Here is a 144,179-nt window from a genome sequence, read left to right as displayed (position 1 = left end):
TTCAAATTTAAGTGTGTCTCTTGTAGACAGCATATAATTGGATTTGACTTTTTTAAAAAAATCTGACCATCTCTGTCTTTTTAGTTAGAATATTTTGGTATAGGGTTTCCCCAGGGGCTCAGATGGTAAAGAATCTGCCTGCGATGCCGGTGACCCAGGTTCGATCCTCAATCCTTAGGTTGGGAAGATCCCCTGGAGAAGGGAATAGCTACTCACTCCAGGGTTCTTGCCTGGAGAATTCCATGAACAGAGAAGCCCGGCGGGCTATAGTCAATGGGTTCACCAAGAGTCAGACACTACTGAGCAACATTCATTCACTTACTTATTAAACAGTTATTGAAATAGTTATATGCATATCTACTATTTAGTGATTTGTTTTCTACTTGTACCATCACTGCCTTTGGTTTTGTGTTTCTGATGTTGTTGTTCCTCTCTTTCTTCTTTCCACCCCTGAAATCTAAGATAATCTCAGTTTCAAAACACTTTCTGAGGAATGTTTCTATTACCTTGCTACAGAACCACCTCTTGAACATTTTATTGCAAATATGACTATCTCAACTTTCCAGGATGCCCAGTTTTACTAGCTCCTTTTTTTTACTTCCTTTTCTTCATTTATATTATGTGAGTCAACTTATTGGTATCATATCTTGATACTGTGGTTTATTTCTCCTGCTGCTGCTGCTATTATTTTTATCAAAACAGGACTAATTCCATGATATTTTTTGAGTCTCTAAGAGTTTGAAGGTATTTGGTCTGACTCATGTGTGGGGTCTTAAAATAAAAATTGATCATTTTTGAAATGATGAAGCTCCTCCTTGGCTTCCTGAGATAGGTGGGCTGTGCCTCCAGTCTCTCAAAAAGCAGAAAGGTGAGAAAAAACTAGTATCTTGGATTCATGTAGCTCTTCGGTGACTCCAGTCTTTCTACATTTCAAGGGGAAGTAAACACCCTAGCAGTATTTACTTGCTTTTATCTTTTGAAACTTTTCCTCCAAGAGTCACTGACCTTCCTCCAGTTTTGTGAACTTCTATTTCTTCATGATTCACAGAGATTTAAATTTTTTTGAAGACCTATTCCTAAAAGATAACTATTGCTTGAGTACAGATTTTTAATAAAGCAAAATGAAAAGTCTTTCAGAATAACTGCCACCATATTTTTCAGCTCTGAATCCCAAAACACAAAATCGTCATCTAAGAAACACAAGTAAGGGATTTTCTCTGGAAACCAATAACAATAACAACAAAAATCCCTTAAACAGCAAAGAGAAAAAAATTAAATACATTATAATTAAGGAAATGTTTTAAACAATCCTGTTATTAATCTAAATGCTGATGTTTTTATCCTGTTTATAACAGTTTAGGATTGAAACTCAGAATGCTTCAGAAGAAAATTAAAACATTAATTGTATCATTTTTGCCTATATTCTCCTGAGTAGAGGTGCACTCTAATTTGCTCATATAATTGTCATACTAATAGTAACAGGAACAAAAATGGCTCTATTTAAACAATTTCAACTTAGCCGATGTCATCCAAAAACATTTTGTAAGCTCAAATATTTGTTGCAATATTTAATTGATTGGCTAGAAAACACTAGGATGAAACTTAATGACATTCATTTTAAATGAACTTACATGAAATTTATTTTTTAACTATGCAAACAATATAAGGTCACTTTAGGAAAATTAGAAAATTTAGATAGCCAAGGACTATGAACATATAAGAGTGAGCTTACATATTACTGATTCCCATTCTTGACCCAAAAACCACTCTCGAAAAGACTAAAGAAACAAAATTGGGGGGGGGGGGGCAGTAAGAGAAGACAAGTATTGAATTTAGGAAAATGCCAACTACCTGTACAAACATCATGGAATTCCTGCTGCATAAATTACACTTTGGACCACGTGAAGGGAGTGTCACTTGGAAGGGAGTGTCACAGAAAAGGTTTCTTCCTTTTCTGAGAAAGCAGTATTGTGTTTCTGAGAGTGAAAAAGGACATTCTGGAAGCAGTGGTGTGGTTGGGATGGGAGGGAAAACACTGTAAGGGCTGGATCTGAAGCAATGGTGACATCCCAGTCTTCAGGAGCTGAGTTGTCAAGATAAAAAAAAAGAACAAAAAAGGAACTGGGTCAAATTTATCTGGGGTTATTTCCACAGCTTTGTACCAAAACTAGGAAAGGGAAGAGAAGTTATGAATACCCTCATCACACAGAAAGCTGATGCTCACTAAGGTTTGTTGGGTTTTTTGGTTTGCTTTTTGTCATCATTAAAGTTCTTGGCAATATGGCTGGTTAACACTGCCGCAGGAAGACACGCTGAAATCCCAGCCCTATCTCCTTGATAAGCCGTTTATGCACCTCTCAGATGCAATACTTCCACCAGGAACATGGTTCAAGGAAAACAAACAAATAAACTAACAATAACATAAAAAAACAGAAATGAAGTTGCCAAAGTTCCTGAGCTGTTTGGCCCATGACACCCACATTCCTCCATAGTATATGTCAGGCTGGTATGTAGTGCAGGGATAACAACATAAATCTGCATCCTTCTGCTTATTTTTAATGTAAATATTTTCTTTTTGAACATGTAATACATATACATGTTAATTCACAGGATGCCAAGTTCATTTTAGTAATCAGAAATAATCCCTTTTTGTTTTTATTATTTTATAATTGCAAAAGTTGATGTCTGCTTCTCATAGCAAGTGTGCAGGAATAACTGATATGAAAAGGGAAAGCTGAGCCGTGTTAGTTTCCTGTTGCTGCTGTAACAAACTGCCGTAAACTAGGTGACTGAAGCTGAGACTCCAATCCTTTGGCCACCTGATGTGAAGACCTGACTCATTTGAAAAGACGCTGATGCTGGGAAAGACTGAAGGTGGGAGGAGAAGCGGACAACAGAGGATGAGATGGCTGGATGGCATCACCGACTCAATGAATATGGGTTTGAGCAAGCTCCAGGAGTTGGTGATGAACAGGGAAGCCTGGCGTGCTGCAGTCCATGGGGTCGCAAAGAATCGGACACGACTGAGAGACTGAACTGAACTGAACTGAAGGTGCTTCAGTTCAGGTGCTTCAGTTCAGTTCAGTTCAGTTCAGTCGCTCAGTCATGTCCGACTCTTTGCGACCTCATGAATCGCAGCACACCAGGCCTCCCTGTCCATCACCAACTCCCAGAGTTTACTCAAACTCATGTCCATCGGTGATGCCATCCAGCCATCTCATCCTCTGTTATCCCCTTCTCCTCCTGCTCCCAATCTTTCCCAGCATCAGGGCCTTTTCCAATGAGTCATCTCTTTGCATGAGGTGGCCAAAGTATTGGAGTTTCAGCTTCAGCATCAGTCCTTCCAATGAACACCCAAGACTGATCTTTAGGATGGACTGGTTGGATCTCCTTGCAGTCTAAGGAACTCTCAAGAGTCTTCTCCAACACCACAGTTCAAAAGCATCCATTCTTCGGCACTCAGCTTTCTTCACAGTCCAACTCTCACATCTATACATGACCACTGGAAAAACCATAGCCTTGACTAGACAGACCTTTGTTGGCAAAGTAATGTCTTTGCTTTTTAATATGCTATCTAGGTTGGTCATAACTTTCCTTCCAAGGAGTAAGCATCTTTTAATTTCATGGCTGCGATCACCATCTGCAGTGATTTTGGAGCCCAAAAATATACAGCACAAATGTATTCTTTTATTGTTCTGGTGCTAGAAGTCTGAAATGGATTCATTTCCTAATCTCCATTTGTGGTGTCAGAGCTTAACGAAACAATATCAGACATACAAGGCTTCAAAAAGGTCATTACACAAAGATCCACAAACAATCTTCAAGAAAGTCTTCAAATATGAAGAGGAATGAATCTAGGAGATGCTACAAATAATATGGAACGTTAGAAGGATCAAATAACTATGCAGATAACACAGTATGTTAAAACAATAAAAGTGGACATAAGTGAAATGAGGGAGAAATTTTGTATATCACAACTGAGAATTTAAATTTAAGGAAATATCACAAGACCCAAATGACAGGGCATGTAGGGAAAGGAAGGAACTTGAAAATGTGTGTATTTATTATTCTTCTAGTTTCTAGACTTTGTGTTTTATATTGGGGTATAGTCAATTAACAATGCTGAGATCGTTTGAGGTGAACAGTGAAGGGACTCAGCCATACATATACAAAGTTCTAACCTTGAAAGGAGAATGTCGTGGGCTGAGTTTGTCCCCAGAAAGGTGGTTCATGTCCTCACTCACAGTACCTGTGACTGGGATCTTATTCAGAAATAGGGTCTTTGCAGGTGCACCCCAGTTAAGATGAGAATCACACTAGATTAGGATGGGCCCCAGACAGTATCTGGTGTCCTTATTATGAAGAAAACATTTGGGAAATTTCCTGGTGGTCCAGTGGTTAGGATTCTGCACTTTCTTGGCCAAAGGCCCACGTTCAATGCCTGGTCCGGGAAGTAACATCCCCCAAGCCCCACAGTATGGCCAAATCAGAAAACAACAACAACAAAAGTAAAATAAACAGAGAGAAAGGAGACATTTGGATGCAGAGAGACGCAAACATGCAGTGGGGAAGGCCAGGTGAAAACGAGGCGCAGATTGGAGCGTTGTAGCTGCAACAGGAACTTCAAGGCTTATTGGCAACTGCCAGTGGCAGGAGAGAGGCAACTGGTTTTCTCCCACAGAGTCCCAGGAGAGAGCAGGGCCCTGCCAGCACCTTGCTTTCAGACTTCTAGCCTCTGGAGGGGCTTCCCTGGTGGCTCAAATGGTAAGGAATCACAAAGAGTTGGACATGACTGAAGTGACTGAGAGTGCACACACGTACGTCATATATCCCATTTTGCTGGTTCATTCCCACCAGTGGACACTTGGACTGCTTTCACCTCTTGGCTCACAGCTCTCAAGTTGTACTTCTTTTTTTAGTCGACAGTTATGGTGACCAACGAAGCGACCCAGAGTGGACTTCCTTCCTTCAACTGGACTCCACAAGGAACTGGAGCTTTGGTACCAGCAGTGGCCCCTTGAGCCCATCTGCCTCCTCGGGGGTAAGTCTCTCCTGGTTCTTGGGCTTCCTTGGTGGCTCAGCTGGTAAAGAATCTGCCTGCAGTGTGGGAGACCTGGGTTCCATCCCTGGATTGGGAAGATCGCCTGGAGAAGGGAAAGGTTGCTCACTCCAGTATTCTGGCCTGGAGAATTCCATGGACTGTATAGTCCATGGGGTCGCAAAGAGTTGGACATGACTGAATGACTTTCTCTTCACTTCACTTCACCTCCTCTTGGCTATTGTGAATAGTACTGTTATAAGCATAATATTCTTTCTTTTTTGAAGTTCAAAACACACTTAGAATAAACATCTTTTTTTTAAAGTCATATTAGATAAAATTATCCTAAGATATGAAGAGGATGCTAAGTAGAAAGTTCAGAGTGGTTGGTAATTTGAGGCAGGGTTGAAAGGCCAGGGGAAGAAATGGGTAGAAAGATGATGAGAGTTATAGTCCTGCAGCTGACCAGACACTTGTGACTCCTCATAACATTATGATAAATGCATAAGCAAATATATAAAAGACAATGCATGAATCTTTTTATTGATTCAATTGTGTTCACCTGAGTTTCACTAGCAAAACAATTGAGACAACTCCCCTCTGTGGCGTGCATCCATTTGCAGGTGCTGAGGCAGCTGGTAAATAATTTGATATGTTTTAATTCACAAAATTCAGAGTAAATTGCTTTCTATTATTTTTTGAATCACTTTAATAAGGTATAATTGTTATACAATATTTGGAAGCAATGCACTAAGGTATAGTGGTTATACAATTAACTGCACATGTATAAAATAAACAATTTGATGTGTTTTAATATATTTATACACCCATGAAACCATCACCACAATCAAGCTAACTAACACAGCTGTAATCTGTAAAAGTTTTCTCCTGCTTCATTGTGACCCTTCCCTTCTGATTCTAACCATCGCCTTAAGCAACCATTCTGCTTCCTATTCCAAGAGATTTGTTTCTGTTTTCTAGAGTTCTCTATGCATGGAATCATACCACAGACTTTTGTTGGCTGGCTTCTTTCATTCAGAATCATTGTTTAGAGAATCATGCATGATTTCTTTTTATTGGCAGATAGCATTTAACTCTATAGTTCTACCACAGTTTCTTTACCCATTCATCTTTTTAATTTTAGTTATCTTTGTAAGTGAATAATGTTGTATTGTAGTTTTAATTGGCATTTCCCTAATAACTAATGAGAGTGAGCATCTTTTCATGTATCTTTGCCATCTATATATTGTCTTTGTTGAAGGGTCTGTTGAAATCTTATGTCATGTTTTTCAGTCAAGGTTTTTTTAATTATTGAGTTTTGATAGTTCTTTAAGTATTCTAGGTACAAATCTTTCATCAGATATATAATCTGCAAATATTTTCTCCCAGTCTGTAGTATGTGTTTTTTTGCTAAGGGTATATTTTGAAGAGCAGATATTTTCCTTTTTGTTTGTTTGTTTGTTTGTTGGAATTTCTTTTTTTTTTCATTTATTTTTATTAGTTGGAGGCTAATTACTTTACAATATTGTAGTGGTTTTTGTCATACATTGACATGAATCAGCCATGGAGTTACATGTATTCCCCATCCCGATCCCCCCTCCCACCTCCCTCTCCACCCGATTCCTCCGGGTCTTCCCAGTGCACCAGGCCCGAGCACTTGTCTCATGCATCCAGCCTGGGCTGGTGATCTGTTTCACCCTAGATAATATACATGTTTCAATGCTGTTCTCTCGAAACATCCCACCCTCGCCTTCTCCCACAGAGTCCAAAAGTCTGTTCTGTACATCAGTGAATCTTTTTCTGTTTTGCATATAGGGTTATCATTTTATTTTCGATGTGTTTTGGGTATCATATTTAAGAAATGTCTGTCTACCTAAGGCCACATGCATTTCCTCATGTAGTTTTTCTAAAAGTTTGATCATTTTAGGCCTTAAATTTAGATCTTTGATCCACTTTGAGTTAACTTTTGTATATTGTTCAAGGTATGGGTGAAAGTTGATTTTATTTTTTGCATTTATTTTATTTTTGCATTGTATCCAGTTGTTCTAGCACCATTTGTTGAAAACTGTCTTTTACCACTAAATTGCATCTGTATCTTTTTTTTTTTTTTTTTGGCCATACTGCATGTCATATGGGATCTTAGTTCCTTGGTGAGGGATTGAACCCAGATCCCTTGCAGTGGAAGCACAGAGTCTTAATGTCTGGACTACCAGGGAAGTCTCTGTGTCTGCATCTTGATTGAAAATTGGTTGTTGGTATTTCTGTGGATTTATTTCTGGACACTTTAATCTGTTCTAGTGATTTGTTTATTTTATTCCAGTACCACTGTCTTGGTCAATATACACAGACAGAAATAACATACTAAACACCAATAAATGCAACTTAACTGCCAGTTGACTTCCTACTTCCTAATAGTTACACTGAAAGCCAAAGGTAGTGGTAAGATATATTTAATGCAATAAGGAAAAAAAAACAACTAAGAGTTGTATATCTACAAAAATTATCTTTGAAGAAAAAGGGTCAAAAAAGCATTTTCAATCAAACCAATATAAAACTGTTGGGTAACAGTAGAGGGGCCCCCACTAGAAGAAATTCTAATGCCTGTTTTTTAGGAAAAAGGAAAATGATCCAAGGTGGGTGACCTAAAATATAAGAATAAATAAAGAGAAAAAACAGTGGTAAAGAAGCAAACATTAGTCAATGTGAACACTAATAATGTCTAATTTGAGTATTAAAAATAAAGTAATATCAAAATTGAAAGAAAAAGATGATCAAAGTAATGTTTCAGTGTTCTTATATTACTCAGGAAGAGAGGAAAGATATTAATGAGTTGTTAAATATGCTTATTAAAATATCTAGAGAAATCTATAAAGATTGATTAAAAAAAGAGACATTAACTGGAGTGGAGAGGAGAACTGTTTCATTCCAAAAGACAAGACTAGAGGTAGCAAATCATTGAAAAGGCTGGAGAAGAGAATGTATAAAATAATACAGGAGAAATAACTATAAATGCTATATATTTAAAAAATAAATATAAAGATACTATATACTATCTAGAAAAAGGAAAGATTAGACTTTTTAAAAAATTCAGCTGTATTCAATTTTTAAAGATACACCTAAAGCATAAGAACTCAGAAAAACTAGAAGTTCAAGATAAAAAGTGGTATACTCACTAAGATAAAGCTGGTGTTGCTATATTTATACCAGCTACAAAATATTTTAATGCAAAACTCATTACTGATAATAAAGAGGGTTCCTGCGTAACATTAAAAGATTCAGTTAACTAAGAAATAGAACACTCTCTATGCTTCTAGGAACTTAATACCATAGCCTCAAAATAAGTGAAGCATATATTGAGAAGTATGAAGAAAAATTAACAACCCAGCATGATAGTGGGAGATTATAACGCTCATTTCTCAATATTTCACAATAAATGTCTTTATTCCTTCAGCAAATATTTATTGAGCACCTACTACGTCCCTGAAGGAGGAAATGGCAACCCACTCCAGTATTCTGGCCTGAAAAATCCCATGGGCAGAGGAGCCTGGCAGGCTGCAGTCCATGGGGTTGCAGAGCATCGGACACGACTGAGCGACTGAACACGCACTGTGTACTAGCACTGAGAATACAACAGTGGATAAAATAGGCAAAAATCCTTACCTTCAAGAAACTTTGATTCTAAGGTTAGATAGAGCAACAAAAAAATCAGTACGGACAAAGAACATGTGAACAGCACAATAAAAAATCTTTATCTGATGGACCTGTGTGGAACATGCAAAACACAATGAATACTGATTGTTTGCCAGGTTATAAACTCAACACACACACAAAATCTAAGAATATTATACAGACCATGTTTTCTGACTACTATATATTAAGCTAGAAATCAAAACTAAAACTTGCAGTAAAGATTTTTCTGTCATTCTGTAAAGCTAAAGATGTGCATATTCATTTACCCCATAATTACACTCTTAGGTTTCTACCTTTGAGAAAATCTGACAGGTGAGCCAGGACGCATGCACAAAAATGCCAAAGAAGCTTTTATTGTTGCTGTGTAGTCACTAAGTCATGTCTGACTCTTTTGTGACCCCATGGACAGTAACCTGCCATGGGATGTCCCAAGCAAGAATTTGGAGTGGGTTGCATTTCTTTCTCCAGGGGATCTTCCCAACCCAGGGATTGAACCTTCATCTCCTGCATTGACAGGCAGATTCTTTTTACCTCTGAGCCACCAGAGAAGCCCCCCATAGATGCTATACCTGTTTTTAAACTAGACGATTGGCAATAGTTTGTCCAGAAACAAATGTTTACCTGCAAAAGATAGGTTAAAAATAACTGTGGTCTATTCTTATAATCAGTAATAGACATTTATGAATGACGGCTGCTTGAATCCATATAGATGCAAAACTCAAAAGGTTATTTTCATGTTATTTCAGCTAGACTAGTTTGAAGTTATGTACTTACTATAGAATGGCATGACTTCATGCTGTGTGCAAATGTGATGAGGGGGAAAGAAAAGTAAGGGCAGGTAAAACCCAGAATTCAAGATTGTAGGAAGGGGTAAGATCAGGGAGGTACTCACAGATGATGAGCAAGGTTTCCATCTTTCTACCTAGGTACTGGCTACAAAGTGTGGCATGAATGATGGCCTCAATGATCTCTGTCCCCTGGTGTTACACCTGTGATTATGTCACTTAATATTGCAAAAGGATTTTATAGTTGTAATTAAGGTGACTAGTCAGTTGATTCTGAGTTAATCAAAAGGGAGATTGTCTGGGTGGTCTAACCTGATCACTTAAACTCTTTACAAGCAAAGCATTTTCCCCAGCTAGTTGCGGGGAACAGGAAGTCAGAGATTCAACACATGAGAAGAGTTTGATTGACATGTCATTGCTTTTTTGATGACAGAGGGGGCCACATGTCAAAGAAGTGAGGACTTAAATCCTACAGTTGCAAGGAACTGAATTCTGCCAAGAATAAGCTTGGAAAACGACTCTTCCCCAGAGCCTCCAATGAGAATTAAGCTTGGCCATAACCCTGATTGCATCCTTGTGGCAACTTCAGCAGAGAGCCCTGTCCAGCCATGCTGGACCTCCATACAGAATTGTGAGCTGATAAAAGGGTGCTGCTTGTGGTAATGAGCAGTAGGAGACCAATATACATAGGCATTTATATTGTTGGACTTGTACCTTTTACTTACGCTATAAATTATCTTTTATTTATAGCATAAAAGTGTGATTTCATTCTTTAATAATGTTTTTAATTTACAGAATTAAAATTTTTTATTTTTATAGAGACAATTGAAAGATAGCACTGTGTGAGTGTAAGGTGTTCAAAGTGTTGATTTGATACATTTATATATTAAAGAGAAAGCTAACAATTGACTTCATATATTATACAATATTTTATACATTATTTGTATATAATTATTTTAAATATAAGATAATACATATTATATTATATCTTATATATTATATAATAATTTATATATTAAAGAGAAAACTGCCTCTTGACTTTACAGGACCTTCTGAACAATGCAGGTGATGGGGCTAGTTGTGTGTGAAAAGAATTTAAAATTTTGACCTACCCAATAATGACAAAGTGTCTTCAAGACAAATCATGAATCATGAGCCATGTCCAAGACCATTTTTATGATAAGTCTTTTATTAGATTGCATAGTTACAATACAAAGATTATAACACTAAGCCGAAAATGCAGACTGCTATTTATGGAGGCCCAGAATTTGGGAAATGGTTCAGTCCTGTTTATTCTATGTAATGATGTTATTGTTGCACTAAACTTAGGGGTTGTAAAGCGATTCTGTATGTTAGTTCAAGTGTGTAAATATTTCTGTTATGGCATCCTTATGTACACTGACCATGAATATTTTATTTTATAGTGTGCTTGAATTAAATCCGTTTTAACCAAAGAAGGCATTTGAACATGGAGTAAAATTGGCATGACTGACTGTATCCTGACCCTATCAAGCATGGAATCACAACTAACAACATACATGAAACATGATCAAAAACCCTGGAGGCTTAAGACAGCAACTCCATTGACTCCAACAGGCACTTCAACAGATTTTAACAGATGTGAGATGAATGACACAAAATAAATAAAACCTAATGTGAATAATCAGCCACAAGATGGCATTTGAATACTAATGTATTTAAAGTTTGGGGCAGTAACTTAAACACATGGTTATTTTAATCTTTTCCTTTCCCTGGTCACTGTTTCTGAAATTGCCATGTAAGAAGATCACAACTTTATTTTCTCTATAGCCTAAGTCATAAACATTTATTTATCAGCTTACTTTTTATCTCTTGTGATGGTTGATTTTATGTGTCAATTTCACTGGGTCATGAGGTGCTCAAATGTTTGGTCATTTTCTGTGTGTTTCTGTGGGGGTATTTTTAGATGAGATTAACATTAAATTGGTAGACTTAAGAAAGCAGATTGCTCTTTATAACATGGGTGGGCCTCATCCAATCAGTTGAAGACCCTAACAAGGTTGATCCTTCATTACTTTTTTTTTCCCCCTTCATTACTTAAGAGAGAATTCTCCTCTTTGATGACCTCAAAACTGGAACAGAAGTTCTTCCTGGTTCTAGAGCTGCCTATTGGTCTTCAGATTCAAACCAGGACATTGGCTCTGCAGATTTTAGACTTGCAGTCTCCATAATTCCATAGGCCAATACTTAATTATCTATCTATCAGCTACCATATTGGTTCTGCTTTTCTGAAGAGTACTACTATATCTCTCAATTTATTGTTAATTAACTGCCCACTAGAGTAGAAGTTCCATAAAGGCAATAACTTTGTCTTGTGCTATTATATTTCTAATGTCCAGACCAGGTCATAAAAATTATGCAGACAACCATTTGTTGAGTGAAAGCATCGTGGCAGGGGAGCAATGATGCATGTAGATGTTTTGAGGGTGGCACTGAAGGGGTACAAATATGTCAGCTTTAGAAAATGGTATCTTTGGGTGGATGTTGAAATCATGCCACAGTGATATGAAAAATAAAATGGAGGAAAATTTTAAGAGAGTCAAGGCATGTTGCTATTAAATGGGGAAGTTTATGTAAACACTGCTCAAAGGAAGGGATAATCTATTTCTGAGTTTTAAACATTGTTTATAGGCATCTGGAAATTATATACGTTGGTAACAAAATTTGAGACTGTTCTACTGAAATTTTGGCCAGCACCAAAGTCTGCAATCACACGTTTCTGTTGCCCTAGAGACCCTCAGTCTCACCCACGTAATTCAACTGAAAGCAAATCATAGAGAAATCAGTGTCAATTATGATTACAAATTTTGGTTGCCGTTCTTCGGAAAAGATGGAGGGGATGGGAATCAAGGGAGTGAATGAAAGGGAACTTTGTAAATGTTTTGTTCATGGTGATCAAGACCACGAATGTGAGTTGAGGGGATCAGGTGTCATGCTTGGGAGTTGCAAATTCTATTGCAAACCACCATGCCTTAGTGCAGCGTTACCATGATAATGTAGGTAAATTCTCCATCATAACCAGTCTTACAAAGATTTTTTTTTAATTGAATGAGAACTCTATCCTGTGTCACTGACTGCCTTAGTGGGCTGAACAAAGTGAGGGTACAGTCAGGCAACAGCACTATTTCTTTTCTCACCACTGCCTTTTAACCAAGTCTCCATCACCTCCCTTTTCTCTGCTCATTGATGACAACTCAATCCCATGCTTTTCAGTTCACTTGCAGCTGTGAGAACTGCCACATTTCCAGACACTAGAAGTCCAGTCCAGTATAACACAAAACTCAACCTCGCCTCCAGGTCCAGCCCCCTCTCTCCTTGCTCTCCAGCCCCCCAGGCCTGGTTCAGGAATGCACAGCAGGGTGGGGTGGAGGGCTGTGCTTTCATTAACACTCCACCTTGATCTGGCACTCTCCTCCCCTCACTATCATTCTCCTAAGCGGAGGTGGGACAAGGGAGGAGGAGAAGAAGTTAGAGGAAAAGGGGCAGAGTTCTCTTCACATAGAGGGTACTCTTTATAGCTACAGTTCTCTGCAGTGTCCAGTTGCCCTCTGTCACGTGCTTAGTTGTGTCCGACTCTGTGACCCCGTGGACTGTAGCCCACCAGGCTCCTCTGTCCATGGGATTCTCCAGGCAAGAACACTGGAGTGGGTTGCATGCTGTCCTCAGGGGATCTGCCCAACCCAGGGATCAAACCTGTGTCTCCTGCATTGGCAGGTGAATTCTTTACCACTGAGCCACCAGGGAAGGCCATAAATCTTTTAATTTTTCCCAAGTATATAGGCCTCAAACTGTATCTCCTTCCTCTAGTTTGAAAAAAATTATAAATGAAATTGAGCATTTTTTATGGCTAACTCAGTCAGTAGAGCATGAGACTCTTAATCTCAGCTTCGTGGGTTTTAGCCTCACATTGGGCGAAGTTTTTGGCCTCCCTCGTGGCTCAGATGGTAAAGAATCTGCCTGCAATGCAGGAAACCTGGGTTTGATCCCTGAGTTGGGAAGATCCCCCGGAGAAGGGCATGGCTACCCACTTCAGGATTCTTGCCTGGAGAATTCCATGGAGAGAGGAGCCTGGCGGGCTACAGTCCATGGGGTCGCAAAGAGTCGGACACAACTGAGCAAAATTTCACTTTCTATATTACATTCAAACTTCTATTTCTTCTAGAGTGAAGGGATACTTTTTCCTTTCTTACCTTTCTGTTCTGACTCTGGAAGTCCCATTAGGTCACGGTTAGTACAGCCTGACTGAGATGTTTAACACTCAAGTTTTTCAAGAGCCTGTCAAGTGGCATTACCTCGTGGCAAGTTACTGCCCTTAGCGTGGTTTTATCCACACACAGGGGACGCTTTTTGTGCAGACAAGCAGTTGTACACTGTCAGTCAGGCTAAGATTACCTAGTGCAGTTGGTGTGTGGGCTGGTGGGCCTGAGCCAGGCAGAGGTGTGGAGGCTGCTGTGTGGGGAGGGGTTTCAGGCTGAGGCTGGTGCAGCATATCCTTGGTTCTCACTGGAATAGAGTCTTCAGGAAAGACTGAGGTGAGGTTAGACCTCCTCAAGCATTGGCAATGAAAACAATGTTTGCATGCATGCATACTGTTGCTTGTTATGTCTGACTCTTTTGCGACCCTGTGGAGAGTTGCCTGCCAGGCTCCTCTGTCCATGGGATTCTCCAGGCAAGAAAACTGGAGTGCGTTGCCATGCCTTCCTCCAGGGGATCTTCTCAATCCAGGGATCAAACCTGCATCTCATTGTGTTTCCTGCATTGGCAGGCGGATTTTTTACCATTAGCACCACCTGGGAACAATGTTCAGTGCTATTAAACTGCAAAGGAGCTGCATTCTACCTGTGCCACAGGGCACTAGGCAGACTCCAGGCTGACGTGGTTACTGGGCCCAGGTGAGCAGCACCGGACCAGTTTGCTCCAAAAGGCACTTCCCATTAAGGCCAAGGGAGGGAGTGTCTGTCCTCAGACTGAAGAGTCACCCCCACCACGTGGTGTCCATTTAGCTCTAGATTGGAGTTGCCAGATTGAGCAAATGGAGATACAGAATGCCCAATTAAATCTGAATTTCAAATAAACAAAAACAAAAATTGAGTTTCTAAGTATATCCCACACAGCATTTGGCATATGCTAGAAAGTATCTCTTGTTTATCTGAAATTCATATTTAACTGAGGATACTATCGTATTCGGTTACTCTATACTAGATCTATCAATTATACATGCTTTTAACATAGCTGTAGATGCCCGGACCGAAACTGTACAGCTTATTGTATGAAGGAGTGGACTAAATAGAAGCATGATTTTCACCAGGGCTCTAGGAATCCAAACACAGTTAGCAACAGCAATCTTGATCTAGCTGAAACAGAAATGGGGAATGAAACCCATTTCATTCAAACCAATGGAGAAACCACCCCTGGAGGTGAGTTTCAAGGGCGTCCACACAAGAGTCCCTGTAGCACAGCATTGAAGATGCCCCTTCATGCCGACAGAGAGACAAATGAAATGTTTCTTGTACTTATTCTCCAACGCATTCTTCTTTTCTCAGAGCAAATTCTAGGAAATGGGTTTATGTAAATGTTGTACAAGTCTTCCTAGCAAAATTCTTGTTAGCTTACCTTCCAGTTACCTTCCAGAAAGAATAAATTATGGAGCCTGGATAAGAGAAAGAAAGGAAGGAAGGACGAGAGGAGGAAAGGAGAATGAAAAGATGCTCAATATCAGTAGTTATTAGAGGAATGCAAATCAAAACTACAATAAGGCATTATCTCAAGTCGGTCAGAATGACCATCAACAAAATATCTACAAACAATAAATGCTAAAGAAGTTGTGGAGAAAAGGAAACCCTCTTTACACTGTTGGTGGGAATGCAAATTGGCACAGCCACTCTGGAGAACAGTATGGAGGTTTCTCAAAAACATAAAAATAGAGCTACCATATGATCCAGCAATCCCACTCCTAGGCATATATCCAGAGAAAACCAGAATTCAAAAGGAGGCATGCACCCTATGTTCACTGCAGCACTATTAACAATATCCAGGTCATGGAAGCAACCTAAACGTCCATCGACAGAGGAATAGATAAAGAAGATGTGATACATGTATACAACTACTCCTCGGCCATGAAAAGGAATGAAACAGTGCCATTCACAGAGATGTGGATGGACCTAGATATTGTTATACAGAGTGAAGTATGTCAGAAAGAGAAAAACAAACATTGTATAATATCTCTTATATGTAGAATATAGAAAAATGGTCCAAATGAACTTATTTGCAAAGCAGAAATAGAGTTCCAGATATAAAGAACAAACTTATGATTACCAAGGCTGGAAGGGTGGGGTAGGATCAGTTGGGAGATGGGGGTTGACATATATACATTACTATGTATAAAGTAGATAACTAACGAGAACCTACTATAAAGCTCAAAGAATTCTACTCAGTGCTCTGTGGTGATCTACATGGGAAGGAAATCTGAAGAAGAGGGGATACATGTGTAGGCACAGCTAATTCACTTTGCTGTGCAGTAGAAATTAACACAACATTGTAAAGCAACTATACTGGAATAAAAGTTAATTAAAAAAATAAAAAAAATGTTGAGATAGTTTTACCTTTCTTTGAACACACTGGACTTTTTAAAGAGAGGCTAGTTCAACCTGTGGTTCAAGGTGAACCACATCTTTCAGAGGACCCCCAGGCTGCAGGTGCTGACCAATGCTCACTCTACGCAAGCACTGAGGACCGTCTAGTGATGGCAAAACCAGACATTAGGGAGAAAGAAGAATTTGTTTGGATATTTAATACAAAAGGACAAATGCTTTTGGATATTATCTTTTTGGACTGTAACTTAAGAATTTTGGATTTTGATCTCTTTAGGATTTAATCTTCAAATTTTAACTTCTCAAGATGAAATTCATAATAGGATAAGGTTCCTAGTCAAACTTGAAGTAGCACTATATTATTGGGAATTTACCATTTAACTTAAATAATAAGGGATTTAATACAAACACATAGTGGATTATCTCCATTTCATTGAAGAACCTCTAACAGCATGGGTGGATATAATTAGGTTGGAAAATATAGAAGAGGAAGTGAGTATTCAGCTTTGAATACAGATTGCCATAAAGAAAATAATTTATATATTTAAACTATTCTAGACTGTATTAAGGGCTTCCATGGTGGCTCAGTAGTAAAGAATCCGCCTGCAATGCAGGAACCTCAGGAGAAGCAGGTTCAATCCCTGGGTCAGAAAGATCCCCTGGAGGAGGACATGGTAATCCGCACCAGGATTCTTGCCTGGAGAATCCCATGGACAGAGGAGCCTGGCGGGTTACAGTCCACAGGGTCGCAAAGAGTCAAACATGGCTGAAGCAACCGAGCACACACACAGACCACATTAAAGGTGCAAAGCTTGCTAATTAATTTTATGATGTTGGCATAATCTTAATGTCAAACTCTGATATAAAAATAACAGATAAAGGTATACAGCCAGTTCTTGTTATTTGCAGTAATTATGTTCTATAAAGTTGTCATTAACACAGGGAGAAATATCTGGTTAGGCTCCTGCGAGCCTCTGGTCATAAAATTTTCTCAACTTATAGGTGCATAACCTTGTTTTATGTATGTTTATGTTTAGAGAAACCTTGTTTAATATATACTGTTGGCTCATTGGGCTCCCCAGGTGGTTCAGTGGTAAAGAATCTGCCTGCAATGCAAGAATTGTAGGAGACTTGGGTTCGGTCCCTGGGTCAGGAAGATCCGCTGGAAGAGGAAATGGCAACCCACTCCAGTATTCTTGCCTGGGAAATCTCATAGACAGAGGAGCCTGGCAGGTTACCATCCCTGGGATCGCAAAGAGTCAGACACAACTGAGCAACTGAGCAGGCACACACGTTAGCTCATTAACACTGAACTCACAGCCAACTCAGACCTATAGCTCATGCCTGCAGAAAGCTTTTCTAACATACAAATTTTCTCTTCAAGGCACGTCACAGCTTTTTTGCACCTTGGCACATTGGATGACACTTCAACACTATGCTCAGGTACCATTTTAAATAGCAAAATCACCAACAAAAAGAACAAAAATGCAAAAGTAATGCACTAAATACACCATGAGAAGGATACGTTTATGAATAAGCTGACATAGAAAGGCTGAATGTTGTTGCCTTGTTCAGCCTCAGCTGGTTGAACAAGTTCCCAGTTCTCAGCTGGGAACTTGCATATCAAGTGATTCAAATTTTTTGCCACTTTGCACATGACTATGAATGACAGAGAAGCACAGCCATACTGATTTGAGATTACAAATATATTCTAGTAAGTAGGTGAGTTTACAAATATGAGATTTGTGAATAATGAAGATTGTTATTAACTACATGGCAAAGTTTCATTCATATTAGCAACAAAGTTCTCTTTGTGGACTAATAGCCCAAATGAAGATAATCATAAAATAGTATTCAGTTCAGTTCAGTTCAGTTCAGTCGCTCAGTCGTGTCCGACTCTTTGCAACCCCATGAATCGCAGCACGCCAGGTCTCCCTGTCCATCACACATTAGAGGGCATTAGACAAGATCTGGATACATGGAAAGGTCTTAATCTCAGATATTTCTGGATGGGAAGACTTAATCACACAAGATGTAATTCCAACCAGAATTTCAGTGGGCAGTTTTTTAGTGCACAAAGTATTTTAAAGTTTTTATGTAAAAATCCATATGTTAGAGTTGCCCCCAAATATTTAGAAAAAAATAGACTATTAAATTTTACTATGAAAGTATTGTAAACAAAACAGTGTAGCATAGGCACAGGAATTTAATAAAAGTTTAGAAACAGATCCTTGGGACTTAATATATGACCCCATGGTATCCCAGCTTACTGGAGACCAATGTGTCATGTTGTAGATGGCATTGTCCTGATGGACTTCACAGATAAGAAGAAATAAACAAGACCCGAACCTCACATAATACACACAACAATAGATTTAAGATGGATGGGTTAAAGTTCTTGATCTTTTTAACTAAGTATTTTTAAAGAAAATTTAAGATACATACTTTATAAACTTGAGTGGCGAAAGCCAGAATCCATTAAGAATTGACTCCCTAAAAATTAAAAAAATCTCTCTGTGTTAAAGGACAAGATTAAGAGCAAAAGTAAAAGACAAACAAGTCTGTGGGGAAGAAAAATTATTAACACATGTGAGAGACCAAGTGCTAATGTTATTCAGCTTTTGCAGATTCGTAAGAAAAAGAACCTAATATGGGTGAGAATAGGCATTCATGAAACCAGAAGACACATGAAGATATGGTCAACCTGACATACAAAAGTGCAGATAAAAAGAATAAGATCATTTTATAAAGGGCACATATATATGCATGGCTGAGTTCTTTCTCTACCTGAAACTATCACAACGTTGTTAACCGGCTGCACCCTGATACAAAATAAAAAGGCTTTTTTTTTTTAAATAAATAAAATTTTTAAAAAGATCATTTCGTGCTCATCAGAGTGGGGAAGGGGAGGAGAACTAACCTGTGATCACAGAAATGTGGGAAAACAGATGCTTGTATCTACTCCTGGTGGAAGGAAGACTTGTTATTGTAAGTTTTGAAAATAACATGACAATATTTACTGAAATATCAAATGTCCATGCTTGTTAACACTCTTAACCCATTCTCAGTGACTGGAGGAATCCACCCTCTGGAAATTGAAGCAGCATTTTAATTTATATTAACAGGTATTTACTTATCCCTTGCTACATTGTTTATAACAGGAAGAGACTGGAAACACTGCCCACGGTAAACAGTGTAGTGGAACCACGGAATAGTCTGCATCTGTGAAAAAGAATGTCCGTAGGCTTTTTCTTTTAATGGAGAGGCTCTTTCCCAAGAATATGCCTTTAAGACCTTGTGAGATCTTGCTCTAAATTTCTCTAGAAATTCCCTTTGCCTTGCACTGCTGGCTGAGCCCCAGACGGGATAGTATTATGGAAAAATTGTGTTTGTGATCCTGCATTTAGTAGCAAAACAGGTGTCCCTCTCTGGGGCCACCCACACAATCCTGCTTATGTACTTAATGGGTTCACGGCTTCCCCCCAGACCCCAGGAGGCAGAGGAAATAGCGTCATCCTTCTACCAAACCATTTGGGTTTCACTGGCCCTGGTGTACGCTGTTCCATATCCTTAGCAACATGACCACTTGGGTGGAACCATGTTAAAAAGTTTTTCTCTTTTTCTCAAATGATTTAAGAAAACTCTGGGGGAGAGAGTAGGTGGGGATGAAAAAACACAATATGGGTTTTTCAATAACATCTTGAACTTATAACTGTGAAATGTTGTCTTTGAGCCAGTAATGAAACCCACATTGCACCAGTGGCCTTGATGTTGAACAAAGAGGGGAGGACCACGCATTACTGTCCCTCGGAGCTCTGGGCTCCTCGTTGTGCTCTTCTCTTGTTCCTTTTTGAAACTGAAGATGCTTTCTGGAGCTCCCATTGCTTTTGTGACATTTCTCCTGCAAAGACCTGGTTTAGAAGTTCAAATAGTGCTTGACTGTATGTTCCATGCCTGCCACCCATGCAGCGTGAATAATTTTTGGGGATGCATGTCCCTGGCCTGCACTCCCCAGTTTGGGTTGATGAGAATTCTCCCAGAGCCTAAACCTTTGCGATCAGCCCAGTACAATAGCAGTCTTAAAAATAGTAGGGGTCACAGGCCCTAAAGGAAATTGGAAATCTTAGAAATCACAGATTTTTAGGCTGATAGAGACTTTAGAGGGTTTTTTTTTTTTTTTTTTTTTTTTTTTAATCTGTCCCCATTTACAGACTGAAAATTCAAGAAAGGAAGACCTAGTTTAAACGTCAGATGGTTACTCTGGACCTGGCTGCCCATTATGCTGTGCCTCTCCGGTGTGGTCTGTGGACCAGTTGCTACAAATCGTGTGAGCTTGTTAAAAATGCAGATTTCACAGGGACTCCAATTTGGTAGGTCTGGAACGGGACCCAGAAATCTGGATTTTAAAGTCTGCCAGGTGATTTGTACATTCTCCAGACTGCAAGGACCACTGCACTAGTGGTACCTAGAGATGCTTCTTTTCCACTCAGCTGCATCTGAGATTGTTAGACAGCTGAGATTTAGAAGTTGAGCCCATAAGCCACCCAAGATACGTTCACTGAAAGGCAGGGCTGTTCTTCTTGATAATTGAAAAGATTGTGACTTCTGGTATAACTAAAATGAAAGCTGACACTTCGTCTTAGTTCTGTGCCTGTACAAGCAAATCAGTGATGCTGCCCATTTAGGGAGGTTGCCATTACCCTTGGGCTGAGGTGATTTGATGCCTTGTCCACCTGGGTTTCCTTCTGCCTGTAGAGGGTGCACGAGATGCTGGCATCCGGCAAGGGTGGATGAAAACAGGCAAGAATGGCTGATGCTTTTTCTTGCAGAAACATAGATCTTTTGAATCTGATGGAAACCAGGGACATCCTCCCGGAAACATGTATATACACAAATTTGTGCATAAATTTCTGAAGGCCCCTGAATTCAAATTTAAGGCCCTAAGAGATCCTAAGAAAGGATCTTTCCTACTTTAACTGAGTCTAGGGACTCACCCAAGGTATACTGTAGCAGATTTGGAATTTAAAAGAGATAATTTTCAAGAAAACAATGAGTTGGAGAACAGCAACAAACCTTGTAAAATGCTGATCATTGTTGAAGCTGGGTGATGGATATATGACGGCTTATTGCTCTCTTTGGGATATGGTCATTTTTTGTAGCAAAAATGGGGGAAAATGAAATATCTAATCTTCTTCTATCCAATTTATCTATTTGAAATCTCAGCTGCCGAGGGAATCTTGGGTGTCAACTGAATGTCTGTGAGGACCAATCACCCACATTGATAAGATACAATTTCCAACTTTTGTTGCTGTAAATATCCTATATTACACACCAAATGTCAGGCTTCCACTTGTAATTTATAACGTGTTCTACTTTCCATGAGGAGTGATATCAGTCAGCTATTGCCAAATACTGCTACATAGTACACCATTCCAAAATGTGGTTGCCTAAAAAAATAAACTTGTATTCTAGATTATGTATCTGCTGGTCAGTTGGTGCAGGTTGGCTTCAAATTTAGGCCAACTGGAGCAGCTTGGATTTCAGTAGCTCAAGCATCTTCTAGGTGTTCTTGTTTTTCTGGGATTCTTCAGTTACCCAAGGCATGTTCTTCTCATGATGGAGGCTGCCCCTGCTTGCATCATGTTGCTAATATTCTGTGGACAACACAAGTCATGTGGCAGAGCCCAAAGTCAAGGGAAGAAGAACATTTCACCTAGAAGGAAGAGCGAAAATCACATGGCAAAGGGACTAGGTACAGAGGTACCAATAATTTCTTTACTGTAGGGCCAGAGTATTCCAATAAAAGGAAATGGGAAGTGACCTCAACCTCTTTTTCAGGAAAGAGGGACCACAGGAAACTCTCTCCCCAGACCAGATTTCCCTAGACTTTGGCAAGACCATTTTCAATCCTGACTCTCCGATCTTCTAAAATTATTAAATCGCTGAGTAGATGGTTATACTAAGCAAAATCCAAAGGCTTTCGAATTGGATCTAGCCACCTAAGGGATGGGGGTTTCCCGGCTAGCTCAATGGTAAAGAATCTGCCTGCAATGTTAGAGACCTGAGTTCAATTCTTGGGTCAGGAAGATCCCCTGGAGGAGGGCATGGCAACTCTCTCCACTATTCTTACTTGGAGAATCCCATGGATAGAGGACCCTGATGGGCTACAGTACATGGGGTCGCAAAGAGTTGGATATGACTGAGCAACTAACACTTTCATTTTCACCTAAGGGATAAATAAGCACATTAACAGAGTGGGTACATATATGAACCCACCAGGGTGCCAAAGTGATGTCTCTGCTTTGTAATACACTGTCTGGGTTTGCAGTAGCTTTTCTTCCAAGAAGCAAGCATCTTTTAATTTTGCTGCTTCATTCGCTGTCCTCAGTGATTCTGGAGCCCAAGAAAATAAAAGCTGCCACTGTTTCCATTTCTTTCCCCAGGCGAAATCAGCCATTCCTGCCCAGATCAGCAAAGCTGCCTGGTGGACCCAAAGAACTTGAGCAAAAGATAAATGTCTATTGTTCAATGCCCCCTAAGGTTTGGTGGTAAGCAATAAAGGGTATAGGAGGAGTGACGGAGGCCAGTAAGAAAGGAACCTGTTGAACAGAGGGGAATGGAAGTAAAAGACCGTGGGGACCAGCCCAAAGGGGAGGACATCAGCAGAAAGAAGTGAATTTATTGAAGAAGTTAATGTTATTATGCCCCTGGATTGGTTAATGATTGCCGGAATAGCAGATTTTTATTCCACAATATCTTCCAAACATTGAAGAGTTGCATTCTCAGATGAAATAAGACTTTTAAGCAGAAGGATGCTTAACTGCTAGTTTAGGGAGAGACTGAATGTAGGGGAAGGGTGGTGAAATAGGGAAGACCGGCCAAAACCTCAGCCCATATTGCTTGCAGATGCCCACTTCCTTCGCCACGAGATGTGTCAGGAGAGTTCAAGAGAGTCCTTTCAACTGACTTTTGGTTCTTGAGAGACTCTTCATGAGAGCCACGACTTAGCATGGCCAAGGAATGTTACAAGTGCCCTGTTCTCTATGGCACTCGCACTCTCTAGGTAGATCTTAGATAAACTGGTGGGCTTTGTCTCCTGAAATGATGAAATCTAGTGTAAGATCAGGTATTTTCCTCCCCAAAGAATAATTCCCAAAGCTGGTTAACTCCTCAGTTCTTCTTGACGATGGAAGACAGATGCATCAAAAAAGTGAGGCTGTGATTTTAGCAAGTCAGGCTTCCTCTGTGTCTCCTACATGGAAGAGGCAGGGTCTCTCAAGCAAGCCCACGGCTGCCCGAGAGCTCCCATCGTTCCAACCCAGCTGCCTGTATGCAAGTCTAGCGCAGAGTCACCATGGAACTACCTTCCACCCCACGCTGGCCACCATGAGAGACTAGAGACGCCTTCTCACCCACATGGTACTATACTGTACTCTGCCCTGTACTTTCAATCTGGGAGCAACACATTTCTTGAATATTTAAGGCACTTCGTAATTTAAAAGTGCTTTCAGTCTCTTAACTCATTTTATCATAAACATTAAAATGATTCACTAGGACAGAAGGGTCTCCTTATTTCATAGATAAGTGAGGACTGAGACATAAAAACTCAGGGGTGACCCAGGAGCCTGGCAGCTTCCTGTGTGGTATTGACTCAGCTCATACACTTGTTAGCATAGCTCTCATTTAGGAAGGACGCTGCAGGAGACCTCTTCCCAGAGAACTTCTGGAATCTTCTGGAGTGGCTCTTTTACTTTGCTCACCTGAAGCTTTCTGTTTTGATGCCTTCTAGTGAGTGACAGCAGAAGGGAGGGAATGAGTGTGTTTTCATGCTGCTGAGTCTGATGACAAGTAATTAGTTCCACAGGTACTGTTTTCCTAGACCTTCCTTCACGTGGAGTCTCAGGAAATTCCATTACTATCGATCCCTTCCAATTTTAATGCTGTAATGACATCGTTTCCCCTCACAAGGGAAATGATTGTATGCACTCTGCATTGTGTAAATACATATGTACATATTTATATACAGATCTCTGTTGTCTTGGCAGAGCTCTCAATGCTGTTAAAATGGTCTGTGAATGTCTTTCCAAAGCCCCCTCCAGGTACGTCCAACAGCATACTTTAAGTCAGACTTTCCTTTTTTTGTTTGTTGGTTGGTATCTGGTTTTAACGTGCTGAGCATTTTAAATCATACAAAAGAGATTCCTAGAAAAAAGGTTTCTTCTCTTTCTCAATTTCTCTCCCCCAACCCCCCACCTCCCAAAGAGCTCTTTTTCAATGTAAGAAGTCAAAAGCTTCCTGTGTTATTCTTTGCATGTCTCCCCACAACATTCAAACCTTTGTCTGGGCCAGAAGAAGAGTTTGAGGAGGCTCCCTTCAGACTGGCAGCCAGCTTTCAAAGTCTCCCCTTTCCAAGTAGAGAAATAAATTAAAGCTGACACTGGGAGTGTGTGGACGCCCGCTGCCTTTCGATCTGTGCTCTCGCGTGCTTATTTATTTTTGTTCCATTGCAAAAAGATTTATGACCCCTAATTATGAATTCTGACACTCCTGTGCTACATGGATGCACTTAGATTAATTTTCACTTTCTGATGGCTTTGAAAAGCTTTCCTTTTCAGTTCTAAACCCTCAAGGGCAACAAGGGTCCCTTTTGAAAGAGGGTCTGGCTGGTGCCACTGCTTCAAATGCTGTGTTTTTCTGGCTTGGGCTTAATCTGGGCTCAGGGATTGACGGACGGGTAGTAACCTCAGCCTCTGCTTTATTTACTCTCCTGGCCTTTTTCTCTTGCAGAGAATCGAATATATTAAAAATGTGCTTCTAAATAAAAGCTGGTGAGCAGAGTGTCAGCATGGAAATAACTTCTTCAAGACATTTCAAGAAAACAAGAATACTTAATTTGAAATTTTAAAAAGACAACCACTGATGGCTGGTTTGGCTGGGAGTGTGATGGTTTTGCAAAACAGAAAGACGCGTGCAGACTTCATGAACAATGCTTCTAAGCCAACATAGGATGAAGCAGGCCTCTTTGTTTTTCTTCTCTGAATGCACAGCTCATGGCATTTCTTCAAAAGTTAGCAAGAAGAGAGGTTGGTCTGAAGGCTGGAGCAATAGCTATAGGACTTGGAGTCAGCCCAGGTCTCAAGGATTGCAGGAAAAATAGGGGTTCACCCTGGAGGAGAGGGTGCAGTGAAGCCGGAGTGCCCAACCAGGCACCTCACAAGAGGTGAGTGGCGGGCAAGCGAGTGAAGCTTCGTCTGTATTTACAGCTGCTCCCCATCACTCACATTACCACCTGAGCTCTGGCTCCTGTCAGATCAGCGCTGGCATGAGATTCTCACAGCGTCTGGAACCCTACTGTGTTTGACTCATCCTGAAACCATCCCTACCCCATCCACGGAAAAATTGTTTTCCACAAAATCAGTTCCTGGTGCCAAAAATGTTGGGGACTGCTGCAGTAAAGGACTTGCGTGCAAGCATGCTAAGTCGCTTCTGTCGTGTCTCTCTGAGACCACAGGGACTGCAGCCAGCCCGGCTCCTCTGTCCATGGGATTCTTTCTCTAGGCAAGAACACTGGAGTGGGTTGCCATGCCCTCCTCCAGGGGATCTTCCTAACCCAGGGATTGATCCCGCATCTCTTATGTCTCCTGCTTTGGAAGGTAGGTTCTTTACCATTAGTGTCACCTGGGAAGCCCAAAGGACTTGAGCACCATCTAAAAATCCAGGCATATCGTGGAACCCGGGCAGGGTTCTCAGCCGCTCCTTTCCTACCTTCCTCCCTGAGGCAGTGTGTTGACCTGATTCTTGGGGCATGGGGTGGGGGGAGGGTGGCACTAATGGCCCTAGAATGTCACATCTCACACCCTGTAGCACCCTGCGGGGATATCAGGGGATTGGATTTTTTTTTATCAGAACATTTTGAGGGCAAAACCAAATAGCTCAATTGATAAAATATTTCAAAACATTACAATTTTTAAATTTCATTTTAATTAATTAAATAACAGAATTTTATTTCTGGAGACTAGAAGAAATTTCAGTTCTGGAAGCTGGAAGGCTGAGGTCAGGGCACCTGTGCTATTGCAGACTTGGGTCCTCACGTGATGGAACAGGCTGGTGATCTCCCTGGAGCCCCCTTTATAAAAGCACTGATCCCACTCATAAGGGCTCCACCCTCATGATTTAAGCATCTCGCAAAGCTCCGCCCAGTAATGCCAGTCCCTTAAGGGGTCAGCATTATAACACATGAATTTTGAGGAGACACAAGCAGTTCCAACCACAGCACCCACCTGAATCGCACTCATTCTTCAAGCCCTCCTCCATGACGTCCTTGCAAACTGACTCTGGTCACCAAGGGCTCCCTCCACTGAGCTGTAAGCACATGGAATTCCATCAGAAGAGCAGGATGTTAGTGGGAGCCGTGAAGACGTTTCTTTTCAAATATTCCATATTTCTCCTCTTAAAAGCTCCATAGGCAGCCAATCCTGTCATTACCTGAGAACCTTCCAGGCTGCACCCCTCCCACCAGGAGGGACAGAGGGCATGGCCCAAGGATGTGGGACATCTACCTCTGGTTGGCTCCACTGTTCCCACAAACCAAAGGGTTATGGCAGACGGCACAGCACATAACACAGTCTCAGCCTCCAGTGAACAGGCTGCTTTCCTGGGGCCACCCTCCCTCACTCCTAGGTGTTTGAGTGCTTTTATTTTCTGAAAAGTGATCATCTGTGACTCTTGCTATGGCTGCCCCCAACCCTACAGGGTTGAAATAAATTTCCTTGCTGAAGAAGATAGATAAATTTCATGGGTAAATCCAGCCTTATGGGAACGAGAGAAGCCACCCTGGCCTCCTCTTTCTCCCCCACATCCTTTGTCCGAAGTTTTACTGTTAAGCCTCAGAGGAGATGGCGTGTGCCAGAGTCACCAAGTTTGGTTGTCTGGGTTCCTAAAAGGTTGCTCTAACCACAGGGAACAACATAAAAATCACTGCAGATGGTGACTGTAGCCATGAAATTAAAAGACACTTGCTCCTTGGAAGAAAAGCTATGACAAACCCAGACAGCATATTAAAAAACAGAGACATGACTTTGCCAACAAAGGTCTGTCTAGTCAAAGCTACGATTTTTGCAGTAGTCATGTATGGATGTGAGAGTTGGACTATAAAGAAAGCTGAGCACTGAAGAACTGATGCTTTTGAACTGCGGCATTGGAGAAGACTCTTGAGAGTCCCTTGGGCTGCAAGGAGATCAAACAAGCCAATCCTAAAGGAAATCAGTCCTGAATATTCATTGGAAGGACTGATGCTGAAGCTGAAGCTCCAATAGTTTGGCCACCTAATACGAAGAGCCAACTAATTAGGAAAGACCCTGATGTTGGGAAAGACTGAAGTGAGGAGGAGAAGGGGATGACAGAGGATGAGATGGTTGGATGGCATCACTGACTTGATGGACATGAGTTTGAGCCTGTTCCAGGAGATGGTGAAGGACAGGGAAGCCTGGTGTGCTACAGTCCATAGGGTCACATAGAGTCAGACACAAATGAGTGACTGAGCAACAACAACACTGGCCTCGCTTCTGCCACCTGCATCCCTAGTGCCTGCCCACGTCCTGTAAGGAGAAGGAGCACAGGAAACATCTGTTGACGAATGACTGAGCATGCACGAATGAGTGGATGTGTCAGGTACTTGCTGGTGGCTGAGGATCAACAGCAAGAACCAACACCTACCAACCTCCACGGAGAGGAGACAAACCATCAGAGGCTCACGCCCCCACCTTGGTTCTGTGGCTGGGCTGTGAAGGGAAATATCGGGGTGCAGGATGGATTGTGACAGGAGGCTGGTCTCATGGAGGGGCCCAGGGAGTGCTTCCCTGGAAGAGCGATATGATCTGAAGCACCAGGGGATTTTTCCGCTTGATAACCTGGTGTTAACTTGGTCATTCGCTTGACTGTAAGCAGATTACACGTGAGAGAAGGAAATCATGTGTGTGTGTGTGTCGGGGGGGGGGGGCAGTGGCCACTCTGCAGAGACCAGTGGAGCTCAACTGCACAAGGCTTTTTACACTTGAATTCACTGACTTTCCCCTTTTCCTTTCCTTCTTTTCTGTTTTTGTTTTTTTGAAAAGCGTTAAGAAATTCTCCTCACCAAATACACAGATTTTTTTTCAACCCACATTTACATTCCCCTAGTTGTTTATATTTCCAACACAGGTATTTCAAACGTCTATTCCTACATGTTTTTATCTTTTCTACTTGTCAGATGGTGACGATTTCATGTGTGTGTGATTGGAGCGAAGCTGCTCCTCCTTCTTCCAAAGTCAGCTCAGCACTGCATGGTGGCTTTCCCATGTGTGTCACACACACACACACACATGCACACACACACACACACACACACAAAATCAGAGTGCTGCAGCACAGGGGCCCCGGCATCTGTCATGGGCAGGTAGATTGTGTGCCTGAGTCACTCACTCTTCAAAAGGATGATATAGGCAAATAAGACATCAGCTGGGCTCTGCCAAGTATGTTTTTGTTTCTCCTTAAACTCTGTGCAGGTCAAAGGAGATTTCTTCTGTGCATTTCCTACTTCATTTAAACCAGCTTCTGAAGACGGTGGCGGGAAGAGCCATCAGGAGTGTGATAAGTTTCTCTGTCCCTTTTCACCTTTCCCAAAGCACTGAAAGCCAAGTTAAGTACAGGCTAGGGACTTAAGAGCTGCCTGAGGTTTTAGATGCTCTCAGCTGGGAAAATCAGTTGTTCCACTGCTCGTGGTTAGGGCTCTGCTTTTGTAGGGTGGTTCTTCTTTTCAGCTGTCTCAAGCTCAAGGTGAATGAAGCACTAAAGTGACCCAATCCTGCCCTCTGCAGAAAAACAGAACTCAGCAGAGTAAATTTTCAAGATCTCCTTGCCTTTGTTCAATGATTCAGTGAATCAGGCAGTATCCATCTAGCAGACGAAATGAGAGACTTTTTTAAAAAAAACTGAAGTATAGTTGATTTTCAGGGCTTTCCAGGTGGCTCAGTGGTAAAGAACCTGCTTGCCAATTGCCAACGCAGGAGACGTAAGAGATGTGGGTTCAATCTCTGGGTTGGGAAGATCCCTTGGAGGAGGACATAGCAACCCACTCCAGTATTCATGCCTAGAGAATCCGATGGACAGAGGAGCCTGGTGGGCTACAGTCCATAGGGTCACAAAGAGTCGGACATGACTGAAGCGACTTAGCACACATGCACACAGTTGATTTTCAATATTGTGTTAGTTTTAGGTACACAGCATCGTGATTCAATATTTTTGCAGATTATATTCCATGGTAGGTTACTACAAGATAACGGGTATGCTTCCATATAGATCCAGTACGTATTCTAGTTGCTTATCTATTTTATACCTAGCAGTTTGTGTCTCTTAATCCCATACCACTAATTTGTCCCTCCCCACTTCCCTTTCTCCTTTGGCAACCACGAGTTCATTTTCTATGTCTGTGAGTCTGTTTCTGTTTTGCATGTGCATTCAAAGTGAAAGACTCTTATAGGCAGAAGGGAGTGGGAACAGAGAGGCAAAACAGCTGGTTGATTTTGAAAAGGTCACATTCCTTTAGGGGAAGGCCGGGGGCTACCAGGCCTTGTGCTGATCAGGTGACTCCTGATTGGACTAGTTTAAGATTCCATCTCTTGGGGAGGTCAAAATTGTAAATAAGTCTGAGTGCAGTGATGTGGAGTTTAGCATAAAGGGCTCCATTTGAGGCTGCTGTCTTTAACACCTCCACGCCTTGACTACTTGTACACTTTGAGAAAAGGACTTCCTGTCCCAAATCAGAGAAAGACTTCAGTTATGCCGAGTTAGAAAACACTATTTTTCTGGACCAAGAATTCAAGTTCCAGCCACTAAACTGATGCATGAGTTCCTCCTTAGCCAACTGCCACCCTGCAGTTGGACAGAGGAAAGTGCGTTGGAGTCCAGCATCTGGAATGTATGTATGTATGCTGTATGCCATGAACAGATGGTTCTAAACTCTCAGGACACTAAGTTCTCCACGTGCCTCCTAAATACAAGGAGCACATGTCCCTATTAGGTGACCTGAGGTCTCCTGTTGGGTGCATACACCTCTGTGGCTACAATGGAAAGATGAAGACGACTGTGGAAAGATGAAGACGACTGTTGAAAGCCTGTGAACTTTGAACAACAGATTGAATGCAAAGTTGATGTTAATTCAAAAAACACATTTTCACATAAAAGGATCAGATCTTTCCAGGCAGTAGTGATCACAAACAACAACAAAAAAAGAGGTCCTTCTTTGAGGTAGGGATGCTTAGAAATCAAGAAGAGAAGTATTCTCATGAAAAAATTTTCTGAGATATTCCTGTAAGTCAATCTTGGTCCTCGCTTTAGGTAAAAGTTAAGATGGGAAGAAAAACATATTCAGGGGAACAAAAAAGCTTACAACAGGGTTTTGGAAACGGTCTTTTTAGACAGATGGATGTAGTTTCAGAATTGTTTTTTGGAAATTGTTTCTTAACTCTTTGACCTGAAACTGTGCTTAACATTTTGCAGAATAAAGAATGCTTTCGGTGTTGGTTGTATAATGTCATGTTAAGAATTCAGCATTTATTTTTATCAAGAGACATTTTTATCTAATAAGATATGAATATATTTTTTCTCTGCCAGTTTCTTCAGACTGAGGGAATGAATGAAAACTATGGAGTTCATCTTTTAGGGGCTGGCTGGCTAGTTAACAATGGGATCTCAATTCAAGAACCTAGGAAGCAGGAAGATAGGAGGAAAGGAATGGCCCAAGCTCTCTACACTTCTGGTTCATTCAAGGTGAAGTCATAGTCATTGAATTGCATGTCTTCCAGAATGTACTGTTGTTGTTCATCAGTTGCTAAGCCATGTCCAACTCTTAGGGACCCCACAGACTACAACCCACCAGGCTCCTCTATCCATGGGATTTCCCAGGCAAGAATACTGGAGTGGGTTGCCATATCCTTCTCCGGGAGATCTTCCCAACCCAGAGATAGAACCCACATCTCCTGCATTGGCAGGCAGATTCTTTACTGCTGAGGCACCAAGGAAATCCATCCAGAACATACAAGACACTGGTAACCAGGTACTTGTGAGTGTTCAGTTCCCATTTTTGCTGACTTTTCAAAATTCTGCTGAAGTTCTCCCACATGCTAGATTTCTCAATATATGTTTCTTGTTAGATGGACTCATGGTTTAGCTTTTGCTTGTTAAAGTTATTTACATGGCCTGAGGTCAGATGGTATTTTTTTCACATTTTGCTTGATGGAAACCTTACTGGACCCCATTGTTTTTATAGTAAAAGATCGGTTTCAATGAAGTGGTAGAGAACTTCAGTTCTAATGTGTCTGTTTAGCAATACATTTACCAGGCACTCAAATCTCCTGGAGAAGATATAAAATCTTGAGGTCTGTATCTGGAGTTTTGATGTGGTGGTTCCTGATCTGAGCCGGGTGGATTCGCACATTGTCAGCCTCGCACACCAGCAAGGGAGAAGGTCAAGCATCACATTCTTTCCAACAGAGGCAATGGCGAGGTGGCTTTGCTTTCTGGAGGATTATGTAAGAAACTGAGATGTCTGGAGGTCATCGGTGGTAACTGGAGGAGAAAATTGAACTGAACAGGCTGCTTCCACTTAGCCAGGCTTCTCTAGAAGATTATTTACAAGTCTGGGTCCAGTTCTGGTGGAGCTCAGTTTCACGGAGTCAGAGAAAGACTGTAAAATAATCCTAAATCAGGCCATCCAATATTCTGAAAAAAAAAGCAAGGAGGGAGGGGGAACAGTGAGGAAGGGAAGCAAGAGGACTCATTCCCAAATCCACCCAAATTTATTCCTTTCCTCTTTGTCTTCGTCTCCTTGGCTCTCATCTCTTTCAAGAAGTCTGCAAGCAGAGCAAACAGAGGTGAATAGCCAAAATGGTAGCCCACTCTGCTGCTCTGGTAGGAAAGCCTCCGGACTTAGGCAGCCATTTTCCCTTGGATCATGGATGTCCAAAGTCACATTCTATTAGCTCAGCAGCACATGCAAAATAATAACCATAAACCCAGAAATGTGCTGTGGAATTTTCTCCAGCTCTCTTAACGAGCTCTGCAAAGCTCCTCTGTCAAGGAGAGTGGGGAATGTGTAATTTCAAACACATTTTTAATAGTTTCTCTTGGCTCCCTCCGAAGAAGAGGGAGGCATGCTGACGCGGCTCTAGGAGAGGCAGCAACTTTACAAGAGTAATGTGAAACAAATCACCCAGGTGCTAGTAGCACTTGGAAAGCATGGGGAGCTGCCTGGGGAGCGGGGGCTCATCAGTCAAAGAGCGATGCTGGAGTCAAATGTGTGGCTCTGGAAGTCAAACCAGTGTGGCATATGGTGAGTGCAGAGGAAGCAAGGCACCCTCAAAGCTCTGACCAAATCAAGACCCTTTCCCTTTATAACCAAGCAGGATTTTGTAAAAACAGAGAAGAGAGGTAACTAGAGTGGAAATGGTAGCAGGTGCCAGACCACCAAGGAGCATCCGTTAGGATGCCCAGAGCTCTTGGCTGTAGCAACGGATGGACACCTCGTGTAGCTCAGTGTCTTAGACGCATTGAAGAGGACTCACAGCTGGAGACCAGGAAGGAGGAGGAGGAGGTGTGCCACTCCTTGGCTTCTCTGGCTCAAGAATCAATAAAACAATGTATTGGAAAGGATATGGGGTCTTCCCTGGTGGCTCAGTGATAAAGAGTCTGCCTGCCAATACAGGAGACCCGGGTTCGACCACTGGTCCTGGAAGATCCCACATGCCACGGAGCAACTGAGCCTGTGTCCCACAGCTGTTGAGCCTGTGCTCTAGAGCCCGGGAACCATAACTCCCGAGCCTGTGGCCCCCAGCTATTGAAGTCCAGGCATCCTAGAACCTGTGTTCTGAACAGGAGAAGCCACTGCAATGAGAAGGCCGCACATGACAACTAGTTTCACTTGCCAAAACTAGAAAAAAAGCCCTCACAGCAATGAAGACCCAGCATAGTCAAAAATAAATAAATCAGTAGATTATTTAAAACAGTCACATGAAACATGAACTCTAGGCTCTTCTGTCTTTCTCCATTTTCCCACCAATATTGTTAAGTACCTGACCATGGTTCCTTAACTGAAAATCAGAACCCATGGTGAGAGAGCAGGTCAGAATATTTGAAATCCTGACAGTTTTGAAAAACCTATGACTGTGGTTGGTCACCATACTATAGGCTTGATTCATGAATGTACTGAAGTGATTTGCTCTTCAAATTAGGAAACGCAGCTTTTGTTGAAATAAAAGCTTTTCTTTTATCTGATAACTGGTCATGGAGAAGTTATTTCCTCATGATCAATTTCAATGTATCACTTGTTGTGAAGGAAGAGAGGAAATGGACATTTTCTGAATCAAGGGAGCAGAAAGTTATCTGTTCCCAGCCCCTCCTTGTTTCATAGAAAACGAACCTGGGGCTCCAGGGAACAACCAAAACAGTGGCTGACTACCCAGACCCCTGCTTTTAAGCTCAGTGTTATTTCTCTGCATTCTGCAGCCCACTGTGTATCTGACTCATGTGGGCTGATTCTGCCTTGAGAGGTCTGCTCCCAGCCACCTCCCCGCCCACTCTCCATGTCTGCAGTGGAAGACGGTGGGCTGAGTCTTCAGCTCCTAACCTCGAGCTGGGCAGCTCTGCAGCCCCAGTGGGAAGGGAAATGCTGAGTGGGGTCTGGCTTTGGTACAAGTAGGCTAATCATGGTGAGTGGCTGGTAGGAGCTGTGAGAAAGACATGAGCTCCCTGCGGTCCCATTTTCTTCCCCGAGCCCCGAGTTTATCCTCCTGGCCTCCTTTAGGTCATCTATTTCTTTCCTGACAAAAACATCTGGTTGTTTCAAAACTGAAATTTTCATGCATCTCAGCTCATGTAGGAATGTCGAAAAGCTGTTCTGAAAAACATAGCTCCTCCGGGTGCCAAACCAGTTGGGCTGGATTGAACAACTGTTGTGATAAATCTCCACTCTGCTGCTTCAACAGCCCCAGAAGGTACAAAACAGAATGTTTCATGAGACCAGCCAGTCGAATTGACTAAGACCTGCCTGCAGGAGCCCCGTGCCTTAAGAGTGTGGAGTCACCCCTTTCTCTCCTCCCTCCTCAGGCTCTCTTCTTCTTTCAGACAATTTCTGGGACTGCTGGAAAGAGGACAGCGTGTCAGGATTCTCTGTGTTCACAACAAATTCTTTTGTGTCCTTAAGTGGAAAAATATTTTATGACATGGCAGAGTGACTGCTTGTTCTATGAGTGATTCACAAGGAAAACTCAGCGACCTAATGATGTATGTCCTTGCCAAGACCGAGGCAAGGAAAAGGATTAAAAAAAAAAAAAGTGACCCAGAATCAAAAGTCTGAGAGGAACTTCTAGGATGCTAGACCACCTTTCCACTAAGCGGTTCCCACTGTGGGCTATGGAACTTCCACTTTTGCTGTCCTTTATTTCAAACCCACCCTTGTCCACAAGGTAAAACATCCACCCCGACAAAGTCCATGCCACTGACCACTCGGTCTTTGTTTTAGTGTTTTGTTCTCTGTTCTCTATTTCCGAGGATGTGCATTCTTATCAAGATGGTCTGTTGTAATGCTTGGAGCGTGCATGCATGCTAAGTCTCTTCAGTCATGTCTGACTCTGTGTGACCCCATGGACTGCAGCCCACCAGGCTCCTCTGTCCATGGGATTCTCCAGGCAAGAATACTGGAGTGGGTTGCCATTTCTTACTGCAGAGGCTCTTCCCAACCCAGGGATAGAACCTGTGTCTCCTGTGTCTCCTGCATTGGCAGGCGGGTTCTTTACCACTAGCACCACCTAGAAAGCCCATACTTCTGTATAATTCAGTACCATAAATAAAAGCTTCCTTGGTGCTCCTGGAATCAGAAGACATACAGCTCATATTTCACCACATTTTCTATAAAAATATTGTTGGATGTTTTGTCACATATTTTGCTGAAATCATTGCACAGTGTGTCCACTCAGTTTCCTCATCTATCAACCTGGAGATGCTATAAAACTGGAACTAAATCTAGAATAGAAACCTGTGTTGGTCATGTGGGCAGAAAATTTCTCTTCTAAGTAACCTCATGAACTTATCTGCTTCACTGCCTTTGCTGCTGGCATCATTCTTGGTTTCCCTTTTGGATCCCCTTGCTTCCTTGTTCCAAGGACCAAGATACCTTTAGTGGACCATGAAAGAATTCACCTAATTTGTTCCCTGAGTTCCTGTTAGCTTGTCCTCTGAGATAACACCTGCATTTTAACAGCAACCCTCTGTGCCTCAACCCAAAAGTATGGGGCTGGAGAATTTGTGGCAACACCAGGGACCAGGGTCATCACATCCAGGATGGGAGCTGCCATTTATTCCATAAAGGTGACCTCTTCTCAATCTGCTTGTCTCTATGTCTGGCAACTCTTCTGGTGCCATCAACTCCCCAAGCCCACCCCCACCTCCACCCCCAGCATGGCAGACAGGCACTCTGGTTACACAATGGGACCTCTCCATGGGACCCCAGCCAGGCTTCTTTTAGCCAGTATTGGAAATGGCCTCAAGGGATTTTTCCCTTCAAAGCTCTTGCCTAAACCATGCTAAACCAAGTTCGACCAGTCAGTGGTGAAAAATCCCACCTTTTTTTTTTCCTCACCTCCCTTCCCAACATGCTCCTTCATTACCAAAAAGCAAGAGGGTTCATTCATTCAGCAAAGAGTTGTTAAGCATATTCTGTATGCTAATCTGAGGTGGTACTAGGGATTCAGAGGTGAGCAACACAGCATAGCTCTGCCCTTGAGAAGTCACCGGGTCAACTAGGAAGACAGTTTTTAAACATATACATATGACTGTGTGAGAAGAGGGTTATGGGGAGGATAAGCTCTTACCTTGCTCCAGAGGTTCAGGGCAATGATGTGGGAGGTGACATGGACGACAGGAGTGTACCTAAGAGCCTGAGAGAGGCCAGCTGTCCCTGGGGACGGTGCCCAGAGTCCTGTCCACCCACATTCTGTGCCCCTGTGGTTGAGGGCGCCCTCGTTGTCCTGGGAAGATGATCTAATAAGATCTCATTTCACAGCTCATCTCAATTTAAACTCTGGGCTTGTCCCAGACTTTATCTGCAGAATATTTACCTGCAGGGTGATTTATTTTTGCAGGAGAAATGCCTGCAAGATTTCTAGCTCATTTCTGAAGTGGCCAGCTCTCCCCCTTCCTCTTCGAAACTCCAGCTACGCTCACAAGTGCCTCAAAGTAACCAATTAGAATCAGAATTCCTGACTGTTCTGTCCCAAGTGAAAGTCGCTCAGCCATTGTGACCCTATGGGCTGTGGCCCTGCCAGGCTCCTCTGTCCATGGGATTTCCCAGGCAGGAATACTGGAGTGGGTTGCCATTTCCTTCTCCAGGGGATCTTCCCAATCCTGGGATCGAACCCAGGTCTCCTGCATTGCAGGCAGATTCTTCACCATCTGAGCTACCACGGAGACATTGGATTTCAGAACTAGGGCTGGGACGTGGGTATCTGACGACTCTAACCATAGCTCCGTGAATGTGGCCCAGTGGGATGCGCGGAGGGCACTGTCAGCTAACACCCTCTTCTGGGGGGCTTCTAGATCTCCTGACACACAGACCCCCTAGGCCTGCAGAGTCTACGCAGCCAGAAGAAAAGCCCAAGTTGATGAGAAGCGTTTGCTCAGCCTTGGCCATCTTGGGAAGGGGCTGCTTCACCCCTGGACCGCCCCCACCCCCACCCCCGACTCACTTGTCCTGTTCCTACCTCGGTCCCCTCCCCGTCACACCCCCACGAGGCTGCGGAGGCCCTCTGTCGCCTTGCTGGGCGACATTCCCGTTCCCGGACCAACCCGGGCTCGTTCGCTACACAATCTCCTTTGCACAGAGGCTGGGGGTTGGGGCGCGGCGAAAAGCATCTGCAAACGTGGAAAGTTTCCCTTGTGCGTTCTCCTAAAACATTTGACAAGAATTAAAGTTTCCCCCAGGGGAACCAATTTCACATATTAAAACCAAACTTTTTTCCTTCTTACAGTCTCCCTCCCTCGCCCAGTCTCGGACCCGGGAGGAATATTTCCTGTGAAGTGCGGGCGCTTGCCGCCCCTGCGCAGCGGTGAGCGCGCCGCCGGCGGTCGGACCCAGGGCTGCGCGCGGCGCGACCCGCGTCCTCCATACCCACGCCGGGCGGGGCGGGCCCCGCTTTCGCTGGAAAAATAATAAAATGTGGGGTCGGTTTCTTTTAAGCTGGCTTTCTGTTTCACAATTCGAGTTTTCTGTCAGGAAATGAGTGCCGGCTAGCCCTTTAGAGTGGGGGAAGGCGGAGGGGACGGGGCGGGGTGGAGAAGGGGAGGGGGCTGCGCCCTCTGTCCGGAGCGAGGCCGCCTCCCGCTGCAGTGGGGGGCGTCAGGCCCTCCGTTTGTCCCTCAAAGCCCGCCGCGTGGACCCTTCCATCTGCGCGGGGGTCTTTTGTGCGGCTCCAGGAGGGGCCCCCTTTAGAAGGGACAGAGTCCAGCATAACCAGACAGAATATACATCCGTAATGAAGCCGGGCGGCCACTGGATGTCTGCAGCCAGGGTCATTTTAGGTCCATGGGGACGCGCCAGTGAAAAAATCCCAGGCGTCCCTGGAGAAGTCTTCTTCCAAGAAAGCAAAAATGGGATTGGGGGCACGGGGCTGGGAGAAGATGGAGGGGGCGTGGGGGTGAGGAGACGCGAGGAGACTGAAGACAGAGTTCCAGCCATAAATATGCATGTCTGGGCAGTGTGTGTTTCTCAAATGGAATGTTAACGCGCACACGCAGGGTATCCCGGAGGTTGTTTGTGAACATCCCCCAAAAGGGTGGAGGGGCTCGAACGCACATTTGGAATTTTCATTGGAAACACATGCACAATTAACAAAAATGAAAGCATATCTTAGAAACATTGAACTTGTACCCAAGCAATTAGCAAGCTGGTTCATTTTGATTTGCTGGGTTGTGGGGCTCGGATAGCCAAACCTTTATGCTGTGGTGGTGGCCGCGGTGGTGGGAGTCAGATACCTTTTAAGTCCAGGGAAGATTTTCCAGAGCCCTGCTAAGGCTAAGGGGGCAGGATGGAGGCTGGGTTTGTTACAGTTAACATCCTATGATTCCCAAGAGATTCAGTTTGGAAACAGGATTTAGAGAGAAACTATTCATCCTGCTTTAAAACTTCTTATAACATGCGTGCAGAGAAGTGTGTCTCAGGTCAAAGCACTTTCTCATGCTGAACACGTCTGTATGATCAGCACCCAGAAGCCTCATTCAGCTCTCTGCCCGGCACTGCTCTCTTCTTCTCATCATTATATTTTAAATTACAATTTTCTTGTCAGTCACTAAAGATGAGAATGGTTTATTTTGTGCCAGAACTTCAGGGCAAAGTGAGTCCAGGCCAGCGGTGTGCTGTGCACACACCCAGAGCCTCCTCAGCTTCCGCTGGCTGCCTGTGTCTTCCTCAGGCTTCCAGCACCACCCAGAGCACAGCGTGAACACTGTGGCCCCGAAATCTCTCCAGATCACTGGCTCCTCCATTCCAGAGGCCCTTGGAGTTTATAAAGTTACTCATTTCATATGTTGCCTTAATCCGTTCAGGCTGCTGTAACAGAATATCACAGACTAGGTGGCATTTCTCAAGTTTTGGAGGCTGGAAGTCCAAAATCAAGGTGCCAGTAGATTTGGTGTCTAGTGAGGACCTTGATTCTTGGTCTTCTCCCTGTTGCCTCACATGATGGAAGGACTGAGTGTGTTAGTGTTAGTGGCTCAGTCATGTCCGACTCTTTGCGACCCCAAGGACTGTAGCATGCCAAGCTGCTCTATCCATGGAATTCTCCAGGCAAGAATACTGGAGTGGGGGCCATTCCCTTCTCCAGGGGATCTTCGGGAAGACCAGGGATCGAACCCAGGTCTCCTGAATTGCAGGCAGATTCTTTATCGTCTTGAGTCACTGAAAGAAGATCCTATTCTACCGGCATTCCTGAGGGATCCATTCTTATGGCCTAATCACTTCCCAAAGTCCCTACCTCCTAATATCGTCTACTTCAGAATTAGGATTTCAACATAGAAATTTGGGGAGGACATAAACATTCAGTCCAAAAAAAAAAAAATTCAATCCACGCCATACACACTGACAGCCAACCAATACCAGGATCTCTACTCCTAAGGAGCTGAACAATCTATAAGAGAGAAAAACAAAGAAACCATAGGGTGTGATCTCTGCTAGGGCTGGAATTAGCACAGGGGAAGGGAAGGATCCGAAAGGGAGCATTGGTCTTCAAAGGTGGAGGAAGATTTCCTAGAAGAAGAGCCTCAGCAGAGTCCTGAAGGAACACCAGGTGAAGGCAAGGGTGGTAAGGAGAACAGAATTCCAGGCAGTGAGAATAGCATGTGCGAAAATGGGAAATGAGTGGAGTGAGGGAAGGGAGATTAGCTTGGACCAGCTCAGGAAGACCCCTTGTGCTCCGGGTGACCAGATGGCCCCACTTGCCCTGGGGTGGTATCTACCTACACTTGCTACTCTATACCACAGCCACCTTACCCCCTCCTTCATTCTCAGTAGTAACTGATTTGGACCCTAAAATGATGTAGTCACCTCATCCAAGCCATACCAAAGAATTTGAATTCAATCCTGAAGGTCCAAGGAGCTGGTGAAGGCCTTTGAGGAGGGAAGAAACCACAATCACATTTGCATTGTAGAAACATTACTTTGGCTGCAATGGAAGAATGTTTTGGAGAAAACAATGATATTTTAGGAGATTATTGCCTTCATCCAAGGTGGAGGTGATGATGGCCAGGATTAAGAGCTCAATCATGATGATGGATGAATTCAGAATGAATGAGAAATATTGTGTAAGAGGACTTCCAAGGACTTGGTGATTGTATTTACTCTGTGTTCATTGAAAGTGAAAGTGTTAGTCGCTCAGTCCAGTCCAACTCTTTGTGACCCCATGGACTGTAGCTCACCAGGCTCCTCTGTCCATGGGATTTTCCAGGCAAGAATACTATGTTCATTGGTCATTTATATATCACAAGAATACTATGTTCGTTGGTCAATTATATATATTTCAAGGAAATGGCAACCCACTCCAGTATTGGAGAATTCCATGGACAAAGGAGTCTGGCCAGTTACAGTCTATGAAGTCGCAAAGAGTCAGACATGACTGAGCAACTAACACTTCAAGATTTTAAACTGGACTCTGCTGGCAGCCTGGGGCTTGGGTTCCAGGAGCACAGAAGCCTTGGAGGGGCTGGAAGGGACGACAAGAGTGAGCATAGGCCTGGCTTGAGGTTTTCCATCTCTGGAAGGCAGAGCTAACCTGTGCTGAGCCAGGTCCCAGCAGTGGCCTGGGTTGAGGCCAAGGTCAGGGCCAGGGCAGGGTGGCGCTACCTTGGGGTGGTACAGATAGCATGGTGGCATGACTGGTAGGCAGGTTCACATGCTGTAAGTTTGAGGAGTGTTACAGGCTTGTGAATTACATTTAGAAAAAAAATGTATCAATAACTCGAAAGTAGTAGGAACTCCAGTCCCCACCACATATGTTTTCCATGTGTGTTGCGACTGTAGAAAGTAACCAAACAACTCTGTATTGAACTTGTCAGAATATAATCAAAAATTCCGCTAATTACTTCAGCATGAAGCCCATTGAGCTCTCTCCCTTAATCATCAGAAGTTAGGGAGCAGCAGCACTCGGGAACAGCGCTTGACTGTGTTTCTTGGACAACTGCAAAAGCTTATCTTTCACTGCAAGGTTTTCTCATTTTTGGAAACTCCGTCCCCATTACAGTCATCATTACTAACTACATCAAGAGTGCACAGCTGAGAAAGGTATATGCAAAGAAATTCTTGAAATGGGAACAGACATTCACGTTGGAGTGGTAGTTTTTGCCAAAAAAAAGTTAAACTCGAGCAAATGAATTGATTATCCTAGGCTGCTGGCTTCACTGCTCAAGAAAGAAGCAAATGCAAAATTCTGCCAGTGAGTCCACTCAGTTTAGCACCTTTGTTTTACTTCTCAAAGCCGGTAATAATAACAGAAGAAAACTGATGGAGTTTTGAGCCCAGGAAGAAAAATTAAGAGGCTTTTAATATTTACAAAGAAAAACATTATTTCCCTTTAATCTTTCTTGTCTCTCTTTTCAGTTCCCATTAAGCATCTGCACCATGGGGATGGACAGGGGGGAACTGTGGAGAGAAGAAAAAAGAGAAAGTGAAAGCAGTGAAAAGAAATAGTAACTTCTCAAACAGAGAGAATGTATAATAATTTATACCGATATGAGAGAGCCTTAGTGCAGAGTCTGTAAATGTTTATATTTGGTTTCTAAATGAAATATGGTAAGCCCTATTTACTATTCAGAACTCCAAATTTATAAAACAGATTTTTTGTTATTGTTGTTAGTGGGAAGAGAAGTGGAAATGAGTTGGAATGGGAGTTTATTCACATTGCATAAAAATTCTTTACTTTGCAAAATGATTCACTGAAAGCTTCCTTTAAATAACAGCTCTGCTGGTGCATTTAATTTACCAAAAAAATCAATTTTAAACAGAATTTTAGGAACAACGTCTGTGTTATGCAGTGAAAATGCAGTAGGCATTTTAAAATAAAAACAGATTGGGGTGAATATGAAAATAAATTTGTATTCTTTGAATAAATTCTTACTAGGCAAGTATCAGGATGGTGGCCTAGAAGTGTGATGGGAGGGTCATTGTGTAGGAGAAAGTTGAAGGATTAGGTAAGATTAGGGAAGGGAGTATGGATTTAACTTTAAAAACTGGACATGATATCATCTAAGGAATGAGTTTTAATAGGAGACCTTGAACCAGTAAAAGTAAACAAAGGGATTTCTAATTCAAGTTGCAGATAACCTCCCCTGCATTTAAGCAGGCAGATAATTTTGCTTAGATTCCAAATTTCCATTGAAATAACCAAATATGTAACAGAAAACTCTGCATTAGTGTTTAAGTTGTTTTTGCAAAAGCAAATATGACAGAAAAGAGCAGTAAAGGGAAGGAAAACTGATCCTAATATTTTTAGATGCAGCTCCTGGGCAGATTGATAAAAGTTACTGGGAAGGTAATAAGCATAATGTAAAAAATTAATATTATTAGTAACCTAGATCCAAAAGCTTCGATTATTTCAACAGCAATTTAGATCCAGGGTATATGAAATAAAAGGCTATTAAGTGTCTTATTTTACTAGAGGGAGGGGCAATGCTTGATTGTGATCAAGAATTTTGGCTCAAATATTATTGAAAGGCAACCTTCTAAAGAACAAATGTAGGAATAGAGAGAGGTAAAAAATCATAGTGTAAGTTATGTCAAAAGGAAAAAAAAAGTCTTTATATTGGTCCTTTCAACATATATAGACAATTTGAGGCAAAGACTGAAGTTAAAAACACATGTGGGGACTTCCCTGGTGGTCCAGTGGTTAAGACTTTGCCTTCCAATGCAGGGGGTGCAGGTTCGAGCCCTCATCAGGGAACTAAGATCCCACATGCCTTGTGGACAAAAAAGCAAAACATCAAACAGAAGCAATATTGTAACAAATTCAATAAAGATTTTTAAAGTGGTCCACATCAAAAAAATCTTAAAAAAAAAAACAAAACACATGCAAATACTTTGGTGCTGGTAAGCAGAAGATCCATAAAATGCATGCCCCTTTTCTAACATAGCATTTTTTTTTCTAACGTGGACCATTTTTAAAGTCGTTATTGAATTTGTTACAATATTGTTGCTGTTTTACATCTAGCATAGCAAGTTAGTAAGTTTTGGGATCTACAAAGGTGGGTAGGCTTGACTAGGAACGGAGAGCTAAAATATTATCTATGAAATGTGAATGTCCAATGAGAGATGTAAGTCAGATTTACATGGTGAGGGAACAATCACCTGTCGGGGAAGATGGTTCACAAGGAATCTATAATGTCAGGATGACCAAAGAAGTTTTAAGGAGAAATTTGCCAATGAAGGAGACATGAAAGACCCAGGTTCAATCCCTGGCTCTGGAAGATCCCCTGGAGAAGGGCATGGCAATCCACTCGAGTATTCTTGCCTGCAGAATCCCATGGACAGAGGAGCCTGGTGGGCTACAGTCCACAGGTTCACAAAGAGCTGGACACAACTGAAGCGACTTAGCATGAGCACATGTGCTGCTATAAGTCATAATCTCTTCATCACCTCAAGTCTTCAGTAAAGGCTTTGCAGAAGGCTTGGAAGTAATTAAAAGCTTTAGTATAAGATTTGAAGGGGTGGAGAGGTTGAGGAGGAATAAAGAGAAAATGAACAGAGAAACATCTGGGCCAGGACAAAGCTGTGGGTACTGTGCAGCCATGGGAAGTGCTCAAGAGATGTTGAGGGTAGAAGACACAGACAATCAGAAGCAAATTTGCCATGAAAATGCAAGTCCCTATAAATTTGCCCAGATCATGTAGAGGATGGTAGATTTCTCATTGAATGTGGTAGCAAGGGTCAGTGGTTTTGTTTTGAAATCTCAAGAAGCCATGTGATATCTGTATACATAGTGTCTACAGTATTAGAGTTGAAAAGATAAATCTATCAAAAAGTAAAATGAAAAATAGCCACAAAGCATTAAATGAAACAAAAGAAGTTAGAGCAAATAAAATAGTTATGTGAGTAGCTAAATGTGTCATTAAATGACAAGGACTCAGAGACTCGCACTTTATGGCAGAATAGAGTAGGTCATAGTCACTCAATGTTCTCACTATATCATCTAGAAAAGTGCTGAAAATTTCCAAAATTATATATCAAAGACATAGGAGAATTGTGGAAACAGAACTAGATGAATTGGAATTTCAGTTCTGAGGTCTTCTGGAAATTACCAGCTATTTTCTTTCTAAAGCCAATTGCCAATTTGGTTTTCTAAAAAGAAATGGACAATATGCTGTTTACAAGAGACACATTTTAAACAGAAGACCATTTACAAGAGACTTAGTTTATTTATGAGGACACAGAAGATGGAAAAAGAGGAAGACAAAAATGATATTCCATACAAACACTAACCAAAAGGTAGCTGATATAGTTGTATTAATAGCAAATGATAAGATTTAAGAAATGTTAAAAGAGACAGAGGAAAATCCATAAAGATAGAAAAATCAATTTATCAAGAAGACATAATAATTTAAAACTTGATTATACCTAATAGTTACAAAAGATATAAAGCAAAAGTTGATGGAACTAAAAGTAGAAATTGATAATCCACAATTAAAGTTAGAGATTTAATACATCTTTCTCAGTAACTGATAATAATTCATAGTAATACGTAGAGAAAAAATGGGTATGATCTGAACCTAATTGACAAATACTGTATAGAACATCACACTCAACTGCAACACAGTCTTTTCAAGTTTACATGGAACATTTACCAAAATAGATCATATGCTGGATCACAAAGTAAGTCAAAAAATTTCAAAGGGCAACCCACTCCAGTACTCTTTCCTGGAAAATCCCATAGACAGAGGAGCCTGGTAGGCTGCAGTCCATGGGGTTGCTAGGAGTCGGACACGATTGAGCGACTTCACTTTCACTTTTCACTCTCATGCATTAGAGAAGGAAATGGCAACCCACTCCAGTATTCTTGCCTGGAGAATCTCAGGGATGGGAGAGCCTGGTGGGCTGCCATCTATGGGGTTGCACAGAGTCGGACACGACTGAAGTGACTTAGCAGCAGTAGCAGCAAGGGACATACAGGAAATGTTTTTTGACCACAGTAGAATTAAACTTGAAATCAAGAACAGAAAAGTTAGTAGAAAATCTCCAACTTCAGTAACATATGTATCAATAAAGAAATCACTGTAATAGTTATGAGCTATTTTGAACTCAATAATGGTAAAAATTTGACATATCAAAACTTATGGAATGTAATTTCTGACAAAAGAAAATTTGTAGTTTTAAAAGAGTACATAAGAAAAAAGAAAGTTGAAAATCAATGATTGAAATCTCTGTCTTAGGAAATTATAAAGTAAAAGGCAAATTAAATCTTATTAATAAGTAAATGGAAGGAAAGCTAAAGTTAAAGGGGAAATCAATGACATAGAAAGTAAAGATATAATGGAAATGAAATAAAGTGACAGTACATACCACTTAAGAAAGCTATATAGCAATATCTATTAAAGATAAACATGGGGTTATCCTATGATCCAACAGTTCTTCTCTTTGGGTGCATATCAAGAAAAATTATTTTTTTTGTCCTACATATATATATATATATATGTATATATACACACATATATATAATAGGATACATATAAGGCATGAACTAGATGTGTATAAGAATGTTAACAGTAACATTTTTATAATAAGTATAAATGGAAGTAACCCACATTTCCATAAATGAAAAAATGGATAAACAAGTTGTATTATGGGTTTAAATGGAATACTATATAGCAATAAAAATAATGACTTTTGCTACATGTAGGAACACGATGAATCTCACAGACATATTGTCGAACAAAATTAACCAGAATGAAAAGACTGTATGCCTTGATATTCAATTTAAATGAAATTCAAAATTAAACAAAACTAATTTGGGCTTCCTGATGGCTCAGCAGGTAAAGTATCTGCCTGCAATGCAGGAGACACAGGAAGACGTGGGTTTGATCCCTTGGTTGGGAAGATCCCCTGGAGGAGGAAAATGACAACCCACTCCAGTATTCTTCCCTGGAGAATCCCGCGGACAGAAGCGCCTGGCCAGTTACAGTCCAAAGGGTAGAAAAGAGTTGGACATGATTGAGCGACTAAGCACAATCCATGGTGATAGAAGTTAGAATGCTATTTTCCCTGGGAGTTTACTGACAAGGAGGATACGGCAGACACAAGGAGGCACTGCCCAGGTCTCCCCTTCAGGGAAGGACTTTTTGCTGCAGCTTCTGAAAGTGCTCTCAATGAGCAGCCTTCAGCTACTTATGCAAATCATACCTCAGGGAAAAAAAAAAAAAAGAAAGAAAGTAAAGAAAAAAGAACTAACAGACTCAATGCATTTTAAAATGCAACTATACGCTGTTTTCAAAAGACATATCTCCGAATAAAGGATAGAAAAGGTTTAAAAAAGAAATAATGGAAACAGTGTATTGGAAATTTGAGTTCTACTCTCTCCAGAGATTCTCCTGAAATGGCTATAAAAGAATATTCAAAAGGTTTAAATCCACAAAGACAAGAAGAGAAGGAGACAGATCAATAGCAAACAATGTCAACATTTTGGAAGCAGGAAAACGGTGACTGACTTAACAAAGTAGAGAGAAAGTTGAAATCTAAGCCTATAGGCAGAGAAACCAACAGGAACTGAGATAGTTTCCACACACAGCTCCAGAAAAGCTCAGGGAAACAAGAGCAGAACAAGCGGCTGAGATCAGGAAGCTTGGTTGAAAGTCCTCATAGTGAGCAGTTAGACTCCTGGATCCTTCCCCTTGAGCCCACACTGTCACTATCTCCCCATTTTCAAGAGAAGTCTGAAAGCTTTCTCTTTGGAGAGGGTCGGTCTGACAGGCTCCAAACTTGGGCACACCCAGCACAGCAGAAAAGTGAGAGTGAGTTGCCACATTGAACACAGAGAATCGGATGAAAGTTGGCGTCCTCCGAGGTGAGACCTTGGTCCTCTTCCTTCACGTTGATCTCAGAAAACTAACAGCCAGCATGAACCATCCAGCAGAGGATGAGTTGATTCTTCTCTGAGGAAGCTGCCCAACCCAAATAAAAAGACTGCTCTCATCCTTCCTTGCAAGAGCCCTGTGTTCTTGAAGCCCAAGCAACTGGGTTTCAGCAGGACCCAAGTGAGTCAGCCAGTCAGCTGAAGAGCCCAGGCTACTAGTTCTGTAGACTCTACACGTCACCTGGAGAACTTTTAACCAATATCCTAACCTATCCCTAGGGTCCACCTACCCTGGGTTTTCTACTCTATCTGGGGGAACGTTTAGTAGTGAAGTCGCTCAGTCGTGTCTGACTCTTTGCGACCCCATGGACTGTAGCCTACCAGACTCCTCTCTCCATAGGATTTTCCAGGCAAGAGTACTGGAGTGGATGGGTTGCCATTTCCTTCTCCAGGGGATCTTCCCAACCCAGGGATCAAACCCGGGTTTCCCACAATGTAGGCAGACGCTTTTACCGTCTGAGCCACCAGGGAAGTCAGGGGAATGTTTAAGACAACTCAATTTGAATGTTTAAAAATGTGTGATGAATATTAAAAGAGGAATTAAAAAAAAAAACTATAATGATGTTAAGTGCTCCCTAATTTAATACTCAACAGACATGAATTTGAGCAAACTCTGGGAGACAGTGAAGGACAAGGGGAGCCTGGCATGCTGTAGTGCATGGAGTTGAAAAGAGTTGGACACAACTTAGCAAGTGAACAACAACAATTTAATGCATTGGAAGGACCATTGCTGAAGCTGAAGCTCCAATACTTTGGCCACCTGATGAGAAGAGCCAACTCATTGGAAAAGACCCTAATGCTAGGAAAAGACTGAGGACAGGAGGAGAAGGCAGGGCCGGGGATGAGATGGTTAGATAACATCATCGACTCAATGGACACGAATGTGAGCAAACTCCAGGAGATAGTAGAGGACAGAGGAGCCTGCTGGGCTACAGTCCATGAGGTTGGAAAGAGTCAGACATGACTTAATGACTGAACAACAATAACAATTTAATACATAAATCCTAATAGTCTTTAACAAAATCAGTCAGATGACCCTAAATTTCATCCAGAATAATAAATATAAAAGACAATACCTTACTTATCACGTAAGCTATTCAAAAGAAGGAGGAGGAAGAGTCCCTTGGAAAGACAGAAATACTGAATTGTGTTGATAATCATGAGAAAAAGGACAGGAAAATGATTTTATTTCTTCTTCAGTGGTTAATTAATGAAGATTTCTGGAAAACTGGGTGCTCTGTGTCTAAGCTGGTCCCTGTGACTACTCATGTTACCCAAGCAGTAAGACAAAACACGATCAGATGAGTTGCCCACGAAGATTCCACTCAGCTCAAAAGGTCTGTAGTCATTCTAAACTAAGGTAGTTGCTGCTTTTGTTTGTCTTTCTCAAAGCTCAATTGAGTAGTGGCATTCTGAATGTCAAAATAGAAAGACAAAAGTAAAAATAAACTTGCCTGACTTTCTCCCTTGAAAGAAGAGGAAAGATGACTGGCCGTTCTAGCCTCAAGGGCCTGAGGGACTTTGGCGCTTTTTGACATGCACTGTTTGTTTTCAATGGGAAATTACTCAAAATGTAATAAGGAAATATTTTGCTGAGTAAATAGATTCGTTTACATCTTGTGGCATGGACGGTTAAGAAGAATCCTGGCTTTTAAGCTCACTTGGCTGAAACTCCCAGTCAAAGAAAGGGATTTCTCTTCTCACCAGTATTTCTGTCTTTCCAAGGGACTCTTCCTCCTCCTTCTTTTGAAATCAGATCTTTTAAGATACTTGAAATCCAGGGAGGGAATAGAGACTTTATTCTACTGTGGCAGGGAAGAACATCATTAATGTTTTGTGGTCACAACCTTTCCAGAAGCCCTCCTGCCTCTCCAGAGGTTCTAGCTTTGTCAGCTCAGAGTGTGCGATGTGGAATTGAGGCAACGGGTGAGACAGACACACAACTAGATGAGCCAAGACGTGGGGTTTACGTTGGAAAGGACCAGATTATTCATGAGAAGGACCACTGGAGGTGAAAGGGAGGAGGGACAGAGAAGGAGAGAGAGGAGCAGGACTTGGCCACGGAGAGGTCTGGACCGGGAGCTGAGATGGAGGGACAAGGAGGTGTCTGGGGCCAACTGCGATTCTGGGGTGAATATTGAAAGTGACAGAGGCAGAGAAAGGACCCAGCATGATTTCTGTGCATTCAACGTGTAGTTCTCTCTACATTTCTTGGCAATTTTTCCCTAAGTAAAAGTTGGAGCTGATTTCATTTATATATTTCAGCAGAGTGTGGTTCTTTGAATCAAAATGTATGTGCTGAGGCTACGCCAAGTGGGTTTCAGTCATATTTGGGTTATGCCACAAAAGCCAAAGGTTGTATCACTCTTGGCCCTGTTCACTCACTTTTCTCTTGGCCTTGCCCCGTCTTTTAGCCTCACATAAGGGTTCTCCTGTTTCTTGCTCACGGGCCTTCTCTCCACTGCAGACTTGTTGCTATTTAGTCCTTAAGTCATATCCAACTCTTTGCGACCCCTTCCTCTCATCCCAAAAAAGGTAAAAATGTATTCAAAAAATATCCATCTTGGATACTACCAATATCATCTCGTCTTTGTCCTCACTTGCAGCCTCTGAAGAAAGTTTGAGTTTGGAAATGATTATTCCTTTCAAAACAATTGCAGGATGGTCCCTACCAACAGACTAGCATGATGTTACTTTGAATCACAAACCCAAGCGACAGTGGAAATGTGCCACGCTGGGTCCTTGCTTGCTCACACCCCCGTCCTCTCTCTCCAAATACACAAGCACCCACTGAAATGGCAGTTGCCAAGTATTATATTCATGCATTCATGCAGCAAATAGTTTCTGAGCACTGGGTGCCAGGAGCTGCTCAAGTGTTGAGGACATAGTGATACAAAGAGAGAAAGCAAAACAGACACCCCAAATCCTGCTTTCCTGTTGGTTATAGTACCCGACTCTTAGTGGTGCAATGGACTGTAGTCCACCAGGCTCCTCAGTCCATGGAATTCTCCAGGCAAGAATACTGGAGTGGGTTGCCATTTCCTTCTCCAGGGGCTCTCCCTGACCCAGGGATTGAACCTGGGTCTCTCGAGTCTCCTGCATTGGCAGGAGAATTCTTTACCACTAGTGCCACCTGGGAAGCCCTAGTGGTGAAAGCTAAGACTTAAAACTGAGGCAGGGATAAGGATGTCAGGATGGATGGAGGTGGTTGATGTTTTAGATGGGGTAGCCAGGGAAGTTTTCACTGAGAAAGTGACACTTGAGGATAGACCTGGAGCACATGAACAGGAGAGTTTCAGCAGATGGAATCCCTAGGGGAAGGCTGTGAGGCAGGAAGGTGCCTGATAGAGCGGCTGGAGCTGCGGATTGAGGCCAAGAGCCGCCCAAGATGTTTTAAGAGAGGTCTCAGAGGCCATGGAGGTTATAATGAAGACTCGAGCTTTTTCCTCATGTGAGATGGGAAGCCATGAGAGGGGTTTGTGGAAAGAAGGGACACGATTTAAATGTTAAAAATTTAACATTTAACAATGCTAAAATTTTAACACGATTTAAATGTTAAATGTGATTTAAATGTTGCCAGGATCTTTTTGACTTCCATTTTGAAAACAGACCAGGAATGAAGCAAGGAGACCAGCTATTGAAGTGTCTGTGGATGAGACAGAATGGAGGTTCACACAGGGATGGTAACGGTGGAAGTGAGAGAAACTTGATTCTGATTTACTTTCAAGCAAAAGCTGATGTGTTGAGTAGTTTCCTTCCATTCCTAGTTTTTGAGTGTTTTTATCAGTAAAGGGTTGCACTTTTTCAATATTTTTCTGCATGAATGGAGATAATAATGTTGGGTTTCCCCTTCATTCTGTGAATGTGGTGTATCACACTGATTAATTATTGCATGTTTAAGTGCCCTGAGACCCCAGGAATAAATCCCACTTGGTCATAGTGCATAATTTTTTAATATGCTTTTGGGTTTGGTTTGCTAGTATATTTTTGAGGATTGCTGTGTTAGTATTCATCAGGGATATAAGTCTGTAGTTTTGTTTGTAGTGTCTTTGTCTGGGTTGGGTATCAGAGTAATTCTGGCCTCATAGAATGAGTGAGGAAGAGTTTCTTCCTCTTCAGTTTTTGGGAAGCATTTGAGTAGGACTATTGTTCTTTTTTTAAATGTTTGGTATAATTCATTAGTGAAGCCATCAGGTACAGGGTTTTTTTTACTTTTGTTGTTGGGAATTTTTGATTACTGATTCTATTTCCATACTGATATGTTATAGGTCTCTGCAGATTTTCTATTTGTTGTGAATTAGTCTTGTCAGGTTTTGTGTTTTTAAGAAATAATTCGTTTCATCCAACTTGTTGGCATACAATTATTTCAGTGCTTTTTATATTTCTTATTATTTCTGTAAATCAGTAGTATTATCCTCACTTTAACATCTGATTTTAGTATTTTTAGCCTTACCCTTTTTGTTCGTGGTGCTCTAGTTAAATTTTTTCTAGTTTTGTCTAAATTTGCTCTGCTGCTGCTGCTGCTGCTAAGTCATGTCAATCGTGTCTGACTCTGTGCGACTCCATAGATGCCAGCCTACCAGGCTCCCGTCCCTGGGATTCTCCAGGCAAAAATACTAGAGTGCGTTGCCATCTCCTTCTCCAATGCATGAAAGTGAAAAGTAAAAGTGAAGTTGCTCAGTCGTGTCCGACTCTTAGCAACCCCGTGGACTATAGCCTACCAGGCTCCTCCATCCATGGGATTTCCCAGGCAAGAGTACTGGAGTGGGTTGCCATTGCCTTCTCCAAATTTGCTCTCAGTTCAGTTCAGTTCAGTTCAGTCTCTCAGTCATGTCCGACTCTTTGCGACCCCATGAATCACAGCATGCCAGGCCTCCCTGACCATCACCAACTCCCGGAGTTTACTCAAACTCATGCCCATCGAGTCAGTGATGCCATCCAGCCATCTTATCCTCTGTCGTCCCCTTCTCCTCCTGTCCCTAATCCCTCCCAGCATCAAGGTCTTTGCCAATGAGTCAACTCTTTGCATGAGGTGGCCAAAGGATTGGAGTTTCAGCTTCAGCATCAGTCCTTCTAATGAACACCCAGGACTGATCTCCTTTAGGATGGACTGGTTGGATCTCCTTGCAGTCCAGGGGACTCTCAAGAGTCTTCTCCAACACTACAGTTCAAAAGCATTAATTTTTCAGGGCTCAGCTTTCTTCACATTCCAACTCTCACATCCATACATGATCACTGGAAAAACCATAGCTTTGACTAGATGGACCTTTGTTGGCAAAGTAATGTCTTGGCTTTTTAATATGTTATCTAGATTGGTCATAACTTTCCTTCCAAGGAGTAAGTCTCTTTTAATTCCATGGCTGCAATCACCATATGCAGTGATTTTGGAGCCCCCAAAAATAAAGTCTGACACTGTTTCCACTGTTTCCCCATCTATTTCCCATGAAGTGATGAGACCAGATGCCATGATCTTAGTTTTCTGAATGTTGAGCTTTAAGCCAACTTTTCACTCTCCTCTTTCACTTTCAAGAGGCTTTTTAGTTCCTCTTCACTTTCTGCCATAAGGTGGTGTCATCTGCATAGTCAATGTCAATTTTGTTGATCTTTTCAATAAAAAAAAAAAATTTGATTCTATTAATTTTCTCTTTCTCCAGTCTCTATTTATCTTTGTTCTATCTCTCCTTTCTTCCACTAGCTTTGGGTTTAGTTTGCTTTTTTCTAGTCACTTTAGATATAAAGTTAGGTTGTTGATTTGGAATCTTCTTTTTAAATGTAAGTTAATAGATATATTTTACTCTTAGCCTTGCTTTTGCTATATCAAATAAGTTTTGATATGTTGTGCTTTTGTTTTCATTCATCTCTAGATATTTTCTATTTTCCCTGGTGATTTGATCTTTGACCCATTAGTTGTTTAAGAGTATGTTGTTTAATTTCCGCATATTTGTAAATTTTCCAGTTTTCCTTTGTTAGTGATTTCTAATTTCATCTACTTGTGGTTGGAGAAGAAACTCTGTATATTTATCTTCTTAAATCTATTGAGACTAACTTATGACCTATCTAACATTGAAGAATGTTCCATGGGCACTTGAGGATAATTTGTGCATACTATTGTTGTTGGATGAATTATTATGCACCTTTGTTTACAGTTTTTTATGTCTTTTGTTGTTAATATATAGTTTCCTTCTTTGTCTCTTACAATATATAGGTTCTTTCTTTGTCTCTTGTAAATTTTTTTGATTTAAATTCTACTTTGTCTGATTTCTATAGTCATCCCAGCTCTCTTTTAGTTACTATTTTCATGGAATACCTTCTTTCATCTTTTCACTTTTTAAGCTATTTGTGTTTTTGGATCTAAAGTGAGTCTTTGTGGGATATAGGATATAGTTGGATCATTTTTTAAAACCAATTCTGCCAATCTGTGCTTTTGATTGGACAGATTAATCCATTTATACATAAAGTTATCACTGATAAGAAGGACTTCTGCCATTTTGTCATTTGTTTTCTATGTATCTTATAACTTTTTGTTGCTCATATCCTTCATTTCTATCTTCTTTTGTGTTTGATTTTGGGGGGGGGCAATAAAATGCTCAAATTCCATCCTCATTTTCTTTAGTATATATTCTACAGATATTTTCTTTGTGGTTACCCTGGGCATTGCATTTAACACCCTAAAGTTATAGCACTCTAATTTGATGTTAACTTCAATAGCATACAAAAACTCCGTCCCAATATAATTCTGTCCCTATCTCCTTTCAGTTACTGACGTCAAAAATTACATCTTTTTGACATTGTGTGTCCAGAAACACAGCCTAGTAAATTTTAAATGAATTATGTAGAAATTAAAAAGTGGCGTTACAAACCAAGATCACAATAAAACTAGTTTTTATGATTGCCCATAAACCTCTCTTCACTAGAGAGCTTTATTTCTTCATGTGACTCCTAGATACTGTCTAGTATGCCTTCATTTCAACATGAAGGACTCCCTTTAGTATTTCTTCTAAGGTAAGTCTTGCAGTAATAAATTCCTTCCATTTTTGTTTATCTAGGAATATCTTAAATTCTCCCTCATGTTTTGAAGGACAGTTATGCTGGATGTAAGATTCTCAGTCAAAAGTCACTTCTTTCAGCACTTTGAATATATCATCCCACTGCCTTCTGTCCTCCAAGGTTTCTGATAAGATATCTGCTGGTAAGGAGCATGTTAATTGTCTCTTGAATCTTCAAGATTATCTCTTTGTCTTTTGACAGTTTGATTATAATGTGTCTCTTGGAGGGTCTCTTTAAGTTTATCATACCTGCAATTCATCAAGCTTCTTGGTTTGTAGATTCACATATTGTATCATATTCAGGAAGTTTTTGGCCATTACTTCTTCAATAATCTCTCTGCCCCTTCCTCTCTCTTCTACTTATGAGACTCTCACAATGCATATGTTGATCTTCTTGATAAGTCCCATAGGTTCCTTGGGCTCTGTTCACTTTTCTTCATTCTTTTGGTTTTGTGTTTCTCAGATTTGATATTTTAGGTTGTTTTTTTTTTTTCTTTAAATTCACGTTATTTTTGCTGCCTGCTCAAATCCACATTTGAGTCCCTCTAGTGAATTTTTCATTTCAGTTATTGCAATTTTCAATTCTAAAACTTTTCTATATATTTGTATATTTACATTTTGTTCCTACATCAGTTTCTTGAATTTATCTATATCATTCTTTATCTCTTTGATAATCTTTAAGACAGTTGTTTTAAAATCTTTCTGGTAAGTCTGCCATCTGATCTTCTTCAAAGGTATTTTCTTTTGATCTACTTTTTCCTTTGAATGGGCCATATTTTCCTATTTCCTTACATGCCTTGTAATTTTTTTATTTAAAACTGAATTTATAAATCTTACAATGTGGTAACTCTGGAAATCATATTCATCCCCTTCCCCAGGGTTTGCTTCAAAAATTCTCATAGGGCATCTCTGCCTGGGAATAGCATGAGGCATAACCGTAAGATCTCAGATTTTTTTTTTTTTCTGAGTCTGTGTCTTTCCCTTGGGCATATGTAATGACTTTATAAATTGCCTGGGGTATGTGGTTGCTTTTAAATGTCCTAATCCTTAAATGTTAGGCTCCCAGAAGGAAAAAAAGGATAAAATGAAGAGTAGAGACTGTTTCTTTAAATTCACTGGAACCCACTGCAGTCAATGGATGTGTCTTGCAACAATGGTGGCCCACTTCTGCGTCTGCAACTTTATGATCAGAAACAGCAATCAGAGATCAGAACACAGATCCCCAATATTTGCAAGGTCCTTCTTGGCTTCTTGGCTACTCTGGTTCCCAGGAATTACTTTTGTTGGCATGGTTGCCTGCCATGGGGCTGGGGCTGGGGCCTTGGTAGCCATTACCCTACTAATAGCTGTTATCGACTAAAATTAACCTCAGTTTACAGACCAAGACTTCCCCTGGAAGCTGCAAGCTTTTGAATAGACTCAAGCGTTGCAAATTAGATACATCAGACAGATCCTCACAGGACAATCGTTGTGAAGGTAGAGAAATGAATTTCTGGAGATTCTTACCCTACTATCTTCCCTGATGTCAGTCCTCCACTCTCTATTTTTATACTATTTCCAGAAATAGTGTCAATAAAATCAGGCTAGGAATAATGTTTGGTTACTATCTGACAGAGGATGAGATGGCTGGATGGCATCACCGACTCGATGGGCATGAGTTTAAGTAAACTCCGGGAATTGGTGATGGACAGGGAGGCCTGGCGTGCTGCGATTCATGGAGTCTCAAATAGTCAGACACGACTGAGCGACTGAACTGAACTGTCTGACTCAGCAAAGGAATCACTCACATCATGAATGTCAGTTGACAATTTTGTTTATTTTGATTAAGAAAAAAGTGAAGCAACATGGAAGAATGCCAGATCTTTACTTGTTTGGTAAGGATGTGAGAATTTCTTTGTTGAACTATATAATAGTTTTTGAATACTGAGAGAATATTTTCCCAATTTTTGTGCTAATGCTCACACTTAAAGTCACAACACTCTCAATTTTAACAATTAAGTATCTGCATTCTTTGGGCATCAATAACCTCAGATATGCAGATGACACCACCCTTTTGGCAGAAAGCGAGGAAGAACTAAAGAGCCTCTTGATGAAAGTGGAAGAGGAGAGTCAAAATTTGGCTTAAAACTCAACATTCAGAAAACTAAGATCACGGCATCCGGTCCCATCATTTCATGGCAAATAGATGGGGAAACAATGGAAACAGTGATGGACTTTATTTTCTTGGGCTCCAAACTCACTGCAGATGTTGACTGCAGACATGAAGTTAAAAGATGCTTGCTCCTTGGAAGAAAAGTTATGACCAACCAAGACAGCATATTAAAAAGCAGAGACATTACTTTGCCAACAAAGGTCTGTCCAGTCAAAGCTATGGTTTTTCCAGTAGTCATGGATGGATGTGAGAGCTGGACTATGAAGAAAGCTGAGGGCCAAAGAATTGATGCTTTTGAACTGTGATGTTGGAGAAGACTCTTGGGAGTCCCTTGTGCTGCAGTCCATTGAGTCACAAAGAGTCGGACATGACTGAGCAACTGAACTGAACTGATTCATTGGGCTTCCCACGTGGTGCTAGTGGTAAAGAATCTGCTTGCCAATGTAGGAGATGCAAGAGACGCAGGTTCACTCACTGGGTTGGGAAGATCCCCTGGAGCAGGAAATGGCTACCCACTCCAGTATTCTTGCCTGGAAAATTCCATGGACACAAGAACCTGGAGGGCCACAACCCACAGGGCCTCAAAGAATCAAACACGACTGAGCACATCTGCATTCCTTACATTTCCATTTTATTTCCTTAAATCTAGGCCACATTAGAAAACTATTTTTGTAAAGAAGCACAAAGTATATGTAAATATGTAAAAATAAAATAAAGTGAAAATGGCATCACAGGCTATACTGACTCTATTGTAATGATTCAACTTTGGTGTTATAGCACAAGTTGTTGTTTAGTCAAAAAGTCGTGTCTGACTCTTTTGTGACCCCCATGGACTGTAGCCCACCAGATTCCTCTGTCCACGGGATTGGCCAGGCAAGAATACTGGAGTGGGTTGCCATTTCTTTCTCTAGGAGATCTTCCAGACCCAGGGATTGAAGCCACATCTCCTGCATTGGAAGGTGGATTCTTTACTACTGAGATACCAGGGAAGCCCCAGAGCACAAGTTAGCAATAGACAATACATAAACATGGCTATGTGCCAATAAAACTTTGTGGATGCTAAATTCTGAATTTTATTTAATTTTCACATCATTAAATACTCTACTCAGTGAAATGCTTGAACTAAACATTCCTGACTACTTTTGTTAAGTGTAGTCCCGCCCCAACTCCTCATGCTCTTCTATACCTGACGCAGTCCTTCACATAATCCAGCAGAAGCTGGAATTATTTTGTTCGTGTGTATGTTTTCTTGTTTACTATCTTTCTCTCCACATTAGAATGTGAGCGTCATGAGAATAGATTTCATGGGAAATCTTAACCTTCGTGTTGCCAGCACCTATAACAATGCATGGATCTAGTAAATGCTCATAATTATGTTTTTGAAGGAAGACTGGAATTTCAATAGTAAACCCATATTCGTCTTACCATTGCTTTCATTCTGGTACACATTTCTATGAAACAGAGCCAAAGAATATTACAAATGGTGTGAAGAATTCCCAGTCAGCGTTGCTCCTAAAACAGCTGCAAAGGGCCATGCCCTGCGAGTCTGCAGGAGGCCCTACAGCTCCTCACAGAACGAAAGCAGTGTTTCAGCCAGGGCGGCTGCATAAGGCGACGCTCTGTTGGAGGTTGGTTAAAAACATTTGGGAGAAATGTTTTCCTTAGTGTTCACAGCTAATGGAACGTTGTTATTTTAAAGGTGCCGTCCGGGGCCAGTCGTGTTCCTCGAACGTGTTCTCCCTGAAAGAGCTCGAAATGAGTTTCAGGCTCTCTGGGGACTTTTGTGATAGAGACCAAGTTTGGCAGTTGCTGACTTGGCTGTGTTTGCTCACGGAGACAGACTTGCCTGTCCAGCTCGGCCACTGTGAGCCAGAGCTTCTGAAGAGCCCAGCAGTTCCATGAAGGACGCCTGTGCGAGCAGCTGATGCTTCTGCCGGTCCTTCCAACAGGCTTCAGGTCGCTCTTCAGACTCTAGACGCATCTCCTGACCTGCAGAACTTTGACTAGGTCACCACAAGGCACAGTCTAATAAAAACGGGCACAGTCTAATAAAAACGGTCACAGTCACAGTACGGAATCATATACAAGCAGAGACAGAGAATCTTCAGTTATGATTTGCCACTTGTGTCAGACATTGCAGTTTATAAAGGAATGGTATATTGTCAGTTGGAACCTCAAATTTATCTACACCAACAAGCATTCTTATGATTTGTGTGCAATGACTGTGCTCCAAAAACATATAGTTTAAGCAGATTTTCCACAAGGGTCTTGCAGGAAGTACACAGAGAGGATCACAAAGTCCACGAATATCCTCTGAGTCCAAGGAGGAGGAGAGATGACCCAAACAGAGAAGGGGAGCCCTGGAGGGAGTCGTTTTTGGCCCCCCAGCTCAGGGCCCGTGTCTGGAAAGACCGCGGCGGGAGGGGGATGTCTCTGCAGCAGGGGTGAGGGTCTCTGTCATCGTGCTCTCTTCAGGAGGAGCCAGGCCAGGGCAGGGCGGACGGTCTGGGGGCCCGCGCATCCTCAGGTTTCTCTGGCCACAGCATCAGGCAGAGGCTGAGCAGGAAGAGATTGTCCAGGTCCAGGGCTGCAGCCCCAGGGGGACTGAGCCGGAGGAGAAAAAGCTGCAGACCTTGGAGAGGGGGGAGACTGTGGACCAGGCCCTGGGAATGGGGGTGATGGGTGGCGTGGGTGGGGGGGCTTCACAGAGGCCCCCCAGAGCCTCTCCTGGAGGGTCAGTCCTCTCCTCATCCCCCCAGGTGAGCTGCCAGTAGGAAGCACGGCGCCTTCCGAGAGGAATCCTTTTGGCACAAATACTGGCTCCATATAGAACCCTCATTGTTCAGAAGAGGAGAAAGGAAACCGGGAGGCAGGGACCATGAGGCCGAGCTCCTGGATCCACTGCTCTGCCTCCAGGGCTATCTTGGTCCCTGGAGATGCTGATGAGAGGCGGCGGGTGGGAGAAGGGAGGAGGAAGGCTGAGGCCCCTGATAGGGGCTCAGGCTCCCACCACACTGGCTCCTCTCCCCTGCCTGTGCCAGCACTGCCCCCTGCCAGCCCCTCACACCTCCCCAAACGTCAGGTGGCCGAGGCTCCGGCTTCCCCAGGCAGCCCATTCCATCCTCCACCAGCACCTCCGCTCTTACCCTCCGCCCTGGGCGGCACCTCAGCGTTCCTGTCTGACCTCTGTCACCACCTGCAGATTCTCCCTCTGTAACTTGCCTGTTTGAAATATCCAGGAGGTTTATGTTTTCCTGATTGAATTCTGACTCACACAGGCCTTAGGAAGAAATTCTCTAGGAAGAAGAACACAGTAGTCCAAAGGGTAGAGGGAACCTAATTTTATAAAAAGATTTATTGCAGAAAAAAGTAGCCAAGACTCAAAATTTAAGAAAATGTGGAATCTATGAAATAGGACCGAAATCAGTCATCAAGCTGAGATTTTCTGAAAAAGCGAAATGGGATAAGGAAGAACGCTATGAGATACAAAACGAATGCAAAGATCCAAATTCCTCGCTTGGAATATCAAGTTGGTGATATGGAAGATGGGGCTTCCTAGGTGGTGCTAGTGGTAAAGAATCCACTTGCCAATGCAGGAGAAGTAAGAGATGTGGGTTCCATCCCTGGGTTTGGAAGATCCCCTGGAAGAGGGCATGACAACCCACTCCAGTATTCTTGCGTGGAGAATCCCCTAGACAGAGTAGCCTGACAGGCTATGGTCCATCGGGTCACAAAGAGTCGGACACGGCTGAAGCAACTTAACACACCTCGCAGCTTAAAATATTTGTCAAAATGAAGAGAAAAGGAAGAAAAATTATTCTGAGAAAATAGTTTTAGAAGCTATCTTTGTAGACTTAGCAACAAGTTCTATTAATATATTTTGGTAAATGCAAAATGGATGTGTTATAAATCGGAGGGACCTTTGGTGAAATTTAAAAAAAAAAGTTGGATTATAAAAAAAATGTTTCAGTTTGTACCAGGAATTTTAAAAAGCAATTGTGAATCTGATTTCACCTGAGAACAGTTAAACAGAAAGTCATGAATCCTGTTCTCAGAGATTTATTGAGTGTATCTGGGACAGGGCCTAAGAATCTGTAAATTTTTTTTTTTTTTAAATAAAAAGATCCCAGTCCATTTTGACATAGCTGGTCAGGACCAGGGTTTTAAAGCTACCGGTTTCCAGGAAAAGTTACAGCACTACTCCACCTAGTGGCGGAATACCCTAATTGCAGATTCTGTGGGGCGTGGTTGCTGGCTAGAATAAGACATCGTTTCTTCAGAGTTTACTCTATTGAGCAAAAGTTAGTAGCTGGCTGAAAATATTTGGGGAAGGAAGGAGATCATTAAATGAACTGGAAGGAGAAGGCAAAAGAAATCCTAACTTCTGTAATAAATTTAATATCAGCAGAGGACTCCCATTTTGACAAGATACCCTGAGTCTGTCCCTGCCACAGAGCATCATCCATACAGTCATGCAACCTCAGGGATTCACTAAATCCTTAAGACACTCATACCTAAACATCTGCAATGAGATTCTTTCCTTGACTCCCTAAGAATCCTCTGATCATGGATGGGATTACCAAAGGGAAATAAACGTAGAAAACACTGAAAGGGGAGGCAGTCTGCTTGCTTTGTGAAGTAGAGTTGTGGCCCAAGGTCACAGCCACGTGGGGGACCCGGAATGTCACATCCAGCCTTGCTTTTCAACTTCCTTTCCTAGGAGTCAGTTTGAAAACACCACATTTAACAACCACCATTTAGGAGCGTCCCCTGGATCTCAGACCCTGTGATGTCCAGACCAAGAAAAGCCAAACCCTCTTTTACACCTAACTGGGTTCGTGCTCTCGGTTCCAATTTCCTTTCTGAGGATCAAGCTTCTTTCCCAAAGAAGTTGGCCCAGGAATCTCTCCATCTTTCCAGTGAGACTCCACCCACCAACCGGGGTGCACTCCAACCCTTGTGGATTCAACAGTAAAACCGTATTAAAACACAACAGCAATCCTGTCATTTTCATTCTACAAGGTCCCCAAAGATAGTAAGGTGGAGTTTTCAGAAAGAAGGTCTCACACTTGAGGGGCTGGAGTTTTGTGTATTGTGTGCGTTGTGTTTGCTTTGATCACCAGAGCCCTGACTTCAACTCTGAGACAGAAACACCAAGGAAAAAGGAGGGAAAGGTGGAGGGGGATGGGCAAACAACTAAGGAGACATGAGACGGTAAAACAGAAGCACGCAGTCCAGGCAGAGAAGCAGCGAGCCTGTGTAGGCTGTTTGGGGACAACAGTGGCGGAAAAGGGAGTGAAATGTAATCCCAGGTTCTTTAGTGCCGTTTGTTGGGCTTTGATCTGAGCGAACAGCACAGGAAGCAGTCAGCTCCACTCTGGTTTAACGTGATCAGGAACCTTCCCTCTGGGGTGAAATGCTAAAATCCACTGGCTCCTTTCTGAAAGGTCTTAATGAGCCAGCTTGAAGCTGAGGCTGTTTCTCCATTGGCCAATGGCAAAAAGTATGGAAAATTCCAGACAGTGGATAAACAAAACTTTCCAATGTATTTGGCTTTGGGGGTGCATGATATACGACGGTGGAGCTCTCAGTAGCAGATTTCCTTCCTAATGATGTTTTTCTTAGGCTAACAGGCAGCCCCCTTTATGCTCCTGCACATTTGTGGCTCTGGCAGCCACAGAAGCTCTGCCACTTCTTACCACCTCCACCTGCTCATGCGAAAGTTCCTCTGATGATTCTTACCTAATTCAAGCAGATATATGCAATAAAACTCCACTTCCTGCGTTCCCTGGAACCTCTTTGTCACAACTGAGTACAAGAACTTTACTATTTAATCAGTGCTTTTGGCATACTACTTCTCTCCTGCTGTGGTTATGTGACGCATTCGACCTTTTTGAGAAATCTGAAAATCCACTTATAAGAACCAGTGTTGGTTCTAAGGGGGAATTGCTGGGCTAGACACTCCCATTATCCGAAAGCAAATTCGCTAAACCTCCGTCCACTCGATGACTCATTTCTTGAATTAATAAGGATTCCCTCCCCCCGCACCCCTAGTTCTGTGCCATGGCTTCTGCACAGATCTCCCACCCGGCCGACCTCTGTCCTGTCACTGCTGTGGTGAGACGGTTTCCTGTTTTTCCTGCTCTGGCAGAGCTGACCCCTGGCCTGGGCTTCTGCTGCAGCAGTTGCCCCCGCCTCAATCGTGGTTTAGAAAGAAGAGAGGTCTTCTTCTGCAAGCACTGTTTAGGGCTTTCTCCGTCTTGGTTGGTCTGCGCCCCACTGCTGCTCTTGAGGCCCTGCCCGTCCATGGCCTGGACGTGCCTCTTGCTTCTAGCAGTAAAACCACAGCAAACTGGCCCCTTCCGAGGGGCTGCAGGGGGACGGGAGCACGGTGGTCTCTGCCCAGAGGTCTCAGAGCCAGCGTGGAACTGGGGAAGTGTGTTTTATTAAATCTCAGCTGGTGGGAATTGTCACAGCCACTTTCCCGTGGCTGGGGGTGGGTTGGGGGGTGGAGGACACTCCAGAAGTGAGCAGAGGGACTTCGCGGTGGGCAAGGGTGGGAGCGAGGAGTCAAGTGGGGCCCCTCCAGGAGGGAGAACCAGGAATGGGGAGGGTGGGGAGGGTGATGGTGAGAGAGCCACTAAGACATAGTCCAAGGGCCTTTCTTTCTGAGTGAGGAGAAGGGGTCCCGGGCAGGACCCTCATGGCTCCCTCAGAAGGGGTGGAGGAAGTGGAAGTCCTGAAATGACATCCTGCCATTTCAGTTTTAGGTAAGTCTTTTTACGAACCATGGAAAGTGTTTTAAAATGCACAGTTAAGTGACATCAACTCGATTCACAACATTGCATAACTATCACAACTATCTATTTCCAAAACTTCATTGCTCCCCAAAGAAGCAGTAAATCCCCATTGCCCCCTCCCTCTGCAGCCCCTCAGTTCAGTTCAGTTCAGTCGCTCAGTCTTGTCAGACTCTTTTCAGCCCCATGGACTGCAGCATGCCAGTCTTCCCTGTCCATCATCAACTCCTGGAGCTTGCTGATTAACCTATAAAATCCACTTTCTGTCCCTATGAATTCACTTATTCTAGGAACCTCAAGGGCAGTCATACAACATTTGTCCTTTAGTGTTTGGCTTATGTTACTCATTGTCTTCAAAGTTCATCCATGTTATAGCATGTGTCAGAAATTTCACTCCTTTTTGTGGCTAAATAATGTTCAAAGTCTCTCTTTTCTTTTTTTACCATTGCATTTCCCCCACTCTGGATACCTTTGCAAAAACACAAGGTCCTCGATAAGATGTGTGAAGTCATGTATGTCATCAAAGGCTTTGCTTTAAGAAAAGACACCAAGGCTGGTGGAGTAGCAGCTGCTTACAGATGAGGCTAAGGAAGAAAAGAGTTCTGCCTTAGGAACCCAGAGAGGTCTCCATCAAGACTGACCACAGATGACCTTTTAGAACTGATCAGACTTGGAAGAGTGACCCGGCAAGGATTTAATAAACATGGAAAGAAGACAATTCAGTATCCATTTTAATCTTTACCTACACCTTAAAGAAATGTTCCTAATTTGTGGTTATTTACAACACAGTAAATCAAGCAAACGCCATGAGGTGCCAATAAAAATTTTTAAAAATCAGCCTTAAATAGCTAAACTCTCAACAGCAGCTCATAAAGTGAGGCTTGGCAGTTGTTAGGTAGTTATGGTTAAATTGACAGTCCTTTGGGGAGTTAAGATATCCAAAAAAGCAGAGGTAGTTAAGACTGTAGTGATAAATGGTTGGGCTTGTTGGTTGAAGAGATTTTACAGCACACATTTAAAGCTTAACCGCCTGTGAGCAAGTGAACAGGAAATAGAGGTTATCACTTCTTCGTGGCCACTCCATTCATTATTGACCTCAGGGGGTCGGTGACACACAAGGCAAGACTCAGGCTGTTTGAAGGGAGAAGTCATTTCTAGGTAACATGATACTATCAGGCAGAAAGGGGGGTTAGTGCCGGAGAGTCCCACAAATCTAGCAAAGGTAGAAAAAAGAAAGTAAAAACAAAACATCAGAACCAGGTTATTTCTAAGACTACAATAAAGAAAAATACTAAGACTGCAATTCCTCCTGAGACCTCTGTTAGAAGATGACAGAACAAAGTTATATTTACTTGACTCCCTTTGCCAGGGTTTCCCACAAGTTCCAACAAGAAGAAAAACAGAGAGCAAAGCTTCATCTTTGATGAAACTTGGCTTCGACACGACCAGGGAACATGAAGACTGTGTGATGTGTACAGAGACACGGGGATCATTCTGAGGGGTGATGTGAGAACTAATGCATAGACTTCTCTACATCTCAAGCAGGATATAGATTGCCTAAAAGTGAGTGAAACAAAATCCTAAAATAGCCAGTGAATAATCTCTTACTTTAGAAGACCAGGGCTTGGGTCTTAAGCAGGTCACAGGAAAAGAGGGAAATCCCATGGAGCATTTAGTTTCATGACTTCAAGACTTATTGTCTCCTATGAAGAAATGGACTAGACTGGAAAAGGAAATGGCAACCCACTCCAGTGCTCTTACTTGAGAAATCCCATGGACAGAGGAGCCTGGTGGGCTACAGTCCATGGGCCCGCAGTCGGACACGACTGAGCACAGCCCAGCAGCACCTTGCAGAGTATATTCACTGCCCTAAAACTTCATCTGTGCCTTGCCTGTTCATTCTTCCTTGTCTCCCAACCCATGGCAACCTCTAATCTTTTTTCCTATCTCCATAGTTTTGCCTTTTGCAGAACGTCATACAGTAGGAATAATACAGTATATTGCCTTTTCAGATTGACTTCTTTCACTTAGTGATATGCATTTAAATTTACTCCCGGGTCTTTTCATAGCTTGATAGTTCATTTCTCTTCAGTGCTGAACCATATTCCATTGTCGGTACCACATGATATTTATCTGTGTGCTTAGTCGCTCAGTCGTGTCTGACTCTTTGTGACCCCACGGACTGTAGCCCACCAGGCTCCTCTGTCCATGGGGATTCCCCAGTGGATTCCACCCCTCCAGGGCCCAACCCAGGGATCAAACCCACGTCTCCCACATGGCAGGTGGATTCTTTATCATTTGAGCCACCAAGAGCGCCCAAGAATACTGGAGTGAGTAGCCTATCCTTTCTCCAGGGGAACTTCCCAACCCTGGAATTGAACCAGGGTCTCCTGCATTGCAGGCAGATTCTTTACCAACTGAGCTACCAGGAAGCCTGATATTTATCTATCCAATTACTAAAAAACCTCTTGGTTGCTTCCAAGTTTGGGTGATTGTGAATAATACTGCTATAACCATCCATGTGCAGGTTTCTGTGTGGACAAGGTTTCAGCCTCTTTGGATATATATCAAGGAGCACAATAACTGATTCATATGGTAAGAATATGTTTCGTTTTATAAGGAACCACCAAATTGTCTTCCAGAGTGACTGCACCATTTTGCATTCCCACCAGCTATGGATGAGAGTTCCTGTTGCTTCACATACACACCAGCATTTGGTGATGTCACTATTCTGGTTTTGGCCATTCTGATAGGTGTGTAGTGGTATCTCATTATGGTTTTAATTGCATATGATGTGAAGCATCTTTTCATATGCTCATTTGCCATCTGTATATCTTCTTTGGTGAGGTGTCTCTTAAGATCTTTAGCCTATTTTTAAATCAGCTTGTTTTCTTATTGAACTTAAGAGTTCTCTGTGTTCTTTGGACAAGAGTCTTTCATTACATGTTGTTTGCAAATATTTTCTCCCAGTCTGCGACTTGTCTTCTCATTCTCTTGGCACTGTCTTTCAGAAGTTTTAAATTTTAATGAAGTACAGTTTAGCATTTTTTTAAATGTATCATGTCTTTGTTCATGTATATAAAAATTCATCACCATACCCAAGGTCATCAAGGTTTTCTCTTATGTTATCTTCTAGGAGTTTTATAGTTTTACATTTCACATTTAGATCAGTGATCCATTTAGAATTAATTTTGGTGAATGCATAAAAGTTCTGTCTAGATTCTTTTCTTTCCTTTGCATGTGGATGTCCAGTTTTCCCAGCACAAATTGTTGAAAAGACTGTTTTTTCTCCACTACATTAGTCAGTTTTCATTCCAATCCCAAAGAAAGGCAATGCCAAAGAATGCTCAAACTACCACACAATTGCACACGTCTCACACGCTAGTAAAGTAATGCTCAAAATTCTCCAAACCAGGCTTCAGCAATTCATGAACCGTGAATTTCCAGATGTTCAAGCTGGTTTTAGAAAAGGCAGAGGAACAAGAGATCAAATTGCCAACATCTGCTGGATCATCGAAAAAGCAAGAGAGTTCCAGAAAAACATCTATTTCTGCTTTATTGACTATGCCAAAGCCTTTGACTGTATGGATCACAATAAACTGTGGAAAATTCTGAAAGAGATGGGCATACCAGACCAGCTGATCTGCCTCTTGAGAAACCTGTATGCAGGTCAGGAAGCAACAGTGAGAACTTGACATGCAACAACAGACTGGTTCCAAATAGGAAAAGGAGTACATCAAGGTTGTATATTGTCACCCTGCTTATTTAACTTATATGCAGAGTACATCATGAGAAACACTGGGCTGGAGGAAGCACAAGCTGGAATCAAGACTGCCGGGAGAAATATCAATAACCTCAGATATGCAGATGACACCACCCTTATGGTAGAAAGTGAAGAAGAACTAAAGAGCCTCTTGATGAAAGTGAAAAAGGAGAGTGAAAATTTGGCTTAAAGCTCAACATTCAGAAAACTAAGAATATGGCATCTGGTCCCATCACTTCATGGCAAATAGATGGGGAAACAGTGGAAACAGTGTCAGACTTTATTCTGGGGGTCTCCAAAATCACTGCAGTTGGTGATTGCAGCCATGAAATTAAAAGACGCTTACTCCTTGGAAGGAAAGTTATGACCAACCTAGATAGCATATTAAAAAGCAGAGACATTACTTTGCCAACAAATGTCCGTCTAGTCAAGGCTATGGTTTTTCCAGTGGTCATGGCTGAATGTGAGAGTTGGAATATGAAGAAAGCTGAGTGCCGAAGAATGGATGCTTTTGAACTGTGGTGTTGGAGAAGACTCTTGAGAGTCCCTTGGACTGCAAGGAGATCCAACCAGTCCATCCTGAAGGAGATCAGTCCTGGGTGTTCATTGGAAGGACTGATGCTGAAGCTGAAACTCCAATACTTTGGCCACCTCATGCAAAGAGCTGACTCATTGGAAAAGACCCTGATGCTGGGAAAGATTGAGGGCAGGAGGAGAAGGGGATGACAGAGGATGAAATGGTTGGATGGTATCACCGACTCGATGGGCATGGGTTTGGGTAAACTCCGGGAGTTGGTGATGGACAGGGAGGCCTGGTGTGCTGCTATTCATGGGGTCACAAAGAGTCGGACACGGCTGAGAGACTGAACTGAACTGAACATTGGCTTTGCTCCTTTGTCAAATATCAGTTGACTGTATTTGTGTGAGTCTATTTCCGGGTTCTCTATTCTGTTGCTCTGTTGAATTTGTCTGCTTTCAGCAACACTACACTGCCTTGATGACTGGAGCTAGACAGCAAGTCTTGAGGTCAGGTAGTGTCTATCCTCCCACTAAATTCTTCTTCAATGCTGTGTTGGCTATTCTGAGTCTTTTTGCTTCTATATATAAACTTTAGAATCAATTTGTCAATATCCACAACAGAACTTGGTGGGATTTTCCTGGGGATTGTTTGAATCTATAGATCAAATTGGGAAGAACTGACATCTTGACAATATTGAGTCTTTTCAATCATTAACATGGAACAAACTTTTTTACTTCTTCTTTGATCTTTGATTATGTTCATCAGAGTTTCGTGGTTTTCCTCATATAGATTTTATACATAGTTCATTAGATATACATAAATATTTAAGTATTTAAATACATAAGTATTTAATTTTTAGAAGTGCCTAGCTCATTTTGAGTGCCAAAATATATTGCCAATAGAAGTAAGAGTCAACATACAAAAATAAACCAGAAAGCTAATAGCAGAAAAGTTAGATGAATCTTTTTATCATCTAGGCACTAACTATGTATCAGGTATAAGTGCTCTTGTATATATAACGAATTTAACCCAATGCTAGGAAGTAGGTATCATTATGATTCATATTTTACAGATGAGGAAGCTGAGGTTAAGTGTCTTGTCTAAGATTGTAGAGCTACTAAGCAGAAGAGATAGAACTTGAACTGCAACAGTCTGGCTCTAGAGCCTAATTGCATCTGTGATGACCAAATACGTGTAGTTCCTGCTTACACACTGTAGGTGTATGCACATGTGATGTTTAAGGTTCTAAATTTTTTTTAATATTATAAAGTGAAAGTGAAGTTGCTCAGTTGTGTCTGACTCTTTGCAACCCCATGGACTATAGCCTACCAGGCTCCTCCGTCCATGGGATTTTCCAGACAGGAGTACTGGAGTGGGTTGCCATTTCCTTCTCCAGGGGATCTTCCTGACCCAGGGATCGAACGCAGGTCTCCTGCATTGTAGGCAGACACTTTACCATTTAAGCCACCAGGGGAGTCCTTTCAATATTATAAGGGAAGTAAAAATATATTAAAAACTGGGGAAATATTTGCAACCTATATTGTAGACAAGGTTGTTGCTGTTGTTCAGTTGCCCAGTCATGTCCAACTCTTTGCAACCCCATGGAGAGCAGCACCTCAGGCCTCCCTGTCCATCCCATCTCCCAGAGTTTGCCCAAGTTCATGTTCCTTGCATTGATGATGCTGTCCAGCCATCTCTTCCTGATATGGTAATGAAGTTTTAAATACACAAAGACAAAAGAAAGAAAGGGAAAACAGACAGACAGGTAGTCAGTTCACTGAATAGAAATACTAATGGCCAATAAGCTTATGCATAATGTCTCTCATCATTAAAACAATGATTTAATTTTTACTTGTGACATTCTCAAGTACTGAAAAGCATAGTAATATTCAATGTTTTGATCAAGAGGAGGAAAACGGACACTCATGCCCTATTGTTAGAAGTGTACAATGGTAAAAGTTTAAAATGGTAATTTGGCAACGAACATCAAAAATTTAACGTACCTATTGTTTGACATTAATTCCACATCTAGTTATCTATTCAACAGATGCATAAGTGGCTGAGGGGTTCCTAGGTGGCTCAGTGTTAAAGAATCCACTTACCAATGCAGGAGACACAGGACACGTAGGTTCAATCCTTCAATCAGGAAGATCTACTGGAGGAGGAAATGGCAACCCACTCCAGTATTCTTGCCTGGAAAATCCCATGGACAGAGGAGCCTGGTGGGCTACGGTCTATAGGGTCTCAAAGAGTCAGACACAACTAAGCAACTGAGCACGCTTAAGTGGCTGAAGACATATATACACAAATACAGAGCTATTCAAATACGGTCTGCATAATGATGGTAATCTATAGATGGCTTGTTATTTGTCTGCCAGGAGATCAGAGGCCAGAATGCAGATCAATCTCACTTTTAAGAGCACTATGAGTTCAGGTGACAATTTTTTTTCATAGAAAGACTTTCTTAAGAAAACAGTATATTGATTTGTATTTTGGTAAAAGCTTACTATGAAACAGCACTTTGAATATCACTAGTTTATAAAAACTAAAACTAGTTTATAATAACTCAAAAGTCCTTAGGGGTATTTGTTGGATAAACTTAATAACCCCAAACCCCAATTCTATGCATTCATTTAAGATAAGGAAATCTACACATAGTATATACATATATACACTGTATATATATGGGCTTCCCCAGTGGATCAGCAGGTGAAGAATCCACCTGCAGTGTAGGAGTTGCAGCAGATGTGGGTTCGATCCTCGGGTCAAGAAGATCCTTTGGAGGAGGGCATGGCAACCCACTCTAGTATTCTTGCCTGGAGAATCCCACAGACAGAAGAGCCTGGAGGGCTACAGTCCACGGGGTCACAAAGAGTTGGACACAGCTGAAGCGACTGAGCATGTTCCCATGCACTGTTTATGTATACACACAGGATGGAATGGAAAAAATTTTGCAAAGCAGTAGGAATACATTAATAGTAAGAAGTACAAGATGAAGAAGTACAAGTACAAAACATACAAGATGAAAAAGTACAGGTACATAGAGTTTCTGGAAGCATACACAAGACGATTTTGAACCATGGTTATCTTTGGGACATGGGATCGGGTGTGGGGCTTTTATGCTTATGTCCCTCTGTACAGCTTAAATGTCTCTACAACTAGCATAAGTCACATCTATGATGTTTTAAAATATGAATTGAAAATTTTATTTAAGTCATGAATCAGGCTCACTGCAGACTGAATTTCCAGAAATTGGAAATTTGAGCTGAAATTTGTTTCAGAATACTTATTGAAATAATCTTTATATGGGATGAATTTCCATGGAGGCATTTGTGTGAAGATGTAAGAACACATCAGCTTGTCTTTCCTAACTCAGAAATCCATTTTTCTCACCTTATTATGGCCAATGCACATACCTCCCAAACCAAATCTTCAGTCCATCTCTAGGATGGGTCTCAAAGCTAGGAATTGGTGAAGTCAGGACTCTGTCCCTGCAGTGTGACAATCAGTGACCTAATTCAGATCATGACTGTCACAAAGAAATACAGGACCAAAAGACACTTTGTGCTCAAAAAGGCCCAAAGATAGTGGATCATAACAAGTCTTTTCAAAATCTAGGGTTCCTATATGCTTCATGGAAACCACAATTTATTCTGCCAAAAATTATGGGATATTAGGCCTTTCAGAGTCATCTGGAACACATTAATAATCATTAACGTTTGTACAGTACCATGCAGTTTGCAAAGCACTTTTTTATCCACTGTTTTACTCAATCCTCATAACAGACCTTTGGGGTAGGTAAATTTCATAGATCAGATTTTATAGATGTAAACACGGGGTACTGAAGGCTTATGCTTATTCCCAAAAGACACTGAGGAGAGAAAAGGCGCACCCAGGCTGTGGCAGCCGATTCTTACCACCACCCCACACTGCCTTCCAAGGCATCCGACCCAACTGGTGCAGACAGAAGCGTCTGGGCAGCTTGCTTTTATTCTCTGTGTTTATTTGCCTGATGTTATGCCTTTGAGCTGGATGAGTTTAAAAGCAGACCATGGCTGCTGCCACTGTTTGTTAAACATCGCTACCTGGAGTGAGCAGAGAGTACAGAGAACAGTTTGAGTTCTTGGTCGTCTCGAACAGGATCAAGCAGGACAGACAGAGGGGAAAGCAATTCTTGTTGACGGAATGAAGGAAGCCATAGCACATGCTGCGTTTCCTATGGGCACATCTGTTCTTCCTACCTTGGTTCTACTTTAAGCTTTTCTCTAGGAAGTTCAAAGTGACGATAATAAAATGATCTTTCTTGAAGGCCTAATTTTGATACCTACTTTATTTCTTGCAATCTTCCATGTCAGAGAGCTTTCCTTTCCCAAGGTTCTTTATTAAACTATCCACATCTCGCATTCAATTTATATTTCTATTTCCTTGCACATAAGTTCTACAGAGAGGAATTAAAATTATGTGATAATACCTTCCACTTATTGAGCACCTATTAACTGCCAAACAATGTGGTAGGTGGCTTCCCAGGTGGTGGTGGTTGTGAAGAACTCGCCTGCCAGTGAAGGAGGCATGAGACCTGGGTTCAATCTCTGGGTTGGGAAGATCCCGTGGAGGAGGGCATGGCAACCCACTCCAGTATTCTTGCCTAGAGAATCCCATGGACAGAGGAGCCTGGTGGGCTGGAGACCTGTCAGGTCGCCAAGAGTCAGACACGACTGAAGCGACTCAGCACACAGGCACCCACTGTGGCAGGCACTTGGTATATCATGTATTACCTTTAAACCTTGCGGCACACTCTACAGGGTATAACTCATCACTCTCCACTTTGCAGATGAAGAAACTGAAGCAGAGAGCGACTGGGTCTGGACCTGTCAGTAGTGAGTGGCAGAGCTGGGATACAGGCACAGATCCGTGTAGCCTCAAAGCCAAGGTTCTCTCTAACTCACAGCTCGCAGTAATAATGCATATTGTATTGGCTACTGGAGGAAGGTATTTAATGAAAACGTTCATTTTAAAGTTCTGTATTTTAACAGTGAGCATCATACATTCTTTTCCTCAGGTCTTAAAAGGTGGGTTGGTGGTGATCTCAGGTGGTCTCAGGTGATGAAATTCAACCCTGATCCAAATGTGAAGCTCCCACGTCACATCCCTGACCAACCTTAGGAGAATTCTGGCACATAATGGACCCTTCTGTTCTGCTTCTGTCTCCACCTGGTCAGCTCTCAAAGGAAAACAACATTCTTATGATCATTGTGAGGTCTAGAAATTAACTTTTATTTTAAATCTGTCAAGAACTCCTGGCAGTTATTAATTTTATTAAAATGATTACATATGGCAAAACAAAGAATAGAGGTAATTCTATTTCTCTACAACATAAATTATGAGTTAGGGTCTCAGCTGCTGACTCAGCATTGTTGAAGTTTTTGGGTTTTTTTTTGTTTTTTTTTTGTTTTTAAGGACTGGGGGGAGGACTTTCATTTCCAGAAAATATTAAAGCAGCAAAAGAAAAAAAAAAAGTAAAAGTAATTGCAACTGGAGATACTGCCTAGGATGTGCTAATTATAAAACTGTCTTGATGTATTTATAGACCAGACTCCAAGCTTTGGTGTTTAAAAACAAAAAATCATGTGAAGAGCTGTCCTTATTGACTTGTCATCCATAGTTTATAACATAGAACAAATTTGCTGATTCTTTTTGAAAAGGTGGTAAAAATCAATTATGGCTAATTTAAATAAAAGAGCAACCAGCATCCATTTATCTAACTGAAATATGTAAAAACAAAAACAATTTTATTAAAATATTTAATACCAGAATAACTTATAATAGTATGAAAAAGAGTGAAGTACTTGTCCTTAGTTTTCACTGACATGATTACATTTTGGCAAAATTGTTCTATAAAGATTCCAAAGTTTTTATCATGGATCAATAACTATTTAAGGATCTTATAAACCAAAAGAACTCATACTTCATCTGATCATACAGTCATAACTTACATATCTTGCTTTGCACTTACTCTTACTGCAAACAGCAACTTAGAAAACAAAGTAAAAATATATATATATACAAAATATTTTTATATCAAATTATTTTCATTACACTAAATAAACCCAACCCCCAAATGTTATGTTACATGAAAAAGTGTCCTACAATTTATATCAAGACTGATACTGTCCATATATCAACTAGAGCAGCCTTTGGTTTTAAATGCATTTTGCAAAATAAAGAAAAATGTCACCAAGCGGCTGCACTGTTGGCTGTCATTCACACTGACAAAAACGCTTTCCAGTTTTTTTTAAAAAAATTATAAAATAGATTACATACCCAGAAAAAACATCCCACCATAAAAGAGTCAAAGCCCTTTTACTTCTCTGAGCACAAATACTCTGTTATATTTGGCGTCTCTTCTGTTTATTCAAACTTCAAGCCTCCCCAAGCTGATGAGAATACTAACGTTTGACTGAAAAAGATCTTCTTTCTTGATATTGATTATTCTCACTCAATGATACCCTAATTTAGAAACAAAATGTACTTTATTTTAATGCATGATTTCATCTTACTGTCCTACTTGGCAAAATTCAGAGACTGTTCAATGTTTGTTTTCCATATGTTTTAAATTTAAAAATCAATGTTGTGTGTATATGTAAAAGCACAGAGATCCATTTCTTTTATTGCCTTGTTCTCAATGCAGTGTAAGTTGCCCATCAGCAATTGTGATTTGAAATGAACCAAATAAGAGGTTTTTTCCATATGAAAAAGAGTTATTCCATATGAAAAAGTTTCCACCACAAAAAACACTGAACTCTAATGCAAATGGGATTATGTTTTAAAACTAAATTATAAATTGAGTTTTACACAGGAAAATTTTGAGTTACTTAGATAATGAAGTTTTTGAAAACTTCGGCAAAACTTGAGAAAAAAATCCAAATCAATTCTAAAGAGCATCATGGTGTTTTCCAGCAGTGCTTAAAGACTTATTTTTCTGATCGCATACACTGCCATTTTCCGTGAACGTATACATTATGTCATTCCCAAGCCTTTCCTTTCGGAAGTTTGTAACCCACCAGATATCCAGGCAGGATACATGCATAAAATTCTCACTGTCACTCTGCAAAGCACATCGAACAATTTTAAATATTGCAGATTTTTTTTTTTTTAAGGAACATTTCATTTGGGCTGAAGAGATTTCCAAGCTTTAACATGTGAACTAGTGAACACATTTCAAGGTGTTCAGCAGTTTTGGTTTCAGTCCTGGCACCGGAGGCAGGTCCATCCAGAAGGAAGCTCACAGTTTAGTAAGCATTGTGGTGCTATTATTTTGAGGCACTGCTGCTCTGCTGTGCCCACGTTGTAACTTATTTTCAAGAAGCAAGGCACTTACTGTAACGGCAACACAGACATTTTACGCATACTTGGAGTAACATAAAATAAGTTAATATTTTCGATTAAAGTGGAGTTTTATAATTTATATGTCTTTTATAGAAGCAACTAAATGATACATTTAGGATAATTAAAAATAAGAAGAGGTTTGAGAGGGAGTCATTGTCACTCCTGCTCCAGCTTTAAGGATCAGGGTTTATGAAAAAAAAAAACACTGATGGGAAGAACAGCCATCCATCTGAAAAGTGACAAACTCTTAAAACTGCGGAACCAGGGGCACTTTGACTGTCTTCACTTCCGCAATGTGGGATGACTTCTGGATGATGCAGCTGGTGGTTCCCTGCGGCTTGTCCTTTCCCTGCGCGAGATTGGTTAAGGCCATGGCTGCATTGATCTCCTTCCAGTACGTGTCATCCTTGCTCGGTCCCTTTCTAGTAGCTGCACTGGATTTAAGCAGAACAGAAAGAAAATGATCAAACTCACAGCGGCGTACGTAGAAAAGATCATCACTGAAAGCACAGATGGCAAATAAAAACATACCACTCACCTGTCACCCTTACTAGATCCATTTTCCAGAGTGTCTGTAAAGAAAAGCAAAAATTGGATTACTTTTTTTTTTTTGGCTTTCTTTTTTCCAAAAAAAAAAAAAAAAAAAAACACCACCAGTATTTACTTATTTTTGGCTGTGTTAGAGCTTTGTGGCTGCTTGGGCTTTTTCTGTAGTTGCAGTGCACAGGCTTCTTATGGGGTGGCCTCTTTGGTTGCAGAGCACAGGCTCTAACACACTCAGGCTTCAGTAGCTGTAGTGCATAGGCTCGGGAGTTGTAGTTCCCGGATTCTAGAGTGCAGGCTCAATAGTTGTGGCACATAGACTTAGTTGCTCCACAGCATGTGGGATCTTCCCGGACCAGGCATCAAACTCCCTTCTCCTGCACTGACAGGAGGATTCTTTACCACTGAGCCACCAGGAGAGCCTGAACTATAAAATAGGGGTTCCTGGATGATCTTCGGGGTGCCTGTAGCTCAATAGTCTATGGTTGCCTGGAAATCAAACCTCATCTCAGGAAAAAGACTGGCAAACAGTCCCCTCTGGCAAGTCAGCAGATGAACAAATGACCCCATGCTGACAACAACCTGGAATTCCTGGTGCATTAGAACAAGCAGCTCTGGTGTGTAAGGTCCACATGAGCCCTGCATCCTCCACTGCAGGGAATGAAGGTTAGGGTGTTGCCTCTGCTCATGCATTTTCACCTTTGGTTTAGACTGGCTCCTTCACTCAGAACATGCATGTCTATCAAAACCACATTATTACAAAGGAGGATGAAATGGGTTCCTGGTCTGGATTAAGCCTCTCTAGGGGAACTCCTTTGGCCAAAAGAACAAGATATTGGGAACATAAAAACAGACATGCTGGAGGGAAAGACTCCAGAGGGTAAAGAAGGGCGGGGGAAGAACAAAGAATGGGGTTGGAACTCCCCATCAGCCTTCAGTTCAATTCAGTTCAGTCGTTTAGTCGTGTCCGACTCTGCGACCCCATGAAACGCAGCACACCAGGCCTCCCTGCCCATCACCAACTCCCAGAGTTTACTCAAACTCATGCCCATCGAGTCAGTGATGCCATCCAGCCATCTCATCCTCTGTCGTCCCCTTCTCCTCCTGCCCTCAATCCCTCCCAGCATCAGGGTCTTTTCCAATGAGTCAACTCTTCGCATGAGGTGGCCAAAGTATTGGAGTTTCAGCTTCAGCATCAGTCCTTCCAATGAACACCCAGGACTGATCTCCTTCAGGATGGACTGGTTGGATCTCCTTGCAGTCCAAGGGACTCTCAAGAATCTTCTCCAACACCACAGTTCAAAAGCATCCATTCTTCGGCACTCAGCTTTCTTCACAGTCCAACTCTCACATCCATACATGACCACTGGAAAAACCATAGACTTGACTAGACGGACATTTGTTGGCAAAGTAATGTCTCTGCTTTTTAATATGCTATCTAGGTTGGTCATAACTTTCCTTCCAAGGGGTAAGTGTCTTTTAATTTCATGGCTGCAATCACCAACTGCAGTGATTTTGGAGCCCCCCAAAATAAAGTCTGTTTCCCCATCTCTTTCCCATGAAGTGATGAGACCAGATGCCATGATCTTAGTTTTCTGAATGTTGAGCTTTAAGCCAACTTTTTCACTCTTCTTTTTCACTTTCATCAAGAGGCTTTTTAGTTCCTCTTTACTTTCTGACATAAGGGTGGTGTCAGCTGCATATCTGAGGTTATTGATATTTCTCCTGGCAATCTTGATTCCAGCTTGTGCTTCTTCCAGCCCAGCATTTCTCATGATGTACTCTGCATATAAGTTAAATAGGCAGGGTGACAATATACAGCCTTGACGTACTCCTTTTCCTATTTGGAACCAGTCTCTTGTTGCATGTCAAGTTCTCACTGTTGCTTCCTGACCTGCATACAGGTTTCTTAAGAGGCAGGTCAGGTGGTCTGGTATGCCCATCTCTTTCAGAATTTTCCATAGTTTATTGTGATCCACACGGTCAAAGGCTTTGGCATAGTCAATAAAGCAGAAATAGATGTTTTTCTGGAACTCTCTTGCTTTTTCGATGATCCAGCAGATGTTGGCAATTTGATCTCTTGTTCCTCTGCCTTTTCTAAAACCAGCTTGAACATCTGGAAATTCACGGTTCATGAATTGCTGAAGCCTGGTTTGGAGAATTTTGAGCATTACTTTACTAGCGTGTGAGATGTGTGCAATTGTGTGGTAGTTTGAGCATTCTTTGGCATTGCCTTTCTTTGGGATTGGAATGAAAACTGACCTTTTCCAGTCCTGTGACCACTGCTGAGTTTTCCAAATTTGCTGGCATATTGAGTGCAACACTTTCACAGCATCATCTTTCCGGATTTGAAATAGCTCAACTGGAATTCCATCACATCCACTAGCTTTAGAGACCCCAAAATACAGTAAAGTCACTGCCATCAACAACCACCACTACCACCAAGAAGCTGCAGGAGGCGCTGCACGCGAGAAGCACAAGAAACATTTGCTCACAGTGGTCTCTGAGCTCCATGGTTTCTGGAAAGCTTTTTCCTACTCCCAGTCCTCTCCTTTTCTTCTTCTCTCCTAACCCAGTATTTCTGAAGGCCATTTTTTTCTCTGCAATGCTCAAGGCTATTTAGGCCATGCACCCTAATGTCCAGCCCTGGGCTCCCAGAGAGTCGTGGAACCAGGAGAGACCTGGGAGGAAAAGTATGAACATGATCATGATTTAGCCCAGCCATGGCAGCACTTCCAGGGATGAGAGGGAAGAGAAAATAGCAACGTGGCCACATCAACATAGTGGCTAAACTTTGATGCCTTCAGAAAAGAGTCAATGAAATGTGTTCACACATCCTGAGTCAGGCTGTGCAGTGAAGACCTGAGACAATAATGGTCACCGTGAGCTCTTTGCACAACCTCTTCCTCAAGGCCCACCTTACCCCCACACCAAAAAAAGGAAAATGGAAGACATCAAACGAAACAAAAGCACTTAGCGAATAAATGACAAGGTCGTTAAAATAAATGAAACTAATAAATAAATAAACGAGACTGTGTGTGCGGCTGTGCTGTGCTGAATCCCTAAGTCCTGTCTGACTTTGTGACCCCATGGACTGTAGCCCGCTGAGCTCCTCTGTCCATGGGATTCTCCAAGCAAGAATACTGGAGTGGGTTGCCATGCCCTCCTCCACGGGTTCTTCCCAACCCAGGGATATTACCCAGGTGGTTCTTTACTATCTGAGCCACTAGGGAAGCCCAAGACTACATGTGTCTGGACCCAAATGGAACAATAAATGTTAGACCCTTTGGTTTCCTTTTGTTTTAAGGCATGTTTGGAAAAGTAAGTGGATCCATGAGCATTTGATCACCTTCTGGACCTTCTGGCCCCTGCAAGGCTGGCTTGGATGGTTAGCTCCACCTCTGTTGCTTGATAATTTTGGAATTAGAATATTACTCATGCAAACAGAAGAAAAACAATGACAACTTTGAATTCACAGAACTGTGATAATCCTAGCTTACTGACTGTGTCCTATGTTCCTTGTGGGATTCTAGGCACTTTGTGTCTACTTATTCGGCATTAGTAACTTTGGCCACCTGATGTGAAGAGCTGACTCACTGGAAAAGGAGGAGAAGGGGGCAACAGATGATGAGATGGTTGGATGACATCACCAACTCCATGGACATGAATTTGAGCAAGCTCTGGGAGATGGTGAAGGACAGGGAAGCCTGGCATGCTGCAGTCCATGGGGTCGCCAAGAGTCGGACCTGACTTAGCAACTGAACAACTCTGTGTGTGGACAGCAAGTCTCTGCTGTCTGTTAAGTCTTTCCTTGTTTGGTGCCATTATCTGCAAATCTGCTCAAGGAGGACAGAGACAAGGCACAACCAGAACAGAGAATAAGGCAATGCCTTTGTTTAGGACAAGAAAAGCTAACAACATTGGACATTTTACAGAGAGAGAGAATAAAGAAGGGGGTTAGCCTTTGCTCACTTTTGTCCACAAATTGCAACCATTCTGTTGCCAAAGAGAAACAATAGGTTTTGGAGATATTTATTCAATGGAAAGTCTTGGCAAACACAGAGTAAGGTCCATGATTCCCTAAATAACGTTAGGGAGATAACACAACCTAATCTAGAGAAGACCATGTGACTTGTCTTCTGGCTCAGGGATAGAGCTCTCTCGAATGTACAGAATCAGATTCCCCACCTGGACTGTCAACAGAGAGTGGTTACAGAGCAGAGGACAGGAAGGAAGCAGGTGGCTGCCGACGGCATATGCAAGGAAGACACAGACGTCCCTGTGAAGGTCCACGGAGAACCTCCTCGGCCCCCTTGCCAGCTAGACACGGCAAGCACTCCCTAACTTCGTGACTGCTTGCTGGAACCGTTCCACGGCCAACAGTGAAACCATAAAACTCTGCTTACTCTTGGGGTGTTTTACAGTTTGGTGCTTATGCAAATACACTTCAAAGTGTAAGCACAGAGACCCCATCCCCATTTGGGAGTTCTTTATTAGTTTCAGGAATTTTCACAATGTCCTTGCAACAAAGAGGATTCCTGTGCTTTATTTCCAGGGCAGATGGGCACTCAGTGGCATTAGGTATGGGTTCAGGTTCCTTTCCCAACCACAGAAGAAAAAGCTTCATAAAAATGGAATGAAAAGAAACAGTTTGCTTCTGTATCAGCCCAGTGTTAAAACAGCGTGTAACAAAGTTCAGTGTCGAAGATTTCAAACCAAGAAGGAAAAGTTGACTATGACGGCTTTGGGGGGCAGGTGGGGGGTGGTCTCTGTGCCCAGGTTTTAGTACAGAACATACACTGGTGTTAGAAGGGTGTGCTTTTCTTAGTACTGGTTATTATGCATCTGAGAGACACTCCCCCAACCCCCCACTCCCGCCCGCTCCGAGGCGCAGTTCCCAGAGGAAGCAGCCAGGGGAAGACAGCAAACAGGGGCCCTTTTACTCAGAAACATTCGAGCTTTTGTAGGAAAGCAAAGGACTATAAAGATCTGGCAGTTTGGGGAGACTTTTCTTTCCCCCCTATTCCTTGTGCTGAGGCAAAATCTGGGGAAATGCCCTAGATCATCTGAGGGGAGTTCAAAAAATGCACGACCCGCTCATTCTATGAAATAATTGTGTTAAATGTGAATTTTTTTTTTTTCACATGCTCTTTTCCTTTGAAGTATAAACCGGCCGGCAGTTATCTGGTTCAATGGCTTTGTGTCTTTTCAGCCGATCATCAGGACTTAAGGAAGGGTGGGTTTCTAAACATCCCCCCGGCCCTGCCCACTCAACGCCACTGCAGCAGATGGGCGGTCTCCCCGGCTCTCTTCCAGGAGTGGCACCCAGTAGCTCAAGGAAGGATCTGACAGGAGAAGGAAGGGCTCTGAACACTGCTGAAAAGAGGGCAGTCTGAGCCAGAGCAGGCGTTTCCCTGCCGCTAATTACCATGCACAGGCCCGAAGTCTATCCATGTCCTACATTCAGCTCAGCCTATCTCCTACTCTGCAAGTAGCTTGGCTCAGCCTCTCCCACGTCTGAGCTAAAATGCCTTTTTAGATCCTCAGGTTCCAAAAATCAGCTACGCTGTCAATTACCATAAAAGCAACTGGTTGGCAGGAACAACTTACTGAACCAGCCAAAAGAGCGTGTTTTAAGACCAAAAAAGAAAAGGAATGAAAAAGAAAAAAAAAAGACTTGCGTAGTTAGGAAAATCTTGGATGCTGTAAAACCCAAACCATGTTGAAACTTAAAATGGGGCTACCCTCAGTTTGGACATGTGTTTCCTTATAAAGTTAAGCAGAGAAACAATTAGAAAGGAAATTCAGCCCTACTGCAACTCCGAGTCATGCAAGCGCAAAGCCCTGTAGGCAGTGTCCATTCAAGTTTAAGAAACATGGTTCAGAAATATTAACTCTGAAATATATATTCCTGAGGTAATATTTCTGGTCATAAAAAGAGACAAAAATAGGGCCAAAGCTTTTGCGCTGAGATGGTTTTCAAATTTAATCAGTTAAGTCCTAAAGTTAGGAATGTCTTAAAATGTTTCCCCAAAGACTACTCACACCAAGGAAAGGTAAATAAAATGACGTCTAAGAACCTGAGTATTTTTAATTAAGTGATCTGAGTCATCCATCCATTGTATGTTTTCCTAAATTAAGGTGGAGAGAGAGCTCCAGATGCTTGACATCTGTACCCTCTTACCCTTGGTTGGTTTGGGGGCCACTGCTGGAGAGGGCAGGGGTGGATAGCTAGGCCTAGTGCTTCTCACCTCAGAGTCCAGAGGGCCCCTGGCACACCACCCGGATCCATCTCTGGAGTTATTTACATACTTGGCACAGTGGAGATAAAGAATGAGACTCTTGGGGAATTGGCCAGATATGAAGCCTCACTAAGATTCCGAAATACTGATTGCTCCAAATTTGCAGGATCTCATAATCGATCCCCATTCCCCTTGTCCTGTCTGTCTCTACTTCCCTAGGCACTAGGTCTGGGCTGGGTTCACACACCCGGCAGACTGGTTCCACTGTAACTCTACATTTATTTACTTTTAAAAACAGAATTTGGGGACTTCCCTGGAGGTCCAATGGTTAAGACTTCGCTTTCCAAGGCAGGGGGTATGAGTCTGATACTGGGTAGGTGAGCTAAGATCCCACATGCCTCCGGCCAAAAAAGAAAAACAAAACATAAAACAGAAGCAATATTGTAACAAGTTCAATAAAGACTTTAAAAATGGTGCCCATCAAAAAAAATCTTAAAAAATAAACATTAAAAAAAATAAAAGTAGCATTTGTTGTTGTTCTCTAATAAGAAAGTCGTGTAGGTTTGATGCAGAAAATCCAGGAAAAAGTGGAAAAGAGAAAATCGAGGGCAGTTTAGGGATAACTCGAATTAATATTTGGATGAATAGCCTCCCAAAATAAGTTCATATACATTTTTTAAAAGAGTAATTTTGTACATGTTTTAGAACTTGCTTTTTCACTAACTTCTACCTTTTCCTTACCCTTTTGCTAACAAATAAGATAATAATCTATCACCTGGCCTACCCTGATGTGGCAATATTTGTTTTTTATATTTGAACCTGTGAAAAAGAAACAGCTTTAAAAAATTCAAAATCTAGCTCCACTCAGTTTAAACTTGGATAGTGAGAATCTTGAATGTTATAAGAAGGGGCTACTGTTACTATAACAATGACTAGCATTTCATTGGAGAAGGAAATGGTAACCCACTCCAGTATTCTTGCCTGGAGAATCCTGTGGACAGAGGAGCCTGGTGGGCTGCCATCTATGGGGTCGCACAGAGTCGGACACAACTGAAGTGACTTAGCAGCAGCAGCAGCAGCAGCATTTCATCATTTAAGCAATCTTGGTTGATAAAGCCACCTTCAAAGACTATGGCAAGGTCAAAAGCATTGTTTACATAGAAAGCCTATTAAAAACCTATTCAACATCTTTTCTGTACATTTTGCTAGTATTTTAAACCATAGAGATACCCCTCACCAAAAAAAAAAGACTTGGTGTAGCGTTAGTTGTTCAGTCATGTCCGACTCGTTGCGACCCCATGGACTGTAGCCCACCAGTCTCCTCTGTCCATGGGATTCTCTAGGCAAGACTACTGGAGTGGGTTGACATTTCCTTCTCCAGAGGATCTTCCTGACCCAGGGTTCAAACCCGGGTCTCCTGAATTGCAGGCAAACTCTTTACCATTTGAGCTACAGGGAAGACCTCAAAAAGGCTTATCCCCTTCCTTATTATTTAATCTGTAATATTAAAAAAAAAAAATTGGTCCAAATCACAGAATAGGAAACCTAAATCTCTGTTGAGCTTATCCTTGCACTTTAATAATTTTATTTATTTGCTGGGCTGGGTCTTCATTGCTGCATAGGCTTTTCTCCAGTTGCAATAAGTGGGGACTACTCTCCAGCAGAAGTGCTCACGCTTCTCACTGCGGTGGCTTCTCTAGTCGCGCAACATGGGTTCTAGGACATGTGGCCTCAGGAGTGGCAAAGGGGTTCAGTTGCCCCAAAGCATGTGGGATCTCCTGTCATGTTTCCTGCATTGGCAGGAAGATTCTTTACCATTGAGCTACCAGGAAGCCCCATCCTTGCACTTTAAATTAGAGTGACACTCCCCAGCAACAGTGGTCCCCAACCTTTTTGGCTCCAGGGAATGGTTTCATGGTTAACAAATTTTTTCCACAGACTGGTGTGTGACAGGGATGGTTTCAGGATGATTCTCATAAGGAGCATGCAATCACTTTGCCGACAAAGGTCTGTCTAGTCAAAGCTATGATTTTTCAGTAGTTATGTATGAATGTGAGAGTTGGACCATCAAGAAGGCTGAGCACCAAAGAACTGATGCTTTTGAACTGCAATGTTGGAGAAGACTCTTGAGAGTCCCTTGGACAGCAAGGAGATCAAACCAGTTAATCCTAAAAGAAATCAATGCTGACTATTCAACTGGAAGGACTGATGCTGAAGCTCTAATACTTTGGCCACCTGATTTCGTAAAGACCCTGATACTAGCGAAGACTGAGGACAGAAAGAAAAGAGGGCCACAGAGGACGAGATGGTTGGATAGCATCACCAACTCAATGGATATTAGTTTGAGCAAACGCCAGGAGATAGTGAAGGACAGGGAAACCTGGTGTGCTGCAGTCCATGGGGTCGCAAAGAATCGGACACGACTAAGCGACTGAATAGCAACAACAACCTAGCTCCCTCGCATGTGTACTTCACAGTAGGGTTTGTGTTCCTATGAGACTCTAATGCCACCCCTGATCTAACTGGAGGCAGAGCTCAGGTAATGCCAAGCCATGGGGAGTGGCTGTAAATACAGAAGCAGCTTTGCTCACTTGCCCCATCCTTCACCTCCACAGGCCAGGGACTAGACCAGCCTTTGGCCCCAGGGGCCTCTGTTCTATGATCCCCCTTGCATCACCAGGAGGGAATAACTGCTAAGTAACTGCCAGACAGCTGTTACTGCATCACTTTCAGAGGAAATGTTTGTGGTTATCCTCTCTTTAGGCGTAGTGAGAGCTTTTGAATGAGTAAAGATAAATCATCCTGAGTGATTCTGCCCAAAAAGGAAGGGAAAAAAACCTATCCAACAACCTGTAACATTTATCTGTTGATGATTCAGCTGCTTTTTTTCCAGCACCACAGACCAAAAGTGAATTGCACTTTAAAAGTTCAGCATTACAGGAGAAGACTGCCATGAAAACTCTGTGACTATCAAGGCTATTGCTCATGGAAGGATTATGAAGCTTTTTGGAATAGTGAAGTGAAAGTCGCTCAGTCGTGTCTGACTCTTTGCGACCTCATGGACTATACAGTCCATGGAATTCTCCAGGTCAGAATACTGGAGTGGGTAGCTTTTCCCTTCTCCAAGGGATCTTCCCAACCCAGGGATCGAACCCAGGTCTCCCACATTGCAGGCAGATTCTTTACCAGCTGAGCCACAAGGGAAGCCTTTTGGAATAGTGAAAATTATAAAATGAAACCCACCTCAGCTTCATGGATGGAAGTGGTATTTTTTTTTCCCTTTTGCAATATACTAGCTACATTATTTATCCTGGGGCATTAAAGAATGAGTGGCTTCCAAAATTATTTGAGTTTAGAGAAAAATCTTTTCCAAAAATTAAGCCAGTGTTTCCTCCAGCCATGACTTCCACCATCTGGCTGAGGATTCTTCTCCTTCCTGTTACCTCTCATGTGGGCTGGCCCCGCGCTACAGCTAACGGTGCCCAGATGGCCTGCATCCACAGGGTCCCCACCTTCAGCTGCCTTTCTGTCAATCCAGCCTGCTCTCTATCTCCTCCTAGAAACTAAAACATTAGAAACCACACCCCTCTAGTCTAGACCAATACTGAAGAGGGGGAAGCTTTCAGGATAGGTTAGAGTTGCATGAAGAAGAGCAGAACACCTTCCTTGTTCCGGGGAGCACATGTGCATGTGGATAAACCTGTAAATGTTGTGGGCTCCTTATCAGTTAGGGGGCTACAGAGCCTTCCTTTTTTGACTATGCAGAGGGCCTCCTTGTTAATTACGAGCTGAACCTTTGTTCTGGTAAAACACACAGTTATTTTGACCTCATCAGTCTGGACTAGAGGACTAAAGGCATAGGAAGTGGGATTTGCAACTTGAAAGTAACTTTTCAAATATGCACAGTACCACCCCATTAGAATGTCTCAACTCCACTTTCCATCTTTCCCACTAAAGATATTAAATGTCCTCAATCCTAAACTACTCTGCGTGGTCCCATTACCAAGATGGCACCTCTGTGATCTCAAAGGCTCCACCTTCCCAAAGTTGAAAACCTTCAGTCTGAAATTTCACTTTGAAGATCAGAATGTAGTCTCTGGGGAGGAAACTGTTGGTAAGTAACCAGAAAGGGGTTCTGGAAATGTTAAGTATTCTCATTTCTATTCTTAGCACCTCCTTACTAACTCTGAGGGTGGTCTGGTGTGAAGTACAGAGGCAGTGTGGGGCAGTGGGTGGAGCCCAGACCCTAGAGCCAGAGGCTGGAGTTGAATCTCTGCTCCACCCCTGATGCCCTGTGTGACAGTCTGCCATCGGCTTGACCACTCTGTGCTCTTTCTCACCTAGAAAGTGGGGCTAACCACATTAGATTCGGGGTTGTTATGAGGACCGTGCGACTTCATATTTTCTAAAACTACTTACAAGAGAGCTTAAGCATATATACCAAGAACTATTGATACATAAATCCTTGTAAAAATTAACCTCTCGGAGAGGTTGAATGTAGTCACCAGAAAAATTAGTATTGTTCAGAGATTTGATATGAAAATCATTATGTAAGATGACATATTTTAACTCTGGGCAAAGCCCATCAGCCTAGATTAATGGATTAAGTGTGCAGAATCTATCATCTTCAAAGACAAAATGGCTTTTCCGATGCTATTTTGTGCCAAAGTACGGTAACACGCCAAGACAGAGAACACTGGAGCCACATTAAAGAATATCCACTGACTTTAAGTGTCTAATGGATTTTGTTACTTCATTTTCTCAAGGGGAATACTGGAGATGTCACCCAAATGTTTCATCCATGAAAGTGAAGTTTTCAGCCAAAATCTCAGAAAATGACTTCCTAATTACACATGAATAACTTCTGTGTGTGCCTGTGTGTTACAAGGAGCATTAATTGTTTATAAAAGTGCTCTCTTTTACATGCAAGTTGGGCTACTAGTTCTAAAAACAGGGTAGACTTACTTTGATTCCTGGCTAAATTTTAGTTTTATCCCAAGGTGATGACATTCATTCACCAAGTTTTGCAACAATGCAAAACAGCCATGGGTGTGGCTGCCACACCATAGTTCTAAAAGGTTGATGGTTAGTAAATATATAGCTGAATAGTGTTAGATTAGAAAGTACTAATACAATTTCCTTTAGCGGAAAAAAAAGGGCTTTTAAATGGAAAAATGTGTATTTGTTATAATCTAGAAACTGGCTGGAAAATCTGGCTCCATATATGTATTTTTAAGCTCGTCAGTATCTCTGAAAAATCATCAAAAAGTACTTCTGCTTTGATAGATGAAGCGTAGTGTATCCTTGACTTGGCTCACATTATGGCCATGCTTTTCAAATTCCTTAATACCATCTCCAGAAATGACACTTCAGACTAGGCGATCTTGCTGTAAAACCTGTCTGAATGCATTAACACCAGAAATGACACAATAAGAGAGAGGATGTTTGCCAACTTCTTGGCTCTTTCAGAAGAGGAGCAAATGACAGTTTCTCTACTCACAGTTCATCTGTTGTATTTATTAATAGAAAAGAAGCATATTTCAGACATAGATGAACTGTACTACAGTCCTTCTCCTACATTTCAACTACATTTGGATGTTGCTAATATACTTGAAATGTTAAAACTATACTTGGCATGTCAGGGTTCTATGTTCACACATTTCTACACTTAAAGGTTCTGTGATTTTCTGCTTTTAATTCCAGGAACAGTCATTTAAAGTCTAAACTAGGGTGGGGAAGGACTTTCAAGTGAAAATTGGGAAGGATTTTGTTGATGGTGTGGAAGGCAGGAGGCATAAAGATGAGGTAGAGGACTTTGCCGGCCGTGGGTGTGGCTGTAGGTCCAAGCATTCCCCTAGTCTAGAAGTTTTCTGATAACCCGCTCTGACCAAGACATCACACGATCACCAGGAATCTATTTGTTAAATGGCATAGGGGCTTCTTAGGGGGCACAGTGGTAAAGAATTCGCCTGCCAATGCAGGAGATGCAAGAGATATGGGTTGGTTCCTGGGATCAGGAAGATCTCCTAGAGGAAGAAAAGGCAACCCACTCCAGTATTCTTGCCTGGAGAATCCCATGGACAGAGGACCCTGGGGGGTTACAGTCCATGGGGTCACAAAGAGTTGGACACGACTGAGCGCGCACACAACGGCGTACATAGGTCCTATTCCACTGCTTTCACCCAAAGGTAGGATACGAAAATTTTCTTTAAAAAAGAAGGGGCTAAGTTGCTTACCTCTAACAAGTTGATCGGTTTGGGGAGAAATCAAAAACATTTTATAGGTCAAGCCCACCATTTTGTACAGTGATTTCTCTAAGTCGGAGGATGTGTCTTAAGATCACAGGAAAATAGGTGTGGGCTTACTAGGAACAGGACTTGCGCAAGCCACTTATGTGAACTGCATCTGAAGGCCTCACCTAAAAATGGGGAAACAGTAACTGTCCCTCCCGGGCTTGCAGTGAGGATTCAACATGGTGTCCAGGGCCCAGCTCTTGAAACAGAACCTGACCTATAGGAAGGGCTATGACGCTACATTCCCCAAGTGAAGTGATGCTGATGCTGTCAGCCGACCTTCACCAACCAAGGGGTCCACTCCAGGCTCCGTGGTGTTGCCAAGCGCCCTAGGCCTCAGTAGGGACAGTCAAGGCTGCAATTAATGCTCCAAGTCCCCGACTCTATCTTTGTATCGGTAGCAGATGTAACACTTGTATTAGGAAAATGTCGTTCAGAAATGGGTGACTCCAGGTTCAAAATGCTTTTGTCTATTTTTGCTTAATACCACTAAAAAAGAAAAAAGAAAAAAAACCCTGCCTTTTTATTAATAGGAGGAGTAATAAAACTTTGGGCTTCCTTGGTGGCTCAGCAGTAAAGAAGAATCCACTTGCCAAGGTAGGAGATGCAGGTTCAATTCCTGGGTCAGGAAGATCCCCTGGAGAAGGAAATGGCAACCCACTCTGGTATTCTTCCCTGGGAAATCCCATGGACAGGTGGGGTCACAAAGGAGTTGGACACAACTTAGTGACTAAACAACATATAAAACTTGACTTGCATTATCTTCCCCAGGTGTTACAGTTTTTGCTATGGAGCGATGTATAGCTTAGGGGGAGTCATTACAAATACAACTGAAGAATAAAGGAACCCACGATTTCCACTGTAAAACATGGCACAATTCTTCAAAATAATCAAATCATCCTTCTTCTTCTAACAGGAACAGCTATGGTAATGACAGACTGTTACAAGATCTGTGTTTTCTATTTTTAAAATAAACATGTAGACCCACTTCTATATTGCTGTGATGGTAGGGCCTTTTATTTTCGAGAGTCTTATATTTTTCTAAATTTTCCTTTGGGAAAATAGAGTGACAAATAGTAATCCAGATGGGGGTCATCAAAAAGTAATTATTCAATGTAATGCAGATTTTTTTTTCTTTCTAGGGTAGGATAAAAAGCCTTTATAAAGTAAAGTAAACTTAGTTTCTGTTGCCCTTAGTAGAATATTTTGTTCAGGCCTGCTTCAAAAAGAACAGACCTTGGTTTTATCACACACGGTGATGAGGTTTACAAACAGTTTTTGGTTATTTTTAATCTGTTATTTTTACAGCAGTCCCAAGAGGTAACTGGAGCTATATGATCTCTAAAGAGGACCGGGGACAAGGGGAACAGAACCACCATGCAAAGAATTGTGGTCACCCCCAGGACCAAAATCACTAAAATAGAGCTCAGTGGTCAGGATGCTGAGCTGAGCCGTGAAGGAGGTCGGAGGGGCTCCTGTCTCAGCCTGCTGATGGCTTTGCTTCTGAACAAGAGCAGAAATGGCAGAGAATCTGACTCAAAGGGCTGAAAAGGATCTAAGTACTAATGGTTGTCACCTCGAAGCCCCCCAGAGGTCCAGGGGTAGGCTGAAAACTGAAAACAGCCCTCGGCCAGTTTCTGCTGGAGAACGAGCTGGGTTCCTTCTTTCTGCAGAAGCACATGGGTTCTTCCTGTGCTGGGACCACCACCTGCCAATGCTGACCCAAATTAGACATACAGGCTCCACACCACAGCCTGAAGAAGTTCAGTCTCCAGGGCGGTGTTTCTCTCACAAGATAGTAAAAATGTAGTAGTTAAACATGAAGCAAAGAAATTGTAAAGAGAGAACACTCTTAGGATCTTAGATTGAAAAGAAAAAATCCAAGTGCTTGATGACCATCAGAAAGAAGAGTGAGCTTAACATACAGAAAAGTTTCTGCACAGCCATTTCATGGAAATTTAAACACAGAACACTGGCATGTTCACATGATTTAATTTTAACATTTAACAGCATTTAAATTTGCTGTTCACAAAGTTCTATAAATGAGTTCCCTTCTCCAGGGGGTCTTCCCAACCCAGGGACTGAACCGAGGACTCCCTCATTGCAGGGGTTTCCTTACCAGCTGAGCCCCTAGGGAAGCTCAAGAATACTACAGTGGGTAGCCTATCCCTTCTCCAGCAGATCTTCCCAACCCAGGAATTGAACTGGTGTCTCCTGCATTGCCCGCAGATTCTCTACCAGCTGAGCTACCAGGGAAGTCCTGTGTTATAGGTAAATAAAACACCTCAAAAATAAAAGAGAAAACATTTGTTTTAATCATTAAACGTAACTGATTTAGAGAAAAGGACAATGAATCCAATATTATCTCTGGACTAGAAACAATCCTCTGCTATTGTATTTTCTACCCTTTCACATACTTTTTGATGACTTTAGAGATAAATATGTTTCAACAATCAGTTGTGTAAACTAATTTTAAAATAAAAGAGAGAGAGGGAAAGGCAGAAAGCTGTGCAAAAAAAGAGAAGAGAAACAAAAGTTACCTTTCCAGGACCAATCAGATCCACTTAGTCACACTTCAGCATTTGGTGTGAGATATATCATACATACCCAGAAGTGACCTAAGTATTAAATTCTCTCTAGACAGCCAGAAATAGGTGATGAGTGAGCAGAGTGAAGAAGACAGAAGTCATTGCTTTGAATCAAAGGACTAAATAAACAGCTTGGCTCTCATAGTCAAGAGTAAACAAACTATATATTGTCATCATGAAAGGACAAAAATTTGCTCCTTCTTTAGGTACTAACAGCAGGAAAATTGTAATTCCTTGCAAGATCCCCAAGTTCCTGCAGACATGTGGCCTCTCCCCTCCCTTGTGGTGCTTCTAGTCACTTTTCCACACTTCTAGACAGGGAAACAGAAGGGACCAGTCTTGGATCTGAGGGCAGAACACTTGCAGAAACAGCAGAGCTGTGAAGACTCCTGAAACTACAAACGTGCCATAGCCCTGCTCTCTTCATCCTCCACTATGTTAGCAGTCTGTCCTGCTAGACACACCCCAGTTAAAGCCAGCAGGAGTGAGCCACGCTCTGCTACACATACGGTTTGCATGTGGGTCCCAAGCCAGGGAAGCTGAAGGCATCTACTGAACACAAGAAGAGAACCCACCCTTCCCAGGCCACCCACAATGGGAGCTGAACAGGGGACATTACAGACACGCAGGAAGAAGTGAGCCACTGGTCCTTGGGCTCTGGGGCAGCATTTAATTACACAGCTCTCAGCACAAGAGGGAAACAGGAGTCCGTCCATAGGGCATTTCTCTTATGTTTCATACTCTACATAACTGGATATATTATCTAGCTGATTTTCAGTCTACTTTAGGAGGTTTATAAAAATTGCCTTATAGAGAAAGACAAATACTGAATGGTATCACTTAAGAAGTGAAGTGAAAGTCGCTCAGTCGTGTCTGACTCTTTGCAACTCCATGGCCTATACAGTCCATGGAATTCTCAATGCCAGAACACTGGAGTGGCTAGCCATTCCCTTCTCAGGGGATCTTCCCAACCCAGGGATCGAACCTAGGGCTCCCGCATTGCAGGTGGATTCTTTACCAGCTGAGCCACAAGAGAAGCCCAAGAATACTAGAGTGGGTAGCCCATCCCTTCTCCAGCAGATCTTCCCAACCCAGGAATTGAACCGGGGTCTCCTGCATTACAGGCAGATTCTTTACCAACTGAGCTATCAGTGAAGCCTGATATCACTTATATATGGAATCTAAAAAATAAAACAAGCAAATGTGTACAGCAAGACAGAAGCAGGCTCACAGAAAACAAACTCATGGTTAGCAGTGGGGACAGAGAGGGGAGAGGGGCAACCTGGGGTTGGGGAAGGAAAAGTGCAAACTACTGTGTATAAAATACAGGGATAATACAGCATATAAATAATCCCTGTAGACACAGGGAATATAGCCATTATCTTGTAATGACTGTTAATGTAATAGAGGATAACCTGTAAAAATACGAATCACTATGCTGTGACCTAAAACTAATATAAATATTGTAAATCAGCTATACTTCAACTTAAAAAATGGAATGATCTGCTTAGAAAATAATAAAATCATGAGATTAATTTTTTTAAATGAAAAATATTAAAGTTATAAGATAGTTTATTAGACAACATATAGATTCTTATTTGAACAAAAGGATGCCCAAAAATACTTTCAGGAACGTGTATTTGTGCTGACTTACAGGAGCTCATGGGTTTCCCTTGTGGCTGAGACAGTAAAGAATCTGCCTGCAATGCAGGAGACCTAGATTCGATCCCTGATCAGGAAGATCCCCTGGAGAAGGGAATGGCTACCCACTCCAGTATTCTTACCTGGAGAATTCCATGGATCGAGGAGCCTGGCAGGCTACAGTCCATGGGTCACAAAGAGTCAGACACGACTGAGCGACTAACACTAATAAAAGCCCATAGGAGAAGCATAAAGAAATGAAGAATGTGTAATGACGGAAATGCACTGAATTATTCACATGAATGGTCATCATCATAATAATAGTTAGCAGGGCTAGGAAAAGCAGAAAGCGGGCCCAGAAATGGAAAGAAAAAAAAGATGATTATTTTTACACTGGAGTAAAAAAGGAGGTAACAGGAGTTGTGTGGGGCAAGTGTTGAAAGCATCCGTCAAAAGGTGGCTTTAGAAATGGGAGTCCCAGTTCATGATTAATTGAAAAATTATTCAAATGGAAATTCCATGCTAACATTAGCCGTCTTTAAGACGGAGAATAACCAATTAGTTACCCAAATTCCTACAGCTGTTTGTAATGGGATTCGTGCCCTTTTTGGGTTTATCTTGCATTGAGAGATTGAGTGCACCTGTTGGCTGCTGATCAGTGTGACCTGTGAAGGGTGGAATTCACTTAACCACATGTTACTCCTCCAGCAGTAGGTGTGCTGGGAAGAGAGGAGATTTGGAACCAGAGAGCTGGGGTTCCTAATGCCAGTTCTGCTGCTTATTAGCATGTGGTTTGGGGCAAGTCAGTTAGTATCGCTGCGTGTCATTTTTTTTCTCATCTGTAAAATAGATACAAAACAGGGAACAATGAAGACTGTTGTAGAAATTAGTAATAGTTTCACTACAAAACATCAGGCAACCAGGAGGTCTCAATAAAATTACAGCAGCTACAATTATTTCACATTGGCAAATACGCTTCTTGTAGTGGCAGCCATCAAGGATGCACGTGGAAGATTTACCCTGAAATGGAAAAGATAACGAATAACACAACAGTCCAGCGTAGGCTTTGTATTAGAACCCTCTCTGCCAGGTCAAGGGCAGGCATGTTATGTCTATGACACTCGAGTGTGGAAAATTCCCTGAAGGGCAAGAATGCATGTCATGGAGACTTCAGTTTTGCAGCCCGCTTGGAGAAGGTCACTTCCATTGCTTAGTAGCCATAATACGAAAAACATTAGGAGAGTGAGAATAAGCATATCCCGTGGCAAATTCCAGGATTATGTCAGCAACTGGTCTTTGCTGTTCATTTCTGGGGTTGGTGCGTGTGGCTGTTATCAGACTGGCAGTTCACACATGGTACCCATGCCATCGTATAGGTATGCTGGAGTAGTTTGCTCTTAATGGCTTGGAAAAAGTTTTAGATGTGAAGGTCTTTATTCAAGATAGAATACAACATTTGGATGTGGGGGAACAGCTTTGGGAATGCCCAATTCTTAAAAGATAGGTTTTTAATCTCTGCTATTAAAATTTTTTTATGAAGAGCTAACTGATGTACTTCCACAAGGGAAAAATAACAACTTAAAACATACATTACCTAAAAGACCTTCATTGCTTCATCCCAAACAGCTATACACAGTGTCCTTAAATTCTTAGGTTGGAGCAAGAATTTATCAATTATTTCAATACTCCTGATATCTTACAAAGAGACCAACATTCATTAAAAAGTTCTTCCCACTGCAAAGAAGAATGCGAAATACTCAATTTCATACAGAGTATATAACAACACTTCAGTGAAGCTGAACTTATCCAAGTAAAATCCAAATTTTTTTTTTGAGTGTCAAATGGAAAATTACACTTTGTACACATTTTACCCCCATCCCTTTTGGGATCATAATTAAGGTCTAGATCAACTTAACACCATTCACAGTGGTGACAACAATACTTATCAAGCATTTTGCAAGTCATGAATGTGCAATTAATCTCATTTCCCTTCTGTGCACACATATCATTTTCCCCACTTTGTAACTGAGAAACAGAAAAGCTGACTGACATGTCCAAGGCTAAGCTGTTTGTACACAATAGGGCTGGTGTGTGCCTGCGTGTGTGTTCAGTTGCTTCAGACATGTCCATCTCTTTGCGATCCTATGGACCATAGCCCACCAGGCTCCTCTGTCCATGGGACTCTCCAGGCAAGAATACTGGAGTGGGTTGCCGTGCCCTCCTCCAGGGGATCTTCCTGACCTAGGGATCGAACCCATGTCTCCTGAATCATAGGCAGATTCTTTATTGTCTGAGCCTTGGGGGAAGTCCAATAAGGCTGGTACTAGAAGCTGCATCTTTCATTTTAAGTTCAGCAGACTGGGCTGTTATGGTGTCTTCATTCACTACTTCAGGGGTTTACTGGTTGGTTCAGCAAACATTTACTGAATGCACCCTGACCATCAGGCACCATGACAGGCCCTAGAAATACCACAGATTACAAATGGGTCTCATCCCCACGCAGCTCACTGTTTACCAAGAAAAGGACAAGAGCTCAGTATGGGAAGTGCTGAGGGAGCGATGGTGGGGGCAGGGGCACGGTGGTCCTGAAAGCAGCTCTGAATGAGACAATGCCCTTTGGGCAGCAGAGGTGCTGGGCAGGTGTGTCCAGCAAGCCTCTTCCTCTGTTCATGCCAGGCCCAGCCAATGTTACCATCATCTGGGCACCAGGGCCCAGGAAAGATGGGAAAGCACAGGCTGGGGCAAAGATGGGCAGGAGAGGCCAAGGTGAAGATGGGGGACGGCGTTCCAGGTAAAGGGGCATCTGTGAAAGCACAGGTGACTATTCTCTCACGGGGCCCTTCGGGGAGCTCTATCTTTGGTGCAGCTGAAAAAAATGGGGTGTGTGCAGGGCCAGGTGGGAAACGACCCAAGAGAGACTCTAAAGGCCAGGCACTGAGGGTTTCTGGGTTTGCATGCCAAGAGCGGGAATATGAACCTGATCCTGAAAGGTAGCAAAGTGAAAGTGTTAGTCACTCAGTCATGTCCGACTCTTTGTGACCCCATGGACTGTAACCTGCCAGGCTCCTCTGTCCGCGGGATTCTCCAGGCAAGAATACAGGAGTGGGTCGCCATTCCCTTCTCCAGGGGAATCTTCCTGAACAGGGATCAAATCTAGGTCTCCTGCATTGCAGGCAGATTCTTTACCAACTGAGCCACCGGGGAAAGGTATGGGGAATGACCAAAGGATGTGTTAACAGTGACAGGATCAGATCTGGATTTCAGTATGCTCCCTCTTACCTTAGAGGAGGACGAGGTCAGAGGAGTCAGGCAGGATCTCGGTGGGAACATCAAGACAGAAGAGGAGCCCTGGAGAAGGGATAGGCTACCCACTCCAGTATTTTTGGGCTTCTCTGGTGGCTCAGACAGTATAGAATCTGCCTGCAATGTGGGAGATTCAAGTTCAAATCCTGGGTTGGGAAGATCCCCTGGAGGAGGGTATGGCAGCTCACTCCAGTATTCTTGCCTGCAGAGTCCCATGGACAGAGGAGTCTGGGGGGGCTACAGTCTTGGGGGTCACAAAGAGTCAGACATGACTGAGTGACTAAGAACACACACTGGAACTGCGGTGTTGGAGAAGACTCTTGAGAGTCCCTTGGACTGCAGGGAGATCCAACTAGTCCATCCTAAAGGAAATCAGTCCTGGGTGTTCACTGGAAGAACTGATGCTGAAGCTGAAACTCTGATACTTCAGCCACCTCATGCGAAGAATTGACTGATTTGAAAAGACCCTGATGCTGGGAAAGATTGAAGGCAGGAGGAGAAGGGGATGACAGAAGATGAGATGGTTGGATGGCATCACCGACTCCATGGACATGGGTTTGAGTAAACTCCGAGAATTGGTGATGGACAGGGAGGCCTGGTGTGCTGCAGTCCACAGGGTTGTGAAGAGTCGGACATGACTGAGTGACTGAACTGACGGGGCAAACTTGCTGAATGGCTAGAGGGGGTTTGGGAGCAGGAGGCAGGATCTGCCTTGGATGACTGGGAGGATGGTGGGTCTCTGAACCAGGGATTGAAGGAGGAAGAACATGTTTCACCCAGGAGGAGACAGGTTGTCATGAATGTGATGTTGACATGCTGAGAACATGAGGTGCTTTGAGGACCTTCACGTGTGGATGTGAGGAGCATAGGATGTCACCCTGAACAGTAAAGAAAGCAGCATGGCTGTACTGCTTAGCAACATATTTAGGAACACCGTGGTGTTTCCTCCTCGCAATATTCATTTTAACATGGAAACTGAACAGCATCAGGTAAGAGAGGTATGTGTGCGTGCATGCTCAGTCGCTCAGTTGTGTCCGACCCCATAGACTGTAGCCCACCAGGCTTCTCGGTCCAAGGGACTCTCCAGGCAAGAATACTGGAGTGGGTTGCCATGCCCTCCTCCAGGGGATCTTCCCGACCCAGGGACCAAACCCAAGTCTCCTGCCCTGGCAGGAGGGTTCTGTGCCACTGGGCCACTTGGGAAGCCCGAGAGAGGTGTACATGTAAATGAATATGGACAGGTCTTACATGAATCTAGCTATAGAATGACTTTTAGCACAGGTATCTAAATATTCTCCCAAATGCTGGTTAATATTATTCAACATGTAATTTAAAAAACAATCTCCAACACAGAAGTCTCGAAAGATGAATTATTTTACAGTCTTCATGAGTCATGCCCTCTATCCACACTACATGTACTTTCAGAAGGAAATGTACATCCAGAGGGTGAGAAGGAAAAAAACAGTTTCCTTCAATGAAGGAACAGACAAGAGCAGCCTATGCACCTGGCCACCTGCCAGAGGACTCTGAAAAGCTAGGAGTTTCAAGACAAGTCTACACTAATCCATTTTTTTTACCAAACTTCTCACTTAAAGTCTACCTTTTGGCATGAAATATTTAATGGGAACTTTAACCACGAAGTGCCCTTAAAAAAAATGTAACACTGGATTCCATACTAGGCTAAAAGAAGAACATAATAGGTTAAGTGGAAAAAAAAAAAGTATTTAAAAAAAAAACAGAAGAATAAAAGGACTTGTGAAAAGCATAAAGCAGTTAATGAGAATTTCCATTGAGAACCGAACATTACTGACAAGGCAAAGTTTCTTTGCTATTGAGGACAGATGCTTCTTACAGAATGGATAAGTCAATATAGTCCATTTAGCAGTGGCATTTGGAGCCACAGTTTTAATCTGTTGAAACAGAACAAAGACAAAAACCAAAATACAAATAAACAGCAAAAAAGGTTTTCTTTTCAAAAGGAACACCATTTAATTGGCTTTCACTCTCGCGGTTTAAGCCAAGCTCCTTAAGCAGGGAGTAACTCCCTCAGGAGGATGGCTTTTTGTTGGGTACGTGCGTGATGTTCATTTGTCTTGCATCTAAAAATTAGAACATAACAAGCTTCTAATCATCACTTGTTAATTTGAAACAAAAAGAATTCTTTTTTCCATTGAAAGCAGATTGCAGTAAAAAAAAAAAAAACCAGCAGCATTCTCCAAGGTCATATGCTGTTGGCAAAGCTCAAAAAACTCTTATAGTCCAACTTGCTTACGTTCAGCTGTGTTTACTTAGACTTAACTCGACAAAGTCTGCCTCTGATTACTCTGAATAGTCATCTGCCCACAGATAAATAGATATTACACAAACTTTTAGAGGGAATGACATTTGGCCTCCATAATTTTGGAATAATTTACTATGTACCCTCCACTTAAAACACCAAAATGCTCCACAATATGTTTTGGGATTGGAACATAAATATTTCATTTCACAGAGGGAGCAGTGTCCATGACCTTCACGGATTTCAGGTGATTTACTAACAAAGTGCCGCCTTGCCCCAGGAGGTGTAGAGTTGTTCTGCAACAGGCAATTTCAAGGCAACATCTATTTCAGTCTTTTCAATAACCATCAAGATTTCAAGGAATTTCTGTAAACAAACTGTCACTTAAAGAAAAAAACTTTCCATCAGTATTTTTGCAACAAAGTCTCTAGAACAGAACATGCATATAAAAATAGGAGTTAACTAAATTATTTCCAGAGACTACATGTTAGAGTAATGTTTACACTATTGGTAGAAAGCAAAAGCTCAGTGTTTTACCACTATTTCTTACACTAAATGCGAAATTTTGCTTTGGGGGTAATGTAAACCATTCGCATGGCAGAGAGTCTGTTCCCGATTACCTAAGAATTGATGCTGGCCCATCTTATTTACTTTGCTTGCTGTTATATTTACATAACAAAAGATATACACATGCTCCAAACTAAGATTGTCTCGGAGGTGGAAGTATTCATTAAATTCCCCAGCGATCAATCAATGAAGCATCAGTCAACAGATATTCGCTGCATTTTGCCAACAACCGACAATACAGTAGTGAGCAAGGGAAGATGCTTTTTGTCCTCTCAAGTTTATCTAAGGAGAAAAGTGATACACTGAGCACATATTGTCATCTTCTACGTCCTTCACTTTATTTTATATGATTATGAAGTGTTTTGGTGAAACTAACACATTTTCTTCCCTGACCCTTGTCTTATTACTGAATTACCCTCGGGATGGGGCCCTTCATTTGGAATTGCTAGGTGTGTTAAGGGAGCCACGGATATTCACTGGGCCAGCTCCCTCTAGCAGTTCAGGCTCTGTCTGTAACAGGGTTAGTTCTTGAGTGATTCATTTAATGCTCTCTATTTTGGCTTTTATACTAATGCGCTATTTTGGTTTGATAAGCTCTCTGTGAAGTGAAATAATGTAAACAATGGTATCGCTACTGTTGGAGTGGCTGCCATTCACGCCTAACGAGACAGGATTTCCAGATTTCTCCTGAAAGGAGTGAAGCCACTGATGGACCTCAAGGCACATTCTCCATTGTTTTCTCCCATTATGCTTTGGCTTTGAGGTTCACAAAAGGTGCTTTTGCATATAGAAATAAAGAAGGAATATGCTTCCAAACGTGCCTGCCTTTCAAGATCAGCTAACAAATCCAGAACACATGCTGGAGACTGGAGTGTCTTCAGACTAATCTTTGTGAGAGAAAACAATTAAGGCCTCCTCATTAGCTCTTGGTGCAAAACTGCACCCACAATCATTCTATGGACAGAAAGGGCAGAGTCTTCAAATTCAACATGCAGTCAGAGAATTGAATCCAGGAAAATGAGGGACTACGCAGCTGACTTCCGAAGCTCAGCCACATGACAAAACCAGAGCTCTCTCCAGAGCCACAGAGATACCGGCAAGCCAGGTGAGGAAGGCTACTGATGCTTGAAAAAGGAACTTTCCAGCTCAGTACCTAGGTGCCCTGAGAGCCGTCTAAAAAAGGAAGGTAAGTGGACTTGGAGGACAAGTGTGCACGCGTGCTAAGTCACTTCAGTCGTATCCGACTGTGTGACCGTACGGACTGTAGCCTCAGGCTCCTCTGTCCATGAGATCCTCTGAGAACATGCAGGACATGCCAACCACCACACATTGTACATTTCAAGCACGGAGGGAAGGAACAGCTGACACCCTTCAAGTGAAGAACGAAGCTACTTGTGGGTGGTTTCTTACAAAGGAAAAGTCAATTGGCAAGTTTTATCAGATTGGACCAAGACACAATTGCACAGAAACCAATACGGAAACTCATCTTGGAAAAGGAATAAAAACCCCCTACACATGCCAGTTACTGTACACGTAGGCAAGGCTACAGAGAGCAGTATGATGTCTGAACAGCCAATGTATCTCCAGACACTCAGTTCATTATCTAAAACGCAGAAGAATTTCACAGAGAGGTAAAATTTAGTTACGGGTCACTGGCCGGAATTAGCTTGCTGAAGATCTGTCGCTGAATCAAATTTATATGGCCCTCTCAATGTTAACTGAAGTAGAAAAAAAAGAGAAAAAAAAGGAAAGCTTTCACAACCAAAAATCTTGAAAAATTTCCTATATTTTTTGGTTTCGCTTTTCCCAGAACTGAAACCCCACAAAATAACACCACCTCAGTGCAGTCGCTCACATCCAGCTCAGTCAGGAAGTGCTGAGGTACATAAACATTTTTTTATTTCACTTTTTTTTTACAAGAAGGTGACCAACATTTTCTTAGCCTTCCAAAAAGCTTCAGGTTTGGAAGACATTTTGGTTAAATGTCAGCAAAGGAATTCGCTCATCATTCAAACAGCACTTTTTCTTTCCAGCCTTGGAGTATGTGTAGGAACTGTGCTGTGAATGGAATTACAAAACAGCTCCGAGCCACAGAGGGGAAGGCAGTCCTACAGTAGGGAAACATTCATGCAGGAGAAAGCCAGAGTTACAAGGCATGTTTACACACACAGCTCATCAAGGGCTTTCACAGTTATCATCGATAGCTTTGAGACACGGGAATCTTTCCTTCCCTCATTTTAAAGATACTGACATAAATCAGAAAAGTTAGATGATTTACCAGATGTTTCTTAGTTATTCATAATTACTGGTAGAGAAGAAAATCTGAACCCAGATCTTTAAAGTCTAAAACCATAATCTGAAAGGGCAGTCACTGAAGCCCAAAAGCCAGCATCACGAGTGACGGGAAAACACCAGCAGTATGGTCAGCAAGGTCAGAAACAAGACAAGAACGTGCCCCATCGTTACTATTACTTAACACGGAGCAGGAGCTACAATCTAGGCAAGAAGCCAGAGAAAAACTTCACGGGAAAATTTTAGAAAGGCGGTAGAATCATTCCTATTTGAAAATAACAGAATTATAGTACTGGAAAATGTAAGCAAGTCAACTGAAAAAACTACCAAAAATGATAAGCAAATTCATGGTGGTGGCAGAGTACAATATTAACATTGCTTATGAAAAAACAACAGTTTAAAAAAGCTATGGAAGAAAGGACCCTGATTACAACAACATGACAACAAAAAGACAACATGTTTAGGACTAAATTTAACAAGAAATGTTCAAGACCTCTTAGGAGGACTCAACTGAAGCAACTTAGAACGTACGCGTGCAATCAGGGCAGGTGCTCAGTGGTAAAGAATCCGCCTGCAATACAGAAGACATGGTTTCAATCCCTGGGTTGGTAAGATCCCCTGGAGAGAAAATGGCAACCCACTCCAGTATTCTTGCCTGGGAAATCCCATGGACAGAGGAGCCTGGCAGGCTATAGTCTTTGGAGTTGCAAAATAGGAGGACATGACTTAGCAACTAAAAAAACAACAATGACCACAAGAGGAGACCTGAACAAACATACCAAGGTTTTGGACAACATGATTCTACATCCTAAAAAAAGCCCATTTTCTATAATTAGTTCATAAATGTAACACAATCCCAATAAAAATAACATTCTTTTTGAGAAGACAAGTTGATCCTAAAGTTAATATTGAAAAATAAACCAGCAACAATAGCTAAAAAAGCTATGAAAAAAGAAGACTTTTTTAGGGGAGAATGAGCAGAGCCAGGTGTTAAACATATTCTACAGCCTCAGAAGCTAAAACAGTGTGTGATGGGAGCACGAGAGAAAAAAAAAAAAATCCATAGGAGACAGAAAGATATGATAGATTCAGCTTAAAATGTAGTATTTCCAAACAGGGAAGAGGAGAAATTGATCAATAAACAGTATTAGAATAACTAGGTAGCTCTATTTCCTCTACACTGTATTATACCACTTCTCAAGCTAAGATACATTCCAAAGAAATAAAATATTTGAGATACAAATTGAGACTCATAGAAACACCAGAAGAAAACGTGAGACACTCCCTTTAAGGTTGTGAAGTGAGGAAGTTCTATTACATAAAATCTAGCAGCCATACAAAGCAAGATCAATACACGTAATTACATTTTGTTTCAAAGACTACATGGGGAAAACTAAAAGGAAAATCAAAGCATATATAACTAATTGGAACGAAATATCTGTTACTCACAAACATCCCAGGCTTATCTCCCTGCTCCATAAAGTGCTTTTCAAGTTAATAAAACATTATCAATGGAGGGTCGATAGCAAAAAGATTATGAATATATACACAGAATAAACAGACTGTTGCTGAAGCTGAAATGCCAATACTTTGGCCACTTGATGTGAAGAGCTGACTCATTGGAAAAGACCCTGATGCTGGCAAAGATGGAAGGCAGGAGGAAAAGGGGATGACAGAGGATGAGATGGTTGGATGGCATCACCCACTCAGTGGACGTGAATTTGAATAAACTCCGGGAGATAGTGGAGGACAGAGGAGCCTGACATCCATGGGGTCGCAAAAAGTCGGACATGACAGCCGTTGAATAACAACTATATATATATATATATCCCCTCCCTCTTGAGCCTCTGTCCCGCCACCCCCGCCCCCAGCCCAGGTTATCACAGAATACTGGCTGGCTGGTTGGGCTGCCTGTGTTACACAGCAGCTTCCCACTAGCCATCTATTCTACATATGGTGGGTGTGTATATGTCAATGCCACTCACACCATGCCAGAGGCTGTACTGGGGATCAGGAGACAGGAACCCAACATGTGTATAGAGACGTAAAAGAAGCACAAAAATTCAACCATGCCCACCTCATGGCTGTGGAAGCTCCCCTGCTTCCACACCACTGTTTCTCTACCCTCTGACAATTACGGCTGCAACACTTGGCAACCAGTAGCATTAAGTATGGGCTATATCTGCAAAAATATCTTAAGTTTTGAATTTCAAAAAAGAAAAAGAAAAATAGAACTTTCTTCCTGCCATATACTAAATATTCCTCTAGTTAATTCACTTGTTTTTCAAGGGAGATTAATTTAAAGAAAACAAACAAACAAACGTGCTTTTCTAATTGGAAGCTTATATCCTATTTTTTAAAAGAATTTTGTTTGAAATCACAGTGATTCATGTCATATGGGTACAGGCTAAATTATACTGGGCTCTGCATTATTCTATCAGAAATGAGCAGGTTAAACCAGGGGCAAATTTTTGCCCTTAAAAAAGTGAGAAAGTTCTATTGTACAGTACATGAAACTCTTATATGACCAACTGGATGGGACGGGAGTTTGGGGGAGCATAGATACATGTTTATGTATGGCTGAGTCCTGTCGCCGTTCACTTGAAACTATCACAACGCTGTTTGTTAATCGGATGTACCCCAATACAAAATAAAAAGTTAAAAAAAAAAGGGCAAGTGGATGATGCCAGCCTTTATAAATTTTTTAAATAACGTTTCCTTACATTTTATCCATGAAGAGGGAAACTATTACCTCTCCTCACTGATTTAAATAAATTTTTTTAAAGCTTAAGAAACACTTCCAACCATAACTATTAAAGAACAGCTGGTACAGCATGTACACCAACCAACTCGAAGACATGCTGGCTGAAAAGATGGGGACACTGATGCCCACCATTGCATATTTAACACGTGTTGTAGAAAACACATGTTTTTTTGCTCCCAGTTTCACATGCTTTTTCCCCAATTTAGTTCACTGACCATCACAAGGTCTTCGCTAATACACCTGAACCTACAGAACCTATATTATTTTTGGGTACCGTTCAGCTATGTATTTCTATATTTCTTGAGTGCACACAGAAAACCAACCATACACCACATTATGTTGGGAGCTGGAGGTGAATGAGACAGCCTCTAAATTGTAGGGAAGTCAGAATCTAAGGAGGGCAGCAAAGTAGTTCTGTCCTTCACACTGATTTCTGAGATCTGGTGACAACAGTAAAACAAAGGTGAACTAACTGATAGATGGATGTGGTCTGAGGCCACATGCATGAAGGACCCTGAAGACAGCAAGGCTTTCTTAAGATCATCTCCACATCTTTCAGCCACTAGTCTCCCGCCCCCCTGCACCACTAAGGCACTGCTGTCCAAGAGAATCACACGAGATGAGAGCACAATCAGACGACAGCACACATGCAAACCTCAGAAGCAATTTTAAATGGTCGGTAGACACGCTGAAAAAAGGAAAAGGAAAAAGAAAACACAGTTTTAATAAAAATATTTTCTTCAACTCAATACAGCCAAAATATTATCATTTCAACATGGAAACAATATACAAATTATCCATGAGCTATTTCCCATGTTTCCCCCCACCCCCTATCCATGCTAACACATATCACTTTGGACTGGTCACATTTCAAGGGCTGTCACCTCACGTGGCCAGTAGCTAGCATATGAACAGCACAGTTCTAAGCGACTATGTAGAATGCAAATGTGAACTTTTCGTTAAATCTCAGAGTGACAGAGTGAATTCTGAGGAATCTTCAAAAGTACAGAAATGTCCACAGTTTCCTATAGACTTCCTATGAAAGCAGAGATTCCCAGAGCTGCCCTGCAATGAAACAGGTGAAGATAAGTTAGGGCTGGCTCGGTCACCATATATTCTGCTTCCTGTTCTGAATCTCTGGCTTAGTCAGTCAGTTCAGTCGCTCACTCATGACCAACTCTTTTCAACCCCATGGACTGCAACACACCAAGTTTCCCTGTCCGTCACCAACTTCCGGAGCTTGCTCAAACTCATGTCCATCAAGTCAGTGATGCCATTCAACCATCTCATCCTCTGTCATCTCCTTCTCCTCCCGCCTTCAATCTTTCCCAGCATCAGGGTCTTTTCCAATGAGTCAGTTCTTCATATCAGATGGCCAAAGTATTGGAGTTTCAGCTTCAGCATCAGTTCTTCCAATGAATATTCAGGACTGATTTCCTTTAGGATTGACTGGTTTGATCTCCTTGCAGTCCAAGGGACTCTCAAGAGTCTTCTCCAACACCACAGTTCAAAAGCATCAATTCTTCAGTGTTCAGCTTTCTTTATAGTCCAACTCTTACATCCATACGTGACTACTGGAAAAAAAATCTCTGGCTCAGTGGAAAGGATTCACTACTAATTGGCCACAAAGACCAGATTTCTTCTTTCCAGTCTCTCTTGGTCTCGGTATTGGCCTGAGAAGGAGCTGTTTCCTGATGTTGCTGACTCAACACACTTCAGCACATTGTTTTTCCCTTAAAGATGCCTTCCCTTAAAGGCCCACCTTGCTCATGGGCCTCTGGGAGAAGACTGGACAGACTTATAAATACCTAAACTAAATCCCTCAGTACTTGGTAAGTAAAGAATACCAGTGTAAAGACTCAGCAGTGCTCCTCTAGATGAGATCCACAAACCTCTTCAAGGGCCCTTTCAGGCCTAATTTGCCAATTGTTGCTGTTGTTGAGTCGCTAAGTCATGTCTGACTCTTTTGTGACCCCATGGGCTGCAGCCCCCCAGGCTTCTCTATCCATGGGATTTCCCAGGCAAGAAGACTGGAGTGGGTAGCCATTTCCTTCTCCAGGAGATCTTCCTGACCCAGGGATCCAACCCATGTCTCCTGCATTGGCAGGCAGATTCTTTACCACTGGGTAGCCATTTCCTTCTCCGGGAGATCTTCCTGACCCAGGGATCCAACCCATGTCTCCTGCATTGGCAGGCAGATTCTTTACCACTGGGTAGCCATTTCCTTCTCCGGGAGATCTTCCTGACCCAGGGATCCAACCCATGTCTCCTGCATTGGCAGGCAGATTCTTTACCACTGAGCCACCGGGGAAGCCCTAAGTCGCCAGTAACTCCTGGTATGTAAGGATCCTCTGATTCTTTTTTTTTTTTTTGGATCCTCTGATTCTTAGCAGGCAGAACTTGACCCATCCCCCTGTTTGGTTCTGACTTTCTCTTCTCCCTCCAGCTCTCTCCTTTTTAATCCAATCACCTTTCCAAATGTCCTTTTCTCCACATCACTACGAAGTTTTCTCGGATCTTTCTCCTCCAGATTTTCTTTCCTATTACTCATTGTTTCATTTATCTTTCTATCTCTGACATCATTATTTCTTATACCTGGCATGCAATCATATTTATACTTAATATCGTTGTCCTGGATGGTTCTTTCTCAAAATCAGATTCTCTAAGTCTTTAGCGACATATTTATTTGATACACAGTCAAATATTAAGATATCCCTTTCTTGCCAGGAAAGAAATTTATAAATAAATTGTCCCAAGTGGTCATTGGTTAAAATAAAGAGGTGAACCCAGTAATTTTTGACCCTGGATGATTCTTTTTGCAAAGGCAGGAAGGACTTGCAGAGGCCAGTAGAATCATGGTAAGCCAGTGAGACAAGACAAAATGTGTCTGAAGTCGCTTCTTTGGTTTAACATCCTGATCCTGCGTCCTCCCAGCCTTCCTCCAATTGATCAGAGAGTGGTGCCCCTACTGCTGGAAGGCGGAGGCATGGACAGGGCAGTGTCCAGTTTTAGAATTTCTACCTCTGCAATGCAACTTAGGAACAGCAGTAGGTGTAACAACATCTCTGGTCTCACCCCAGCCCTAGACCTCTGTCAGTTTCCTAATACCTGTATTCACCAAGTCATATCATGATCTTGGAGTTTCCTTCAGAAATATGATAAATTCCAGCCCAATAATATCACTGCTTTCAAGTCAGACAAAAACCTTTTGGGACTGCAGAGTCATAGTAAGAACAAAGTTGTACAGGCCGGGACACCCTGACACAGAGGAAGACGGCAGGAAGCAGTCCGCTGAGGTCACAGACCAAGGAGGGGACCTCGTCATCGCGAAAGAGAATTCATCTCTCGGAATAACACAGCTTCAGATTTAAATCAAATGGAAGAAAGAAATGATCTAAAAAGACTCCTTTCCTAACATCACTATTCAGCTTATTATATAATTTATGCCATTTTCTATTCCTGTATCATGTTCTTCACTTCTCCTAACAATACATGTATCATTTTCTCTTTAAAGAACATAAGCGTGAATCACAGTGGCTTTTGTTGGATTAACTGATTTGTCTTCTTTTTTCCCCAGAAGTTTAGATACCAATCCTCAGTTTCTAGTCTGGCCAGCTGAGCGGAACGAGGTAGTCCACAAGCAGGGGATCCGAGTCCAGGGATGGCCTCTACACCAACTCTCCCAACTGGAGAGGACCCTGCCCTGGGCATGAGGGTGCTCTGCATCTGATCACTAAATCTACCCCAAAGAGGAACCCCAGTAAAGTGCTGAACTCACATAACCCCAAGCAGACCAGAAACCCCAGAGCTATATCCAAACGGTATTCCAATCCTAGTGGGGTTTTAGGAAATCTCTGAGACCCCTGAAATAATGAACAGGTATAACAGAAGAAGGCAAATGGAGAAGGCGGCGGCAGAGAGTGAGATGGTTAGATAGCATCACCAACTCAATGGACATGAACTTGAGCAAACTCTGGGAGATACTGGAGGACAGGGAAGCTGGCATGCTGCAGTCCATGGGGTCACAAAGAGTAGGACACGACTTGGCGACTGAACAACGACCACAGAATAAGAAAATTAATTGCCATTTCATATCACAAATGTCTTAGCAGGAAGGTGACAGGTATGAACTACAAGCCCCTCTGATTTGCTTAGCGCCCGGGGAGGGGCTGAGTATGCACAGCAGGCCTGGGACGAAGTTTTGTAGCTGAAGCAAGAAAGGGCTAGATTACACAGTGCTGCGTGGGAAGAACCTGGAGACTTTGGAGCCACTTGGGAGTTAGGCGGTGAGTGGGAAAAGATGGAAGGGGGAGGCATGGGTCAGGGAGAGGCTGTGCTGCCGGGGACCCGCTGGGCCAGAGCAGGCAGGGGTGAGTTCCACTTGCAGTGGCTAAGGAGAGCTTAGAAACAAGGAAAGCAGTGCTCTGTAAGAAGTGGGGTGACCACCCTAATGTAAGGCCCTCCTGTCCTCTGCTCTGCTCAGTCGCTCAGTCGAGTTCAACTCCTTGCGACCCCATGGCCTGTAGCCTGCCAGGCTCCTCTGTCCATGGAGATTCTCCAGGCAACAGTACTGAGTGGGTTGCCATGCCCTCCTCCAGGGGATCTTCCCAACCCAGGGGTCGAACCCAGGTCTCCTTCATTGCAGGTGGATTCTTTACCATCTGAGCCACCAGGGAAGCCCAAGAATACTGGAGTGGGCAGCTTATTCCTTCTCCAGGGGATCTTTCTGACCCAGGAATCGAACCAGGGTTTCCTGCATTACAGGCAGATTCTCTATCAGCTGAGCTCTCTCCAAATACTCCACACAGTCCAGGGCATGCACATGTCTTCTGGGGGTGGGGAGTAGGGCGGTGGGGGCGGGATCTTCTAGCATCTGAGGAAGGGACCACATTGCACATCAGAATCAATGTGATACAGGGCAGGGACCACAGGTGTGGGAAGGCAGCATGACCACAGACTGAACGCACTGTGGAAAGTAAACATTTCCGACACGCTTTGAAGATAGAACCCTCAGGCATCGTCAGAAACCTTCAGAAGGGTCTGCTCTTCCACAGCAGGAACCGTGTCCTTCCTGGATCTAGAGAATCAGAGTCAGCCCTGTTGCCGTCCCTGGTTGCAGAGAAGTGCAGGCTGGGGACACGCTAGTGCTTTTCTTTGGAGAAGGATCCAAAGCTTTTTAACCAGTTTTCAAAGCAGTCCATGTACAAAAGAGGAACAGCTCCAAATAAGTTAAGAGTCACTGTTTTGGAGAGGTCAACTCTATAAATGATTTTTTTTTAAAAATCTGAGTACACTTAACCAGGATGGAAAACACCGTAAAATCGAGTGGAAAGAGTCTGAAGGAGAAGTGAAAGACTCAAGTCCTCTTTCTGGCTCTACCATTAGGTGGCTGGGCCCCAGCAGGCCCCCTCCCTCCCACCTGGTGAGAAAAGCCAAATAATTATCCTCACTTTTACCTCACAGAGTTGTAATGAGGATCCAATAAAATGACAGATGTCTGTGCACTTTCTACCGTACACAGAGCAACACAATATATTATTAGATCTAATCTGGCATTAGATTTGCTAACCAAATACCAGAATAGTAAGTACAAAAATGACCTTAGTGAAAATATTTTTACAATTCAATCATGGACATTATCCCCCTCTTCTTGCCATAATAAATAAAGGCATTTGACTTTAAAGGATATTTTTATCATTCATCCGACTTTTGGAGTTTCACGGTGTTCTAACCTCGCTGTACAAGTTCTGTTTGTGACTCTTCCTCTCTCCTGCTTTGCTCCTCTGTGGGTGCATGTAAAATTTGTGCAATCACAAAGGAAGCTTCCCTGTTTTTTTCTATGCATGGCAATAAGCATGACATTTGATCTTACATAGGGATTAAGTCATTCATGAGCAGAGCCCAAAGGGAAGAACAGCTCCAAAATAACAACGAGCCTTGCTGGTACTATAACATCCAGAAATTCATAGTCACTTCTGCTACAGTTATAATTTGTAGTCTGTCTGGCACTGAGAAATCTAACTGCAGTCTCTGTGGTTTAAGTAAAATGTATCTACAGTAACTTGGAGCCATGTTTTAAAATGTTCCATGTTATTTTAGTTCAAGGACAAGCTTTTAAAATTAAAAGAAAACTTTGGTTTTAATTATAGATTAAAAGTGAAAGGTTTTGGGTTTTTTTTTTTTTAAGGAATGTTATGGAGTCCCAGTTTTGGAGAAAGCAATTGAAATTAGTTCTCCTAAAGTAACAATCTTTATTAATATAGGAAGATCAAGAACTGAGAGCACACACTCACACACAAAGACAACATTTTTGTGGTTTTTAAACTATGATAGTCACAGTTCGTCTACTCAGTATTATATTTTCCAGTGATTTCAGTTGTATTTTATGACCAGGATGCAATATTTTAACAAGCACTACTGCTGAAACAATGACAGACCTAATAAAAGGCAGTTGATAGTGTTGTCTAACCCTAAATTTAAGAAAACCCTAGTAGAACCTAAATTTATAAAACACAGAAGTTGAGTTACATTATTCATATGACAGAAGGATTCACTTCCGGATTGTTTTAAAATACCAAGTATCTGTGCTGGCCTTAAAATCTGATTTAATTTAAATCGAATATTTTTAGAATGTATCTATCTAAAAATCCAAGGCATGAGTTTATTATATTCTGTGGGTTGATACAGAGTGGCCTAAAATAGAAGCTTTCAGTCAACTGCATCAGCTGGAGCAGTAAGTAAATGCTTAGACCCCAGGTTTCAGGCAAGGGCTTCCCACCTCGTGCCCTCGGCTCTCTGGGGCCACTCGGGATGCTACAGGAAGGAATCTGATTGCAGTCTGCTTATTTTCTCAACTGATGCTCTGCTCCTTCCAAGGTAACATCTCCCTCTACCCCATCAACCTTGTTCTGTGACTGTTCTTCCAACTCCGTAGCTTCAGGCATGGTGTTTCCAATAGTCATGTAAGGATGGGAGAGTTGGACCATAAAGAAGGCTGAGCACCAAAGAATTGATGCTTTCCAAACTGTGATGTTGGAAAAGACTCTTGAGAGTCCCTTGGACTGCAAGGAGATCCAACCAGTCCATCCTAAAGGGAACCAACCTTGAATACTCATTGGAAGGACTGATGCTGAAGCTAAAGCTCCAATACTTTGGCCACCTGATTCTAAGAGCTGACTCACTGGAAAAGACTCCGATGCTGGGAAGATTGAGGGCAAGAGGAGAAGGGAGCAACAGAGGATGAGATGGTTGGACATCATCACCGACTCAATAGACATGAGTTTGAGCAAACTACGGGAGATAGTGAAGGACAAGGTAGCCTGGCGTGGGGTCGCAGAGTCAGACACGACTGAATGACTTAACAACAGCAAGTTTTGTGTTCTCTCATCCTCAAAATAAGGATTCTAACACATGTATCACAGAATCACTGCAGGGACTAAAGTAACATGCGCAGGTGGAGCACAGTGCTGGCACAGAGTGAGTGCTGAGTAAACTTCAGCTATTGTGAGTAAGTGCAGACCACGGGGAACTCTCTAGCCATCAGCCTTAGACACACCCTGTCAGTTGTCTGATGCCTGCCTGCATGTTATAGATAAGAGCTATGTACCCTTCAGGGAAGCAAGACTAATCGAAGGTATGAAGAGAATACATATGCGTGTCTCTTTGTGCTTATATGTAAATAATTATATAAATTTTAACTAATTTACTTAGACAAGGTTTGATTACTCAGTGTACAGATTATCCATAGCCAAAGCATTTACAGCAGTATCTTTCTTATACTTTATAATTAATGGATCACACTAACGATGATGCTTGTTGTCTAAACATCTGAGGTTGAAGAGGCAAAACTTCATCCAAATCCCCCCACTATGTGATCTCTGCTGGGATAAGCAGAATTCTGCCCCTCATAACTTTCCCCTCGAGTGTCACATCTGTGAATGTGTTATGTTATTCATTAAAAATGACTTTGCAGACAGAATTAAGATTACCCATCAGCTGATCTTAAATGAAGGGTGGGCTCAATGTAATCACACAAGCCCCTTAAACACACAGCTTTTTCCTGGTTGGGGCCACAGAGGGAGGGCAGAGCAATTCAAGCTTTTGGAGAGATTGGACATACTGTTGCTGGTTTGAAAATACAGGAACCGGAGAGAAGGAACGGTGCAGCTTCTAGAGGCTGAGACGTAAGGGGGCAGGATCTCAGTCCTACAGCCATAAGGAAATGAACTCTGCCAGCTGCCTAAATAAGCTTGTGAATAGGTTCTTCCCCAGAGCCACCAGGTAAAAACCCAATATGACCAAAACCTTGATGTCAGCCCAGCAAGACTCTGAGCAGAGCATTCAGCCGTGCTGTGCCAGACTGCCCACCGAGATAATATATAATAATATTTATTATATAATACATTTATAATAATACTTGTTTTAAGTTGCTAGCTTGTTAAGCAGCAATAGAAAACCACAATATAAGCATATGATTTATAACCACAATCATCACTTTTGAACCTGTGATGGTTATTTAATTAAAAAACAGTACATTCCATCCCTAACTGTGACATAGAAGCTGCCATTTCTGCCAATGGATGTGCTGTGATCTCAAGTTAGTCTTTTGACATCTCTCTGTCTGTCTTAGTTTCAGGGGCCTCACTTAATACTTTCTGAAAATAATTGCTTGGATCTGTACCTGCTCATGTAGCATCTCTAGCAGAGGGTGTGCAGGGTAATTGAAGAGAAAACCCTTCAAATCCCTATATTCCAGGAAAAACCTTGAGACGGGACATGATGTCCCTTGGATATTTCCTGTTAATGCTGCTGCCCAATGCCAAGATCAAACCGGTGATACCACGTGGTGCTCTCAACCTCATCCTCACTGGGAGGATTCTAGTGCTTCTGTGGATGTACCAAAGCATCAGTACATCATTCAGGGAAAGAACTCCTCCTCCCCCAGGAAAACAGACACCCAATAGATCATGAGCAAGGGACTCTGGGAACGCTACACATTCCAGCAAGAGAGGGTGCTGCTCTCAGAATGATATTGGGAACAGCGGCCCATTTTGAACTGATTAGTGTTTAATCAGCCCAGTGTCCACATGCTGACAGCTGGACAATCAAGCATATCCCTAAGGGAAGAAAGAAACCTCATAGAAAAGTATTCTGTGGTCAGTCTACCACTGCCCAGAGACAGAAATATGGTGAAATATCCATCAACTGAGCCACAGTTGAACAAACCAGGAAAGACTCTGGACAGCAGAGCCCTGAACAAAGACAAGGGACGTCACTGTTAAAACAGAGAGAAAAAGAGAGACAGAAGGGGGGAGACAGGGATAATGGCAGGAGGAAGGAAGGAAAGATAGAAGAAGAAATAAGAGAAAAAAGAAATAAGAAAGGAAAGAAAGATATTAGAGAGAAAAAAGAAAGAAGAAAAAAAGATATTAGAGGAAAGACAAGGTATTTAGACATTATCCAAATAACTTGAATACTTAAATTTCAATATGTACTTTATTAATATATTTTTAGGGGCTTCCCTTGTAGCTCAGTTGGTAAAAAATCTGCCTGCAATGTAGGAGACCTGAGTTCAATTCCTGGGTCAGGAAGATCCCCTGGAGAAGGAAATGGCAACCCACTCTAGTATTCTTGCCTGGAGAATCCCATAGACAGAGGAGCCTAGCAGGCTACAGTCCATGGGTTTGCAAGAGTTGGACATGACTTAGCGACCAGAGCTCTTCCAATATATTTTTGAAACATAATAACCTTTTCCTTCCCATGTCATTACTTTATTTTGATAAATAATTTTAATTAAATACATTTGTACCACTAGCTAAAAATCATATAAAGTAATCCAAGCATGAAAGGGGAAAAATAATATAAAGCAACTTTAATGCTCCATTGATACTTTTGCTAGAAGGAAAGACTGGCAAAAATGAATGGAATTCTTAGCTTCCTGTTTTTACTTAAAAATTCCCAACAGTACTCGCTCAAACAAAGAACTTAAGTTTTCCACTGGAAGGACAAAAAGAAAAGTTAGTTCTAGCATGTCCTGCCACATACTTCACTTCAGAGACTTCAGAGTAAAATAGTATCGATTTGGATTCTAATCACATTTCAAAAGTGCAGTATTTATTAGGTGCATGACTGTCAAGTACCACTATATCACAGTGCTATAATTAGAGACCTTTTTAAAAAATTACAGTGTATTTAGTTCTTATTTCAAACTATAGTTGATGGAAAGTCTTACCCATCACAACATGTCATGTTTTTGTACATGAAATCCACCAGGAATTTTCCAGGAGTTCTCACATTCCCCTATGCACCCAATTTCCTTTGATTTTCAGAATTGATGCCTAATTCTGAATGTATGAAAATTCCCAGTAAAACAGAAACAAAGGAAACATCTCTTATGATAAAATCATTTGCTGGAAGTCTGTACTAAAGAGTTCCCTTTAAGATGGTATACTGACTAAGCTTGATTTACTTCTCTCTCAAATCCCCATTAAAATCACAGACTGTAAATTTAAAACCAAATGAATGCCTAGCAGTCCTCAAAAACAATAAAAGGTACCATCGCCAAATCAGAAGAGCTGAGAAATTCATGGAAGATGAAATGCATGTGGCATCTAGTGGGTGGGGAAATTCAAACAGAACCACAACTCAAACCATGTGGAGGGCAAGACCGTGGGCGAGCATGGGCTGCTGCTCCCAGCAGGGCATAGAACATATTCCAAGTCACGGAGTAAGCAGGTCAGGACTCCTGAGGGTTACCAGTCAAAGGACAGTGAAGTGAAGAGCTAGGCCGTGCTGGCTTCCTGAGTCGGGGTTGGGGGGGAGGGGGGTGGGGACGGCGCCTCTGGTTCATCCCACCCAGGACACAGCTTCTGCAAATGGTCTTTACACAAGGTATTTGTTGTTTAGTCACTCAGTCGTGTCGATTCTTTCACAACCCCATGGCCTGTAGCCTGCCAGGTACCTCTCTCCATGGGATTTCCCAGGCAAGAATACTGGAGTGGGTTGCCATTTCCTTCTCCAGGGGATCTTCCTGACCCAGGGATCAAACCCACATTTCCTGTGTCTGCTGCATTGCAAGCAGATTCTTTACCTACTGAGGCATCAGGGAAGTCCTTATACAAAGTAGGAAACCTCTGTAAAGAGGGTGCCTGGCATGAAGGCCATAGAGACATGCAGAGCAGAGGCCTTGGCAACTTCTGATCAATGTGGGATCATGGCTGCTGTGAAGAAGGAGTAATAAGAAAAAAAGATGTTCTTGGAAAACAAAAATGAGATACTATAATGAGAACGGCAATAGGTTGGTTAATAGAATGGAAGTGGCAAAGTTGAAGGTTATGTTGGTCACCGGGAGGAAAAAGTTGAGGAAACTGTCCATAAAATAAAGAAAGATGAAAAATGTGAGAGGAAAAGGAAAGGAATAAGGAACGTCAGGCCAAGATGATTTCACAGGTGAATTCTTTCAAACCTTCAAGGCACCAGAAAGAGCTCATCCATGCTTCATTTTCACTTTTCTGGAGTAGAAAAAGATGAAATACTTTCCAGCTCATTCCGCAAGACCAGTGTGACTCTAACCTCAAAACTGTTCAAGGAGAGCATTAGAAAAAGAGAAGATTACAGACAAACCTCATTTGAGAATTTTGATATAAAATTACTAAATAAAATGCTAATAAACTAAATCTAGAAATCTCTTTAAAAGAACAATGTATCTTGATGGAACAGAACTTTTCCTAAGAATTCAAGGCCAGTTGAACACTAAGAAATTTAAATAGATTAAAAGAGGACAACTAGATGATTCTCTTAAAAAATGTGGAAAGGCATTTGATAAAAAGGGGCAACCTGTTTAGTTACATATGTGTTTTAGGCAGGGGATTCCTTATCAAATAATCTAGGAATGGAAAGAGAATCCCTTAACATGACGAAGTGATCATATCAGAAGCTTGCTGTGAAAATTATACTTAAAGGTAAAAAATAAGGAAAATTCCCTTTAGTGTCTGTCATCACTGCTATTACTCAACACTGTTTGAGAAAACTTGGTCAGTGAGATGCAATAGCTGGAGGATGGAAGAAAGGGAAAGAGGGGAGGAAATAAATACCTGAAACTGTTACTCTCTGAAGGTTATATGTGTTTGTGTATCTTAACAATTCAACTGGATATAAGAAAAATATACAAATCCAACAGATTTCTAGTATATCTAGTGATGACTATTATAAAATGTAACAGACAAGTCATTCACAATAGAAACAATAAGAGCAACAAAAGATCCTATAATTAACTTAAGGAGAAATACACAGACCCTATGTAAAGGAAAAATACAAAAACGTGTTGAACATCATGAAAGATGCTCATAATAAATAGAGAAATAAACCACATGCCTGAGTGGGAAGACCTGACATAATAAAGATATTAAATTCTGTGCTATCCTAATTTCCAATGGGATTTTTTTAAGTAGAACTTGTCAAACTTCTTCCAAAGTCCGACTAGAAAAGTACATTCGATAGTCTAGATGAGAATACTTTGAAAAAAGTGAATATAAAGTAGACACAGCCTGACAGACGTCAACATGTACAACAAAGCCACAGTCGTGAAAGCAGTGTGCTACTGACAGAGGAGCAGATTTTAGGTCTGACGGTATTCAGTACAGTCTAGAAACAGACACACACATAAGGGAAGCACTGCAAATCAGTAAGGAGCAGTGGATGCACTCAGGATGTCATGCTAGGACAACTGGCTATCAATGTGGAAAAGAAATCAGATCTTCACCTCATACCATTTATAAAAACACTTTAGGTAAATTATGAACATAAAAGTGAAAGTGTTAGTCGCTCACTCCTGACTCCTTGCGACTCCATGGACTGTGGCCCACCAGGCTTCTCTGTCCAAGAAATTATCCAGGCAAGAATACTGGAGCGGGTTGCCATTCCCCACTCCAGCGGATCTTCGAACCCCGGTCTCCTGCATTACAGGCAGATTCTTTACCGACTGAGCCCCCAGGGAAGCCTGATTATGAGCATGTAAGTGTACAAATAAAATAATACAAGCAGTAGAAGTAACTGTGGAAGCAAACTTTTATAAAATTAGGAGAGTCTTCCTAAAACAACACAGATAGAACCCCTGCAGATTTAACAAGGGTCCCTCGCCCACCTTCCGGCCTAGCACCTGGGCAGATGGTCTACCTGCCACCAGTGCCCTGACCCCTGCTGGGCTCCCTAATACTCCTGGGAGACGTTCCCCCTACCCCTTCTGGGCTCCCTAATACCCCTGGGAGACGTTCCCCCTACCCCTGCTGGGCTCCCTAATACTCCTGGGAGACGTTCCCCCTACCCCTGCTGGGCTCCCTAATACTCCTGGGAGACGTTCCCCCTACCCCTGCTGGGCTCCCTAATACTCCTGGGAGACGTTCCCCCTACCCCTTCTGGGCTCCCTAATACTCCTGGGAGACGTTCCCCCTACCCCTGCTGGGCTCCCTAATACTCCTGGGAGATGTTCCCCCTACCCCTGCTGGGCTCCCTAATACTCCTGGGAGATGTTCCCCCTACCCCTGCTGGGCTCCCTAATACTCCTGGGAGATGTTCCCCCTACCCCTTCTGGGCTCCCTAATACTCCTGGGAGATGTTCCCCCTACCCCTGCTGGGCTCCCTAATACTCCTGGGAGATGTTCCCCCTGTTGCTCAGAGCCCAGGTTCTGCTTCTAACAGAGATAAAACGGTCTGTATTTAATTATGACTTTCAGTAAACTGTGGGCTCCCTTCTCTCCCTAAAAATGTCACAGGATCTCAGATGATCAAGGGTAATAAGGTAATTCCCTGGAGAAGGAAATGGCAACCCACTCCAATATTCTTGCCGGGGAAATCCCATGGACAGAGGAGCCTGGCAGGCTACAGTCCGTATGGGGCTGCAAAGAGGCAGACACGACTGAGACTAAACAACAACAAAAAGTACTTATGGGTTATCTTGTCACAAGCCCTCATTTTATGGCTAAAAGTACCAAGGTCCTTGGAGCACATTATCAGTTGCTAGCAGTTCTGGGTGAATATGGAGATCCTGATGTCTAAGGTGATGCCATAACTTCCTGTGGCTAAATCTACAAGTGGGTGATTTCAGGTCGGGTAAGAAGGCAGGCTGGAGCGAAATTTGGGGCATAGTAAAGTCATTTTCCAAACCACAGATGAAGCAGCAGATATTTAACTATAGTAAAATATACATTGAACTGGTCATGCTTCCACTGGGCCTCGACCCAGAGCTTTATACTATCATTCTAATTTAATTAGAGCACCAGAGAGTGAGGTCAAACACAGATCATTTACCTTTCTGCTTCTTCTCTGAGTTTCCTATTAGTGTTTCACCGAGTGTGTGTAGGGGGTTGGGGATTAGGAATGGTATTTGGGGGTTGGTAGTATGTCATGAAATCATAAAGTTGAGCTTTTTTTATATTTTCCTAATGAGAGAAAAGTTATTCTAACTATAAACTAAAAGTTTTACTGCTTCAATCATAGTAACCGTGAAATAGAACTCAAACACCTTTCAAGATAGTTGAGAATGACTATTCCAGATGATTTACGTTTATACTTTTTCAAGCACGTTTTAAGAAAAAACTATAAATTCAAAAAAAAAAAGCTCCTGGAAGAAAAAAGTACACAGGGTAGATAAACTGGAGGTCCCATGGGTCATGAGTAAATCTGAATTGGTGCCATAATTTCTGAAAAGGTCTAAAGTAAAGGAACCCAGGAGACAGGAAAAACTACAACAAAACCAACTGCACTACTGACGAAGTTGTGAAAAAACTCCTTGATCCAGCTGGAGAGATTTAGCAGCCCGGGAGAGGAGAAAAGAAAGAAAAAATACAGCGAGACGAAATGCAACCAAGACGATTAAGAAAGATGCAAAACAATGATAACATTCGGCCTCGGCTGCAAATCAGGGAAGGCTGGTGGTTCTCAAGCAGCCATTTAGCTCTGTGCTGGGCGAAGACATCACAGCAAAGGCACTTGGCACCAAGTGACTTCTGGTTGGGAGTTTACGTTTAGAAATGTAAGACCCAGTAACATCTAAGGAATTCTTGTTCTTGCCAGCCAGCCACCCTCTTGCCCCGAAGCCATGTGACAAATGATCCCGAATACCACTCTGCCTTTTACGCATCTGCTGTCTAAATCAGTGCAGAAACTGGAAGCAGCGACTCTGAATTTTGGCCTCAGCAAAAGGGTACATTTTAGTGTCATAATGACAGTCTTGGCAGAACAGGGTCTTCTTACTTGCAATGTCTCTGCCATGCTGAGAGCTCTGTCCACCGTAACCTGTATCTGGCTTTAGTGAGGGACCATCAGTTCTCAATTTCAAATGCAGGGGCGATGGTGCGGAAGCTTGAGAGCAACTGTTTCTTGGAAATTCCGCTTTATGAATGGTTGTCTCCAACTTTCAGCACTTTAAAAAGGTTTCCTTTTCATTTGCATTGTGTTTCCATTTTAATTTTATCTCACCAAATGAGTCCTTTCAACATCACTGTTTTAAAATACGTTTTTCTCTTCATTTACATGAAGCTCAATCAAAGGCAGAACTGCTTTATATAATGGTGCCCAAAAAGGAACACAGTCTTTCTGTCGAAGATGTCCATCATGGTCCCTCTAGCCAAGCACCGAGTCAGTGGGCAAGAGGCTTCTCTAACCCCACTGCAGCCCAGGGGCTGTGGAAGACAACACACAAACTCACAGTGCCATCCAGCCACATAGCAAGGTGCTGCCCAAACCTGGGGCCTGGGGATGTCTACACTGCAATTCAGCTTTTCCCACACTCGCGGAGTGGAGTGTCTGACCTGAGGGAAAGCTACAGGTGAGCCTGACCCCAAAGCACCTTAGTGTTACCTTTGCACTTCCACGTCCTACTGGCCTGAGGGAAAAAAGACTCAGCACTGTGAGAAGCCAACGAGTGATGTCACTGCTAAGCTGAGTCCCATCTAACCTCCCCAAACCACTCTCCAGTCGGACTGTTGGTATCACTCCCATGTTCTTCAGACCACTTTCAGGTCATGAGGCAAGGTCTCCAGGGTAGACCCATGGCAGAGGAAGGATACTGCTGGTCATTTTCAAAAGCTACTTTGTTGTCCGAACTGTGTTTAATTCTACTGCTACGACTGCTACACACATACACACACACACACACACACACACACACACACACACAAAAGAGACTTCTGCCCCACAGCAGGGACCGCTAGAGATCTTCTACAAACCATTTCTCTTCTCTGAGCAACACAGCATAACCCCTAGGTACCAGATGTCTGTTACAGTCTACCATCTACCAACACGTGTGAAGACCTTTCCACTGCAACCATTAAAACAGACAAGTTTCTGATTGAAGCCTGTGTGCCCAGGGCCTGTGCTCCACAAGAAAACCCACTGCCATGAAAAGCCTGTGCACCGCAACAAAGAACAGCCCCCACCTGCCACAACTCGAGAAAGCCCTCACAGCAACGAAGACACAATACAGTCAAAAGTAAATTAAAAAAAAAAAAAAAAAGAATCAGGGAAGGGAAGGTAGCAATAAGAGACCTAAGCTATCAAAAAAGATGTTTTTAAAAAATGCACAACCATCTATCCTAAATTCTGAAAAGTTCAACACTAACGACACGATTTGTAAAATAAAATTAAATTAATTGAAATTGCCAAAAACCATAGACTTACAGTACCAATGATGAGGATCACAATTCCATGCAACGCAACCACCTGCAAACAAAACCTCAACCATTTCAGTGCTCAGCGTAGAACCCAAAGCAATGTCCTAATCTGCAAATTAAGGGATTGAACTGGAAGACCCTTTAAAGTTCACTGCTGAATTTATAAAAATCCTTGACCATTTTCCTCTTTAGTAAGATGACAATAAGACAAATTGGGTAACGAAGAAAAGAAAGGTTCATTACACAGCTGCCATTTAAACATGCCATCCTTCATTTAAACTGAAAACCATGAACAATTCAAATGTGAAAAAAACTGAACAAAGTGAATAAAATTATTATTACTTTTCTTCCTCAAAAACCACAATTATAGATGATACAATGTCTAATAGAAACAAGAACAAAATTTTAAAGTACCCAAATTCTGGGCTAGAAGAAAACACGTATTTATTCTGAGTAAAAATTCTGTTACATCAACAAGACAAATTTTGACATAGAAAAATACCTGTTTAATTTTAGAAACAAAGTCGGAGGCAGAAGGGAAAAACTAACTGTGACTCACCAAAAAGAAAGAAAGAAAAAAAAGAAACCACTTCCATGTTCATTAAACAGAATGTCTTGTTATTTTCACAGACAGTAAAAACTTTTTGACATCCTTCTCAGTCCCAGGCTGGAGAGGTGTCAACGGATCTTATTTGGTCTTGTCAGTGTGTAAAGAGTTTACAAACCTGACTAAATTTAGAATTAGCAGGAGTTAGGCACTTATATTCCTTATACACAGAAGAAGGGGAAAAAGGTCCTTTTATGCCAGCTTTGAGTTTGGCTTGAGTTTTTATGACTTATTTAGAAGCCCTAGGGAATGAAAAGAGTCTCTTAATGGAAACACTGACACAGTCTTAAATGCAATGACATGAACCAGCACTTCTATGAAACTACACCAGGTGTGACTGAACACTGCAGCAAGTCTGAAATGCACAGTGTCAGGAAATCAATTACCATGGATGGAATGCCAGGAGACAGTCCTGCCAAAATACAGGGGATACCCCCACAGAATCAAAAGGTGACGTTGATAAACTTGTTTTTAATAGGAAAATAGGTAAAAAATGTATGAGATCTATATTCTTACATGTGGAGGGCAGAGAAAACGTAAAATTTCTGCATAGACTTTCTCCAATTTCACCTTAGGATTAAAAACAGTCATTCTTAAAAAGCCAAAGTAGTCATGTCAACCCTGACAGTTAATGGGACAGAAGAGTTTAAATCATTGGATCTAAATCTGCACTGTGTTTCTTAAACCTCACCCACAAAGTGACGACCTAGATAAGTGGACAATAGATATCATTACTTAATGAAGTCAAATCCATAAAAGTTCCTTTTCTATTTGCCTGTCTGCTACACTTTTTTATTCTTCAGTGGATTTTTTTTAAACTGCGTATGTTTTCCACTTATCATCCTTACATTTTCCTGAAAGTCACTCTTTTAACTTGAAAACTGGTTTCGTTTCATTTTATACTTTCTAAGTTTTTATTTCAACTCTCTTAAACATCTCGTAGTTCTAAGCTTCATTCTGCTCAGTTTTTTCCACCAGTTTTAACTTTCTCTGCGTTTGCCTTTTTTAAAAACCCATTTAAACGTATTTAGGACCATTTTCTTTCCCTTGTCACGGTCACAGACACAGATCGACATGTACACACGTACATTACAATGTCTCTGGCGATTTAAGAGGCAGACAGACGAAATCATGAAAACACTAACTCATTCACTTAAGAGTTCCGGAGCAAATACGTGAGACACTGTGTTAAGTGCTAGGGGGACAATAAAAAGGAATAAAATTCTATTTCAGGGCATTCGAGGGCTTTTAATGCACACAAATCGGTGAGTATCAGCACAAAAGGAGAGAGACCATACAGCTGCACTCCAGGAAGCCTTCTCTCTACAGACACACAAATTTGAAAACAACGTCATCATTCTAAGCCTCCACTTGGAGAAAACAATATAAGAGGACGAAAAAAAAAAAAAAAGTCAGGATCCAACACAGCCCTAAAAAAGGTGTACATTTTCTAAACGAAGCTGCTGTGTATTTTCACTTTGTAAACCAAGTTGTTGAATGGGGTTGCTAAGTCTTAACATCTGCATATAGACTTTTTCAGGCTTTCACATGATAACTCTGAAATGAAAATATCTCCTGCCATATCAATAAATGAGAAATGTCACAGACATCAGTAATTTCTGGCCTTCAAATGTGAATGAGGGCTCCCAAAACTGCAATCCAGCAGATGCTGCCACCCACCACAGTGATTGCTGAGGGGCGGGGGAAATGCAAGAAGCAAGGTGAACAAGGAAACAGGATTGATCCAGATACATGAGGTGCACATATGAAAGGAATGAATTCAGTGAACCCAGACGCTTGCATCTTCGCATACATAGAAGGCTAAACTCAGTAACTTGATACCTGATCTTTGATGTTCAGATGGCCTGTTCCCTTTGTTGCAAACTTGTATATAGTCTCCTGCCTCCTTGGAGCAGTCTTCTCAGGGCTACTGAAATGAGCTAGAGTCCTAAACATTCCCATCAAATAAAACAACTCTCTACATTCAGGTTGTGACCATGTATTTTTTTAGTCGACAATACCAAACAACAAAGAAAAGTGAATGAAAAACTAACCCCCAAAGGAGCTTATGCCAAACTGCTTATGCCAAAGCTTGTTCTCTTTTTCTATTTTTGTTTGCCATGACTCTCTCAGCCTTTTAACATTACGTGGAACATTTAAGCAGCTTCATTTAAAATCTGCAAGAAGAAAATTTACTTTCAAAAGTCAAGCTAATGTGCTACTTCAGAAATAATCCAAGTGAATGTGTTTTGCCATTATCATCACTGATAAATATTTAAACATCTACAGTGTTCAATAATATCATGCTTAAATTTTTATAATTCTATCCCAAGCCTCCCCAAAGGTCAGAATTTCTGTAAGTCTCATTTCAAAGGTTACTGCTCTGGAGTAAGTAATTAGGAAAGACCCCTTTTTAAAAAGGTTATCAGAAAGATGCTGTTCTTTATTCAAAGGTGTCAGGAGCAAGTTTAGTCTGGAAGCATATAAAAAGCAACAGGAAGAGGAGTTTAGGGAAGATGTGGGGATGCTGAGACAACAACCCACAGGCAGTGTTTCATCCTGTATGTCCAGAGGAACAGAAAATTCTATCTTTTTAAAAATCAGTCCTGAAATTTCTATCTGGAAATTTCACTTCGGAGGAAAACCTCATTTCCAGATGGTATCTGATAGGTGAGGTATTATTGTAGTAAAAGACACAAGACAGAAAAAAAAAATTGGATAACCTTTCACGTATCCTTTAAATGTCACTAACTGGGCTGGTGACAGAGGGTTTTATTATTCCCTGCTGGAGCACATCAACAGTCATTTGCATGCCAGGAAAAGAATGTCTGGAATCATCCAACAGGGCTGAGCTTAATCTTTCACTAAAAACAAGGAAGTGACAAGCATAAAAAGGGAAATAAAAGAAGATGAAAGTATCCAAAGTCGACTTACTGGTCAACAAAATTCCAAAGAGAAAATAGCGTGGACACAGAAACCCACACTATCCTTAAGAGTAACGCCTTCTCTCAGCTACCATGAGGCTTTCTTTAAGCTACCCCCCAAACACCTGAAATTGATGAAACAAGAGTCCTCATTCAGTGTTCAAAAAGATCTGGCAAGGCAGTTCTTTAAATCTTTCCCTCTGCTTCATTTAATCTATGATTTTTTTCGACAAGCAGCCCAGCATAAAACCCAGGGCTCTGGTGAGCCTGGAGTGTTTTCGATATGTGATGTGAATGCCTGAAGGACACCTCGTACCGTGTCCCAGAAGTGCACTGTGAAATCAGTGGTTGAGAACAGAGAGTGCATTTCTCCAAAGAAACTAGGCTATATAGATTACAGTTAAATCCAAGGTTAACCCAATGGTTTATTCAACTCATGAGCATCCCTATGTTTTACTATGGAAAATACCAGCTTAATTTCTAAAGTACACGAGTGTGCAGGAAGACAGCGAAAAAAGAACATCTCCACCACAACCCCCCACTCCCCACCTCCTGGGGTCATCGTTAGCCAAGAACAAAATTTGGAAATGGCATTTAGCGTTGTGTCCTCCCAGATTTACTTTCTGCTGCTTCGTTTGTCTTTCCCCAGTAACCAAAATCCCTAGTTCCCTCATTTTGCAGGCCATTCAAAGGGCCATTTCCTCCCAAAGAGACTGGTTTACGGAATAAATGATTTCTTTCTTCTTTCCATCAAAATCTCCACTGCTTCCGGGATATTCACCTTCATCAAGTGGAGGGAAAGCTAACCTGGTTAATTCACACTAATATAGAAAAGAGTTCTATCCACCATTATGTTTTTGCTATACCAGATGTGTATAATTAAGAAGGATTCCAGGCAATTTAATAAGATGAAGTTGAAACATTCAGGCTTTATGGAGCAGAGTAAATTTATGAATTATGTACTGGGGAGGCAGTGGGGCTCAGAGAGTAACCATTAGCATGTACTAGCCATTTATAAGCTGATCACTTGTGAGCTGCGGAAAGAAACAGCAGGATAGGAACTTGTCCAGCAACAGAGCAGGGAGGTTCACACATTTTATTTCAAGACTTGCCTGTCCTTCCCCTCATCAAGCATACCTCTTAGAAGTGACTCCTCTCTTCTTCACTGAAGAAGATTTAACAGGCTTGGTTTGGAGGGTAAATTAAACTTGAATCCAAGTTAGAAAAGGCTCTATGGAGGACACCCTCTGGAAGATGCTACAGATGTTTACAGATGGTCCCATTTGGAGAAGCTCAACTACTGAGTCAAGAGGAATGGAAGTGGGCATGAAGCTACAGCCCTTATCCTGATATCTCTGAGAACAGGCCCATCCAAAGACTAGAGACCTGAAGGGCAGTTTGCAATGGGAAGTCACTCTACCCAATATCTGAAAATTACCATTGGAATGGCAACCCACTCCAGTATGCTTGCTTGGAGAATTCCATGGACAGAGGAGCCTGGTTACAGTTCATGGGGTTACAAAGAATTGGACATGCCTGAGCGACTAACACTTAACCTAACATGATGAAGAGGACTGTAATTTTAATTTAGATAACTTCATTGAACAAATGAGACCAAGTGGCTAGATTTTCTTGCATATTACTTAATTCTATTTAGAAGGAATAACATTAATAATTCTGATCAATTCTTATGTTATGATTGCTGCTGTTAGAATACTTGTGTGTGTGTGTGTGTGTGTGTGTGTGTGTGTGTGTGTGAGAGAGAGAGAGAGAGAGAGAGCGCTCAGTCATGTCTGATTCTTTGCGACCCCATGAACTGTATGGCCTACCAGGTTCCTCTGTCCATGGAATTTTCCAGGCAAGAATACTGGAGTGGGTTGCCACTTCCTTCTCCAGGGGACGTTTCCAACCCAGGGATCGAACCTGCATGTCTTTTGTCTTCTGCATTGGCAGGCGGGTTCTTTACCATCAGAGCCACCAGGGAAGCCGTCAGAATACTTATTGATAGCCTGCTATGCCCTTGAAAAAATGTCTTTTTTTCCTACATGATGTGGGTGATTGCAGATTACAGAGAAATATTTAATATCTACATAAAATAAAATTAAAAAACATGTTTGTATCTACTTGGATGGTGTCTAGTAATATCTTCAATTAGGATTACTGCTTTATGATCTCCCAGACTTCTCCCTCCTAGAATTTAACAAGGGAAATGAAATTCAGTGATTACCCTTCCAAAAACCAACTCTTTCTTTCACTTGGCTTTTTGCCTCCATATATTTAATGAAATGCATCATGAGATTGCAGCTGTCTTACAAAAATGGGTAGAAGAAATGGATACAATTTTAAGCACAGATAAAGCAATAAATTGTATTTAAAGGTCATCTCTTCTGAGTAGGTCACCTACTCCTATACAGCAAGGGTGGGAGAAGGGGTGTTCAACAGCAGTCTTAGAAGTTTGCTGTTTAGGTGAGGAAAAAAGATATAATCAGAAAGAACTGAAGAAATTCAGAACAAGCCTGTGTGCCAGGGAAAACCAAAGCAGTTTCTCAGAAAGTATTTATTGAAATTCCCTGTTCTACTACTCATGCATGACTGCTAACCCAGCTACAACTGCAGCAATATTGTCAGTTTTCACAGAAGACAGTCATTTGGTGTTTTGGTCTGAAATTTAGTAGACCAGTCTTAGACCAACCGCTCTTGCTTCATTTTCCATCCACAAATTCTACAATTTTATTCTGTTCTTTTAAAGCTTATACACATGCACAAGAAACCAGAAGCTTACGTGTCTAGGCTGTGATCTCACTGCTTGCATAACTAAAAGATAGGTTTTTATTTAAAAATAGAATTTGGCAAATGAATAGTCCATAACCCGAACCAAGTGTATCTGGAATGCTTTAATAAAAATAAATGGCCAGGCTATTTCACTTTGAAAAGCATCGACTGTATAAGATGTTAGTCCCTCTCTGATTTTATATTTTGTCACCTTTGAAAAGAGCTTGCATTTTCAGAAGACCCACACATGCTGGGAAAATTTCACAGGCACATGATATTGTTTTTACTGGGCAACATAAATTTACAAGAAAAAGAAAAAAAATTTTAAAGAACAGATCTCAATTACCCCCACCTCATTCAACCGTAATTTTTATTGTTTTTATCTTTCTTGTCTTGTCCATACACACTTGTCATATTCAGGGCATCCTCAATTAAAATTTTTCCACTTAACATTAGATGATTATCAATATTTCCTACGTTGTTTCATAGTCAGTATCAGTACCACAAATAAAAATTTTGACCTTATGCTGTCTTAATCTGGTTGGAGGTTAGGAAAACATTTACATTTTTAAAAACTGAGATACTTCCTATGTTTTTATATGTTCCAGAAACATATACAAAGCATAGGAATTAATTATTTCTTTAAAGTTTGAAAAAGAAATCCAATGGCTTTATCAAGCATTTGGGAACCGAGTTTACTAAAAACCTTAATTTTTCCTGCATTAGCAGTCATTTAAAACTTTTCTTACTATGAATTAACAATTCGTGTAGATAATACACTTTATCCATACATCTGCATACGGTATACTGTCAAACGATTGTGTGTAGTACTTTATAATAATTTTTTAAAATATTATTTTAATCAAAAATATGTTGACTGCTATATCCTCTTTCTCCAACTTTGAGTTAATTTTTGCTTATTTCTTTTACTACTGACTTCAAAGAGCCAACTCTTGATTTATTTATCTGTTTTTCAGTATTTATTTTACCATTTTTTGTTTTCTGTTTATTCCTTTTTCAATTATCTGTACTTGAATGACTTGATTTTTTTTTTTTTTTCCTTTTTCTGAAAATAAACATTCTGAATTACAAGTTCTGGTCTGGCCACATCAGTTAGGTATTAACAGATAGTTTGAACTTTTTTGTTTTTGGCTAAATTATCTTTTATTGTATGTTTTACTTCTTCCTAGACACAATTATTACTTACAAGCCTATTTATTTCTGAGTGTCTGGAAATGTTTTCATTGTCGGAGTTGGAGATACAAACAGAAAATGAGATTAAGTCATTAAAAATGTACTGAGACATCTTCTGAATCCTCATAGATAGTGTATCTTGTACATATTTGTAGACACTTGAAAATCAGATTTATGACTAGCCTTAAGGATATATTCAGCAGACCAACTTTAAATGTCTTTATAAAGCTCTATTGTTTATATATCAAGCTTCTTGATATTATAAGGACTCAAGGTAGTAGTACCTGCATAGTATTTAGCATAGAACCTAGTATATCACAAATATTCAATTAGTGACTGGTGACAACATGTGTAATAATAACAGTAACAGCAGTCTAGCAGTAATTACATTCCTCAGACCCCTGGTGCAGGCTCAGCTGCACTGCTGATCTATAGGAGAGTCACTAGCTGTCTGTTTTTTGTTTGGGCTTTCTTATCTGTGACATAATACGGCTGGACTCCACACTTCCTGAAGCTAATTCCCGGGGTAACATTTCTAAATCTCACTGCCTGGCATTTTCAGGACGTGGACTCTACCTATACCAGATGTAGGACACACACAATCCTTTGTCCTAAAGCAAACTTGCTCAAACACTCTTTACATGCAAAGCTCTGGGGGAATTGAAGTCAAGATAGAAAATTTTACCAAGCTTGCCACTCCATCTGAAAGCTGACGACAGGTGGAAATTGATTCATTTTTTCTGAACTAAAAGTAAAGATTTCAAAGCTATTTATCAGCCCTACTTGTGTTTTTCAGAAATAAAAGTAAGATTTCCAAAGCAATTTAAGCCACTTTTCCTTCACAAACATCTCACCGACCCATGCTAGTTTATATTCATTTTCCATCAATATAAGCAATCAAAGAATTTAAGAGAAAAGATGGAATACAAAATATTTGCATGGCTGGTTATGATCTGGGACATTCCTCCATTATAATTTATTCTTAAAGCCAACATTTATCTCCTCTAAGTATGTTTATTGCTAAGATTGAAGATCTTCATTGAGGATGAAAACTTCCCAGTAGACCATCATCTGCTAACAAGCGTTATCTGCTAATGAAGAACAAAACGAAAGCTTTCAAATTGAACTGTGGGCCATACGTGCAAATCTGATGTGCTCGCTATAAAAATTATGTCTTGACACCTGTAGAAAAAAGCCCTCTGCTGCAGCCTTCATTCTGTTTAAACAAGGTTATCACGAAAAGCACAGACTTACCTGTGCGATAGACAAAGTTGCCTTCCGTTTCTGACGACGAGGGAGATACCAACTCCTCCTCAAACTCATTGGAACTAAAAGATCCCGAATGGTTTCTTTGCCTTGTCTTTCCCATCATGGCCGCATTTGTGACCATGACGTGTCTCAAAGAGTCGTTAAGGTAACGATTCAACAAGCTGCTCTTGTATTTGGGGGGTGATACGTAGTCCTCACTGGCTCGTGACTCTGGCCGGACTCCAGCCTTTATGACTGAGCTCTCACTTTTAATCACGGGATGGTGAACTGGATTATTATAGCCTCCATCATTCATGTGGTTTCGTGGAGGGTTTTCTCCATCTAAGAAGGAAAATACCACTAGGAAGTTCTTACACGTACTTTTCCCCAGACACCCAATTGTTATATTTAATGATTTAAAATATACATATAGGAAGAATATTTAAAGTGTGTAAAGTTATCTTTGATATTTAAAATTAATTTTTAGGCAAAGAAAAACAGGAATCTAAGTAATTTCTCCCTTTGGCATTTTAATGTTAATAAACTTCACAGAAAATGTTATTCTGACACATGATAAATCTATGAACAAGAGGAAACAGCCATAATCTGGCTGGTCATTTATAGTATTATAAAAGTCAAGTTACCTTGTACAATAAAAAAGAACCATTATGACAGCATTATGTTTTGTGGGATCGACCTTAGAAATAGGAATTGAGGTGAATGTCTCCTTACAGAGGCAGAGTAAAGAAAGCAAGATAAAAATGTTAACAAACCTTCAGAACAGGAGTCATCACTGCTCACACTGAGCCGCTCAGCATTCCCTTGAACATACTTGTTGTATAACTTTATTCTTAAGGCCCAGCTTAAATCTGGCTGTCGAACAGTATTCTTAAGCCGACGTCTTGCATTAGCAAACCAATTTGACACCTAAAAAGGTTTTATTTCTCAGTTAACACAACATAAAAAATTATCCATCATACAGTTACTTTCCCAGAAAGGACCTAAGCCTCTCTCATAATCTCTGATCATTACATATTCTCAGACATGACAGTACTAGAATTCATATCTGTTCATTCATTCATTCAACAAATGTGCTGAGCCCTTACTGTACAGACTGAGCACTAGCTATATCCTGGGAATAAAAAAATATTAAAGGACTTTGCCCTAAAATTTTGAAGCTAGTAAGAGAGGTAGGAGAATACACAAATAACTCTAAAATCTATTCACCATTGCCAAGACATGGAAGCAACTTAAATGTCCATCAACAGAGAAATGGATAAGGAAGATATGGTACATACACCCAATGGAATATTACTCAGCCATAAGAAAGAAAAATGCAACTTGCAACCACATGGATGGACCCAGAGATAATCAAACTAAGTGAAGTAAGTCAGAAAAAGAAAGACAAATACCATATGATATCAGTTCTATGTGGAACCCAAAAAGTGACACAAGTGAACCAAACAATGAAATAAAAAAAGAATCAAGGAATACATATATATATGTCTATAACGGAATACATATATGTCTATAACATATAAACATAATACATATATACATGTCTGTAATATATAAACAGAATACATACATATATGTCTATAACGGAATCATCTTGGTAATTAACAAATTGTAAATCAACTATAACTCAAAAAAATAATTCTAATATAGGAAAGAAGGTGATAAATGGCTTAAGATGCATTAAAATAAAATGTTACAGCAATGAAACAGAAAGAGAGGTTACTTTCATGTGACTCAAGAGTTCGTGAAGCTAGACTTTGAAGGAATATGTCAGGGATAATGGCGGGGAAGTGTGTTTCCAGTACAGACTTGGAACAATAGAAATCAAATTACAGAGACATTATGGGAGATAAATAAGAGGGAAGAATTAGAGATGCCCTTGAGTTATCAAACTTATATAAGAAGAGAAGACAGTGCCATTCTGAGGAAGAAAGAATTGTTTGAGGGTGAAATGATGGGTTTGGTCTGGGAACGTTTATAGTTTGAGGTACCAGAAAAGCATACAGGTGAAATATGCAGTGAGAAAATAAAAAGGCCATCTGAGATTCAAGGGCAAGGAAGATCAGATTTGGGTCAAATGCATAGAAGTGAGAGCTGAGGTTGTGACAGTAGTTAGAATGAAAAGAGAGTCAAGGAACAAACCCTGGAAACCTCTAGCAATTAAGGAGGTAGCAACTGGCAAAGCAGAGATAAAGCAATCAGACAAGTAGAGACAGAAAAGGCCAAACAACACCCAGCTTTAAGCTAAAAATTAAGTGCTTCTAAATAGGTGATGGCAAAGAAATGAATACTGCAAAATAAAGTTAGTCCCATTGTTTTTGTTAAAGGTGCTGCTGGATTTCTGGAGGGCTTCCCTGGTGGCTCAGATGGTAAAGAATCTGCCTGCAATGCAGAGGACCTGGGTTCAATCCCTGGGTCGGGAAGATCCCGAGAAGGGAATGGTTACCCTCTCCGGTATTCTTGCCTGGAAAATCCCATGGATAGAGGAGCCTGGCAGACAACAGTCCATGGGGTCGCAAAGAGCTGGACACAGTTTCGCAAAGGGCTGGACACAATTTCTAGAGGCTAAAATGACACTTGACATTTCTTTTTAAATATCATGTTCTCATCCAAATATATAGATATTAAAAACCTGAAAGGCCAATATTTGCCTTTAAAAGGATGAAATGTGGAAAGAAGATTATGTCTTTCTGTCAATTTTTTCTATAACATGATCCCACAGTATATTAATGGTTTGTGTGGTGGTACTTGCTCTGGAATTTCTTTTCTTTTTTTTTTTTTAACATTTAGTCTATAAATACACTTTTTTTTTTTTTGCACATTACTCAAGCCTTAATTATTTAATGAACCTGTGGTGAATCCTACTTAAAAAAAAAACAATAACTTATTTTTCTTTTTTCCCCCGTGGGTAAAACAAGGTAGTCTATCCCAGTTTATATACACACAAACCATATCATACATAACATATATATTCAATTCATATATAATATACATATGTTCAATGTTAACCTACCTTTCTGTCTTAAGTAATGATGACTGTCCTCAAATTTATGAGCAGTGGTGTAACATCTCACCATGGCATTTCAGAAGCCTTAGACACTACCAACCACTCTTCCTGCCAAACTGTGCTATTATTACTATGGTTTTAGCCTGACTTCAAATTCTCCATCTCCTCCAACCTCTACAAACCGAAAACCTCTGGGGCTATTCATTCAACAAACACACACTGAGAAGGTCTTGTATGCCATGGTGTTAAGTGCTAGGAATGAATAAACTTTGTCCCCTACACACACAGAAGGACTCGCAGTGAAGAGATTAATTATGACACACGGGTGAACCTGCACTATGGAGGCATGAAATGCCTGCTCAATTTTTTCTCAAACCTCTCTCTAGTCTCCAAGTCATGGCCAAAATGTTCGTCCATGTCCTCATCAGTACTAACTGGAACACTTAGAACATTATTATTATTATTTTTTTTTTTAGAACATTATTTTTTGAACTTCCTTATCTTTCTTTCTGCCCACGTGAATGGATCTTAACAACCGCCATCAAATTCAAGTGATGATGCACTGTTGTGATTTAATTACTTAACATCTTCAAATCCTCATTCATGTCCTGTTATCCTCCAACTGTGGTGTAACAGAAAGAGACTCGGTTTCCTCTTTTGACTTTGCCAAAAACAGGCTATGTGAGTTTAGGTAAGTCATTCAATTTTTCAGAATTTCATGGTTCCTGACATCCTTGCCAGCTCTGAAAATTAAAATCTGCAAATTATTGTCCACACTCTCCTACACAAGTATTAATCTATCTCCTTTATGGTTGGTACCAACCTACCTTCTGCCCTTGACCACCACTTCCTTCAGCAATCACAGAGGGGTGTTTAATGTCCTTCTCTGCTCCTCTCACACAGGACAGCCTGCAACTTCCCCTTTGCCATGTCACTTAAAAGAATCCAACTCCAGAAATTTTTTGTTACTTTCTCTACTAAACACCATATAATTCAGAGGCTAATCTTAAATCTTAACTGATCTTAACTCTTAATACAACCAACAAATTGTACCACATAGTGTAAAATCCAATTCTTATGAAACTCTTCATGTTTTTATTAAAATGCAATGGACTTCTTATTTAAAAAAATCAATACACTTATAATTCTAACATACAAAAATAGGAACCCTTAAATGTCATGGTGGGACTGACTAGATTTTCATATACAGTAATCACATTTTTTTTATGTTTTACCTATTCATAGTTCTTACCAGAGTATATTAATCATACACCAGAAGATTTTCCATAAAGGTTTGCTGGTGTCTAATAGGTTCTTTCTAAACTGATTTCAGAAGTCTGACTGGCACCCAATCTACTAACACATTTACTCTGCCAATGTTTTATTATCAGAAATTTACAGTACAGCCTTAATGACTGTATATAGTTGGGGGTGTTTAATATCCTCCTGTGTTAAGTCATACGAACAGCAGACGATAGGTGGCGAACAAATCTGCATAAGTATCATTTCTCAAGTTTTTTCCCGATTAATTGATGCAAAGGCCCTCTGTTTCACTGAAGGTGAAAACACCAGTTCAAATTTGCCACACTTAACTTTCTATGGATTCCTTCAGGTTATCATTCAAATTCTCTTGAAATTCTATTTTACATGCAACAAGCCTCCTTACCAAGGCTAGGTGCTGCAACAGCATTTTAACGTCAAACTCAGAGCTTTTAAAAACACTGTATTTTATAGGGAAAGCTTAGAAAACCAAATATCTAGAAGCTGGAAGAAAAACTAAGTCATTTTCATCCTACTCTAACTGAAGTGTTTACATTCATATTGGCAGAGCAATCATTATGGTAAACCCAAGGGGATATTCTGGTATCTGTCTACCTTTGAACGCACAGAATTAACTTATACTCAGTCACTCTACTGAAATATTGAACACCTCCTTTCTACATCATGTAGTTTAACACTTAAACTAATACAGAAGAGGACTTCCCTGATGGTCCAGTGGTTAAGAAATCTGCCTGCCAATATAGGGGACGTGGGTTCGATCCCTGGTCCAGGAAGATCCCATTTGCCTCAAGGCAACTAAGACCATACTTGGCAACTACTGAAGCCAGAGTACCCTAGAGCCTGTGCTCTGAAACGAGAAACCACTGTAAAGAGAAGCCTGTGCACCACAAATAGAGAATAGCTCCCGCTCACTGCAACTAGAGAAAGCCCACGCATAGCAACAAAGACCCAGAATGTAAAAAAAAAAAAAAAAAAAAGAATGCAGGACCAATCTGAGATTTTGTTGAAAATTTAACAGTAGCCATAAGCCTTGCAGTTGATAACTGCACACATATCTCAGCAGACACATTCAATACTAAGCAAAAGCTATGTCAACATGGAGACAATATCTTGCAATATAGCAGATTTCACCAAATGATACATGGCTATATGACAGGAATTTGGAACATCTACTATAAGTGTATGGCTTCCCTGATAGCTCAGTTGGTAAGAATCTCCCTGCAATGCAGGAGACCCTGGTTCAATTCCTGGGTCAGGAAGATCTGCTGGAGAAGGGACAGGCTACCCACTCCAGTATTGTTGGGCTTCCCTTGTGGCTCAGCTGGTAAAGAATCCACCTGCAATGCGGGAGACCTGGGTTCTCTCTCGCTGGGTTGGGAAGATCCCCTGGAGAAGGGAAAGGCCACCCACTCCAGTATTCTGGCCTGGAGAATTCCATGGACTGTATAGGCCATGGGGTCGCAAAGAGTTGGACATGACTGAGCAACTTTCAATTCACTTCACTTCACTTCAGTTAAGTGAAGGGAGCATTAACATCCAATCACTAAATACAGTCTCAAACTCTACTTGCATTGCACTCTGTATTGTTACCTGAAAAAAAAACAATCATTTCACTCTTATAATCCAGAAAAAAATATTTTTTAAATATACATGCATAAGCAATGGGAAATCCTGACACCAGGTACAGCCCTCATCTGCCTTTCTTTGAAAAACTTCTTCAGAGTCAGTTACTGCCTGGGTAAGCTCCATATCCTACAATAACACAAAACCCCAATCACGCACTTGTTATTCCACAATAAAGTTGTTTATATTTTGAGAGTAGAGAGTGTATTTTCACAATGTTTGAACAATGGTCAGTCATAGGAAATAAGCACTATGGAATTGTTTTGGTTGGTAAAAGTCAAAACACGCACACAAATCATCTTCCTGTTAATTTTTTATAAAAATCCTTATATCTTATTAGGAAGATGGCAGATTAATAACACAAAGAGTTATAACTAATTAAGACAAGTTGCCAAGTCTAGTGGGTGTAAAAAGATGAAGTTTGCGTAAATATCTCTCTCTGCTTCATCTTCCAGGGATGAACAAAACGTAGTCTTGTTTAATGCCCTTTAGAGCTTCTATTTATCGGAAAAAGTAACTTATGTGATCTTAAAACATTCCCTCCATTAAAGTTTCAGCTTTTTGTTTCTAGGCTTAATGGAGATGACCAACCAGGTTTTACACTCTTCAGAGTAGCAAAATAAGGCAAAAGCACTTCTTATGAAAAGTTTGAGAGTTTGACCACACAACCAAAAAGGAAATATTAAGTGCAAAAGAAATTTTCAAAATTATGACACTCTTGCAGTTAATGAATAAATAACTACGCTGACAACTTAATATAAATTATGAGAAGCAGAGATAAGAAGTATTATAATAAACAAAAAAATATAGTCTGGAGCCAGAAATAAAGGAAATATTCCATATTTGTCTATAGACACAAAATATGACATATTTCTAGATAAACTAAAAATAATAAGGTTGGTTACATGCTTGTTCTGTAGAACTAACATGCGTCATTAAAGATAATTCATTCATTTTCTGCTGCTCTCCATGTATTTCCTACAATGAGATAAATTTTCAAACCAGAATATCTTCCTCTGATTTCAAGACATTCTCCAGTTTTCAGAAATATGTCTGGATAAGTCACATGGTGATTCCAGCAGTATTCCCCAATTAAGACCTATTCAAACACGTATGAAGAGTTTACTACATGGGAAGTACTGGACTGGGGTGAAATGGGAAGATGAAGATGGATAAGACATGATCACTCTTGTCAAGAAGGCTGAGTGAATAGGAGAAATTGATTCAGTGGGAGAACCTGACTCCTGAAACAGAAGTCTAATTTCCAGGGCTCAAGAAGCTTTATTCAGATCACAGCTTGACATTTTTCCCCCAGAAGTAAAAGGCATTGACATAATTTATTTGGTTTCCACAGAGTCAAAATTTGTTTTGGATGTTTAATACATGTCTGACTTATACAGACTCCTTATATTCATAAATATACATATTTTCTTCAATAGACATTCCATTGTGCCTAATTGAGAATAACTAGATCCAAACTGAATGCTATATAAGGGTCCCTTGGTCATTCTATACATTTTGAATTTTTCCATTTATCACTTTAATATTCTAGAAACCAACTTCATTTACTATAAAATTTGGAAATCATTAAATGGGTATCAATTATAATTATAAATAAGTACCTCTGCCCCATTCAAAAATTACATATTTGTGGGCATTTTATTTTCTGAAGACTATAGTGAAATAGAAAAAATAATGGCAAAATTTTTCATACATGTATAAAAACTTCAGGTAAATTAGAAAAATGCAATAATTTTTCCAAGATCTTAACACAAAAAGAATTGTTAACTGCATCTGAATGACCATTTCAGGTAGAAAACAATTTAATTTTGTATTAAAAAATAACTATTTCCATTGCAGCTCAAAAAACTATTGCACATAAAAATTTAAATGTCTCTGCTAATGACAAATACATTTCATGTTTAAAAATGTCCTAAATATGTCATAAACATTTTTTGCTTTGTGTCTGAAAGAATGGCAAGTATTAAATATGGAACTATATAATCAATAATCTAATGCTTTACTGTTGACATCAGAGTGAAATATTCATACAGCTCTATAAAGTAGTGTATTTTCAAAATAAATAGCATACCAGGTTAAACTGAAATCTGAACACATGCATTTGTTTTCTTAAGTCAAGTTTTTCTGATTGGAATAACTTATTTAAAAACTAATTTTGAACATCACTAGTTTATGTTAAAATAAAAAATCATAGTTTTATGTTAAACAGATATTAAGCCAAGAACACTAAATTAATTTTCCCCTCCAGTGCTGCAGCAAATCACTATTAATACTATTGCCTGTTAATATAAAGCAAAACAGATGTTTTTCTCTACAATCATACTCTGAAAATAAGCAGAAAATGCATATTACAGTTTTAATAAGGCTGAATACAAGTCAATTTTCATGCTTTGTCAAACTTTCTAGTAATTCCTAAAAGGACAGTCTTACACTCTGGAAAGAAATCTTTGTTATCTAATAGTTAAATATTCCCTGCTATTTGGGGGTTTTCACTGTAACTTTCACAGAATGACCAAAATTTCATGATGCAGTGATGCAGCGCTACATTATGCATGAGATTTATTGGCTCATTTAGCTCCTCCTCCTCCTCCTCTTTTTCTCAGTTAAATGCTTTGTTTGATGCATAAAAGTTTATCTTAACTACATTTATGAAAGAAAACTTGTGTGATGGAAAGAGCATTTGATATAGAATTACATTATTTCCAGGCCTTCCCTACCCCTTGGAACACAACTTCTTCCTGCCTTGATTACATCATCTACACAAGGCTGATAAGGGCTCTACCCATGTCACCCAAGCTTGTGATACTATGGAGGGGAAAAACTTGTCAAATGTAATTCACTAGATTGGCAACAAACTCACACCATTTCTCTACACTTGAACAAGTAACCCTGACATTTGAAATCTGCCTCATTTTAGCCTGAGTAGAAAGATAAACAGCGGCAAAACTGTGTGGATTCTAGCTAATGCCCTGGGTGTCATTTATTAAAAAAGAAGAAAAAGAAAAGAAAATCCCAAATCCACTTCTTGCCTTTCCAATCCACCTCCTAGCTCTGTCAAGAATGGTTAAAAGTTATCCTGTACTTGACCTTTAACATGGGGCCCCGATGTGGGGTGTCTTTCTGCCTGGTTTTCAAAGTGTGGTTTCAGCATCACCCCCAATAACTTGTTAGAATGCAAATTATCGTTCTCGCCCAAGGACTACCAGAAACTCCGGGTGGGGCGCAGCAATGCGTGTTTCAACAAGTTCTCCTGGTGAGTCTGATGCGTACACAAGTTTGAAAATCACCGCTGGGGTAGTCCATCCGTAGCCATCTATACTTGCATAGAATCTGTACACCTTCTCATAAGTCCGCACTTGACTTTTCACTGCTCTCCTTAACGAACACCACACAATCCCTCCCGGACCAAACTGAGATAAGATGGGAGGAAACCCAGAGGCTCTTCCCGCATCAGCGCTCTGCCCTGTGCCCGCCTTGCATCACCCACAGGCCGGAGGACCCAAAGGAGCATCCGGACCGGCCGGTCTCGGCCCGTCCTTTCCCAGCAGCGGGGAAGAGAAAGGCGGCCTGCGCGCCGGCCTCGCCTCACCAAGAGAGGGGCAGGGGCTCGTGGCCCCGATTACCTGCACCAGCGTCATCTGCGAGCCGAGCGCCAGGAGAATCTTCTCGGTCTTGGTGGGATACGGGTTGTCGCGGTGCTTGTACAACCACTGCTTCAGGGGTCGCGCCATGTCCTGCAGGGCCTGCCGCTTGTGCCGCACCTTCCCGCCGTTCTGCCGGGCCCTGGGACAGCGAGAGAGGAGGGGCCGTGAGCCGCGCCCTCCTCCGCGACCCCGAGGGTCGCGTCTGCACGCGTCTCAGTGTGGACCCCTGTCCCGCGCGCGCGGACGTGGAGGAGGCTTTAGAGGTGCCAGGGCGCAGATGGCCTGGGAGTCACAGGACAAGGCCACCAGCTTTATACTGAAAGGAGGGGGAGGGGGGGGAGAGATCCTGAAGCGAGAGGCTGGAGGGTTAGGTGGTCAGATCTGCGCAGCAGGGCTGTCCCTCCAGGGGCCCGGGCCTCGCGCGCGGGTCGTGTACACACGCCAAGAACATTCTTTCAGGGACTCAAGCCCCGCCGCTGGTCAAAGGTCGCCAATGGACGGTGGGAATAAAGCGAGGGGGTGATGGCCGCCCCTTGCCCTGGTTCCTCTGCGAACTCTCCCTATATCCTTGGATCCTCTGGGTAAAGGGGACACTGTCCAAGAAAGGGTTTGTGGAGGAAAGATGCTGAACTGGAAAAAACAAAACAAGTAACAAACAAGTAACCCAAAACACTGTCGGGGACTTTCCACCACATAAGGAAGAGCTTAAAAGTACGGACAGGACTGTCCCAGCGGCTAAAGTGTAAAGACCTCAGGAAGAGTTTTTTTCCAAGGAGGGAGAGCGGGCCGGGGCGCTGGGCGCTGCGCTCCTCGGCGGCTCCGGGAGGGGTCGCCGCGCAGCCGCCCGGGCGTCCCGGCCGCTCCGCGAGCTCGCGCGCCTGCGCCGCAGCCTCCAGGGCTTTTGCCTCTTTAAACTCTTTGAAATCCAATTCCATCCGTGAGGACTGGTAGTAACATTTTGACGAAACCTGATCTCTACTTCACTAACAGGCAACGCCGCAGAACAAGCAGCTGATGCAATCTCTCAGATGGACCGGCCAGCACGGCCGCCCGCCGCCCCCCTCGCCCCACCCCGCGGGGCGCTCCCGGAGTCGCCCGGACGTGGCGGGGCCGCAGACGGCCTCTGCACCGGAGCAGCTGGCGGCCTGCGAGCTCTTGCGCGCCTCCCACCCCACCCGCAGCCCTCGGCCCGCTAAACCGAAACCCAGGCCCCGCGGCACCCACCCTCCGGGCTCGCGGCGGACCCCGCCGAGCCGCGCGCGCATCCTGGGCGTCCTGCGCAGAGCCGACCTTCCCAAACACCTTGGCCGATGCAAGGCCCTGTCGTGACACAAGATGGGGAAGCCCACGGGGCTGGCCTGACCGGGGGGAGTCCCGACTGCCTGACCCTGCCCCGTGCTCGTGCACCCTAAGCAGGCCTTTCTGCCTCATCCTCAGCCGCGCAACTGCAGCACGGTCCGGAGAGGGACAAGTCACCCCCACCCCCATCCCTGAGGTCCAGGATTCGGAGCACTCAAGGGCACTTTCAGGAGTCCTCCGCTTCCAGCGAGCCTCTTTTGAGCTGGTCTAACGAATCGATCCCCTCCCCTCCCCCCGCCCCCCTTACTTAGAAAAACTAGTATCTTAAAATGAGAATGTACGAAACTGGGTGCCGGAGAACTGTCCTCCCAGGAAACTCTGGGCCCCTGACCCGCACGCCCGGGTTGGCACCAGCGCGCCCGCGTCTCTCTGTCCCCACCTCTCCCGGCAGCCGGCGGGCAGGGGACCCGGGAGGGTGAGCTTACCCGGTCCTCCGGTGTCTCAGGCCCAGGTTGTCCTTGAGGGGCGGGCGGTCCGTAATGCCCACCTCGGGGCGAGCGTGGGGACTGTCCAGGACGCCGCCGTAGGGCCGGCCGCCCCGATCCCGCTCCGGAGCCCCGCGGTCCTCAAAAAGCACAGCGCCGCTGAGCTTATTGAAGACGATCGTGTTCATGGCGCGGGCAGGCAAGGGCGCGCGGCGCGGCCGCAGCGCCTTGGGACCGGGCCGCCAGGAGCTCCGCAGGGCTCGGGTTCTAGGAGATAAAGATGAATCACATTACTCGCTGACAGTGCTCACACTCGGGAGCGTCCCAAGTCCGAAGCTGGCCTTGGCGCGGGGCTGCGGAGCCCAGGGAGCAGCGACGCCGCGGCACCTGAACCCGGGGACTCCCGCCTTCCCCTACCTGGTTACACCGCTCCCGGGTAACCCGGGTCACCGCCCCCGAGCACTCCCGGGACTGGTACCCACCCTCCTCTCTGCCCTGCCTTCCCAGCCCGCAAGGAATGTCAGCCAGAAACAGTTTACCCGCCTGACAAAGGAAAGTGATTCCTAAACAAGCCTTACAGAGTTGCCTTTAATCTGGATGATGCACACTCCGGAAAGCGGGGGAGGACAACGCGGGGCCGTGCGTGATTCTTCAATCACAACCGGAGACTAAAGCCTCCCAGAGCTCCCACTCGGGCTCGTCAGGAAGGGTTGGAAGAAAGGAAAAATTGGGGGTACCACGAACGACCGCTTCCGCCAGCCCCAGTTAATGAGTCCCAGCGCATAACAGGATTTCAGGGATTTGCTTGTTTGCTAGATCCTGGGTGGTTTGGCTGAAACCTCTGCGTCCTTTCTTTTTTTTTTTCCAGCTACAGCCCTTGGGGTGGGGGGCGGGGTGAGGGCAGGGAAAGTTAGCAGATTCCACAGATAGAAAGTTAAGTGGCCTCAGGGAGTTAAACGGCCCTCCCTCGAGGCTCCGGCCACCCCTCCCGCCGCCCCGGATGCGCAGGGTCCGGGCAGGTCAAACGCGCCCGAGTCCCGGCCCTCCAGAGCTGGTTGTCAGCGCTGTCCTCTTCCGCAGCGCGGGCGCGAGCCGCGAGCTCGGAGTCCTTTCCCTCCCACCCCTTTCTGGGGTCTCAGGGAACCAGTGCAGAAGTTGCAAACGGTGTTAAAAGAGCGGGGGAAAGGCGTCGCGGTCCGCGCTCCACAGAGCTTGCGGGGAAAAGTCCGCAGCTCACCTCCCGGGTCGCGACCGCCGGGAGCCTCTGCCCGCCGCGCTTGAGCCTCGCGGGCCGGTCCGCTTCGCCCGGGGGCAGCCGGGTGGCCGCCCGGAGGCGCGCAGCCGCCGCACCTCCTCGCCTCGCGCCTGGGGAGGAGGGGGGTACAGCTCGCGTGGCTTCCGAGCCGCCCCCGCTTCGCGATCCGCATCCCCTCACCCCGTCCGGCCCCACCGAGGGCAACCACCCCCAGGCACACACGCCGGGTGCCCACGCTCGCCAACGCCCCCGCCCCGCCCTCGGGCCACCGCAGCAGCGGCCACGCGCGATGTTTAGGGTCGTGACCGCAGCGGTTAACTTCAGCTCCCTGCAGTGTTCGTGGAGAGGTGGAGTCAGACCTCTGCCGGCTGCCCGCTGTACCGCAGGGCCGAGCCCTCCGACTCACACAGGTACGTCTGAGGTTCAGACAGCCTCAGCCAGCAGCGGGGAAAGCGGACATACGCGCTCGCGGCCCATGTTCCCCTGTCCGGACGCGCCTTGTTTTTCTTTTACAATCTGTGTACTTAGTGATTTGCGTCCAGGCTGCTCTGTTTGGGAAGCACACCCGTTCCCGGCCCGCGTCTGTCCCCACCTCAGCCCTGTCCTCCTGTGTGCGACGGCGTGTTTTCCCTGGCCATTGCGCCGCGAGTTTCGCCTTGCCGACCCTCCCCGCTGCCCCAAGCCCGTACGGAGGTCCTCACTACAGATCCCAGCGCGGCAAAGGGCCGAGAGCTGGGTCCCCGACGTCCGGGGGCGTGTGAATTGCAGCTCCTAACCCTCCCCGGGGGCCCTGCGCGGTCCCCGTCGCCGCCTTTCGGATCCCGCGCTCCCCCACTTACCCAGATTCCCTCCACTGTGGCTTGGGGAGCGCCCTCCCTTCGGATCCGCCCCGCCCAACCCCCGCGAACAATTTTAAGCAAAGGGGGCACAGCCAGGTGGGCTCTCCGACTCCTCGAAGCCCATCCGGCCAGCCTCGGCCGCCACCACCACCGCCCGCCACCCCCCTCCCCGGCGCGTCCCCGAAGGACCTCGGAGGGAGGTGGGGGAAGGGCCGGGAGCTCCAAGCGCCGGGCGCCGAGGGAAGGGGCTTCTGGAGAGGGGAGGGAGCCTGCCTTCCCGCGACTCCGCGCGGGGACGGCGCGGCCGGGGCTGTACCTGTCGCGGTGGGGCCCGCGGCCGGCGGCAGAGCGGCTGGCTCTCCCGCGTCGAGGCTAGGCGCGCTCCCATCCCCGCCGCATGTTCTCCGCGCGGGCTCCGGCGCGCTCACCGCCGCCACCGCCAGCGTCGCGGCTTTATTTACCCGGACGGGCGCGCGCGGCCCGGGAACAGGAATAGCGAGGCCTTCTCATGTTTCCTGACTGCCCAGCCCAGCCGGCGAACATCCTGCGGGCGCGGTATACACGTTCCCGGGCCAGCGAGAGGAAGCCACCGCAGGGACCTCTGTTAACCCTCGCCGCCGAGGAGCTGCCGCAGCCGGCGCCGCCGGGGATCCCCCGGCCCGCGATTCCTACCCAGTCGGGCCCGGCTCCCAGATCCCTCGGCCTCGTGGGCAGGGAACAAAAGGGGCGATGTCCTTCTCCCTTCGGGGTGCGATTGGAGAAGATGCAGTAGCTCCCGGCTCAGGCTCTGGAGCTGGGCGGCTGCGGTGCGCATCTTGTGCTCTCGCTGGCCCGAGCGCCGGAAATTTCGCCACGCGTGGCTAGGCAGGAGAGGGCCCTGCGACGCCCCCCTCCCCCGACTTTTTTCCCCTCGCGATGAGCTGGAGTGAGGTTAGTTAGAGCTCGATTTGTGCCTCTAACGCGTGAGAGCGGATCGCAGAAGATGTTTGCGCCCTTTTCTCGTGTCCTTGGGCTTCTGCGGTCCTGGCTGCCTCCAAGTCAGGCACGAGTCACCTTCCAGGGCCAGCGCTGGAAAGGAGGGAGGCTAGGCGGGGTCAAGGCGGACCCAGGTGCGCAACCCACGGCGACCCAGGTGTGGAAGAGGCGGCGAGTGCGGGGCCAGGACCTGCGTGGAGCAAAGGGGATGGAACTCGGAAGGACCCCGAGCCTGGACACAATGCAAGGAGAGAGAGACTCCTATCAGATTCTCTTACAGGTGAAACTTGCCTTCCCACCATCGCCTCAAATAGAGGAACGAAAGCTGTGGTTTAGGTACTATGGAAGTTCGAGGCTTCTGGCAACCCGTATGGCCCCACGGCGCGGAGCGCGCCACGTCGCGCGCGTTCTCGCCTCGGGCCCCACTGCGGCAGCGACACTTTTCTTTTTTTTTTTTTTTAAGAGCGAAAGTAGATTTCCCCCAAGCTTGACAGTTATGAGATCATTTGTTCTTTTCTCCCCTAAAGGTGGCTGGCCAGCCTGGCGCGGTGGCCCTACAAGCCTCTTCCTTTTAATGTGGCTGGAAGTGGTTAAAACGTACACTAAAGCCATTGTTTCCAGCACTGATCACCCCCGAATTTTCCATTATGTTATCCCCTGAAATACGCGACTGTGCCCTGGCCACAGTCTAAAGCAGAGAGGGGCGCTGGTTTAAATTTGTGTGCATCCGGCAGACAAATATTACCAGTTGTTCCCGTTTCGTGATGCCCTTGGTTCTCTTTTATCGCACAGTTTGCGGTTGTGGCACTCTCGCATCTTGCCCCGGGCGCTGCACTTGACTTCTGTAGGGTGAGTTCAGTGCAGTCGTGGGTCTACAGACCTCGCGGTGGGGACTTGAAGTCAAGGATACACCATAAGATTTCAGCCATTGACTTGCAGCGAATAAGTTTCACAACAAAAGCAGATCCAGTTTATAATTCATAGGAAGAAGAGGCTGGTTCTCTTCAAAGGACTCTGTGACTGATGGTGGTCATCAGCCATATATAATGGAATTGAATTGGCTGTAACACGCCCCTCTGATATATATTTTGGTCAGCTGTGCTGGATAAGGCACCAGGCATGCATGCAGTTGCTTGCAATTTCACAGTATTCTACTGCTTACCTAACTGTTTCTTGTAGTATTTAGTCTAGTAGAGGACAAGTGAATTTCATTGTTTAGTCTTAACTGTATTTACTCAAATGTAAAATGTATTTGGAGGATTTTGACTTTTTGAGGCATTTTTACATGTAAGATCATCATAAATCTGATAT

General features: G+C 42.5%; 1 protein-coding gene and 1 long non-coding RNA gene across 9 annotated transcripts; one reads left to right on the top strand and one right to left on the bottom strand.

Annotated features, from left to right (window-relative positions):
• Nucleotides 1-4,891: 4,891 nt before the first annotated feature.
• LOC122681924 lies at nt 4,892-12,072 on the top strand. The gene is made up of 3 exons (XR_006337148.1): nt 4,892-5,041; nt 9,947-10,144; nt 10,938-12,072. It is a non-coding gene; the product is annotated as an uncharacterized LOC122681924 (long non-coding RNA).
• Nucleotides 12,073-72,865: 60,793 nt separating this feature from the next.
• On the bottom strand, nt 72,866-142,687 carry MKX (mohawk homeobox). 8 transcript variants are annotated; one of them, XM_043883839.1, is made up of 7 exons: nt 142,566-142,687; nt 139,800-140,066; nt 137,995-138,154; nt 129,195-129,348; nt 128,428-128,763; nt 75,037-75,070; nt 72,866-74,932 (listed from the first exon to the last, which is right to left on the bottom strand). In XM_043883839.1, the coding sequence occupies exons 2-7, from the start codon at nt 139,985-139,987 to the stop codon at nt 74,746-74,748; spliced, it is 1,059 nt and encodes a 352-aa protein (XP_043739774.1). In that variant the 5' UTR covers nt 139,988-140,066; nt 142,566-142,687; the 3' UTR covers nt 72,866-74,745. The 8 variants fall into 8 exon arrangements, with proteins under 8 accessions (XP_043739774.1, XP_043739773.1, XP_043739776.1 ...); XM_043883838.1 differs by lacking the exon at nt 142,566-142,687 and adding an exon at nt 142,210-142,424; XM_043883841.1 differs by lacking the exon at nt 142,566-142,687 and adding an exon at nt 141,894-142,033.
• Between the last annotated feature and the right edge of the window lie 1,492 nt (nt 142,688-144,179).

The sequence above is a fragment of the Cervus elaphus genome, chromosome 23, assembly GCF_910594005.1.
Source record: "Cervus elaphus chromosome 23, mCerEla1.1, whole genome shotgun sequence".
NCBI lineage: Eukaryota > Metazoa > Chordata > Mammalia > Artiodactyla > Cervidae > Cervus > Cervus elaphus.
This window is presented reverse-complemented; position numbering and strand designations above follow the sequence as displayed.

What these genes read in the sequence shown, in the direction of transcription:
- MKX (XM_043883839.1), bottom strand. Translation starts at nt 139,987, where the DNA reads ATGAACACGATCGTCTTCAATAAGCTCAGCGGCGCTGTGCTTTTTGAG. An exon ending in CTGAGACACCGGAGGACCGG is followed by an intron (nt 138,155 to 139,799) that starts GTAAGCTCACCC and finishes TCGCTGTCCCAG; the next exon opens with GGCCCGGCAGAACGGCGGGA. An exon ending in CAACTTTGTCTATCGCACAG is followed by an intron (nt 75,071 to 128,427) that starts GTAAGTCTGTGC and finishes TTTTCTTTACAG; the next exon opens with ACACTCTGGAAAATGGATCT.